The 124848-nt window shown below is 43.9% G+C and overlaps 1 protein-coding gene across 5 annotated transcripts; it reads right to left on the bottom strand.

Annotated features, from left to right (window-relative positions):
* Positions 1–36275: 36275 nt before the first annotated feature.
* On the bottom strand, positions 36276–121362 carry ST3GAL1 (ST3 beta-galactoside alpha-2,3-sialyltransferase 1). Of its 5 annotated transcripts, XM_074898398.1 has the most exons (9): positions 121208–121362; positions 97135–97234; positions 95625–96830; positions 62389–63231; positions 52244–52440; positions 48914–49093; positions 44254–44299; positions 41642–41761; positions 36276–39813 (listed from the first exon to the last, which is right to left on the bottom strand). In XM_074898398.1, the coding sequence occupies exons 4-9, from the start codon at positions 62698–62700 to the stop codon at positions 39640–39642; spliced, it is 1029 nt and encodes a 342-aa protein (XP_074754499.1). In that variant the 5' UTR covers positions 62701–63231; positions 95625–96830; positions 97135–97234; positions 121208–121362; the 3' UTR covers positions 36276–39639. The 5 variants fall into 5 exon arrangements, with proteins under 5 accessions (XP_074754499.1, XP_074754500.1, XP_074754501.1 ...); XM_074898399.1 differs by lacking the exon at positions 95625–96830; XM_074898400.1 differs by lacking the exons at positions 95625–96830; positions 97135–97234.
* Positions 121363–124848: the final 3486 nt, after the last annotated feature.

The raw sequence follows: 124848 nt of genomic DNA, 5'->3' as shown, positions 1-124848 counted from the left end.
CTTTGATTAGAAATTTTCAGTGGTTTTGTCCTCTTAAATAGCAAAATGTTGCATTTTCAATTCTGGAAACCCAAAGAGTAATTTTCATGACATTATTAAAACAAATATGATAGAAAATGCAGATAAATTCTGGGGCCAGATCTACTTGTGAGGATTATGTTGTATCTGTCCTACAATAACGCATTTATGGTCAGTCTGAGGATCTCTCTGAAGATTGAAAGTGGCGGTCCACTTAAGCTCTTTCACAGATGATTACAGCAGTGCTGCTGAAAGCAGGATAGCAAGGTCTAAGCTAGCAAAACTCATTTGAGAAAAGAAAAGCATAAAGAGCAATGTGACACAGAGACTGCTGTTTATTACCAGCGCTGTTCAGGCTAGCCAAGCAAACAGGTTGGATTTACGTGATGGATGCAATGGAGACGATGGATCCCGTCAATCTGTAAACCAGAGCTGTGCGGACAGGGCTGGCTGCTGCTGCAGGTTGAATCTGTGCAGTCCTTGGACAGTTACCTTCCTACAACTTTCAGAGCGTCAAAGGGGGGCATAAATTAGTACAAAATACATCATCTATGCAGAACTACTAATAAAACAAAGAATACAAATGTTGACCTCTGGTTTCAGACACCATGGGGAAAAATGCTCGTGTCAATGGGAGATGTAGTGCCTGATCAATATCATTTCAATCACTGTACCAGGGGAGTAAAAACAAATCCATAATATTTGCTTACAGCACAGTTAGTCAGGCACCAAATAATAACAACTTTTAACCTAAAAAGGCACATCTTCTGTGACTGCAAAGATGCACAGCTGCAACTTTAAGGCTCATTCTTTCCAGATACTTGGGAATTCAAAGAGAAAAGTGGGACTAGCCAACACACATAGACTCGGTTCATTTAGCCAGTGATGACACAGCTCATGTTGACAAAAACATTTGATCAAATCTCCTCACAGATTGCATCAGCTATAAAAATATATATAAATGGTCTCCTCTTGCTTGTATATCTTGCCTCTCCATGGAGAGTTTTGTGGGTGATATTGATATTTTAGTTCACATTTGATTCTCCTCCACTCTAGATCAATACAGCGACGTCAGCAAATCTTTATGGTTTAGATCTGCCCTAACCTGGAAGCGCTGGGGAGCGTGTGATTTTTCCTGATGTTCTTGGATGCAAGCCATGTCTGGTCTGGCCTCAGCTTAAATGGGCTGGCCCTTCACTTCAACCCTTCACTTGCCAAAAGTCAGGGTTTTGGAGGCTGGGTGTAGCTCTCAGCTAACATATTGAGATGTCATGCAACTTTGTGCTGACAGGGTCCCATGGCATTTTGCTGTGCATCCAGGATGCTGCTGGCTGAGGCCTGGATGGGTGATGCTCAGTGTGTCCCAAATGTAGGCTTCCTCCTGCACAGAGGCTGCTGGGCAAGGGACAGACGGGGGATCCCTAAGCAAGGGATTTGCCTCTTATTTGCTTGCATTTGGAGGATCAGATGTTTGTGCCTCCATTAAAAATAAACCAGAATAGCCCCAAGAAATAGCTGACTCCTGGCAATTTCTTTCCATATCAAAACCAAAAATTTCCACTAAATAATGTGTGCAACAGAACATGAAGAATTACGAGCTCTTTGCTCTTATGTTTTTTAAAGATCTAAAGGGCTGAACTTACCTTAATCATCAGAACATAGCTGGAAGAAGGACCACAGCAGGCCAGACAATGTCCAGCATTGACCAGAAGACCAACTCCCATGCAGAGATCTCATGATCTGGAAGTTCTCAATCATATCTATTTGTAACATAAGGTATCAATATGTAATTCTGTTTCTTTTGGATTTTGCTCCTCATACTGGTTATAATGAAGATTAAGGGACAAATATTGTTTTAGCCAGGCCACGAGGAATCTGAGATCCTTATTTTTACCATAGTCCTCCCTACAGGTTTCAATTATTTTTGCTGGCAAAATGTGATTTAAATTTTCTTTTTAATGAAAGAGAGGGGAAACTCTATTGCACTTCATATTTTTCTTTGGAAAGTGTCAAAAGCCCATTATTCTGTTCTACCTTCCTGCTACATGCTGAGTGTTTATGGTGAAGAAGAGATGCAGGAGATCAAATATCAGGGAGAAAGTCAACTTCAGGTGCCTTAGACACTTTTTCCTCTTTCAAAGTACAAAACTGTCCTCTGATACATCATTTCTCAAAACAGGATAAAAAGGTTATGGACATGCCATTGAAAAACTTCAGCTTTTATCTCATGCTTTTCCATTAATCAATTAGTTTTATGATGGAAATAAAGTAACTTTATGCAAAAACTGTGTCTTGTATAGGATGTGGAGGCTTCCCAAACAGGCATGAAAAATCAAGGTCCATTGTTTTGCCTCCTGTCAAGTGACAGGTTCATTTTAAATACAGGAGCAGCACTTGTGGATAGCAGCCAGAGAAGTGGCCTTTAGCTGCGCTGAGACATGGTGATGATTGTGTCACCGGCCCCTATTCGGGTGCGTTTGCTGTGGCTGGCTGTGCACTGGCAACGTGAAGCATTGCTTCTTGGGGAGGATGGATGCTTGCACAGCCTGTGATGTCCCTGATTTTCTTCTGGGTGAACTGATGACATTGTCACACTGGCAAACTTCACCAGCTGTTTGGCAGCTTAGCCACATTGCACAATGTCACCTTCTACTCCAGACGAGCTCATTTGGCTTCAGTGACCACTAAAGATCTTCACAGTAGACTTGGGGTGCTGGTAAATGGAGATCTTTGGTGTTAAATTAAGTACTGGTAACACTGGAGCAGGACTGGAGAGCCCTGACACCCTGAACCAGCTTGCCAAGAGGATTTGCTCTGTAGACTATAGATAAAATAGCTGAATAGCAGACCAAAGACTACCAAACAAATGAATCACAAAGTCAAGCTCTCTCTGTTTTAATGTTAATTAATTATTGCATGTACAGTGTTACTGATTAAACATAATTGGAGCAGTTGTACAAGGGAATATCCTGTAGACTACTAATTAAAATACTCTCTGGGCAGGGGTGAACTTTTCTGAAAAAAAACAGGGACACTCACTAATCAGTGGGCTTCTGGTTAAAGAGCAATGACAGTTCGGATGTGATTAATTTCAGCAGTGTTTGTCCAGCTTCTTAGTCTGATATTGAGTCTAAGCAAGCCGAAGAGGAGAGAGAGATCCTTCAAGGTGATGATTCATGCTTTTTATAAGGAAAGCAAACTGAGAAAATAAATGAGAGGGAGGGAAGAGCAAAACAGAATAGCAAGAAGTGGAATGGACATCAGGAAAGGGGCAGAGCCAAACCCTAGGAAGCTGTCATGTTCCAAAAATCTCACAGGGCAAAGTAGCAGGATCAACCACAGAGAGGCCTGGACCCAGCTGGGGAAGTCCCAATGCAACCTGCAGATGTATGGCTGACTCCTGCATAGCCAAACCCCGCAGCTGAGAAGAGCAAAGAGTTTCTCACATTGTGGGTCATGATGGGGCTTAGGTTTGAGTTACACTAAGCTCCTTCTAAGCAGAAGTTCAAATGGGACAGCAGATACAACATGGAAAGCATAAAGTGTCAGAAGTTCTAGGTGTCTTCAGACACAGAAAAATGATTTTGAGTGTCTCTTGGCACTCAGACTGTGGTTTCCTTTTGTGTTTATAATTAATAAATTGAAAGGACATCTGAGCTTTAAAAAATATCAGTAGCCACCCTAAACTGTGTTTGCACTATCCTGAAGGCAGGCTTTTGTTGTAGATGAAATAAACAGCTTTGCTAACTATAAACCCTCCCTTTACAAAACACTACCAGGAATGAACTGTTTGTGGCAGCCCTCTGGTCAGGTGAACCTATTTAATGAATAACAGCTATAAATATACACTCAGCAAAATTTCACGTAAAGGCAAAGGACTTAGCCCTTCCCAGGGCAGAGGCAGTGGGGGAGTTGTAACGTTGACAACTGACACAGAGTCAGATGTTTTTCCCGTATACTGCTGAGACAGCTGAGCTGCAGTGCAGAGTTGGGAGAAGCAAGAGTAGCTGGGCATTGTCTTTTTTGGACCTCATCTGTGTAATTAAAAGTGGAATTCATCTCTGCAAAGAGGCAGGTCATTCATTTGCAGGCAATGCAGAAGCACCTATGCAGGATAACCAATCCCATCCTTAAATGAGTGTCTAAGAAGGGTTCAATTGTCCTCCCATGTGTTTACTTTCCCCACTGATTACAGAGGGAGAGTACAAGATTAGTTTGCATTAGATATCACACGTTTAGGTAGGCAAAAATTAGGTAATTCCATCCTTGAAAGTCCTTCCATGAACTACAGGGAAAGATAATCTGAACCTCTTTTATGAGAGCAGATATTATAATGAGACATAGCAGCTACTTTGTAAGAGGTATGTGGAAAGACTTTGTCTGCTCTGGCTTAAAAAGTCTGAATATAGCACATGGTGAGAACAAAGTGGAACCCACCAGGTCCTGCTCTGCAGGTCCATGGTGAAGAACCCCTCTGTGCCGGACAAATGGTGCCATCCTTCAGCATTTGCACCACAACTGGGAGAACCAGATTCTGGGCTGTAAGACATGGCCTCAGTACAAATTAGCCACGGGCTCCAAGTATCTCATAAAGAAACCAAGCAACTCTTTCATAAAATTTAAAAAATAAAGAAAAGCCCCAGTGATGATACTAGTACTTGTTTGTGCCTGTATTGCTACTGCCAAGAGAAACCAGAATCTGCCTGAATGAGGCTGCCAGAAGTTGGATTGTTTTGTCTTTGTGAAGCAGGGAGGTGCATGGATTTTTTGTGCCTCTGCATGGAAACTCTACTCTCAAAAAACCCAAGCCTATTTTGCTTTTCTAAGTGCAATACTGCCCACCACTAAGGCAAAAGTAGATGAGCATCTGTGTATTGACCATGGGACAAAAGTCCCCATCTAGTTGCTGGGGAGGTGCTGGAGTTGAGGCATCAGCTCACACCTGCATATGCCTCTAAGTATCAACCTCACGTGCACACCTGAGCTCATGGCTGCTGCAGGGCCAGGTGTGAAGGGCTGCCAAGAATTTGGTACAGTGGCTCCTTGGAGGTGCCTGTTAAAGAAATCTTCTGCCACAGTCACATCGAGATAAGTGACTAGAACTAGGCTGCTGAGAGTCCTTCAGACTTCATTTTTCCATCTCTCCTTTTTGCAGGGAGTGCAGAATTCCCTTCTCCTCCCACTCTCTCTATGGTATTTGCAAGGATACTTGAGGGTTTTCTTGATGCCACCCCTATAAAAAATACAATCAACATGACATATAAAGTCAATAAAGTTTAAGAAAGATTAAAAAATAGTAAGTCTTTACCTGAACAAAATCAGAGGAAGTCATTCCTGTACCTTATCTCAGGTTGTAAATAAACAAGAACTTTCTTAACTTTGTACTTCTAACAAGATGAACAAGAAAGAATGGCAGTTTGATAATTTGTGATGTGTAACATTTTAGGAACAGTCTGCAAATAATTTTTATCAAAAAACAATTTTTTAAACAACAGTTTTAGTATTTTAAGTAATTTTGTTTTAATAGCTAATTTGTTTCATTTAAATTATATTAAATACAGGACTATGTAGTCCACTAGCAAAAAAGAGTAAAATTAAATCATGGTAAGAATTCAAATGGCCAAATTAAAAGTTAAGATGGACATGAACTGAAATCTTAGATCAATATGTTATGGAATTGTTTTGAGTCCTTATTTCAATAGAGAAATCTCCACATCAGAGCAAATATCCTGAAATTAGGTGTTCTGGCTGAGGCCATATCCTCCAGCCTTCCCCTCCTGGCTCTGTACACTCCTAAATCTCCCCCTGTGGCCAAGGTGCCTACCCAGAGATGTCTAGGCTGAGTCAGTCAGTGTTTTCGTCCTTCCTAAAGCTGTCAGGATCCAGGAGTTCAGCAGAGCATTGTCTGTAAGACCCAGTCCATTAGGCACTCCCAGAGCTTATGTAATGCGGCAAGTGTCCCACCAAATACACTCAGGGCTACCCTTCTTGGTGGGGATCATTTCTACATATTGACCAGAGCACTGAATAATCCCTTCTGTTGGGAGTGTCCTGACCACTCTGGAGTTAGATGTGCTGCTGTCACTGTGTCCTTTGACACTAAGGCTCTGGCTTGATATACTATTGCGTGTTGTCTTGGCATTTGCTGGTTTGAACCATGGAAGTTCAAACCTCAGTTAGGACTTGTGAGCCCCCATTTCTTGGTCAAATACTTTAACCATTGAGTGTCATGTAAAAGGTGACAACAAGAACATCAGTAATCACTTTTTAAAAGGAGTGACCATGCTTAGATTTTGAGAGTGGCCTGATTTTTCCAGGATAATGAAGCCTATCCTGGCACAGAAAATGGAACAGGACACTCAGGGGACTGAGCTCGTGCCCAACATGGCTTCAAGACTGAGTGAACGTGGAGGAATAAATACCTGATTTCTTGGGCAGGGCAGCTGAGTGTATGTGCAGAAGCTGACTGGTACACTGTTTAACTGCATGGTGCTCCAGGACTATTGACTGTCTACATTTACAGAATCACAGAATCATTCAGGTTGGAAAAGACCCTTGGGATCATCAAGTCCAACCATCAGCCCTACTCTACAAAGTTCTTCCCTACACCATATCCCCCAGCATCTCATCCAAAATTGCATTCATATTACAGTATCGTTCCTTCTGGCTTTTCCTTTCTCCATTATTCCAGTTCTGTTGCCAACCGGCTGCCAAATATTGTTGGACTATTTTTAAACCCCTGAGGTGGCACCATCCAGGTAAGTTGTGTTTTGCGTCGGGTGCTGGGGCTTTCCCATTCAAAGGCAAATATCATCTGACTGTCTTTGACTAGAGGTAAGCAGAAGAAAGTCTCCTGGAGATCGGGTACAGGAAACCACTCCTGCTTTTCCTTCAAAGGTGTCAGAAGGGTATATGGGTTAGCTACTACTGGGTGAAGGTCCTGAACAATCTGATTCATGGCTCTTAAATCTTGAACTCATCTATATTCCTTAGCATTTTGCTTTTTCACTGGCAGTATTGGGGTGTTATATTCTGACTCACACTCTATCAACAATCCATAATTCAGAAATTTCATTATGATGAAAGAGAAGTGAATCTACAGCTCCAACCCATTTCTAGCTTCCCATCTCATCAGATACTGTTTTTGCCTTACCTGTTTAATTCCAGATTTTAGAACAACTTTTACTGGTTCCACCAATCTAGACCCACCTTGGATCCAGTAGCCTGTACCAAGGGTGTTACTGTATCCTCTGCTCCTGCAGGAATTCCTTCCTCTGGTCTTTGTGTCTTATATGCCTTGATCCTTTTTTGCCAACTGGTCATGCAAAAATTTTAGATGTAGTTTTAATCCAAGACTAAAAGACAGTGCGGCAGAGTTTAATGCTAGAATTGACTGACCAGAGTATGCAAAAACATTTCATTTCAGTGTGTGAGAGCTGCACAAAAACACAAGCAATAAACAATTTGCACTAGAAGATTAAGATGACTCAAGGCTCCAATAAATGCCTGACAAGATTAGATTTGATTTTTCTTTCCTGAGGTCAAGTTGTTCTTTGTTCTGGCAAATTCATTTAACCATATTAATCTCCTCAGAGATATATTTTATGTACACTTCCTATGCACTGCAGCTAAAACCAGGTCATCCTTTAATATTGTATCATGAATGGATACCTCCTTGTTTGACCAGTGAATAGCCTCCCACTCCAACCCAAATAAGTATGAAGTTTTTACCTCTGTGGCAAGAGCATTTACTATTATTAGTGCCTCAGAAATTTTGCTTTTGTTGTATATTTACGTAGGAGTACAGGCAGAAGGGTGTGAGCAGGTATGTGTGTGTACACATGTGTGTGCATGCAAAAGAACTCTCTTAAAATTAATTGCCTTGGATCACAAAACCTTCTGGATCTGTTTACATTCCTGAGGCAAATTTCTTAATATAACTCTAGTTAAACTGTTCCACAGCTTCTAAATGCATGGCTTTGGTATGCTACCCACCTTCCCTGCGCAGGGAATCGCTGAGAACATTTAGTGCCTGCGGAGCATAAACGTGTCCCTGATATAAACACAGCAGCGTGCTAATATGCCCTGCTCATTCTACTTAATCCTGAAGATAATGTATTGGATTTTCTGCATGTGATGTTAATATAACACGGGAAGAGGAAATTGTTTGGTCTGGATAGTGGAGAGGTAAGCAGGAGGAGGTAGAAGGAAGGGAGTGGGAAGTATTTAAATAGCTTCAGTGATGACCTTGGTGCTGATGGGGGACTCCCACTCACATGAGGTGTTATGCTGAGTGTTTGAATTGAGCAAGATCTGGCCCAGTGTGTCAGGTAATTTGTAGTGTTATGGGCTGGGCAGTGCACATTCAAGATAGCGGTAAGAAGTGTTTGTACTCCTACAGGAAAGTGTGGGGGGGGGGGTCCTTCCCCAGGCCTTGAGGCCATATCAGTGCCATTCCCAGTGACCTTTCAAGGCCAAAAGTATTGGCAGAAATATAAAAAATTGGAAAATAGTAACCAGCCTTGCTCACACATCCCCATTTTTCTCCCAGAAACCTGTGAGCTGACCCTCTTCCATGAGTTTACAAATCAGGACAAGGCAGTCCCATGAGGACCATGCTGTCCTGTGGCCTTAGACGACTGAAACGGGGACCTCCATCTACATGGTTGGCATGTGTGCAGTACAGGACAAAGGTGCTCATAGGTTCTCCTGTCTCTGCTGTATGAGAACAAAAGAAACATCTGGAAAAGATGAAAGAGAAGTGAATCTACAGCTCCAAACACAGTGGCTTGAAAAAAACTTCGGACACAAACTCCCTTGGGCAGAGTGCTGGGCTGAAAATGCAAATATGGGTCTGCACCCCTTCTTTTCTGACTCCTTTTTACTCCAATACGTAGGATCACCTCTGAGGAATAGCTTGTTCCATCATCAGTGTGATGGAGCACACCACCATTTGGCCAAAACTCTCAGGTAAAGCCAGTAGCAACATGCTACAACCTCTCAGCAGAATATATGTATACATCTGTTCTTTCTTCCAAAGTAAAAATCCCATCAAAAGGATCTGTTATGCAAGAGATATTTTAAATGGAGTAGCAAGCTACTACTACTGCAAATTATTTTATTCAGTTTACCAGGCTTCCTGCTGTTGGAGGCTAGTATTTGGGAATGTGGTGTGCAGCAAGATGGTGAGTCACTAGAGTTTATGCAAGAAGTGCTTTACATAACACCTTGCCTGATTTTTTTAATGCAAGGTAAGGAAATGAAGAAATCACTTCAGCGTTATGGAAGTATATATTGGGTTTGGAGACAAAAGTTCACTTATATCTGAAGTTCCTTTTATTTTGAGCATATGTAAGATTAAATACTTTTTTATTTCGTATTGGTTATTTTTGTTCTGGAAGAGCCTAGAAACTCCCATGCTACCGAGGGCTCCAGAGTGCAGACTGCAGAGAGGGGTCTACAATATCTCTCCACTCCTTTCTGGTTGCTCCACTCGTTACTGCAAATCCACAGTCCCATCATCACAAGCAGCAGCAGCCACTGGGTCCTTCACATATGGTTACAGCTTCAACCTGCTTCCAGCAGCTCCCTGAGCCTCCTTGACCCCAGTCTGGTGCTTCTTCCACTGTATCATGATGAAAATGGAGACAGATTGAAAATTACCTGTTTATGGTGATCACAACTTGGAGTAGCAGCATGAGGAGAGTGGTGGCTCATAGGAAAAATGCCACACAAGGAACACAAGCAGCCAGGCCTTCACCAGTGATGAAAATCAACAGAACTGATGGACCAAAAATGTACCCAGTGTGTACCTAAGGGAGGAAAGCTTCTGTTTCACAAGATGTGTGTTTGTAGCCACAACTGAAAGAACCTGTACAAAAGGAATAGGTAGGAGTTGTCTGTGATCATGAGTGAACTTGTGAAGGAGACAATGCTATCTACAGACTTGAGCGTCCTCCTTTTTGGCCCAATATCTGCTGATTTCACCTTGCACATCTCCAGAATTAGAGTTGCCATCTTGATACTAACCAGGAAACAAACTACTCTTCCTGCTACTGTTCAGGAGATACTGTTTACTAGCACACTTGGACTCACTTTCTTGCATGTGTTTATTCAGCGCAGTCATGTGCTTGAGCAAAGATCAGTGGTGATTTGTGATGTCTGCTGAAACCCCCCTGAAAATCAGTTATTGATTAAATTCTCATTATCATTTGTAATAGATTACTGTGCTAAGGGAGCTCTCGGGTACACTCGATGCTATTTGCCTGGGGATATGGCAAAGCTCGGTCAACACCATCCTGAAGTTAAGTACTGCTTTATTGTACTTTGCTTTCTGCTCAGCAGGCATTTTAGTAGAGTCCAAAATGTAAACATGAAATTATGACTTCAGATAACAAGACCTATTCAGAAATACATGGTAAGTACTCAGCCGTTTGTGTGCAGCTGCCATTCCTGTTCCTTTGTTGCTTTGAAACATATGTCTTTATCTCTCCTTTATGTTTTGATAGTGGCCATAATAGTAACCACCCAGCTTACTGCATAGAGTTGTGTGCAGGGAGCACATAGTTTAGTGCTGAAACACACAAAGTTGTGCAACTACAACTCTGAGAGGGATGAACAAGACAGCAGAAAAATAAAACTCAAGGATGGATTTAAAATGCCACAATTCAACTGCTGGTGCTGCAACTTGGACCTGTGACTCCAGGACCTGAGCTGGAAAGGGATGAGGGAGGAAACAAGGTCAGAGATGGACTCTAATCTGAGCAGAAGCCAGGTTCGCATCGGTCAGTGTCCCTGCCACAATGCAAACAAATATCATCCTGTAGTTGAAAGCCCGCACTACCTACCCAACCAACTGCTCAACTGCACCGTTTACTGGGACAGCACTGCCTCCAGGGGCTCCACTGTCCTGTTCAAACTGTCAGGGTCTGACCAAAAATAACCTTTCCTGAAGGACACTAGTACTTTGAAACCTTAGGCAGCTGCTCGGTCTGCCCACTGATCTTTGCTGAGAGGCCTGTTGGGAGTGGACACACATTTATTGAGACCTTGCACTGCATTTCTCAGAAGCTGAAATGTCCTGTAACATGATTCACCATTCTTTACAAAATCTGCCTCAGGCTGCCTCAGTTAAGGGGAAGTATTACTTCCCCCATGTTATTTTTAACCAAAACAATGAACACTATTATATCCATTGTTGGCTCTGGTAAGGGCAAGTGGGAGAAAGCAAGTCACAAGTTTTACTTGCTAGACAGATTGTATGATTGTGTCTTAAAAACACCCCTAAAGCTAGGACAGCAAAGCTGCAGCCACAGCTATCTTTCATTTTTTACATTCCTCCAGAAGAATTATCACTTGCACTAACAGCAGATGGATGGGTCATCCCTGAGTCTCAGAGGATTACCCTTTTTGCCTTGTTTGTGGAAAGAACACACAAGCACACTCTCCTCTCCACCCCCCACCCCCCCAAATATTTTTCCAATAGACTTCAAAGAAAGAGATCATTAATATAATTTTTTATTAATTAACAATAATTACTATTTAATGTCATGTCCTTGGTAGACTGACATTAAATGCCATGTCCTTGGTAGACTGAGTACTGAGTTCAGTTCTGGGACCCCCAACATAAGAAGCACATGGACCTGTCCAGAGGAGGCCATGAAGATGTTAAGACTGCTGGAGCCCCTCCCCTGTGAGGACAGGCTGAGAGAGTTGGGGTTGTTCAGCCTGGAGAAGAGAAGGCTCCGGGGAGACCTTATAGCAGCCTCCCAGTACTTAAAGGGGGTACAGGAAAGATGGGGAGGGACTATTTACAAGGACAAGAAGTAATGGCTTTAAACCGAAAGTGGGTAGATTCGGATTAGATAGAAGGGAGAAGTTCTTCATTGTGAGGGTGGTGAGGCACTGGAATGGGTTTCCCAGATAAATTATGGCTGCCCCCTCCCTGGAAGGGTTCAAGGCCAGGTTGGACGGGGCTTTGAGCAACCTGGGCTAGTGGAAGGTGTCCCTGCCCATAGAAGGAGGGTTGGAACTAGATGATCTTTAAGGTCCCTTCCAATGAAAGCATTTTATGATTCTATGACTCCTTGTGGTAGGCTGGATTAGGAGTCTATACTAGTGGACACATCCCACCCCAATGGGATTCATGGGGAGCAGTCACTGGAGGGAGACATAACCCTCAGTAACATGGAATCAACAGCATCTTCCTGACTGCTCTCAAAGGGTAGGAAATCCCAGATAAATTATGGGAGGAGAGCTAAGCCATTACACTGCAGATACCACACCAGATAATTCTGGAATCTTTTACATATTCAAGCTGGAGGGACCCCAGAATAAGTTTGATCCACCCAACAAGTATTTCAAGAATGCACTTGGGATCCTGCAGGGAATAGCCCAACCCTCAGCAGGTGAGGCCCAACCTGCTTTTAATGGGAAAAAAACCTGAGCTAGAGTCCCTGGGTGGAAGGCCAAAATGTTGGAGCCTGAAGAAAGCATTGCACTGAATTGTAAAGGATTGCTCTTGGCAAATTAACCTTGTAAGGTCTGATGGAAAATTATACACCTGAAAGGAAGTTTTGAAATGTCTTCTAGGAATTTAACTTCTTGCTATACATTTCACAAAAAGCTGGATAAGGTACTTCGTTCTTGTCTTGCAGAGAACCAAATGCTCTTGAAGCCTGTTGGAGTTTTGTCAGGGAGGGCAAAAAGCCAGGATATTGTATTACGGTGTCATTTTTAGTGCACTGTGCAGTGTCCACAGAAGTGATCTGTCACAGCTGGGCTTGGGAGGATGCTCCATGCTAGAAGGGGTGCTAGGACCTTCTGAGTAGGACTGAGATGTGGGGAACTCCCAAGAGCCTGGATGGAAGGCAAACTTACAAAGGATGTTGGGAAAGAAGGATTTCTTCCTCTCCTGACACAGCTTTTCAGTTTCTTTGGGTGGAGCCCTTAGAAGGGATAAAAACAGCATGGCTGCCAGAAAACTTGTGAGACAGCCTGCTGTAAGTCTGGATTTATTTGCCAGATAACATCTAGTGCAGGTAACCTGCAGCCTTCCTTACACTGAAAGTTAGACTTTTCTCTGTCACTGAAATCCAATTTACAGGAAAGCTAATTAATTCTAGTCGGGATTCTCAGTGCAAACTGAGAGACTTGGGGCCATACTTTATATCTTTCATCCTCCCAGAGAGTATTTACATTGCAAAAAGGTCAGGATTCTAACAACTAACACTGGGAAAACTTTGCATTTCTGAAGGATTTGAATAGTGCTATTCTAACCCGTTTGCTGCAGGTTTTGTTTCCACAAAAATGACATAATCATCATAAATAGCGTTTTTTGTATGGTATTGTGCATGCCGTAGATTCATATGGTAATTCCCTGAAGCATCTGTTCCTCCATATTCATAGGTCCTTTAAAGGGTCCCAGTCTACATCTATAGATCCTTGCATCCTAATATTTCCTGAATTCTGCTGTAGATGAAGAGTATATGCCTCATATGCATGTCAGTGAAATACAGAATATATTAAAGAGACCTCAGCTAGATATCCTCTGAGAGGTCTTCCTAACTCTGTCCTCTTAAAAGGTCTTTCTGGAGAATGGAGTAGAGGGAGTTTGTACTTTGTGAGGAGCTAGGTGGTATTAAGCCTGCAGCTGTCTTGGGAAAATCTGGCATCCAGAAGCAGGGTTGGCTATGCTGACACATAGTGATGCTCTCCAAAACCTGGTTAAGTGCTTTTCCTCTCCAACAAACCCTTTTCAAGCATAATTTAGACTGAAACTACTGGCATATTTAGAAGAGATCAAGCTGCTGTGTAACAGTGCCTTTTCTGACACCAGCTTCCAGTGCAACCGCTGATTTATAGCCTTTGGTAGAGATTGTCTGGTCAGGGAGCCAGTCTGAGCTGGGCCCTGAAGTGCTTTACTGAAGAAACAAAAGGAAAGAAAACACTTGGCAACTGATAAACTCCTCAACATCGGCTGTTAAAACAAAAGTTTTCAGCCAATGGCTGAATTAATACGAATTGTTGTCTTGGGTGTTACTGAGTTTAGCTCTTCTTTGACGGAGTTGGTTCTATAGTTATGTGTTTGGGCACTTGTATAGCAAAGGGGGAACCTGACTGCTATTCAGCTTTATTTCTGGATTACAGTAACATCCAGTTACACAACTAGTCTGATCACAAAGCCAAGACATCCCATCCCAACTCACAGGGGATCTCTGCTCTTCAGTAAGAAAGATTCTTAGTGCAGGCCAGCAGTAAGAGTGGTAATAACATGAGTTTCATCCAGGAACATCTGTTTTCCTTTCAGCATACAAAGATGTAGGGCTGAAGATGTGAAAACAGACACATCCTCTTGCTCCATGTCCAGAGAGTCAATAATTTTGTCATGCTCTGTTTTGGGTTGAGGCATATTTGAGACTTGGAGAAACCAAAAAGATATTTTCTGGAGATGGCGAATCACAGCTAATCCACCCCAAACTCAGAGAGCCCCACTCATTCTAAAATCAAATCTACGATGTGTTACTAATTCCTCAGGCTCTTCAGAAATCCCTCACTCTTCTACTCTGCCATATTCAGTCTCTGGGCTGCTAAAGCAAGACCCTCCCCTTAATTATGACCCATCAGGAAGCACTGTCTGGGTGGGGGGTTCATGTATTCCCTCACCATTGTTTTCTTTTTGCTGTTCTGTGAAGATGGTGTCAAACAGAACATTTCGGTTTTATCAGTTTTTCTCGACTGTTTCGCTATGAAATGTTCAACTGTAATTCTTTGTTGTGAACTCACAACAGAGATTTCCCATTCAAGTCCTGGGCAGGTCCAAATATAGCTTCTAACAGCAACAGTGTTCAAACCATTAAAGACAAGCTTTTCTTTCTTTCTTTTTTAGATATTATTATCATGGTTTAACCCCAACCAGCAACTAAGCACCATGCAGCCATTTGCTCACTCCTCAGTGGGATGGGGAGGAGAATCAGGGAAAAAAGGAAAATTTGTGGGTTAAGAACAGTTTAAGGACTAAAATAAAATATAATAATAACAATAATAATATTAGTAATAATAGTAGTATAACAAAAAGAGAGAGAAATGAAACCCAAGAAAAGACAAGTGATGCACAATACAATTGTTCACCACCTGCTGACTGATTCCCAGCCAGGCCCCTCCTTGCCAACTCCCCCCAGTTTATACACGGAGCATGACGTCCTATGGTATGGAATAGCCCTTTGGCTAGTTCGGGTCAGCTCTCCTGGCCATGATCCCTCCCAGCTTCTTGTGCACCTGCTCGCTGGCAGAGCATGGGAAACTGAAAAATCCTGAACTTAGGATAAGCACTGCTCAGCAACAACTGAAACATCGGTGTGTTATCAACATTATTCTCACACTAAATCCAAATCACAGCACTGCACCAGCTACTAGGAAGAAAATTAACTCTGTCCCAGCTGAAACCAGGACAATTATAAATAGTATCAAAAGAGGAGATGGTACTGCTATGTCTATGTGTGAAGGGTGATTCTGTCTGTTGCCTACTGGCACCTGTACAATCCCTATTGTGGCTAAGAGGCCTATATCCTGGTCCATACTCATTCCCTTAAGAAGATCATCACCTCTGTTCCCCTTTGTCATGTGCTCAGATTTTTTTTCTCACCTGACCCCAGGCCTGCAGACTTCAAAGAAGGGATTTTCAGAAGTGATTTAAAAGAGTTTATGTCGAATAATCCTAACTCTCTTAATCGGTCAGCTCTGAGTTGCAGCATGCTGTGCATGTTTTGAGTATCAGTACATGTGAACCACATAGATTATAGGCATGGTTCTGGTATGAGGAAGCTGATGTGTAAATCAACATTTTTCTCCGTAGCCACCTTTGACGACAAAAGAGTAACTCGCCTTGGCTAGGGGAGCAAGGTGAGTCATCAAACGTGATGACTTCATTCTACCCACACACGAGGCAGTGTGAAGTGATCACATGTCTTTTCATTTCCTTGTGTGCCGGAAGGCAGATTGGAGGGTGAAAGATCTCCCACATGAGTTCAGGGGAGTACAGGGAGTTTTAAAACAGAAGAGAGAAGGAACTTACAGAGAATCATGGGAGCCACTTAGCAGGAGGGGGAAGAGATGGACATAGTTTTATCAAGACAAAGAACTAATATTAGACCAGGTGAAAGGCATCTGGGAATTCAGAGAACTGTCATGGAGGACATGACCTGAATCCCCAATTTTTTTATTTCCTTTGGGTCTCAGCTTGTGTTTTTCATGATACTGATACATGAGGAGAAATTATTAATTCAGAAACCTAGTGTGAAAGTCCTGTGTGTTGGTGCATGTATGTGTGTGTTGCATATTCCCCTGTGCCTCTCCCAGAACAGCAATGGTGGTAAAAGCTATACTGAATGTACAGTGCAATCTGAGAGCTTGGCCAGTGCCAAGTTTCCTCTGAGAATCCACTTTGGCTGAAAACAGACTGAAGTTTGGGGGTGCCTTGGATCTGGTGAGCATCTGATTTGGGGAAGAGGGTGAAAACTGGACCTAGAAATGCCCTTCAGATAGTTTTCAGGGGCAGGCATCTCCAGATTCCTAGTCTTTGTAGGTGTAAATGCACAGCTGGGAAGTTCTGCGTCTGGCATTAGTAGGAACTGGAAACTTGTTGCTTGATTGATCGGTTTTCCCCACATCTAATTTCAGCTTTCCAGAAATAAAACAATAATTAGTAGCACAGGAAAGGAATCGAGGAGAAAAGTGCAGGCAAAGTTGAAGGTTAGCAGATTATAAACCTTGCTAAGTTTGGTGAGCTCCAGGCTGAGTTGTATAGTGTTAGGAAAGTAAAGTAAAATTTTAACCCAGACAAAAACCCCAGTGGTGAATCAGCAACCGATTCTCTAGAATCACATCGCTGCAAGCACGTCCATCTAAAACATCCCTGCAAGCACGTCCATCATGTCTCAGAGGAGTGGGTGATACATTTTCCTGGGACACACACCTTTCATGTGATGTTTCTGAGTTCAGTGCTAAAAGAAGAACAAAGCTGCCTGACATGTTTTGACCTGCATGAGCTCTGAGCACGTCATTGCCTCTGATGAACTGTTTTCTTTCATCCTCCCTCTTCCCTTCTTGATTGTTTTTGAGAATTTAAGGTCTGTAGCCATAAAAGGTGTTTCTGCTCATATCTATTGACTACAGGTCTGGGTGTGATTTGTTTCCATGTGAACATATTGATATGTTCCTGGAAGATAATGCCCTTTCTTGAAATGCAGATAAAAAGATTACCTGTCTTCAGGCAAGGCAAGCTATGAAGAAAACCTTCCCAAACACAGCAAATTAACTTTCCTGATTTGCAGATAATATGTGCCCATAACACCTGGTTCTGCCATGAACACTGTTTATCAGAGGATTTCAGAAGAGGTTACAGTGTAAAGATATCTATTTGGGAAAACATAGTGGGAAATTAGTGGGAAACTAAGACACAGGGAATTTACTGTCTTGACTCTTGGCTGTTGCCAGCCATCCAGCCATTCTCCTGCCTCCACTGACAGCATACGGTCTGTATGTGCTTATCTCACCTGCTATCACTTGACTGGAGGTACCCACCAGAAATAAAGACATATCAGCAACTAAGCAGAAAATATTAACCTGTTGCACGAGGGCTAGCTGAATGTAGATAGAAAAGTACAAACTCATTACTAGCTTGTTAATAATCATGGAATAGGGCAACATGTTGCTAGTTTAACCACTGGCCTTTTCCAGACATCGGGAGGGATGATGCTACATGCTTCGGGTCTAGGCACCTGAAGGGTCCCTATAGTTACAACCTGAATTTTTTCTGTGCCCTGGGGCCAGGTTCTCCCCTCACTGCTGGTCCTTTCATTTCCTTCTGCAGGTTTTACTATGGGAAAGGAGAATGAGTGATCAGTTCTCCACCACCCCTGCACAGGAGTGCAGCCTTCCCTTCTCCATCCAAGCCCCCAAGAAGAAAGTAAAGCTGTGAGGGTGGCTTGTGCACCATAACCCTCTCTTCAGATGCTCTGTAGATATCCTTGCAGTGATCTCTAGCTTGGGTAAGGAGACCAGACCTGGGAGCCTCCACAGTAAACACACCAACAGCTGCAGCAGCTTGGGATATGGGCTGCAAACAGTCGGTGCTGGGGTGTAGGCAGGCACCAGTGACTTCCCAAGAGCCTCAACTTCTGCTACCAAACAACTTCTATTGTCGCAGGGTGACCAACCCAAACAGGTCAGTGTGCTACCTCCCACCCTACTCCCAGGAGTGCTTGTTAACTTTAGGCCCTGTGCTGTGTTTGCCATGCCTCATTTTCCAGGGACCAGCCCAAAGCAGCAGGCAGTCACGTGCACCACTATGGTAAGGCAAGAGATCTGCCTTTCAGTGTGATTTTGGGCACATGCAAACAATAAGATAATTGCCAATTCAAGCCTGGATGCCTCAGTTTGGTGAGGTGCCACTTGGTTGTATGATTAGAAAACAAATTTGAGCTATGTAAGAAACTGTGTGATGCTGTCAATGGCATAAAAATACTACAGATAAATGTGCAGGCACTCAGTGTTGTCTCTTACCACAATAAATTCAAATTTGATGTTAAAGTGAAGCAGAAGGAGCAAAGTTTTTAAGGTTTAACACTCCAGAGAGCCCATACAGCATTTTACACTTGGACAATGCCTTGGCAGAGAATACAGTATTTTATAGTTTTGTGCTTTGCCCCTGCAGAAGACTGGTTCCCTTGATTGCCTGAAGCCTAATAGAAACTGCTGAAGAAAACTGTGCATTCAGGGATGACTGGCTTTCACACGAAGCTTGTTTTTTCTAAGACCAAAGCTCTTCAGCCTGACCAATGACTTTGTATGGCATTCGGGTTCTCAGCAGGAGACATGCTAAAGAAGATCAATCCATGCGACACAGTTAGCCTCTCACCGTGGCCACAGGTTTTTTTGGCACATTCTGTGGAGCCTGATTTATGTTCATGCTGCAGAGCATGGAGCTTTGCTTATTATTTATTGTTCTGTTGTTTAATAAAAAAATTATAAGATATAAAAATATTGTTCCCTCTTGTCTCACAAAGGAGCTGGGGCTTTGCAGGCAGCTTAATTAATAGTGCTATGAACCTAGGGCTGTTTTTGCAATAGGTGACTAATTAGTGTTTCATTTAGGCTGGAAAGAGAGAGGGGAATTTCAGAATCAATGCTAGGAAGCTAATAGCATCATTGCCAGGTCAAGATTTTTTCTCTCAGAAGAAACCATGAAATTTGCCCTGCAGAGTTCCAGATTTGTTGTTTCTCGTTGTCTGTGGTCAGACTTTTTCAGTTTACCGGAAGAATAAGTTGGTCAATCCATCCTTCCTTTCCCAGTACCACTGCTTTAAACTCTGCCTGGGCTGTTGGCATCCAGCTGTGTGCTTTCAGGCTCAGCCAGCATCACCAGGAGTAAAAAGTGCAGAAGCATTGCTGCCCTCATTTACTTTTATGTCCCTGGCTTTTATTCTGAGTGTACTCAGACCCATGGTCACAGCCTACTTCTCTACTGGAGGTGATGCAGCTGAGTAGGGGCTTTGGGGCAAGGACAGCTCTAACCAGGAAGATGGAAGTTAAGTTAGAGGGAGCAGCTGTAGCACTTCTGCTGGGCAGAAAGGAATTGAACCTGGTAAAGCATGTCATTATCAGTACCGAATGGATTATGAATATGCACAGAGCTTTGACACCGTAAAGTTTTTTAACAGTTGCTTTAAAAGCTGTATTTTGAATAAAGACAGAGAAAAACAACCAAACAGAGTAAGGACTGTGGGAGAAATGAGACACAAGAAGGAATCAGAGCAATAGGGTGGAAAGCAACATGGAGAGGACAGCACATCCCTTGTACAGGAGGAATTTCATAAAAAGATAATACTACTTTATATTGCCCCAATAGCCTTAATAACACTCTTTTATAGATGTCCAAAAACTTCATACTCAGCTGATTTACCATTGCAGTGCTCGCAGTCCGCATTCTTTCAGGTTACATGTGAACAGGCAGAGCTGTTGACTCACCCACATTCACACAGGTACCAATGACAAAACTGAAAACAACAGTCCTGAGTCCTCCACTATAGAAAGTACCTAATCTAAAATTCACTCTCCAACAAGATTTATTCAACTCTGCTCCTCTCCCAGTAAATGGAAACACTGACATAGAGCAGAGGGAAGATACATGGACCAGATAACCTTCAGAGATCATGCTGCTCCGAAGTTTTCTGTGGTTCTATGTGAACAGGTGGGAAGGAAAGGGCAACAGGAGCTGTTGAGAGAGTATACAAGGGGTAAAGTCATACCAGGGTGTTCGTGGAAACACAGGCCTGTAGTACTGCGCTGAAGCTGGGAACATGCCAGACGAGGCTGTGGGGGGGACCAACCTGTACCAAAGGAGTTGAATTATTTTTCTCCAGAAATACTTGAATTTTCCTTTCTATGTGTCAATGAATGTGGGATACAGCTACTTACAGTCAAATTGGCCACCACTGAAAAGTCCAGATAGATTGAGAGAACAGATGTTTTTAATCCCATTCCCAATAGTTACTCATTAAAGGAAGGTAAAAAAAAAAAAAAAAAAAAAAAAAAGAAACAAAAAACAAACCAACAACAAACCAGACAGGTATTGCAAGGGGGGAATAAATAGTTAAACTCAGTGATAAACATCTGAGTTACTGATTAACTCCTCGCTTTTGTAACCCCAGCACTTCTTAAGTTGGTTTACTAGGAGACCAAAACACAGAGCTGTGCCAAAAAGGCCTCAACCTTTAATAACAAATATTACACTTTATCTCCCTTTGCAACACGTGTCCCTGGGCTATGACAGTGAGGACAGCACTGCCCTCTATTGATGGGATGAATTCAGACCTGTTTCAATACCTGCCACGTTGAAGTATAGAGTGAAAAAAGCAAGAGAAATCCATGTAGGACAGGAGGGATTAAAATATAACTGCTTCCTTGGTGTGTCGACTACCAAGAGGTTGAGAGAGAAGAGAAGGAATAATGGACTTGCTCTGTGTGCACATCCTCAAGTGTCATCTCCAGAACATTCATTACAGATGGGACGCCAGGACAGCTGAGCCTTTGGGCCAACACACTATGGCCAGGCTTATGGTCTCAGTGTAAAATCTGGGCTGGAAGGGAAAGGGGGGACTTTGACGTTTCAGAAGAAATCAGAGTTAGTGAAGGCAATGCAGCATGCTTAACAGGATGGAAAATAGGCTGATGCCTATCTGTGAGTAAGAAGAGGGTGATTTCAGATGTCTTCTTCAACTTCTTCCATCTGGAATGACTTGCCTGCCCTCCTGCACCCAGCCAGCTCCATCCAGTCTGGAGTGTTGCCTCACTGTCATTCTTGATGTTGTCACTTCTTATTGCAGCCTGTCATTTTCTTTAACTGAGAACATGCTGGTTGCCATCTGCAGGAAAGACTAAGAAGTAAGGTGGCAATAATCACTGCAGTTAGGGGTTCAGTTGAGCCACCTCAGAAGATGGTTCTCCCTTATGATGGCTGAGCTCTTGCAGGGATGGGAGGAAACCCTTGAAGATGCGTGTCTCTGCAGAGGGACAGCTGTGCCCTGTGGTGCAGAGGAAATCCTTGCAAAGTTTAGTAACTGTGCTTTTAAATAATATAGATTGTGCTTAAGCAAAGTTGTTCTGGCAAAGAACTAAACCTGCAACACCCCAAACTTTGCTTCATGCAAAGGAGGTAAATCTGAAGAAATGAGCAGAAGCACTCAGCACCATTATGGATGGACTCGCAGGATGCCCAGCGCTGGTGAGAGCCAGGGGTCCAACAGACTAGAAGTGGATGATAGACCATGGTGAGCCAAAGAGGGCCTGGCTGTGTCTCTGGGGATAAAGGCTGCCCTGTGAATGGAGCCTGAAAGGATGCAATTCTTGTTTAGGTTTTGTCTTAATTCTGCTCAGTCTCTAATAATACCCCTCATTACTAAGCCAAAACCAACAACCATTAAAAATACCACCTCTTGTTCATCACCATCAGCTGTCACAGAAGGCAAAAATGCCCAGTTGCTGGGACCAGCTCATTCTGCTCCTTGACCTGCCTTTGTTATGCTCAGCTTTAATTTTTCTCTTTAACAATTTCACAGTAAGGTTCTATTTTCCAGGTCCCAAACAAACAGCAGGGTGCACGCTGAACAATAGTGAAGAGTTTGGCAGCATGCAGGTTCCTTCTCTGTGCCAGAAAAGCTTCTCTGATGGCCCTGAGTTCCTCTTTACCCCCCTCTGCCACGGGCTGACATCAGGGAAAGAGAAAATACAATTGAAAGCCATCAAGAGTAATGTCCTGTTTATTTTCCTGCTAACAAAATTATTTTCAGGACATCTCAGAAATCAGAAATGGGAGCAAGGGGAGGAGCGGGAAAACCAGAACAAGCACACACTGGGATTTCATTAGCTGTTAGCAGAGAAGAGACTAGAATTAGGACCGAAATGCAGGTCAGGGACAGGATAAATGAAGCTGTACATATGTCATGTGTCCTTGTTTACCCTTCTGGGAGAAGACCATAAAGAGCTGGAGAGGTTTCTGTGCCAGAAGCAGGACAACATAATCTGTTAATTATGTTTGTGACCATACTCCAGTTTAGTTACTGCTGACCCCTATAGCTGTGTGGGATGGCCACTCCAGAGCAGCAGTAGCACCAGCATAGACTTACCAGGGGGAAAAAAAAGGAGATTTGGGGTCCTCATGAGCAGTAGCCGCTGCTGTCTGCCCTTGTGTCAAATGATGTGGCTGTGTAGCTGCACAGCCTCTTCCTGTTAGGGTGCAGTTACATAAAATGGGAGATTGAGTCTGGCATCTCTTGGCTGCTGAAGGGGGCAGGTCTTGCTCCCCCTCTTTTCACCTTTCCTCCTTCCCTGCCTGTAGTTGCAGCAGTGCAGTCCTGCTCTCTTGCACCAACTCTGTCTCTGCTTGGATGCAAAGGGGAAAAAATAATCATCAGTGTGGTCTGGGCTCTACCAGCTTCTGTAAAATAATAGTTTTTTGTTCAGTAAGATTTCTGGGTTAAAACCTGCTTCTTTACCTTTTAACACTGAAGATTCTAGGCTGATCTTCAGTAAAACTGTTCTGACTTAAAACCTGCTTTTTTATTCCTTAAAAGGGAGGATCTTAGTATGCTTTCTTATCCAACACAGAGCAGCAGTACACATGGACTACCCAGCTCATCTCAGGGTTAATGAGGTGTGCTGTGTGACACAGTCTTCTTGTGCTAGCAGGGTCTTCTTGTCCAAATGTTATGTGGCTGTCAGAGATGCTCAGTCCAGCCTTCCATGCTTTCAGTCAGTCCTTGGGAGTTCAAAGGTTCTCTTTCTTCTTTGCAGGCCAGGAGAAGTGAGGTGGGACACCCATGTGTTGAGGTATGGGGTGAGGAAAATGGGGTGGCCTCTGTCCAGGCATGGTTTGCAAAGTCGAAATCAGAGGTCAAGTATGCTGCTTTTGACCATGCTGTCTCTGGACCACCTCTGCCCACTCCATCATGGGACATGTGCCTCTTCTGGTAACCACAGCTCAGGCTAACAGGTTATGCTGTTCTCAGTGCTCTAATTGCAGCTCCCATCCCTGCAGTTACAACTGCTCTAAGTGATGTGGATCAATAACAAACTGATGAGCAAAAGCCTTTCCTGAGGCTACTGCATGAACCAGGGGATGAAGAATGGAACAGGGGGCTTTCCAGCTTTCAGTTCACTACCTCCTATCTGGCCAAGGTCAGTAACAACCCAAAATCAAGCACAGCCAAGAGCTGACTCAGCAGGGACCTCCCTCTGGGGTTCTTGCCTGCTCCCCTCTGAGCTTGACAGCAACCCTGTGGGTCTGCCAGGTTGAGCTGACCACAGTGAAAACAATGGGGAAGAGAAGATACACAGAGGGGATGACATCAGCCATGGGCTTAGTTGGGGATAGGGTCATAGATAGGACGGGGAACTTGACCTCTCTCTCCCCCTTCCCCAGGCCAGTTCAAAGGTGGCTTACCACAGCTAAATGTGCTATGAAATGAACAGAAAATTTTCTGAGAGAAGTAGTCCTTTCCATAGGAAAGGGTGAATGAAGCCATGAAATGACATTCCTGTCCTTTAATACAGCATCAGGACCCAAACCTCAACTAACCTTTTAACCCAGAAAAGCTACTTTACTAATCTGTGTACTGTGAACTCCCTTCCCTTACCCATTCCCATTTTGGTAAGGACTGCGTTCATGGTATCTTTTTCTATCTACAATTATTTTCCAGCATAAATTGCTTTCCATTGTTCCAGTCCAGCCACCCAGTGGAAAAGAAAACATGCATAGGCTTTGATTTTCATCTCTCTCACTAGTATAGGCGAAATGCAAAACCTGGTCTCTGAGCCAAAGCTAATAGTAGATGGCCAACACCTGCTCTGCAGTGGGGTGGAACGGTGATGATGATGGCAAAGAACACGGGGGAGGCTCTAACTGCCCCTGGCAGAGTGGCCTTTCCCACTGCTCAGGAGTACATAGGCAGGATTTGGGTTTGATCTGCCTCAGGTTGAGCCCATACTGATAAATAAAACAAAGCACAGACTGAAACCCTGTTCCACAGCTGTCCCTTCTGCTTAGTTGCTTGCATATTTGCTGGCCTGCTTTTGGGGGCCATTCCCACAAGGCAGCACCTTGTACATGGGTCTAAAGGCAGATGTCTGGGTGGATATGAGCTCTGCTATCTCGTAGCACCAATGGCAGGGGAAGGTCCGTGACTTCTGTTCTCTGGCATGGGCCATCACCTGTAGTCCTAACCCAAATCCACTAAAGAAAAACGGGGAGATCTCCTGGTGGCTTCAGTAGTACCGGTGTCATGTCCTAAACTGAATTCAGGCCAACACAGGATCAGACCAACTTCACATAAGCAGCTTTAGGCTGATGTCAGTGGAGCTGTTGATACAAATTTTTAATAGTGGGGTTAGCATTGTGGGGTGAGGGCTTCCTGAAAGCCAAGTCTGCACGTGTCATGTCAAGTCTGTGAATTTAAAACTGTGAGCATGACACAGTCCAGTCAAGGTAAGTTTTAGAAATGTGGCCTGGGTAATGGTTAATGACTGACCTACAGAGCAAGAATAAATTATTGTAGCATGAAATCTGTTAACTCCATGCTTAAAGCAGCCTTGCTGTGCTCTTCCTTCACAGATGAGGAGTCTTTGAAAAAAGAATGGGATTTCATAAATCATTAATTTTTCCAAGGAAAATTTTAACTTAGCTCCAGTGTTTTTTGCTATGTTGTAAAAGCAGTTGCTTTTTATTTTCCTCCAACTTTCAAAATACCTTCACAACTCCTAAAAATTTGGAAGGGGAGAAAAAAGATTGGGAAAATGTGTAAAAGATATTAAAATTCAAGCCCAATGAGTAGGAGGACATTTGACAAATCAAGACATGTAAATACTTATATATGTCTATGTCTTACTCTATACATGCATATACACTAAGTGTAAGATGATTTTGAAAATTATCTTGTCATAAATGTATTTTTTTGATTATTCTTGGTAGCACAGTGGACATATTAAATACTTACCTAGCTTGTACATCATGGGGTAAGGAATAATTTTTGTTCTGGGTTTGTACATCTCTGGACACTACATTACTGAATCTCCTGGACACTTGTGCTACAGCAACAAGGACTCACCATGTCACTGTCATGCCATTAAGTGATATGATTTTTAGGAACATGTTGGGGTGCAGCAGAAAGTTTGACTGGCAGATAGGATTTTGCTGGGAAATTTTTTTGTGACTATTAAGCAGATCAAAACACTCTGATCAAGGCCCAGAACCTCCTGTGCTAAGCACTGCACAGAAGTGTGACAAAAGGCAACCACAAAGAGTTGAGGGAAAAGTATGCCAGGGTATGGCATACCTATAAATGCCATATGGCACTTCCATAAATTCAAAACATAAGATCCAGAAAGTTAAATTCACAAATAAAGTGTTCAGGTGATGACAAAAAAAATGGCTTTTTTTTTTCTTTTCTTTTTCTTCTGCGATGTAATGGAAAATCTTTCTGACCGGTGTAAATTGATGTAGCTTTGACCCTGGGAAGTGGAGCTGATCTACATCCAGTGAGAACATGACCAAGTAGTAACATGCTGCCTTGAGCTCTGCACCAAGCAGGTTTGCAGAACCGATGAGTTTGCTTCATTTAGGGGAGTGGTTTAGGTGTGCTGTACGCTTGCACAGGAGAGAAGGGTCTGAAGGACACTGTTGCCAAAGGAAGCAAAGACCTGAAACAGAAAGAGCTGAAGCTGTTCTATACCAGCCACGAAGCAAACCCTTGCTGTTGTAAGGACAGTAACATTTCTGTCCTTCCTGCAAAATACAGCCTCTCCCAAAACAGCTAGATGCCAGGAGAACTTAGCTGATGACTGTAAAGAAATCTTCTTGTCTTCTCAAAACTCTCCAATTTCAGCTGGTTCACCAGAGCCATTCCACTCCCAGAGAGACATGCTGCTCAGACATAACCCCAGCCTTGCAAATCAACAGAAAAAATGCTGCAGATCTGCAGTGCACCAGAGATTCCTAGAAGCTTTGTCTGAAAGAGCTCTCTAAAAATCTCTAATCCAAGTGGGAAACCCCAGCACTGGATCAGATCAACCACAGCTTTGTCTAGCGAAGTCTTGATGTCTTCCAAGGACAGAGATCCCATTGCTCCTCATGGCTGACCTATTGCCTTCTCACCCTCCTAGTGAGAAAGACACTTTCCCTAATGTCCAGCCTGAACATCCCAAGCTGCAGAGCATGGCCATTGTTGCTTCTATTGCCATTTGATGTTACTGAAATGGACCTGACTCAGACATTTCACCTCTCCTTAGCACAAGGGCAAGGATATCAAAGCCAGACAGTACTTCTCAGCATCTTTACACATTGCTTGCTCTTATGGTAGAAAAGAAGGCACAGGGTATACATGCAGGCTAGGAACTAACTAGGACTGAGCTGTGTCCTGGGATCATGTATACTGTTTAGTCCATAGTCTGTTGCCTGGCACTGTTATAGCTCATGGCTTCTCGTCCCCTCCTAGAGAATGCCCAGACTCAGCCTGGGGCACAGCATGAGCCAAGGACTGTTCCCAAAAGACAATAGAGATGAAGCCGTCCAGTATTTTTAAGACACACGGGTTTAGCTGTACAGGCATGGTATATCTGTGCCCTCTTTCACAAGAATGGGAATTGACTTATTTTATTATATCATAGTTTTACATTTATAACATCTCCCAAAACATGTGTACTCTTAAATACCAGTTGCCAGGTCATGCTTTGCATTCTTTAGCACTCCTTCATGCCACCTCTGGGTACACAACATAAACATTCAGCTTTCTGTCATAGGAATCCCACCCTGATAGTGGTGCTGCAGTACTCTCACATTATTTTACATAATTTACTTAAAATATGTATATGCTTTAGTATAAATTATTTTTTAGGTCACAGGGACAGTACTTGGGGCATACAAGAGATGCAGGGTAGGTACTAAGCAGCATAAATATGGTTAGTCAGATGGAGACAACTAGTCTTCAGCAGTGAGATCACCTTCAGGAAATGTTGTATGAGCAGTGATGACATAGCCACAGGAATGAATAGTGGGTTATTCATGGAAAATTGTCTAGAATTGGTGAGTTGAGCCTTACTGTGCTTTCCATTATCATGAAGGAAGCATTGGGTGAACAGTTCAGCCTTCCTCTTGCAAATGCAAGTCATCATGGTCACCATAATGCATCCTAGCTGCCTCTAAATGCAGGTGACCCGAGGCAGGATTATTCTCAATGAGGTATACACTCAGGAAGGAAAAGTCCCGTTAGAAATCTCAGCGCATCCTTTCCTTACCTGCTCTGGGTTTTTGCTACTCATGGGCTATGACTAAGGATGAACTACCACACCACCGAAAACAACTGAAAGCTGAGCAAAGCGATAGTGCCTAGAGCATCTGCAAGCCAGGCCGGTGAATTTTGCCCTGGGCTGTAACCCTGCATCACCCGTGGTCACTTGTGAGGATCTGGCCAATGAGATGGGAGTTACTGGGCTTGGTGAAGGACCTCACACCATCTCAGAGACGGGTAAAGAATAAGGACAACAAATAGAGACTCTTCAGCTTGAAAGGAGTGGGCTGTGGAAGTATTCAGCAGAAGAACTGAGGTGGAACAATTGTTCACTGTACTGATATCACAATATTAAAAACCCGGGGGCTTAATGAAGTATTTGCATAGGAAATTTAAAACTGAAGGCAGATCAGCCTTCTTCAGAAGAATAGCACAATTTTAAACAGTGGATCTTCCTGCTACAGGCCCTGGGAAGGGCCCAACATTGTCACGGGAGGTGCATATTTCCTCTGCGGGCTGAGTGTGCTGCACTGGGTCAGTCTCTTTTGTTGGTCTCTTGAGCTTGGCACAAGAATCTCCTCCCATGAGGTGGGTAGTAGGAGGCAGCCCTGCATCCATGTGGGGGGATGACGGCTGATGCCATTTGCCCCAGCCAGAGCCATCCCCGGGAGTACCCAGGATGAGTGCGCTTTCCCCCGCTGTGGACAGGCAATGGGACTTGGTGTTCTCACCCAGCAGAGCCGTCCTGGGGCCCGAGGCAGGATCCAGGACCCCAGGGTCCCTGCCCAGTGCTCTGCCAAGTGGTCCTCACTGCTCCCCGCGGGTGTTCCCCTCTGCCCTGGCTCCGGGGCTCAGCTGACACATGAGCATACACACTGCTGGCAGTCAGCAGCCAGATAGGGCTTCTGCTTTCATTGAACCCAGCTAATTAATCTGCAACATTGATTGCTTTTTACAATATATCTGCCCCTCATTTAACATCTGGGTACTACAGCTGAGAACAGATAAATCCAAAACTACACAAGTTGATTGTATTGGTAGCATAACGTGCAAGTCTTGTTAGAAACAACTGAGCTGCCTTTATGGTCCACAAAGGACATTTTGATTTGCTGTGATTAAAGCCTTTTACATCGCAGCTAAAAAGATTTGACCATTACCACATAACCAGGAGTCCCAGATATTTGCCTCTGGTCAGGGAATTAAGTTTCAAAGGAAGAATAATTTTTTTTTTTTCAATTTCGACCGTTTCTAATGGATCGGCACAAAAGACAATACATGCATAGCTGGGAGTGTCGTCCCCTCTCAAAGCAGGAAAGAAAAACTGCATGGATAACAGCACTGGTGTAAACCCTCAGCATCTGTAGCCTCACAGGACTTTTTCCATCTCATGCTCCACCATCATTTTCATGGCCAGCATTTAGTTCTCATTCAGAGGCCAAAACAGATAGATTTAGTAAATAAATCACAAGCCTTATAGCTGTGAAAATAGTAGCATCAGGAGGGAACAAGCTCCGAGCCTGTGATGTGACACACACTGGTATGAGAGCTCTGTGCTCCAGAAGCCACGGGATAACTCATGGGAACAGGAAGACAGCACGCTCTAGTGGGGAAATCATTAAAATCTATTAGAAAACAAAACATGGCACTGAGTGCTTCATGTGAAAGCAGCTGCTGTTTCCTATCTCTATCCACGGTTTCTTCTCCCTTCCCTGTGCATCTCCAGCCACTTGTTGCCCCTCATACCCATTAGCCCAGGGAGGGGGACGGTACCTCCAAGGCCATTCCACCTACTGTCATGTAGTTTTAGCTGATTTCTTTTTCAGTAACCAGAACTGAGTCCTTCCTGGCTTGCTGAGTGTGCTTGGCACGTTGCACGTGTGCCCGTGCCAATGTGGCAGGACCAGTTACAAGGGTGCAGGGAGGACAGCTGGGTCAGTGATGGCGATGGCGAGGTGCCCCGTAGCACAATAATTAGAGGACTCCTTCCCTCTCTCTCCTTTTCACTGTCACCCTTTGGAAAACTCCCATCTCCATTAAGAAGGAGAATTCATTACTGGTGAAACAAAGACGCTAATCAGTTATTAGTTATAACCATTAATGAAAAAGCTAATGAGGTGCTGAGATCCCCAGTGCTGACTGAAATGAATTAATCACATCTCTCTCCTCAGAGACCCATTAATCTGCGTGCATGCTGATGTTTCCCATTCCTTTGCTATTAAAGGAAATAAAAATATTGTTCCAACTTCATTTACTTGCATCTGCTGGATCTCTGATAAGCTGTAGAGTCATGTAGCTGTGGGCCAGACTTTCAACTGGTAACAAGCAGCAAAGTTCCCTTGGCCCCCCAGAAAGCCACCACAGAGAGAACTATCACTGGTGGAATGGCACACACCTTCAGGGAAGGAAGCGTTGTGCTGGCCCAGGGAGGAAAGCAAACACCATGCACACAGCCATATAAACCAGTGATTTCTCATTGCCCCTGGCTGTTGGTTTGAAATATTCCAGCTCCTACAATAACAAGAATTGAACTGCCACTAATGTCCTTGGCTTGCACTCCTCCTGAAGCAGCTCCTAGCTTTTTCAGTTTGGATCACAGAATCACAGAATCATTCAGGTTGGAAAAGACCCTTGGGATCGAGTCCAACCATCAGCCCTACTCTACAAAGTTCTCCCCTACACCATATCCCCATAATGTAATACACCATATCTCCATAATGTTTAGTGTTTAGATGAGATCAGCATCTCATCTAAATGACCCTTAAACACATCCAGGGATGGTGACTCCACCACCTCCCTGGGCAGCCTATTCCACTGTCTGACCACTCTTTCTGTGAAAATTTTTTTCCTAATGTCCAGTCTAAACCTCCCCTGTTGCAGTTTAAAGCCATTCCCTCTTGTTCTGTCACTAATTACCTGTGAGAAGAGACCAGCACCAACCTCTCTGCAATGTCCTTCCAGGTAGCTGTAGAGAGTGATGAGGTTTCCCCTCAGCCTTCTCCTCCTCAAACTGAACAGTTCCAGCTCCTTCAATCACTCCTCATAGGATTTGTTCTCCAGGCCCTTCACCAGCTTTGTTGCCCTCCTCTGCACTCGCTCCAGCACCTCGATATATCTCTCTCGTATTGAGGTGCCCAAAACTGGACACAACACTCCAGGCGTGGCCTCACCAGTGCAGAGTACAGGGATCATGTCATTCCTGCTTGTGGTGAGTAGTAATCTCACACAATTCTGGTGGGTTATCTGTGGGATGGGTGAGTAGTTGGGAACAACTAGTAACTGAGGTAGTTTCATGTAAATATCTCAGGTGTTGTTGGCATTACTTGCTCTCACACTTTAGGAAAGGTCTTAGCAGCCCTTGAATCCATAGACGTCTTGAAGTCTCTAGTTTATTTTAGTCTGGCTGGAATGGAGTTAACTTTCTTCATAGCAGCCCATATAGTGCTGTGGTTTGGATTGGTAGGTAAAACACTGTTGATAACACAACAGAGTTTTGGCTGCTGCTGAACAGTGTTTGCACAGTGTCAAGGCCTTCTCTGTATCTCACTCTACCCTGTCACGTCCCGCTCAGACGAGGGGCACAAGTGACTCAGATTTGCAAATCCCCAGTGGAGCGGACAACAAGTCGCTGAGTCCAAGCATTTATTAACTACCCACAAGGCACTAATTGAGCACATGATAATTGGCTAAGTATATAGCAAGTTGTGACAAACAATACAATATGCCTTGCATTTCTTAATGGAAAAAGGAAGAGGGAGATAGAGGGAATGGGGAAATACAGATCTCTGGTCTGGGTTCCTGCGCTGATCCCACTGGTGAGGGTTCCAGGAGGTGGCCGTCTTTTTTGCTTCCATCTGTCTTCTTCGCTTTGCTGCACTCTTCAGGCCCCACCCCCTTTCTTTCCCCCCCTCGTTTTATACCCACTTTCCTTGGGTCCATCCCCTAGATCGACCCACATACCTATGTATCCCATGTATGGGGAGGGGTAAGGTGCTTCATGGGATGATGTAATTAGCATGATCACGTTAGCCTTCATTAGCATATCGAGGGATGTGAACTTTAATATGTATTTCATGGATAATGAAGCAAAACTCATTCACCGAGCAGATGGCCCTTGAAATTTTCCCAGGTGCCCCAGAGCAGAGCCGTCCTGTCTTCACAGGGCTCCCTTCTCCAGCCGCATCTTGGCTGGGGTGAGGAAGAGGTTGGGAGGGGACACAGCCAGGACAGCTGACCTGAAGTGCCCAGAGGGTTATTCCATCCCATGTAATGTCAACCTCGGCAATGAAATGAGGTTGAGAGAGAAGAAAAAGGAGGGTTGTCTTCCAAGGTGGCAGTTGCTCAGATACTGGCATTGGTCTGCTGATGGGAGGTGGTGAGTGATTGGTTGCCTTTGCATAGCTTGAGTTTTATTCTTATTTTACCGATTAAACTGTATCTTGACTCACGAGTTTTCTTGCTTTTGCTCTTCCTATTCTCTCTCCCATCCCATGGAGAGGAGTGGGGGGTGGTGGTGGGGAAGTGAGCGAGTGGCTCTTGGGTGCTTGGCTGCTTGCTGGGATCAAGTCACAACAACATGTGTTGCCCAAAAACATAGCCACCCTAATTCACTCCTGGCCGACTTACTTTGATGCACCAAATAAATGGTTAAAGCACTACTTTTTTCCAAAGATTTTATAGAAGCTCTATTGACGTTATTTTTATTGAGCCTATCTTGACCTTTATTTCTGTTTATTTCTATTTCCTTACCTACCTATTCAAATCAAACCTTCAAATGACAGAGCCTGACAGCTTGCAGAACTTCTGCCCACAGCCAGCTCTTTGATGTCCCCAGCAATGAACAGTGATGAACAGCAACATCAGTTGCTCCCGTGACTCTACTGTGACACCACCACTGCAGGAAGAAGCTCGGTGCCTCATCAGTGTCTTGTTCACACACACCCACCCTTTAATATCTGAACATGAGGATATGTTACACAAAATCCTCCAGCACTTGAAGGACAAATAGGAGTGGAAATCACTTTCTGTTATTTTCTACCATAGGAAACCCACTCACACATATGCACAGGCTGAACACGTGATGTGGCTGCAAACTGTACGTGTTTCAAAGAGCAGCTCAGGTATGGCCAGTTCATTCAAACAGCCGGCCCTAGACTGCAGGCTTGGGCTGGGGCTGAGGGAGCAATGTGCAGCTCCCCTGGATGGTGACAGCTCCAGGAGAGCAAGGAGGGGAACACAAAAATCCACGTGGGGAGAAACCACTGTAAGGGGCTTCTTGATGTAACACTAGATTTGGAGGCTTGGTTGGGGCATCCTTGGAGGAACATCAAGGTGCTGAAGGATGCAGAGTTAGAGGCATAGGCCAGGATGCTTTTCTTACTGATTTAGTGTCTGGGTAGACAGAGAGGCAGCTGGTATTTGCTGTGTAACTCTGGAGTTTCCTATTATGTGAAAAAAAGTAACTATTGTGGGAAATGTCCTGTCTTAGTAGGAGTGTTAATGTCACAGACACAGACAAATTCCCATATGAATATAGTTATATTCTGCCAGCCACAAGTTACCTTAGAAATTAAGGAGTAAAGCAACATGCTACATTTCCTATAGGAGAAAATTAAACTGGAAACACAGAGATTTACCTCTGCATAAAAGTACCTAACCTTGGAGAACTTTTCACTGTGTGAACAATTTTTTATTTCACATTGCCTGAAGATAACAAAATGTAATGTGATCTGCTCCCTGAAAGACTGTAGGAAAGACAGGTGAAAACAGAGATTTTAAAGGTGCCAAGGGACTTCCTTGCCTTTTCATCTGTTGGGTTTAATTGCTATCCTGAATGTAAGCCATCAAAAGAACCCATGCCATGGATGGAAGCCATATTGTTCCCCTGTGGGTACTTTCTTTTTTCATTTGATGGTACAAGCAAAGTATTTTGTCCAACTCCTGTGGTCAGTCCATCTGTCTGGATGTTACTGTTGTCTCTGCTGCATGTCTTACTGGTCCCAGGGGGTCTTTAGATTGGTGTTTCATGCAAATTAATTTCCTGACAAATAATTTCAGACCAGGAAGCTGCATTTCAGTGTACTTCTTCTGAGTGGACATGAAGCAAAATGCAAAATTATTTTTAACGGCAAGCTGTTCCCCAGTGTTATTTTGCTTTGTTGAGGGTGACAGAGGAGCAAATGCTTTGCATCTCTTCTGCACAGCAGCAAGTATGAAGGTACAGAGCCAACTGTAAATCACAGGCCAGTTCCATAGCCATCCCAGGTTAGCACTTCTACTTTCTTTGTTCTACTTTCTTTGTTTGGAACAGCTCTGTGACCAGTCTGGTTATAGAGGCTCTGGGCAGAGACCAGGCTTGGGAACCTGATGTGACCTCAGACCTCTGTGCCTCCACTTTGCACTCACTTTCAACAAGTGTGATACTGGCTGGGCTGTATCCATTAGTGGTAAATGTCTCACTCATTCAGCTTGTGTAGAGCCTGGGTTGAAAAGCCAAGTGTGAAGCAGCTCCCAAGAACATGGTCCCCTGAAAGTCCCACTGGAGAGCAGCTCCTGCTGTGACCATCAGAACATTGACTGTATCTGAATAGGAGTTTCCTGAGCGGCCCTGTGATGACTTCTTGAGCTTCTACAGCCAAGCAACAAGCTTGGTTGTGTTGCAATAGGTAATTTGCATCATTGCTAGTCTGTGGAAACTGAGCCGCTTATGAGGTCCACAAGAAATAGTTAAGGTGGAGTGTCCCCAAGTAAAGCCATGGTCATGCAGATAAGGTGGTGTGGCATGCTGGAGTGACACCTGCTGACACCAGCATTTGTAGCAGAATCATCTAGTTTGGAAAAGACTTTGAAAATCACCTAGTCCAGCCATAACCTCACACTGACAGTTCCCAACTCCACCATATCCCTCAGCGCTATGTTAACTCTACTCTTAAACCCCTCCAGGGATGGGGACTCCACCACCTCCCTGGGCAGCCCATTCCAACGCCCAACAACCCCTTCTGTAAAGAAATACATCCTAATAACCAGTCTGAAACTTTCCTGGTGCAACTTGAGGCCAGGCCATTCCCTCTTGTCCTATCGCATATTACTTGGTTCAAGAGACTCACCCCCAGCTCTCTGCACCCTCCTTTCAGGGAGCTGTAGAGGGCGATGAGGTCTCCCCTCAGCCTCCTCTTCTCCAGACTAAACCCCCCCAGTTCCCTCAGCTGCTCCTCCTATGACCTGTGCTCCAGACCCTGCCCCAGCTCCGTTGCCCTTCTCTGGACACGCTCGAGTCATTCAATGGCCTTTTTGTAGTGAGGGGCCCAAAACTGAACACAGGAATCGAGGGGCGGCCTCACCAGTGCCGAGTACAGGGCTCAGATCCCTTCCCTGTCCCTGCTGGCCACGCTATTGCTGACACAAGCCAGGATGCCATTGGCCTTCTTGGCCCCCTGGGCACACTGCTGGCTCCTGTTCAGCCGGCTGTCAATCACCCCCCCAGGTCCCTCTCTGACTGGCAGCTCTCCAGCCACTCCTCCCCAAGCCTGTAGCGCTGCTGGGGGTTGTTGTGGCCCAAGGGCAGCCCCCGGCATTTGCCCTTAGTGAAACTCCTCCAGTTGGGCTCAGCCCATGGCTCCAGCCTGTCCAGGTCTCTCTGCAGAGCCTCCCTACCCTCGAGCAGATCAACACTCCCACCCAACTGGGTGTCATCTGCAAACTGACTGAGGGTGCCCTCAATCCCCTCGTCTAGATCATCCATAAAGATGTTAAACAGGAGTGGCCCCAACACCCAGCCCTGGGGGACGCCACTCGTGACCGGCCGCCAGCTGGATTTAACTCCGTTCACCACAACTCTTTGGGCCCGGCCATCCAGACAGTTTTTTACCCAGTAAAGCGTGTGCCCATCCAAGCCACGAGCAGCCAGTTTCACCAGGATGATGTCCATCTTCTAATGGACAACCTAAACTATCCATGACTAAAGTGCTTGTGTGATCATAGCAGTTAAATTAGGCCCTTAAAATATGGACCTGGGGTAGGTTCTCAGCATCAGTCCTATGAAGGGGGCCAGGTCTGTCAGTCCCAGAGAACAGGAGAGTTGAATCTCTTTTTAAGTAACTGCTTTCTGAACCTGCCTTAATTTCTCTTATGTAAATCACCTAAACACAGCTCAGATCCATCAGGAGACCAAAGGCATATAAAGTTTAAGTTTTTTGTCTGAAGAAGTCTAGAGCTGCCATAAGCTAAGCAGTGTGATACCCACCACCACGAACTTTCCAGCAGTCTGAAGCATGCATTCCTCTGCTGATGTCACCTGAGGGATGGGTGTGAGGGAAGTGGAGTAAGGCTTCATTATACTGTTATGCAACAGAGGAGGTTCTAGGAGCTAAGGGAAATATCGTGGGAAGAAGTAGCGTCCACAGAGAGAAACACCTTTGATTTGATTACAATAAAAAATTTATTTTTATTCATATCATACTGAAAAATTAAATAAATAAAATGTCAAAGAATAATTGAGTGAGATTCTCCACCATCAGAGCAAAACCCAAAATTCTTATCACAATTGATTGTGTACTCAAAGAAAAATAGGAAGAAAATCTGGTCATGGGAGAAAAAAAAGTGCTCAAGAAGAGATTTGGCTTTGGTAAGAAACATAACACACTCAAGGAGTGCTTCAGAGACTTTGCAGTGGTGACAAATACAGTTCAAGAGTTTGAAGCCTTGACATGTTGTTAAATGTTTTCCTTAGTTGTTCTTTTAAATAAAATAAACTCATAAAGTTTCTAGCAAGAACACAGTCTTCAACATTGGCATTAGTGAAATAGGGAATTAATTCTTCCCTCAGCATGATCTGTTGGTATCTCATTATTCTAAAGGCATTTGAAAGAGGAGCAAATTTGTTGAGAAACTGAGACAAAGATCTAACACAACACTCAGTTGCTTAAAGGACTCTAGAAAAAGTTCCTCTGGAATAGAAATGTGATGGCACAGACTATCCCTCATCCTACAGCTGGAGAAGTCCACTCTCTGCTCTCCTCATGCTCTGAAAAATGGACATCAGCGGTACACAGTTACTGCTTGCTGTTGGCAAGAAAATGAAATGGGATTTTCAGCTTGTTCCATGATTAAAAAATAAATCTATCCATGACCGTATGAGCCACAATGTTTCATATGTGCTGTCAGAGGCAGAATATTCGGGGGAAACTGGAAATTTAATTTGGACAGCAAAAGGAAACTTTCAGAACAACATAAGCTAGAAGATTTTTTACTACTTGCTTTGATCCCAAACTGCCATCTGTGATTAAAAAAAAAAAAAAAAATGGCATTTGGGTACCAAACTACCATGAGTTTTCTTCCAAGTCTTTCTAAAAATGACTGAAACAGCAGTGAAGCATTTCTGAATTACTGACATCTGTCCATGAGAAAAAAAAAATTAAAATATTTGAAGCTTGTGATGAAAAAAGTATCTCTAAAATCCAGCCATAGGGTGAAGATACCATTATGGTGTTCAATGGAATCTTCTTCCTCTTGAAGACGCTTTGCTTGTATTGCTATGACATCTCACCAGAAGCATATTAACAATTTAAACAGTGGGAATGCTTAAAACAAAATACAGTTCAGGTAGCAATGTTTCATTCTTTTACAAAGGACATGTCAAAGACAGTAAGCCCGTTGAATTTGACATGCCTGTGACATGCAGGTGAGTTCTGCTGGCCACAATGCTGGGAAAGGGCTTCTTGACATGAGGATCATGAACATGTCTCAGCACAAGGATTTGAAAATCCTGCCCTTTTCGTATTGTTGAACTGAAGGGTCATGTGTGTACAGTGAAGGGAGCTCAGTTCCCTGCAAAGATGTTTGGCATCCTTATCTCTTTATACACTGTGAGTTCAGTGACACTCATGCGGGTAAAGCAGTTCATGTTGGTGAGCGGTGCTGTGGCCCAAAATAGGGATATTCCAGCTGTCAATGTCATTGTGCCATGAATTTCTGTCTCGGAGGGGAGCTCACTGTTAATAACCAGCATGGAAAGACAAGGGGATAAATTTTGGACTGGAGCACATCACTGGTCAAAGTGCTAGGCTTTCACCGAGCTCAAATACTCATCTGCTTGGACATGCTGCCATGACTGGTGCATGACTGACGAGTTATTTAGATGATGGGTTCTAAATTGCCACAAACCCCAACCACCGTAATCCATAAAAAATGAAATAAGACATTTTTTCAAAACCTGATCTAAAGTCCTTTGAAGTCTGTGGTAAGAACTCCATTGCCTTCCCAAGAGCTGAGAATGGATCAATAATCCATGAATTCTATTTTCATAATATTGGGAAGAAAAAGCCATTGTTCTCCGTTCTTCACTACCTGAACTTCATTCTTAGATTTGTACTTTATCTGTCCTTGAGGATTAAACACGTTGATTCCAGCAAAGATTTGTGGCCATAAAATTTCCAGTGTCACTTCCCTCCTCTCACTGCCTAGTAGTACTGACATTAATACACTCATTCCTCCAGAGATGCACATAATTTTGAAGTCTGGCTTACACTGTAGGATCAGCTTGCGTAGATTGTGTCCTTGTAGATGCTGTTACAGGGTAAAAGATTCCTATTGTATTACTAGCTGATATCCCAACCCATGATATTTCTTCGATTTCAGATAGAGACCTTGTGAAGAGATACCACTTTCTAACTTTGTAAAAAAATAAGAAAAGTTTCCTTGCAACGTTTGGATATTTTCCCATAAAAAAAGGTAAAAGCTACCTTTAGAAATTATTCTTGTTTGTGTTTGCTCAAATACAATATAGGAGCTGTTACTATGGTATTTGACTACAAAAGTATACCACATGGAGGCTAAACTTTGGTTAATTTTCCCCCCTTTTATAAAAAAGTTTAATTTAGCATTTGTCATCTTAAAAAAAAATCACATCTGTTGCACAATTATAAAAGGCACATATAAACGACTGAAAGAAAAAAGTCCACTTTCCAACCTTAAACTGATTAAATAAAAATTAACATTCCAGAGTATTTTCCACCAAAAAAAAAAAAAAAGAAATAAAAATTATATATAACCAAAGAAGACAAACAAAGAAGTGGCTAAAAAGGCCATTTTTTTGCTGGAGTTTTCAGTATTGTTTTCTATCTCATTATGGCTGTATAGGAAGTAATATTAAATAATATATGTCAGAGATGATTTGATCCATATTTTCTAGACACTATCAATTCAGAATGAGGCAATGGTTGAAATATTTACTACTCCAGGCAACTTCATCATGTTTTTCCTTAATACAGCATGAAACCAGAAGTAATAGAGGAAACAGAAGAAACAGTTCAAAAAGATCAACAGCAGAAGTGAATTCATTTCTTTGAGGTAATCCTTACTATGATGTTCACAGCTGCCCTAGTGGGTCTCAAGTCCCAGAAGTTGTCTTCACTCTTCTTTGAGGATCTCCTGCCTTACCTGAGGAAAGAACTGACACATAAACAGCAGTTCCTGTGCCCAGGTTTCCCCTAATTGCAACAGGGAGATCTTTCATCAGTAATTCAAGATTCAAGCCATAGAGCCTAAGCAGAGATTCATTTATTCCCACTACGGATTGGTAGTTCCCAGCTATCTGTAGATAGGAAATCCCGTGCAGCGTGGAAGCCAGTCCTTGGCCGAGCTCCCTGCAGTGAGCACTGCAGCAGTGAGACGCTCTGGATCCACCGCAGATTCACGCGTTCAAACCTGACTGGCGCCCAGACCATCCTCACTGAGATTTGTTCTGCTGCATGCTGGAAATTGCAGCCCTCAATTCTCCCCGTGGCCAGGGTCATCTGCCCTTGAAAAAATTTATTTTTTCAATGGAGGCAAGAGTCAAAGTTACATTGAACTCAAAATCCCCGTCATGGACACCTGTCTTCCGGAAAGCCCCAGCTGAAGCGTTATTTTCCCAGTAATGGTGCCAGTGTCCTTTGCTGTCTGCTCCAAAACCGTACACATTCACCTAGGAAATAAGAGAGAACTAGTGTTATGGCCTGGAAAGCAATTGGTCTTCATCTGAAATGTTGAAGAAACTCTCTTGATTCAAAAATGGGCAGCAGTACCTGAGGACTTCAGTGGTGTCCCAAGCTATTCTGCTGCATGAGATGACACAACCACGGAATAACACCCCAAGGCCTACTCAAGAGACATTAGATCCTAAGCTATTGCTGAGACCACCACCATACCTGAACTCAGACAGGAAAGGAATTTTCCATCCATGAATTCTTATTTAGCAATATGGAAAACACCTTCCTATCCCTGAGCATGATGTTTGGCCTCAGGAGGTCAGTGGCTTGGGATGGGAATCTCCACTTTAGCTGATTAAGGCCACAAAGAGTGGAAACATCTTGGTTTTGTTCTTAGTCTTCAAAATAATGAACCATGTCAACCCTCACATATATGCTTAATTATATGACATCTGCAAGCACTCCAGAGGCAGATGGACATTATGTTCTTTGTGTGTATATACACCTATGGTCTTTCCTCTTCATTTAGCTCATTCATTGATGGCTATGCCTGTCTCCTCTGGTGGTAAAAGACCAAACATCACAGTTAATTTATTTAAACTGAGAGTGGCAATATGGCTGGGTTTGAATCGTCATAGCCCACAAAACCAGCTCCTTAACTCACCTGCACCTGGACCCACCCAAATATGAGATGTTTTTATATTATTTTTGGTAATGTCAGAGACTTGCTCATTGACTGCTTACTGGAAAACAGGCTCTACCCAAGCTGCCCATTCTTTCTGCCAGCATCATTAGGAGTAGTTACATCACATCTCCACTCAACACAGGCCTAGGTGACAAAAGCTCTCTTTCATCATCAGATCCAGTGTCCAGGCCAGGGATTTTGCCAGCATGGTGATTTTCATCCCCCATGCTGAGAAGCCCATTCTTGATTTTGTAGAGCTGACCTGGACTTACACTAACTTGCTAAGTTTCCAATCACCTAGGAGCACCTCACATCCCTCAAGACAGAGAATTTCCTCAGGTAACTGCTGGAGCAGCAACATTTTTTATAACCTACTGTATAAACCCACAAGCTTGGGTTTGAAAATAGACCATCTGCATTCCCCAGACTGGCTTATGTAAGAGGTGGTCATCAGTTCTTCAGGTGAGATTACGTTTAAGGTTTAGATATCCAACTGGAGGTGCCTGAGCATCCATTACAGTCAGTGGTGATCCAGGCAGCACAGTCAGTGGAAACCAGGCAGTGATCCTGCTCCACTAATGTCTTACCAGGAGGCTGATTTGCTGAGTCAGCCTCTTGGCTCCACTGATTAGACAGATAAGACCTCAGTGCAGTTGCCCAAACATAAGTGCTATTTGAGGTGTCCTTTAGTAGTCAATACATCTACTTAAGGCAGGCAGATGTCACACAAGGCCAGGAGATTCATACTTTTCTGGCCTGGCAGCTGGAGGCAGAGGGCATGCCCATAGCAACACCATTGGCTCTTGGTGCCTTAAGAGTGACACAAAATATAATTGGGACTTCTGCTAATAAGATGGGCACAGACACCACATTCAGATGTCTTGATAGCAAGTGTAATCCCACTATTTGTGTTTTATTCCCCTCAAATGCATCTTAAACCTTAACAGCTGCTGACATTAAAAAAATCCACCACTGTCAGTTGAGCGTATCTGCATGTTACTGAGGACTCTGCATCTGTCTGAAGAAGCAAACCGCAGAGAAGATAGAGGATGGGAAAAAAAGGCTGAGAGAGTAGCCAGGGCATGTTCCTGGCACTTCCTTATTTTTTGTCCATATTCCCAAACACAGCCAGACTTTACCTCGTCACATACGTGGAGTGCCAGCATCAAAGACAGAAGGCCTGTGGAGGGGTATCTCCCATGATGCTGGAGCCAGTTTTCGTAGACATATTTCATAAAAGCCGGATTATAAACCAGGATCTAGGCAAAATTGGAGAGAAAGACTCATTAGTAAAATACCCTGGGAAAAAAAAACAATGGTAGCATGTCATCCTCCAAAGGTCACTTGTGTGGGGAGTGGAGGATAAAGGAATAATAGTTATTCCCTGAGGGGAGCAGATGAAAGGGAAAAAAAAAGTCCCATAGTTAACTGCATTCAAGAATATTTCTTATATGTAGCTGCACATGAATACTCCTTCCTTGGTGATTTCTACTGAAACCAATGGGTATGAAATGTCACAGGAGAGAAGAAAATTAGGCATTCAAGTCTCCCTGTATCATTCTGTTGTAACGCAGGTGAGCTCTGGGAAGTTGGAGGCCTGAGCAAGGCAAGCATAAGATACCATGCCAGATTTCACAGAATCATAGGATCATTTAGGTTGGGAAAGACCTTTAAGATTGTCAAGCCCAACTGTAATTTGTGTGGAAATGTAAGATTGACTGCATTTTATTTGCAATATGACAACCATGTCTTGGCAACTCCTTAGGTACAGATCTAAGGAAACCAGGGGTCAGGAAGCCTATCAGGTTGCATCAGCTGCATTTCTCCTGTTTCCCAAACATGCTATTTTTCTATACTTTTTTTTTTTTTTTTCTTTTATAAGACATAAATTGCACTTGGTTATTTCCTGGGGAAATTATGAAGCCATCTAATAGAGACAGAGAACTTAAGATCAGACCTGAGTGTACAGTCAGTCCAAGGACTGGTGGGAGCCCTTGGTTTCAACCCCCTTCCCTGAATCAGGTGAAGAGACGCTTTTCCCTCCATGCTGTGTTTGTAATTAGAGTGACAGCATTTGAGTGCTATCTGGTTAGCTGCAGGGCTTTTCCTTTTACAAAGTCAGAGGTTAATTGCTGATATTGTATCTGTGTGTAATCGCTTCACACAGCGTGTTTTACATTGCATGGTGTGGGAAGAAATACAAGCTTCTCATGTCCCTGCTCCTCAGGAAGCTGCTGCATATCGCCAGGCGTACCCTGGGCTGGTGCTACTCAACTGTGACATGAGTTTAACAAATTGCTGTAGTGCATCTTACAAGGGTTTTGCAGAGGTTATTATGTTCCTCACAACAGGTCGGGATGAGCTAAGTGATTATTTAATACCCCCTAGAGGTCCACCGTTTGAAGCACAGGGATATAAACTGATACTAGTTAAAGGTCTCATGTGAAGCCTTTGGCAAAACCTGGCCTCCTGAATAAAGGACATGTGCTTTAATCTGTAATTTGGGGCTCTGGGGCTAACATATTTTACCAGCCCTTGAGACATTAGGAGCCTGAGCTTCTTTGAAAATCAGCCTCTCCAAAGGCTGAGAGAATGAGACACTTATTTTGCTGGAAAGTCTATGGAAAAGGAAGTGGTTTTTTCTCTCCCTACATAACCTGCCTTGCTTATGTCCTAAAACCATGCAGCTACAACAACAAAAGTCATCACATGGTGGCTAAATGTCCAACATGGGAACGACCACCCTGCCCCATGGGAAATCCTGCCTCCAGCAGTAGGACATGTCTATCAAACCACAGCATACTTGGGCAATGAGTCAGTTATGCATATGCACTCTGTTCTGACTGTTGTAGGGTGGGCACCAGCTTTATCCATTTTTCTTAGACTTTCTCAGAGAAGTGAGGTCCTGACTGTCTGCCTTCTACACATTCACACTATGAAATAAAATGGGTCAGAGATATTTTGTTACTCTTGAGGGAGTGGCATGGCACAGATCATGTCCACATTTCCCAATTCTGTCCCTGTGCAAAACAGGGAATATTCCCTGGTCTGTGCTATCCTCCAACCTTTGCTTGAACATTACCTGGGAGAGTATTAATACACCCAGGATAAAACCAGCACGGACTTGGCCTGAGCCCAGTCTCCAAGCTTGTTTAATTGGTACAGGTAGTTATTACAGCTGCAGCCTAAGAGCCTTCCCCAGCTGCCATTGACGTTATCATGAATTCTCCACTGACTTGCAAACACACAGCTTTATTTGTTCAGAGTTCACTTAGCTCCTTATTACAAGGAACTGATCAGGGAGTGAGAAACATCCATGGTGTTCAAGCAGTCAAATTATTTAAAAAAACCTCTAGACTCTCTACAGCTCAGATTGTTGTTACATCCAGATGACTGCAGTGGGTGGGAACAGAGCAACTGCTGTTGAGAGTGAGCACTGTTGGCCAGTGGTGCACCTTATATCTCCCTGAGCAGTACCAGAGGAAGCAATGCGACCTCAGAACAGCAGCAATGCAATGGCACAGTCGCAAGAGCAGTTTCTTTCCAACCTCAGTTATTTAGTGGTTGATCTATGGCCTGAATGGCACACAGAAGCTAAACCTTTAGTTTACTTGAGCCTTGTAAAATGTGTGTGTTTTGGTTGCAGTTTTTATGAATGTCAAGGGGTTTCCTGGGTTCTTGCAGTCTCCCAAAGAGGCAAAAGACCTACAAGCAGATTAGCAGAACAAAGTCACAAACCAGCATTGCTCACCTTTTCTTTTTTGACTTTGATTTTCCGTGGAACTGGAACATATGTGCTGTTAAAAGAACAAAAAACCCACAACAAGATTAATAAAAGCCCAACATACCAATATTTGAATGTATTTCCAAAGAAAGAAAGACTATTCTTCATGTACAGTAATAAATGCAAATTATTTGAAAGTAATAAATGGAAGTTGTTGTAAAATGAGGCTGTAATTAAGTAATATGGCATGAAAAGAACCGAGCTGTCACTGAATCAACTTCATAGCAAGCCATTACATTTTTCAATTTTCAAGTTAATTATTGACAGTAGAACACCAAAGATTTAGCTGACAATATACTGTAGAGCCAATATTATGTGGAGCCCGTGACTTCTGATTCTTGAATCATGACTGTTGCAGTCTTTGCACTTTGATGATGGGAAGGTCTTTCCATTTTAATTTCATGGCAGAAAAATCTTTTCCCACTAGGGGGAGACTTTTTCCCTCCTAATACTTGTAGGTACTGCATGATTTTCAGAGTAGGTGGTAGTGGAGTTCATAATTTCTGTGGTTATGTGCAACTCGGGCATTCCTAGTACACAGCCCCTTGCCTGCCAGCTATTCCCCTCCTCCCCAGGGGAACGCTGAAGGCTTCCTGCAGTTCCCAGTATCAAACTTCCAAGTCATACCTTATGACTGGGTCAAAATCACGAGTCATGCCTTGAAAACAAAACCATCTTTTTTTCCCCATATCTCATGCACAGTGCCTGCTGGCATTGCACAGCTCATCATGAGTGCTGTAAGAAAAAAATCTCCGAGTTTGTTTCAAGAAAAAAAATTCTAGTGAATTGGCCTTGCAATTGGAGTATATCCCAAAATACACCCTGCATACTTTTTAGATGGGTTGCGGTAAATCACTAAAGCTTTCCATTAGTTCCATCTAAATGCTTTTGCTTGATTTTTGGTAACAACAAGGTTCCTGTCATTAAGGTTTAATTTCTCTTTGAACCATGGATCATCGGCACTTTGAAACATTAAGTCCTCCCAAAGCAGTGGTGAGCTAGCAATGTCCTCATCTCCTTCTGGCCATCCCTGACCTGCAATCCCTGCTCTAGGCTGGATGCAGTGGGAGAGGTGGTGGGTGTGCTCCAGCCCTCCTGAGATGTGACACAAGATGCTAATGGGGAAGGGGACACCCATGCAGACTTTTTAATCTGCTCTCAGCAAATCTGCCCTTGCATCTCCTTCCCACGTCTCACCTTGATAAGCAAAGTCAGTAGAAGCAGGCTCAGTGAACCCATGTCCTTTTTGTGGTTATGAAGGCAAAAAGGGCTTCTTTGCTGGTAAAATCTCATTATTATATAAATAAACAATGACTCTTTTCTAAAAAGGTGATGTGGAGGAAACAAGGGGACCATATTACATGGACATCTAGCTAGGCACAGTAATAAACCAAAGAGATCAGTATGCAGTGTTCAGGACAGTATTTGCAGACGACTCTGATCCAACAAGGAGACTACTGTAGCTCTTGTCAGATGACAGTCATTTTAATCATGGGATATTTCATTTTTTTGGAAGCAATACCCAAGTCCTGATGTTACTTGGCTGCAGAATTTCATACAACTGCACAGAAAGTACTGGCACACTGATTAAAAACAAATGGAGACCTATGCTATTATGATCATGTAAAACCTGGGCTACATAGCAGCCAGGGAGTTAGTGACTAAGTACCACACTGGAGCAGGACAAAGAGTGAATGAAGCCTGTCATGAAGGTGGATACAGGTGGAATACATATAATTTGGAAAACATTTGCTATAAGCCGCTTTTCAGAGCTCTAGTGAAGTCTGCCATCATTACTGGCCACCTTGTACAGGATATTTACTGTACCCTTGACCCAAGTGGAAGATGTGGAAACGTTAAGGAATACAAAAATTGTCCTTTGCCAAACCAAGTGGAGGTACATGGAGCTTTTTTTTTTTTACTACAGAGATTCCTAAAAGACTTGCAGAAGGCAAATTAAGGCAACTAGGCTATATATATGACTGATGAGGGCCTGAAGGTTTTCTGTCCTAGAAGGCTTTTCTTGATCTTTTCTGGGATAATGCTCAGTCTCAGAGAGTAACTTTGAAATGGGACATCCATCAGTCAAATGGGACATGTCTGAGAGAATCATTCAGCTATCAATTCAATCTAATATTAAGGCCATCTGTAGTTTGGCTTTTGTTTTGAACTGTAAAAATTGCTTGAATTATTCTACTACTGGGAGGAGAATGATTAATTCACGGGTTTTGAGTCTTAGGAGATTATTACTTCATTTGAATGGGATACAGAAAATTAAACATTGTGTCACAATCTAACCAATACAGGATGTTTATCTTTTTCAATCATGAGTGCACTTCGGTTTTAACCTAACCTCAGTTGATACCATGCAGCCTGTGCACAAGACATGGTGGCCACACAGGTCGGGGTAAGAAGGTGAGTATTTCTTCTCTTCTAAAATACCAAATTTCAGATAGGCTTTATTTTTATTTCATACCTTCTCCTCTTTACAAATGTACACTCAACAATTTCCTTACACACTGTATCTGACATTGTGTTTAATGAGTGCTCATAGGTTTATTTTGCTAGCCTAAAATTATGTTACATATATTGTTATGATTTGTGTGCTTATGGTTTTCTGGTTTTATTATTCCAGAATGTACCAGCTTATTAATTATGCAATTTCCCTGCCTTGAGCATGGCAAAAAATCTTAAAATACTGGTATTTCTTCCATGTGGTTAACTACTGACACGCTAATTTATACCAGATGCTTGCCAAGCCCATGTATACAATCTAATTATAAATATATAATATATCCTGTAATTTATTAAGAAAAGATGTTTTTCCTTTTCCAGTGCTGTGACTGCCTTGTCGTCAGCCAGATATCTCCCTGATAGGCTAAAGGCTCACTCAACTTTACTGTGGCAACCCACTTGCTGCCACTTCTGAAGGTAAATACTTGACAAAAAGTAGAGAAGAGCTTTGCAATCTGGGCACAGAGCAGTGACAGTGAGAGAAACACAGATGCATGACGACAGCCGGAACTGGTTCTCTGTGGGCTCCTCTTCCTAGTGCAGGCACAGATAGAACAAAGATGCAGCAAGGGGCTTCATTCAAATGACACCGAGGGCAGCTGGGAGCTTTCCATTACTTATGATAGGATTTGGATCCAGGCTTAAAGGCAGAGGTTCTCCATCTTTTTTAATCAATACAGCTTCTAAAAGGAAAAAAAACCTAAGTCTTGCAAAAAAGGTGATATTTTTTAGCCAGTTTTCTAAGTGGGATGATTTTTCCAAGTGTGTCCTGAAGATGGATTTTTTCAAGACAATTTATGACTGTATATACTGAGTGCTGGTGGCAAAAAAAGGTAAAAAGGCACGAAACCAGATTTATCACAAGAGAATCTTAATAAGAAATGAAAAGAATCTAAAACACATTTGTAAATAGATGAAAAAGAGAAGAAGAAATAAAACTCCATTTGTTGACGCATCAAAACATTTTAAAAATGCGAAGTAGATCTTATGCCCAGTTATCAGGGATATACTTTTCTCAAATTTTTAATCTTCTGAGACTCTGAAATTGGGAAAAAAGTTGAAATGTCTTGAAATATTTCTCTCTGGACTAAAGTAATCTGATCTACTCTTGTTGTCTATGTGTAACAGAGTGCCACTGAGCTATCCCAGAAGGCTGTGGTTTTGCATCTAGTAGATAACCTCACACACAGTGCAAATGTCACGTATTTCATTCTCTGGATTAGGAAAAGCCAGCTTAAAGGAAGGGAGAAAATCTGCCAGCAGGCATCCAGAAGAAAAATTTCTAGTTCTAGTGCTGCCATAAATGTATTAAGCTGGACAACATTTACTTCTGAAAGCATTCATAAAGATGAAATGGAGAATAAATACCAGCACGGCACATTACTGACATGTGAATTTAAGGCTAAGGCGCACAGGTGACACACAAACCAATACTGTCTCTTCTGCACGGCTCTTGATCACATTCCAGCAGGAAAACCAGACCAAACTCCTGCCCAGGGGACGATGCTGTGGATGGGGCACTGAGTGCTGCAGTCTGCTTCTGCTCTCACTGCCTTGTGTGAGCAATCTGTACATCCCTCTGCCTCCTTGTCCTCTTCTGCAAGTGGGATAACATATGTTGGAAGACTACTTGGCCACCCAAGTGTCTCAGGTAGGATAATCCAGGTGTCTAGGACCACTAAACACCTGATTCTGCAGATGGCTTTCTGATGGGTACATCTGGGTACAGGCATGCTCACTGCACTCACTGTACTCCCAAGGGACCACAGAGGAGGAAGGATAAGCAGAAGCCCAAAATGAGGCACTGAACCCCAAAACCCAGGAAACCACTGCTCAAACTGGCTGTCTCCAGCAGCAAAAACTCCCTTTTTAATTTCTCTTGAGACCACTGTGTGGGGCTGTGAAAAGCTGGATCTTTGCCTCAAACACTGCATTGTAACATTAAGCTTTTCCTAGAAAGCAAGTGTTCAGGACTGAACTTTGACCTGAGAGGGTCCGTAAACCTCCTCTAGGCCTTATCAGAAGCTGGTATTATTTGCCCAGCATGAGCTTTTATCTCCTATAGCAACATGAGATGCAGGAGCTCCCACCCCTTCAGCCTGCCCTTACTCACAAGTTGATGGTGCCTGTGGTGAGAGCAGTGACAACCCAGCGCAGGTCCAGGGTTTTGAAGGGGATCAGGATCATGCTCACATTTTCTGCCAGCTCTTTGTAGCTCTCGGGGTAAACAAAGTGGTGAGTGGTTTTGCTCCCAACATCTGATTCGTAGCCAGCGGTGGGGGCACGGTTCATTCTGCAGCCCAAATGTAAGAAGTGAGAGAGTGAAGAAGAAGGAGACAAATTAGGTAGGTACAAACACATGTAAATCTTCCCCAAATCATTTGCGTGAGGTGGCAGGAAAGTGTTCCCACAGCTGAGTGCTGCATGCAGTCTCTTCAGACAGCCTTGACAGAATGTAGGGATCCTCAAGCAGGCTGAAATGTCCACCACCCATGTGGATAAATTAGCAGCAAATGAAAGCTCAGCTTTAGTGTGGTATTTCTTGGACTGAATGGGAGTGTCTACCAAGCAGGTGTATCTCTGAGCACATCCCTGCATTTCTTTCACAGTCAGCAGAGAGCTGGTCAAAAAAAGTGGTTGAGTCCATGGAAACACATCTCCTTTCATCCTAAAGCTGCAGCCTCCAGTAGGTGAGAAAAACATTGCCCTGAAGTCCAGCAGCTTGACATATTGCAGTTTCATTCTCCCCCATCTGTACAGGTGTATTTGAATGTCTAGGGTCAAGGTAACAAACCATGTTATGTGTGATAAGAAGAAGCAAATTTTTTTAATGGTCCTCCCATGAAAATGCGCCAAAGCCACACTGACAAATACAGGACCTGTTGCTTACACATCATTTACTCAAACCTTACTTCGTAGTATGTCCTCCAATTTCATTACATCTACTTAGGGTCACTCCCTACACCATGGTGTGCTTTAGGTAACTCTGGGGTCAGTGCTTGGAGATCTGTCCAGGGGCCACCAGGGCTCAGTCAAAACATGCTGGCCAGCAGAGCTACCTTGTGTTGGGTGTACCTGGGAACAGAGTGGGGGTTTCTGAGCTCAGGATTGCAGAAATACCTCTACACTTGTGTTTACTTCTGAAAGCAAATCTGGGGACACATCAGCAATTCCTTCCCTGATAAATTAGTTCCCCACTGGTAAAGATGTGAATGTTTCTGTGGTGCAGCATAACACAAATTAGAGATCCCCGAAGTGGCTCTGACTGACCTTGCATGAATCCATGGTGCTGTGCAACACCATGGAAAAAAAAAACCCTAAGCTGGCTCTGAGGAGAATGGGGTTTCTCTGAAGTCCAGTGGAGTCTTCTGCAGAGACATTAGCTCAGCTCCTGGCAGAAGTGCAGGGAGGACAAGGAAGGATGTAGCTGATGAGGTGATGAGAAGCATCGTACATTGCCAGACAACATGCTGCCCCTGTCACCGATAATGGGGGAGGTAAAATCTATTTAACAAGTCTATGCCAGGGTGTGTTACTGCAGTTCTCCCCCAGGTGAATTAGTTAAGTTTCTTCTAAGTCCCTCAAGGAGTTATTAGCATAGGCAGAACAGCCTGTCAGCCCGTGTGGACTTACTGAATTATCCTCTTCCCTGCCAGCGACCCACATTGTACTGTGTAGAAATACTAATACAGCATGAGACTTACTATGTTTACTATGAGATTAGTCAGTCTAAGGTATAAATATGGGGTTTTCTTTCCATCAGGACAAAGGCAAGGGTGGCATCTTGGTTATGTTACTCACAAGCTGCCCTCAGGTCTATGTATTTTCCCCACCATCTGTGGTGGGCTGCCTTGTGTGACATGGCAGAAGGCAGCATTCACACCCAGACTCGGCAGGAAGGACTCAGCAAGGATTTCCTTCTGTCATGAAAGTAGACAGTTAAACAAATAAAAGTGAGCTGGAACAGTGTCTGAGAGCAAAGATGTCCCCTCAGATTCCCTGGCTCTTCCCTGCACTTGGCTGTATTGCTGGAGCATTTGCAAGTGAATACCAGGTCATCAGATTTTTTTGGATTAACACACAGAGGGGTCACCTTCTCTGCACAGATTTCCACGGTGAATCTTAAAACCTTGTCTTACCTTCATATCTGGCTGGAGATATAAATCTGAGGCTGGAAGGTTCAATTCCAAGTCACAGAGAGTTTCTCCCTTACCAGGGATGCATGGCTACGAGAAGGGCAAGGCCTCAAAGCAGAAACATGCATCTGAGTGTGTTACTCTTTAGTTACTGCTCCAAAAAATAGCTTTTGGGTCTAGCAAAGACTTTTCTGCATGAATCTGGAGACACAGATCAGACAACATAAGAGAGTCCACACAGGAATGGGGCTGTCTCCTAGTGAGGAACATGGAATTAAAGCCTAAAGGCACCTCAACTGCCTCACATTTGCAACCTGCAGACCTAACGCTGAGGGCTCTTTACTTGCCTTCATGGATCTGAAGACCAGGTTGGCTGCCTCTGCCATTGGGGAGGTACTTTTGGCAGAGGGCAAGATGCACAGCTGAAGGAAGCAACTCCTGAAATGATTTACCATGAACATCTAGATGTCATCTGAAGACTCTACAGCATGTTCAAGCCACATTGGAAGTAAAGTGGCCTAAGGTGGCTTAACAGTTCAAATAGTGTTGATCTTCTGCTGATTCACTCTTGACTTCAGTGCACAGCTTCCTACTAAAACTTATGCTATTTCTGAGAGTATAATCCCACACGTGGTATTTTCAATAGCAATCTCTCCCTGCCAGGCCCTCTGACCTGCCCTGTTTTCCTTCCCAAATTGTGCTGTACTTGCAGCTGCAGTGTGAAAGCTGGACAACACGCTGGAGATGAACTTAGTCAGCCCAGATATCCTGGCTGCCCTCTGGATTATTAGCTCTGCTTACCTAGTTCCCATTTGAATTTCAGTAGGACAAAATAGCCAACTTTCATTGCCTTGAAAGGCAGAGGCAATGCGACCAGTTGTCTCCTGTTCATTGCAAAGTGACTTTGTCTTTTCCACCCCACCGTTGCTTAAGTATGAACTGGTGCAAGAATGTCAAATCTGATACAGTCAGAAGTCAAGTGTGAAAAGGATCACTTGTGAGTACTAGTTGCAGAAATAACTTTTACTTAAAACTGCATTTCTTTTTCAGATACATTTTTTAACACAGGCAATTATGGATAGTGCAGAATAAGCTACAGTACCAATACCTATACATGTTTTTTTCCCCAGATAAAACATGACATCATATCTCCAACACACATAGTTTACTTCCCTGAAACTTAGATTTGACCTAAGACCCAGATTTCACTAGATAGCCTCTGAAATCTTGTTTTCTCACTTGTCCCCGAAAATACCAGTGAATCTCAAACAACAGAGACAACTGGAGCCAAGGCAATGCCTACTCACCTGAGTACAAAGTCATGGGAGTCAATATCTTGGCCATACTGAGACTGCCGAAGGTTCCCAGAATTGCCCACGACGGCGCATCGTCTGCATGTGTAAGTGCCTCGCTCCTGCAGTGGATCCCCAACCCCAGGAATGATCCCAAACAATTCCTTGAGAGTAGCATTAATGTTCTTTGGAGTTTTCTCTCCTTGCAATTTCTGTCAGGGAGAAAAATCACTCCAGGTTACAAATACAGCTAGTCTTTCTGCGAGCAAGACACAGTTTCAAATGTCTTCTCAAAGACCGATCTTACATCTACCTGCAGACACTGTCTCCTGCAGGATGTGCTACAAGGCTTCAGGTTGGGAGAAGTGTGGAAAAAAGTAAAAAATCCTTTCCATTAGCTTTTTTAACCCGCTTCCCCTTTTTCTCTCCTTCTCCTTGGATCCTCACACCTCCTCAGTCCCTATCCAGCCATGGTGGAACAGATTATGTGGTCTCCCCAAGGCTGACCTTAGCAGAATGAATGTTTCTCTGGTATCTATAAACTTAATCCCCACCTTGGACCAGATATCTTCTGTTAGGACATGTATAAGATTTCTTTTAACCCTTCTAGGAAGGACAGAAAAATCTCAGTGAACCTTATGGAGCACAGATGTGGCTGACACTCCCGCAAATTTTGGCATAGGACAGACGTGGGAATGAGAGATCTTATTGCTGATGTTCTGAACTGGAGGAACCAGCTGCTAATGCAACAGGAAACTACAGTAAAGTAGATTTAGCCCTGAGGGTTGAGGATGTAAAATAATCTAAAAAATTATCCAGGATGAAGAAAACCACCCGGACCTTGGTCATTGTGTCTGTTGCCATGGAGGGAAACTCTTTTGTAGCAGCTCTGTGGTGCATGGTGGAAACAATGGCTAGATCGGGAAGGTACAGGCAAGGTGAAGGGCAGGTGATGGTCAGACACTCCCTTTCCGGGGCTCTGTTCTCTGAGTGCTACTAAGAGGTTGGGAATGTTGGCAGGCTCACAAAAATCATCCCCCATCCTTGTGGTGCCACTTGCAAGTTCACAAAGGGAGAATGGCTCCTAACACAAAATATGCCAAAAGGCTCTACCCTTGCTCTGCCAGCCTAGGGTGAGGAGAGACAGGGAGGAAGAGAGGAGAAACACCTTTTCCCATGACTCCCAGCAACAGCCTGGGGTAATTTGGCCTTAGTTTCTGATGCGTTTCCCTCCACTGCACCAGGAACTGTTAATTTGTTCTATCTCTCTCTCTCTCTCACACAAACAGTTTTATCACTATCATTTTTGTTTAAATTTTGTGCTGTTTGTTTGCAGAACTAAGTAAAGCAACCTTATTTGCTCTGAACTGAACAAGAGTCTGTGGAGCTCAAAGCTACAAGATAACATTGGGGCCAATAACTTGAAACAAAGAAATGTTGCAGAGAATCACAGAATCAAATAGGTTGCAAAGGACCTTGAAGATCATCCAGTCCAACCGTTAACCTCACACTGACAGTTCCCAACTACACCACATCCCTCAGCGCTATGTCGACCCGACTCTTAAACCCCTCCAGGGATGGGGACTCCACCACCTCCCTGGGCAGCCCATTCCAACGCCCAACAACCCCTTCTGGAAAGAAATGCTTCCTAATAGCCAGTCTAAACCTTCCCTGGTGCAACTTGAGGCCATTCCCTCTTGTCCTATCGCTTATTACTTGGTTAAAGAGACTCACTCCCAGCTCTCTGCACCCTCATTTCAGGGAGCTGTAGAGGGCGATGAGGTCTCCCCTCAGCCTCCTCTTCTCCAGACTAAACCCCCCCAGTTCCCTCAGCCGCTCCTCCTACGACCTGTGCTCCAGACCCTGCCCCAGCTCCGTTGCCCTTCTTTGGACACGCTCGAGTCATTCAATGGCCTTTTTGGGGTGAGGGGCCCAAAACTGAACACAGGAATCGAGGGGCGGCCTCACCAGTGCCGAGTACAGGGCTCAGATCCCTTCCCTGTCCCTGCTGGCCACGCTATTGCTGACACAAGCCAGGATGCCATTGGCCTTCTTGGCCCCCTGGGCACACTGCTGGCTCCTGTTCAGCCAGCTGTCAATCACCCTCCCAGGTCCCTCTCTGACTGGCAGCTCTCCAGCCACTCCTCCCCAAGCCTGTAGCGCTGCTGGGGGTTGTTGTGGCCCAAGGGCAGCCCCCGGCATTTGCCCTTAGTGAAACTTCCCCAGTTGGGCTCAGCCCATGGCTCCAGCCTGTCCAGGTCTCTCTGCATACATAGACTTAATGTTCCTGCTAAGGCTTGTTAGCCTATATACTCATATATGGACTGTACAAGATGATTAGGATACAAGGTAATTGGGATGTCCAGACAAGCACTGCCATTATTACCGCATATGTCACTATTCAGTGGATGGCTCAATTAGGTGAAAAAGCTTATCTTCTAAATTTGATGCTACAAACATGTGGTCATATATCTAAAGTCTTATATATTCTTTATGAATCCAGTCTAAACCTGTTTTTACTCTAAATATGTGAAAAACACTTAATATTAGAAAGCCCGAAGCCTTCAAGATAAATGGAGACTTCATAGATGTCTTAGAGTGTAGTGTCAGGTGTTCCTTTAAAAAGGAACTTATTTTGAGTTATTTAAACATGGATGTGCGTACACTCATGTATACTCTCTCTCTGTAAAGGTGAACTGATTTTAACTGTCTTCAAGAAATTAAAGGGAAAACCACCAAACATGCGCTAAAACATTTTTAAGAACATAGTTATTCTGGGGGAAAAAAAAAAAAAACAATCAACCAACCAACAACAACAAAAAAACAAACCAAAAACCTGTTCTTGAACTGATTTTGACTAAGAAAATTCAGATGAGGAAGGTAATTTTCAGAAAATTCTAATTGCCTGAGCCCCCTTATTAAGGTAATTTGCCTTTTCAGCCAGAATGATAGCATCATGAAGAAAGGACATGGAATATTGACTGCCGTTTGATGCATTAAAATGGTAGAAACATTATCATGGATAGACACTTTCAGTTACACAGAACAGGGATCTGCCTTTTCTTTCTGTTATGCTGCTGTTGGTCTAGGGTAAGTCTATTGCCACTAAGTTAAAACATGGTCACCAACACCAGCCTGAAAGCAGGACACCATCATCCTACCATCCCTTGGTTGTGCTCAACTTCTACAGCAGATATTATTACTTATGTTAGATTCCCTCAGTGACCTCAAATAGGATGATGAACTTATTGCACTGTGTGGTGAACATCTATAAAATAAGACATCCATCATTAAAATGGCTCTGTTTAATTTCATCAGTGATTATGTGGTTGGACTATACTTTTCAGGCCTAATCTTCAATCAGCACTGGCTAGTCTTTGACATTTCAGCAAAACAGAGCAGACTGGGCAATGAAACTGATTAAATTCAAGGCAGATAGTTTTTAAAAGTTCAGACTTAATGTGCAGCCAGTTCCTTACTGTGCTATGTTTACTTGACTTCTTGAAAAAGATAATTTTAATAGCATTACAATTACAAGCCACAAGTTCACTTTCCCACACCAAATTTTTGTCTTTTTTTTTGAGTGTCTTTTTTTTCCAGTCTGGTCTTTCCCATAAATTGATAGAAGCACTGGGTGAAAGTCTGTCCCTGACATGCAAGGCAGAGCCATAGCAGTGCCACATGCCTCTGTTGGGACAGCATCCTCCCTCCAAGTGCCATAGATGTGTGCCAGGAATGTGTGTATAAATACAGCTGCTAGAAGTGGGCTTAAATACACTGAAATACCTGACTGGTGTCCTGAGTGAAGTGGCTGCTTTTCTCAGAAGTCTATGCAAACAACAGCTGTATCTAATGATGCAGCTTAACCTGTTGCCCAAGTCCAAAAAGCATCTTAACCCACCTTGTGTCCACATATAAATTATCACTAGATCACTTAAAACTCCAGCTCGCCTCCATAAAATATTTGTCTAGCACTTGAGAGTCAACTCTTCACCTTAGGTTGTTAAAAACTATAATTGGGAGTCCAGATTGAGATGTTTCCTAATCACCTTCACAGGGAAGGCAAACTACTCTGTCATCCTGGCCTTTGAAACGCCCCACTTCACATACAGAAGTTTACAAGCTGGTTTTGCATGACCTTATTTTAAAAAAGCAGAGGGGGGAAAAAAAAAAAAGAAAAAAGAACTCTCAAAGTTTATGACCTTTCTTTCTTTATCCAAGAATGGCTTTCCAAGGAAGAGCCTGTTGCTCTTCCTTTCGTTACTGGGTACACGCCTCCATTAAGAATGAAAAGGGACTTCACTGTTATAAACTTCTAGGAAGGCTTCCTTGGGCTCTCTGGTATCACCACATTGCCAGCAATTGCCAAGAAGCAATACCCAAAGCTCAGCTAAAGGGATGCAAATGGAGGTGTGAATTCAGCCAAGGCTGCTCAGAGCTAATAGCTTGGAGCGGTGAGGACACAGCTACAGTCAGGAGAGCCTCAAAGGAAAGCTCTCCTGGTGCCTGTGCATCCTGCATCCATAGACAAGTTTGGCAGCGTTTTAAATACACCTTCAAAATTCCAACTTCCTAAAGCAGGTAGAAAATACTCTGCTTAACCAGTAATCATTGGTGTGATGTGGATGCAGATGGAGCATGGACCCAGACACAGCCCTCATGGTGGACAGGCAGGTATAGCTGTGGGTTTGGCAGAGCCAGCACTGCTGGGGCAGCCCTGCAAGCACACAGCCAGGCAGCCTGGGGAAGTTGGTGTAGCAATACTGGGTTTTGTGGCTTTTCTAATTTTTTTAAACTGTTTTTAAAAGATAATGAGGAAATAAAGCCCCATGAGAATCTCTTTTGCACGGCTACTAATTGCCTTGCTGCAGCATTTCGGAGGCATTAATACTCCTGCAACGCTTCCCAGCTGTAAGACACTGTACAAAGATTAATCCTAGCATCAGCCTGATGGGGCAAATCCAGGTAATCTCCATTTTGCAGACTGAAGGAGAGGTTAAAAGGGAACCATCAATTTGAAAAATGTTTCCTTGGTCTGGAAAATATGGCGTTATTATTGTTATGTTTAATGTCCTGCAATTACTATGCATCAAAGAGATTAAAGAGGAGAATACAGGGGCTTTCAAGAGTTCGGGCTTTGTTTAATGATTTGTGTCTGTCAAATATATGCATTCTCAAATCTGACTGTAATGTGCATGTATTATGCAAATAACACACAGTAATATGCATATGCCAAATTGTATTATTTCTGACTTCCGTGGCTGGTACAGGTCATCTCCATGCTACTCTAAGGAGCAAAGACCCTGCCTCTGCCAGCTCTGTGTGCCCTCATTTCTGGCTGCAGGATGCTTGCAGCTTGGCAGAGAGCACTGCAATGCTTAGAGGGACCCATGAGCTTGGACCACCTTCAGATCTATCTGTGCTCGCTGGAGCTGCAGCCCAGCTGGGTGTACATGGGGGCTTGCCAGAGGTAGCCCAGCATCAGGTTCTCCTAGTATGTCCAAGTCTGGTCCAGATCTCGTGCTTGCACCCAAGCAGTGCAACACCAGGGGGGACTGCGAATCTAGCGGGCACAGGGACTGAAGCTGGGGACCTGGGCTGGGTTTCGTACCACCTTCTGCTGTGAACACTCTACCTTCAAAGCACAGAGCCCTTTGTATTGCTTTCAAAGAATCACAGACAGCGTCCCAGTTTTAAAGACGACTTCTGGTGATCAAAGTATTTGGGCAAATTTTCTACAAAGAGCATTCAAAATGCATGACTCAGGTGCCAAGACAGCTCTGCTGCTGTTCTTAAAAATAAGTGAAGCTTCCATGACTTCCCCAGTGCATGTGTTGGGGATGCCCTTTTGTTTGTCGTCTGGTTAGCAAATCTTTAAACCATATATTATGTTTTTTCCTACAAACATAACGACTAAAAGCTAACATTTTCTTTTAGATATGTTGATCACATGGCTCCAAGAGCTGAGATTTCTTCTGAAAAAAAAAGAAAGCAAAACCCTCAAATATCATAAGACTCTAGATAAAAATTGTTATAACATGGTAGTTTATGAACAATGTGCTACAGATAAAATTGCCAGGGAACTCTGAGCCTGATTTTACTTATCACAGCTTTAATCCATCAACCTCAACAGGGTTATTTTGGATTTAGAACAGCAGGTTCTGATCTCATATTTTTGATACTTTCTGACCACAAAAAACAATGCCAAAAAACCCTGAGAATAAACCAAGAAAACTATAAATAAATGCTATGCTGTGTTACAGCATATAATTCTTGCCCTGTTTCCTTATATACAGGTTACTAAATTTAGTGGAAATGTCCACAGCATTTGTGTCATGGAACAACAATGAAAACCTTGCAGGTGAACCAGCTCAGGAGGGTGGGTAAGAAAATATAAACAGAAAGAAATGCATCACATAACATAAGGTGCCACATTCCAAAACACTGAGACTCTCACAGTCCCTGAGTGTAAGAAGAGGGAAGGCAGATAGACAGACAGACACACAGGTAAAGAAGAGGAGAGAGGAGAAGGAAGAAAGAGGAGAGGAATTTCTAATAAGCTGGTTACAGTCTGGAGTATTGTTAATGCCCAGATCACCTCGGAGAGAGGAAGACTCCAGTTCACCTTTAAGTCACAAAAAGCACAGAGCAGCTGCAGGGGTGTACCCAGGAGGAAAAGTTGGGCCATTATTTCTTACCAGATTAAAGTAACCAAAGGAGAACTTATCAGCTGGGTAGATTTAAGCAAATGAAGAGCCAGTAACAGCCCTGACAACAGCCCCCTTGTTTCCGTGAACACAGAAACAGCCGGGTACATTTTCAGGTGCCTTCTCCAGAAGCAGCCCAGCCCAGTGAAGCAAGATGAGCCACTGCGGGCGTGGTGGCAGTGACCTTTTCTTCCCTGCTTCTTCACACCCACACAGGTGGTACTGCTAAGTCCAGTATCGACAATGTAATTTTATTCACAGCAACCATGAATATTTCCTTCCAAAAGGCCACATCCTACCAAGCTGGAAGAGCTTAAACAATATATTCTCCAAATAAACCACGAAACAGCCTGGCAGCCATATGAAGAGCTGCAAGCAAGTGAAATCACCCCACCCTTTGGCCCCAGATGTCACCTCATCTTGAATACTGGTCATTAGGCTCTGAAATCAGATCTTGCCTTCCTAGAAGTGGAGGGATACTAATGCTACAGGACTATTTGGGTGAATAATCCTTATTCACATATACAGCACAGGGTTAATGGGAAGGGAGGGCAGACTGAGCTTGGGAGACAGACAGCTCTCCGGCAAGGGCTCTGCCTGTGTTTAGTCCAAGCATGTCACATGGGTCTCCTCTTGACAGGAAAGTTGCAGCCTTGTAACAAGTAACTCCAGTGCAGTTATCGTTGTCTCAGTTACAGCATAACGAAACTACCACGTTGTCTGAAGTCAGTTCCTGAGAGTGAACACACAGTCATTTCTCCCCTGAAATTAAGTTTAAGCAATCTAAGGTCTCCTCATGCCTCATCTTTAAAGTACTAATATAGTAAAAAGTCACAAATTATTGAGTTGGCAAAGCAAGAGAGAGTAAAACATGGCCATGAGCAATGTTTTCTTCAAGACTGGCTGAAGTCTCAGAATCACTTTGAAGATGAGTTTAAAAATGAACAGCAAAAAGGGAGTACAGTCAGGATGCACCTGGGAGTTACTTACTCTAGAAATGACACTGACTGTCTTGGAAAGGTTTACCCAAAGCAATGTGTATAGGAAATAGATTGCAATGAGGAGCTGAGGCCACACCATGCCTGGATTTACCCAGAAGCTTGTTTCAGAGTAGTCAGGGCACCTTCTCCATCTATAAGAGATTAGGACAAGTATTTTCAGGAACTAGCCAATTTCCAATATACAATGCAGTTTTGGGGATCACCAAAATATTTCATACCTTCTGGCTGAAGATAACTTCTGGCTGAAAAAAATACAGTGGAAAAACTATGGAAATATTAGAAGATTTATTTTTACCATCTAAGTAAAAACTCCTTTGATTTTGTGAAGTGGTGTATTTTCTTTGAACTTGACCTGAATTCAGAAAAATGAATGAAAACACTAAAAATAGGGTTACTCAGCCCCGAAAATTAAGGGACAGTTATTATTTGGGCTTGGCAGGGAAGAAAAAGAAGACTTTTGGCTGTCCTGAAAGTAACTGTTTTTAATTTAGCTGAAAAAGGAACTATCCTCCCCCCCCACCCCCCCCAAATCTGTTTCAGGTTGGGCTGAAGTAAGACATTTGTACACTTTTTTTTCCCAGTTTCACTACAAGATAGAGAATCAGAAATTTGGACTTCTGTACTAAAAGCCTTCCCTTTATTTTTTTTAAAGAGAGAATGTATTCAAACCTCATGTTTAAATCAGAGCGGGGGCTGAGTGCAGAATGCAGGGTGTCTTCATTCGGGGGCGATGTGCAGGCCCTTGGGGGCAGAGCCCTCAGCAGAGGCACCCTGTCCACTCAGCTGTGTCTTACAGGACTCCTCCTCAGCCCAGCTGCTGTAGGAGTGCAGCCCCTGCACCGATGAGGGTTTAAGACCGATCATCCCACCCTCTCCTCGGCACCTCCTTGAGGTGCTGAGTGCTCCTGGTTCCTGTACTCATAGGCAATAGGGAGGCACTTCACAACCAGCCTCAACACTCATGGTGTCCATGAACAACCTCATCCTCTCATCTATTGACCTCGATTCGGGGTATCCTCCCTCCTCCAAAAACTGCCAGCCCTTAGAACAGCTCAGCTCCCTGGTGAAACCTCACCCCAGGGCAAGAATTATAACCTGAGCTTGCCATCTTCCCTTCTCATGGCTCTAGCAAAGCCCAGCTAGGAAATGTGGGGACCAGAGGGAAGGCTGGGGAAAAAAAAAAAAAAAAAAAAAAAGTGATGGTGTAAGCCAAAACGTCTTGCTAACATTTTTCTTCTGTCTTGCTTTACAGTTAACAATGGGAAATCTGAGTCATGGCCAAGGGGCAGGTGAAATGATGCAACACCTGGAGTATGTGAGACTCATAGCAAAAAGGAGGGTTTCATCATAAAATAAGGAAATCATTTATGCAACAGTAAAAGATGTTGAAGTTCAGTGGCATCTTTTTCAAGAGTAAATGCAAAAGCCACTGGAGTGAGAAGTAATAAATCAGATACAGCCTCATTCCCACAGCACTTTGCCGCCTCTTCCAAAAGCTAAATGCCCCCACTTCCAAAGTGGGTGCCTGCCTGAGGGGCCTCCCCAGGGTGCCAGGAAATGGCTAAAAGCCCCGAATTCAACATCAAGGGTTGTGCTCACCGCAGGACACCAAGCTGCAGGCTGTTGTGTGTTCAAAGAAAGGCACAGGGAGACTTACTTTTCTAAAGAGGAGGAAAGCCACTTATTATGAAACTGCTATTTTGCTGGGGTCGCTGTGCTTTAGCAGCTCTGCGGCACAGGACGAGAGTAATCCATTTAATCAATGTCTTGTTTCAAAAGGGGCTTTAATTAGGCAAAACATTAGGATACACCTTCTTCCCTTCTGTGCTTTTCGAACAAGGTATCTGCTAGCTTCTGTGATGCTTGGATTAGGCTCACTGGACCACCGTGCTCAAGGATACGCAGGGGCTGCTCCTTCCCCATGACCCATGGCCACCCGTGTGCTTTACAGACCCGTTTTACATTATCGGCCACAACTGAGGCTGTTCTCATAAACATGGAATTAATAATTTTCCATTTAAGCCTGCTCATTGTTTACATGTCTTAAGGTAGGGACAGCCCCTGGGTAATTACACACTTCACAGCGAGTTTGCTTTACTACCTCGAATGGCAAAAGCCCTTTTAACCATCTGAAGTGAAACAAGCTGGCTTATGAAGTTTAGTCTTTCAAAGAGAAAGGAGAAAAAAGGCAATGTAGACATCTGCAAATTCTGGATTTGCTGCCTAACTCTGCTAGGGACTTTTCTAGCTTGGAGCAAGTGAACGTGCACTCTGAGAGCCTGCAAGCTAAACAGCAGCACAAACACCCACTTTCTTCCACCTCTGCCTTGTCAGCTGAGACAGCAAATGCTTTTTGGCAGAAACCGTCTCTCGCTATCTGCCTGGCATCACTCAAAGCCTCACACCACATCCGCTGCACGAACGCCGGGCTGTATCCACACCTCCCACTTACCAGCCACCACTTGTAACTCTCTTCTGGGATCAAGGCATTTTGTGAGGTCAGGAAAGGTTGCATAGTTGAATTAAATCTCTGATCGAACCAGAGGGAATGTCCCAGCTCAGAAATGCACGTGCGACAGCTGCATGGTCTCCTGGGGTACTTGAAGAGTTTTTGGACTTGCTCTGAAAACTGCACGATGAGATGTCTCAGATCCCAGGTGGTTGTGGTCACCTGGTGCGTGTAGTTCAGCAGAAATGACGTTACTGTGATGAGCAAAAAGGCGAAGGTAAACACTTTCACGTTCCTCCTCCTTACGACAACCATGTTTCCCGCTGAGGTTCTGCCGTCACCGCTGACCAAGTACAATGTAGGGTCCAATGTAAGGCAAAAAGGGTGCTGCAGGTGCCTCCCAGTTACCACCTTGGGCTTAGGCTGAACGTACCGACTCCACTACCTCCATCCGTAATGGAAGAAGCTTTGTTTCCTCCACATGAGTTTAAAAAAGGCAAAGCTGGGTGTTTCCTTTCACCTTCTCACAGTGTTTCTAAGTCTCTTCCCACCTCTCTGTGACCTGCTGTTAACCCCTCCTGATGAGGGTTCAATGAAGACAGACCCTTTATCCTTCCACGTAACAGAAGATTTAGACAGGAGCAATATCAGCATTAAAATGTAGGTTTTCTGTGTGAGAGCAAGCCATAAATTAAAGAAACCAAACTGTAGAAAGAAGAGTTGTGTGTTTTGTTTTTTTTTTTTCTTGGAAGTTAGTTCACAAAGGATCAGATTATCCTGGGATGCACGTTCCAGCAGAGAGATGTGCTATGATGTCCATTTAAACCGTGGGGAGCAGTTTGCATCCTGGAGACACACACACACACACAGAAAGAAAGAAAAATCGTCAGAAAGTTTTTTGTATTCCTCCCAACATAATTTATTTGCTTTTCTCTGCCTATCCTAAAACTTCTGATCAGCTCATAGCCCTCAACACAGCAGCACCAGCTGCAATTTCTGCTGCTGTATTTGCATACTGAGAAGTTTCAGGCTGAAATTTCCAAAAGGGCAGAGCATCAACCTGTGGACATTGAACCCCCTTTGTACTGAATCAACCCCGGTGCTCAGGCCTTATTTGAATTACAGTTTGTAGCCCTTTGAATGGCAATGACTCACCTCCTTCCCTCAGACTGACCTTGATAACCACAAGATACGCGGGGACGTTTTCATAACTCAAAGCAGCTGAACAAAAAGCACTCCGCAAAGACGGGAGGAGCAGGATAGGGAGGAAGAGGAATCCGTTCCTTTCTCTTCCTCCCCACAACTGGCTTAATTTCTTAAGGATCAGGGCTGGACTCGTGATCCAGAGAAAACCAAACAAGAACAGCTCATACATCCTGGGACAGACAGGGGAAATCGAAGTATAAATGGCCTTTGTTTCATGCAGATTATTGCTATTTTTCTTGCCAAGGAAGGGTAGGTGAGGGCAGCCTGTGATTTCAGAGAGTTCCCGTGAGACCCCAAACCCGGCAGAGGCAGGGAGCTGCTTTGCCTCGGTGAGCTGGGGGATACAAAGGGACCCAGAACTGCTCTCTGTTCCCCTCCTGGTGTCCCCTGCCTGGCAGCAGTAATTTAAACAAGTTTTTAAAAGTCAAAAAAATGAAACCCTTCCTCCCACAATGCAATTGTTTCGTGAGAAGAAAAACATATTGTGGTTTTTAAAACTTCGGATGTTTGCAAAAAGCCCCCAAAGTGCCATTGCTTAAACAACACTCTTTTGATTAAAAAAAAAAAAAAAAAGAAAAAGAATCAGAGAAACAACTGTGTCAGATTATGTGCAATTTATGAACAAGCAAAAGCCCAGCAAGAGAAGTTTCATTCGCTGCTCAGCTGTAGGCTTCAGGCCAGCAAACAGCAAAACTGCAACTGTTAGTGCTAAACCCCACCATTTTAACCCATCCTGTGTGCCACATTGATGCAGGATCCCCCTCGTTTCATCACCCAAATCCAGTGGTTATCTAGCCATGGAGGAAGTGCATCTGGTGGCCACAGGTCTGGGCTGGGCACAGCATCCCCAGCTTGGCTGCTTGCTGGCTTTTCTCCTGGGAATCCACGAGGAGCTGCCCAAGGCCAAGCTGCTTTTCCAAGGGGTTTGATACAGTGTCTTAGAGACAGCACAGACCTGGTTTTCAGAGGCGGTATGTAAATATTTACTAAATCCTGTAAAGACTAATGTGAAGGCAGGAGACTCAGACCCTGGTCTTAAGTCTTTGCTCTGCTTCAAGTTTCTCATCCGCAGCACGTGATGGGTAGTGTGTGCCATACAATTAGCTGCTGTTTGCCAAATACCTCGAGATTTATTTTAAGTCTGGCCCCTACAAATGCATTTACAGGAGCTCAAGGGCTGACAAGTGGGTCAGGCTGGATAACAAAAGGCTTTATTAACCCCAGCTGTTCAGGCTCGCCTGCACCAGTAAATTAAACAGCACCATGGAACAATCCTGCTCTCGCTTTAAGTTTTTAGAGGAAAACTTTGGAGCCAACCAGAAACCTTCCAAACTATTCCTGGGTACAAATCAGGAACTGTAACCCAAAAGGTGGTGGGGATGCTGCCATTGTGCCTTGGAGAGCTAGAAAAGGAGCTTAAGAGCACAGCCCCTGTGCATGGCCCCATCCACACCAGCTGGCCTCTGTGCCGGAGAGCAGCCCCAAACACATTTGCTTCACTAGCCTGGATGTAGTTGTTAGTCTAAACAAAACCACAGCCTCTAACACCCACCCCCCCCCACACCCCCCCAAATATGCCAAATCCCAGAAGCAAACTGATTATTCTCCATTTATGGAGCAGATAATTCAAGAGCTACGATGCTGGTGGGTCGAACCCCTACTGCTGTTAATTCTGGGCCAATTCAATATTTGTAAACACAACTCCTGCTCTTCTATTATTTTTTTTTAATGGAGGAGGGAGGGGAATTATCCAGCATTTCTTGGAAAAGCCTGTGAAATGGAGTATTGTTCATAAAAGAAACAGTTCTGGCCTCCAAAACAAACACTCATTTCACCAGAATATTTTTTTTTTTTTTTTTTTGGTAACTGAGCTAAGTTTAAACTTATATTTAGAATCTGGAAAAAAAAAAAAAAAGCCCAAACCAGTGTTTATGCAGTGGACTGCAGTGTCTTCAAACTCCTAATCATCCCGTCTTTTATAGCACGTGATGGAAAGGTGAGAAACCAGCAGAACTCCCAAATACCTTTTCCAGTGTGGAAATAAACACCGGCTACTCACTACTTACAGTTTCCTGTGAGTGCTCATGTTTCTGATGGATACTCATGATAGAAAAAAAAAAAAAAATAATATATATATATATATATATATATATAACCTGACAGAAAGGCTCTGGGGACTATAAATGTGATTTAGAACCTGAGGCTGAAATGAATGGAAAATGCTTTTGTTGAATTCACTGTGACTTGGACAATTTTTTTCCTTTCTTAAAAAACATGTTAGATCCAACCCAGACATCAGTACTTTCACTCTTCCCAGAATCTTGCACAACATCTTAGACCATCCCTGCATCTCCCTCTGCTCACATATATTCATAAATCTTCACAAAAGGGTTTCCATATGATTCACCAAGGTGCTGGGAAGCTGGAAGGGCAGGGAGGATGCCAAAGCACAGCTGGTGTGGGAGACCATGCAGGACTGCCAACCCTAGCTGTTGGGAATGTTTTACCTCCTGACGTTATTTGCAATAGTTAATTTAAGCCGTTACAAGCAAGTAGCGTGATGCCAGCCACGGACTTATCAACATACCTCAGTGTGACCTTGGCATTAGTACATCTGTGAACAGGCTAACTTGGCCTTAGACCCAGAAACAGTATCTGGGGACGTAAGGTACGGAGATCTAAATTATGTGCCCAGCCCTCCTCCCAGCTACAGTCCCCTGAGAGTTAACCAGGGTGTTAAGTATGGGGTTCGTGCAAGCAGCTATCCCAGCTCAGCTCATGAACGCGGCAGGTTAAGCTACCTTAGGTGACTGGGTGCTTAAGGTCTTATTTGTGGTCTGGATTTCTCCTACTACCTTCACACCTCCTCCCTCTTCCTTCATATACCCTTGCCCCCACGTAAGCACCCCTGTACATCCCAGGATAACTTATTTACGCTGCCAACCCCCAGTGACATGCAATGCAGGGAAAATGTGAAATGACGTGTCCCAGGCAAGAGCAGGGGGGGGCAGGTTCAGAACAGGGGGCAGCTTCCTCCAAACTCTGTCCTGAGCATACAAGTGGGCCCGGTGTGATTAAATGGTCATAAATGAGACCAGAGCTTAATCTTTTGTCTACATTTCATATTATAAAATATACTGGGATCAATTCATTATGATTGTTTCTTTTAATTGTCTTCTCGCATTTTAGAAAGAAGGAACAGAAAGAGGGGTTTTTTTCTTCTTTTTTTTTCTTCTTTTTTTTATTTTTATTTTTTTTCCCCTTTTTTTTTCCCCTCGGGTAGATCTTTTTTGTATTGTAAACTCACAATCTGAAGAATGTCCCTGGTCCCTTGCCAATTTGGCAATTAACAGACAAGGACCAATAAAAAACAATTCTTAACACCTTCAGGAAATATTTTTTTGCCAAATCCACCTACAGATGCAATGTATTCTCACTGCACTTGTTAGGTTATGTAATAAAAGCTCATCTACACACCCACAAAGGAACACAGAGAGACAATAGCAGAAGGGGGACCCAAATAACACCCTTCCCCAAAGGCTCCCAGGCCCATACCAGGAGCCATCAGCCCATCAAAGGCCCTTCTGCACCAGCCTTGAGGAGAACAGGGGCACAAAGGCAGGTGGAAACCTGAAATAAGGACTCAGAAGAAGGAACATGCAGGTCCCTCCCAGGCCCCTCCCAGGGGACAGCCTCAGCCCCAGGCATGAAACTCACCCATAAGAGTCAACATCAGAGCACCTTTGGGAGTGAGATGGATTGCTGCCTGGGGGCACGGGACACGTTATGGGGGGAAGAGCATTTGGGGATTGCACAAGATCTGTGTGGTCAGCCACATGGTATTACAGAATGCTTCATTTCTTTACTTTTTTTTTTTTTTTTTTTTTTTTAAGATGGGTCTTAAACAAAAAGCATGTAGAAAACAATAATGAAAAAACACTGAGAAAAAAAAAAATCATTGCACTTCTCAACCCCCCAGGTCATAAATGTCCCATTACACTAAGAGATTGGCCCCTTCTTGATGCCTGCTTTGCTAGCAAAGAAGTACTTAGTACCAGCAGCACTCTGAGGAGAGCTCTGCCTTAGATGTTGATGATTCAGGATCCAGCTTCTGCCTTCTGGTCCATAACTTACATTAAAACCCCAGTGTGAAAGGCACTTCTCTAGTTAGAAGTTGCCAGCCTTTTCCAGACACAGCATGTCAGGCAGAACAGCACAAAGTCTATAGGGAACAGCATCCCTGTACAGAGATATTTCCAGTTTTCCATTCACTGTTTCAATAGTTCAAAGATCCCAATGTCCTTTAGACTCAAAACCCACATACTCACCTGCCCTGACACAAGCTGGGGAAGGACAACACGACTTGCTGCAGGTCTCAGATGACTGATGGTGGCCATCACACAACCCTTCTATGACCCACAGTATTGTATACTTCAAGGAGAAGGATTTGCTGCAATTCAACTTCAAGAGACTGTGCTAACTTCAAGAGACTGTGCTGTGCTAGAAAGGTCTTGGCAGCAGAACTACAAGTGCCCATTTTCAGAAGCAGAGCTCAGATCCCCCCCAGTAAAACCTCCAAAGACAAATTAGTTTTCCAGCTAAGCCTTATAAAGCCTTTTGGCAACACTAACAGTATGTCCTCAAGCATCCTTCCTGCTTTTTGGGACTTTCTTCCCATCCACACTTCTTGTGAGTAACTACTTGAGCAACTGTCAGTCTCAAAACCCTGGCGTGGGAGAGTATTGAAGGTTAAATCTCGCTTTACTGAAATCACAAAGGCCCAGAGCAGTCTTGGAAGATGTCATCCCAGGGCAGCAAAAAGCCCATCCCTGGAAAAATACACATAAATTTCTGCCCCAGGTCTGTGCTTAGGCCTGGAGAGGAACAACAGAAGGGACTGTTTCACTCCAAACCACAGGCTCGTCTGCCCTGCCCTGGCTCATCACTGGCTGCCTCCCACTGCCCAGAGCTGGCTGACATTTAGAAATAAACACTTCATTGGTCTGACACCTTGCCAGAGACCTCTGAGCATGAGGCTTTTGCTACGTGAGATGAATTGTGCAATTACGAGACAGCCTGGCAGCCCATCAGAGTTAAACATATGGCAAATCCATGAATCTCCCTTAACCAGAGGATGCTAGGAGCCTGTGAAAGACCTCTGGTCTGTCTCCTACAGCTCCAGAAGATCAATCTCACCAAGCACTGAAGGCCACACAAGGGCTGGAGACATGAGGGGGTGCTGCCTGTGCCCCAGCACAACCTCTATGACTTCAGCCTGTTCATGGTGTGACTTCTCACGTGCCACTGGCCCCATGGCACTGGCAGGCAAAGGTGAGCCCCATCCTTCTCAGACATAAAAAGCCACCACAGGATGCAATTCTGGAAACGTACCAGCCACATGACATTACCCTTTTCCATCTGTAACTTAATTAAAATCAGGCTGTGTTTTGTTTCTCAGAGCTAATTGGCTCATCTCTCGTGTCCATCATTACATCCTCACAGGGGTGACATAGGTGCTGCTGTCCTGTGAGCCCACAGCCATCGAAAAGCAGCCCCAAGTCTCACCTGCCATTTAATCAGGGAGAAAATGACCTGTAACTCTTCTGCCCCATCCCTGACCATGCTGCAAGGGATAAATCTGTTTGACTGCCACTGTCAAACAGGGTTGTAGCATCAAAGTCGGGCAAGCCAGTTGGTATATTGCTCTTGGATTTATTAAAATGCTAACCCCAAGCAACTCCAACTAATCATGTCAACAATGCCTAGAAAACAAAACCATTTAGGAACATTTAAGTCATGAGAAAAAGTAGCTTTAGACAAATTTGAAGGCAGCAACTACTCCATGCTTGTTGAATTTGAAGCCAGATATTGGGCAGTGTTTCATCCATCACAGTGAATAGAAGAAAAACTGAAGGTGGTTTATGGAGCATAACTGCATGGCATTTTAGGTACCAGCCATCTGAAAAAAAAATCATTACCTACTTGTGTCTTATCAGTGAGCAAGTTTGCTGTCAGGCTCGGTCTGGCCAGATAGATAGATCTCCCTGGTACCCTAACACAGGGTATTATCTCTGCCTACATGCATAACAGGTCTGTGCAGTTAGGGTAAGCAAACAGCTTTTTGTGCAAGATGTGTACAAGATTAACTGAAACTTGGGCGGGGAATTTGCATTCTGTTGCCTCAAAATAAATCTTTATCTTGGCAGACTTTATCAGGCATGTTGCTGAGCGGTCTGGAAATGAAAACTCCCTTGCAATGCTTGAGGAAAGGGCTGGAGGCTCTGCCTTGGAAAGGGTCACGAGCCTGCTCATACCCTTGGGTGCTGAGAGCTGCCATCCCTGCCTCCTCCCACCGGGGTGAAGATGTTTTGTCCTCCACTGCTGAGGAGGGGTTTGCAGCAGCAAAAGCTTCCTCCTCCCCTACATATTAAGAGTCCATTCTTGCAAGGGGTGTTTGGCCTAGAGAAATCAGTCGTAATATCCAGGATTAATTGTGCTGCTCTCCATGGACTACTACTCATGTCTTCAGTCTAAGTGGGAAATTTTGCTGTTGAATGGGGCTGGAAGTGCCATGAAAGATGGTCTGTCTCCAAAATCTCTGCCCTCACCTGTCCACCATGTCTATGAGGATGGAGAAGGGTGGATGCTCCAACCAGCTGTGGGGATAGAGGACAACTTCATTCTGCTCTTTGAGAAACTATTCTTTCTATGATTCTACGGATTAAAATTGCTGATACTGCAAATTCATTCCAGGATCCAAATCAAACTGATAAACACTGTGTCCCCTACTGCCAGCTCTTCATACAGCACCTGATCTTCAGCCTTCAGAGAGGAGAAAACTGGGTTTGGAGTTAAAGACAAGGCTGTGGGGAGCCCAGGTCCCTGCCTTGGTGGCACCAGCTATAAAAAACCAACATTCACCTGGAAACCACTTATCACTGGGAAACACATCGATGACTGTGACTGTCGAGATCAATTCATGATCAATTTATTTCCAGTGAGAGCTGTAATGTAAATAAATCACTGCTTATATAATAGCCCTTCGTTACTGCAGCCAGGTTTTGATCATGCCAGGCTCGGTGAAAAATCCCACTGATAATCACAGAATCATAGGATGATTTGGGTTGGAAGGGACCTTAAATATCACCTAGTCACAACCCCCCTGCCGTGGGCAGGGACACCTTCCACTAGCCCAGGTTGCTCAAAGCCACGTCCAACCTGGCCTTGAACACTGCCAGGGAGGGGGCAGCCACAGCTTCTCTGGGCAACCTGTGCCAGGGCCTCACCACCCTCACAGTGAAGAATTTCTTCCTTACATCTAATCTAAATCTACCCTCTTTCAGTTTAAAACCATTACCCCTTGTCCTATCACTACATGACCTTGAAGAAAGTCCCTCTTCAGCTTTCTGGTACCCTTTAGGTACCAGAAGGCTTCTATAAGGTCCCCCCAGAGCCTTCCCTCTCCAGTATGAAAAACTTCAATTTCCTCTGTCTGTCTCCATAGGAGAGGAGCTCCAGCCCTGTGATCATCTTCATGGCCTGCATCTGGACTTGCTCCAACAGGTCCATGTTCTTCTTATGATGGGGGTCCCAGAGCTGGACACAGTACTCCAGGTGGGGTCTCATGAGTGCTGAGCAGAGGGGAAGAATCACCTCCCTCGACCTGCTGGTCACGCTTCTTTTCATGAAGTCCAGGACACGGTTGGCTTTCTGGGCTGTGAGTGCACAAGAACTCCAAGTCCTCCTCAGGCTGCTCTCAACCCACTCATCACCCAGCCTGTATTTGTGCTTGGGATTGCCCTGACCCATGTGCAGGACCTTGCACTTGTCCTTGTTGAACTTCATGAGGTTTGCACAGTCCCACCTCTCCAGCCTGTCCAGGTCCCTCTGGATGGCACATCTCTTCCCTCCAGCGTGCCGACCTCACCATAGAGTTTGGTGTCATCGTGCACTCAATCCCACTGTCCATGTCACCAACAAAGATGTTAAACAGCACCGGTCCCAGTACCGACCCCTGAGGAACGCCACTCGTCACTGCTTTCCATTTGGACATTGAGCAGTTGACTGCAACCCTTTGAGTGCGACCATCCAGCCAATTCCTTATCCACCGAGTGGTCCATCCATCACATCCATGTTTCTCCAATTTAGAGACAATGATGTCATGTGGGACAGTGTCAAATGCTTTGCACAAGTCCAGGTAGATGACATCAGTTGCTCTTCCCTTATCCACCAGCACTGTAACCCTGTCATAGAGGGCCACCAGATTTGTCAGGCATGATTTGCCCTTAGTGAAGCCATGTTGGCTGCCACCAACCACCTCCTTATTTTCCATGTGCCCTAGCATGGTTTCCAGGAGGGTCTGCTCCATGATCTTGACAGACACAGAGGTGAGACTGACTGGCCTGTAGTTCCCCAGATCTTCCTTTTTTCCCTTTTTAAAAATGGGGGTTATGTTTCCCTTTTTCCAGCCAGTGGGAACTTCACCAGACTGACATGACTTCTCAAATATGATGCATAGTGGCTTAGACACTTCATCCACCAGTTCCCTCAGGACCCCTGGATGTATCTTATCAGGTCCTGTGGACTTGTGCACCTTCAGGTTCCTTAGATGGTCTCAAACCTGATCTTCTCCTTCAGTGAGTGTGTCTTCATTCTCCCAGCCTCTGAGTTTGCCTTCTGCAATTTTGGTTGTGTGGCTGGAGACCTCAACAGTGAAGACTAAGGCAAAAAAGTCATTGAGTACCTCAGCCTTCTCCATGTCCTGGGTAACCAGGTATCCTGTTTCCTTCCAGGGAAGGCCCATTTTGTCCCTACTCTTCCTTTTATCACCAATGTATCTGTAGAAACTTCTCTTGTTGCTCCTGATGTCACTGGCTAGATGTAATTTTATCACGGCTTTGGCCTTCCTAACCTGATGCCTGGCTGCTTGGACAATTTCTCTCTATTCCTCTCAGGCTACCTGTCCTTGCTTCCACCCTCTGTAGGCTTCCTGTTGGTGTTTGAGCTTGTCCAGGAGCTCCTTGTTCATCCATGCAGGTGTCCTGGTGTTTTTACTTGACCTCCTCTTTGTCAGGATGCATCACTCCTGAGCTTGGAGGAGGTGATCCTTGAATATTAACCAGCTTTCTTGGGCTCCTCTTCCCTCCAGGGCTTTATCCCATGTTACTCTACCAAGCACATCCCTAGAGAGGCCAAAGTCTGCTCTCCTGAAGTCCAGGGTTGTGAGCTTGCTGTGCACCCTCTTCACTGCCCTAAGGATCCTGAACTCCACCATTTCATGCTGCTGCAGCAAAGGCTGCCCTTGAGTTTCACATTCCTCACCAGCCCCTCCTTGTTGGTAAGAAGGTCCAGCATGCTTTTCAAGCAGTTTTGGATTTGGTTGGTTTGTTGTGGGTTTTTTGTTTGTTTGTTTGTTTTGGTTTTTTTGTTTTTTTAATCAGTTTGTCAAAATGGAATCTTTCTGCAGATAAAATTATTTTCTATCTTGATTTTCTGTTTCGAGAAACTTTCAAAAAAGAAGGCTCTTTGACATTTTAAATGAAAAATTCTAGTTTTAATTTTGCAAATAAACTTATTTTAGAAAATGTATAATTTATGGTAATTAAAGGAAAACATTTAAAAGTTCAAAAATTTTTTTAAAAAAGTCCTATTTTCAGTCAAGCTAGAAGAAGGGTGAAAAAAATTATCACCTCTTCTGTTTGGTTTTTTGATGGTTGACAATGGCAACAGCAGTAGTAGAAATAGAGTCAAGCTAAAATTATTGTAGAAGTGAATTCCTATACATGCATTAGTTTTAATTTTATAGGATTACAGGCAAGGATACAGGATTATATCAGATTACAGGATACTCTAAACTAAAGGTGGAACTCAATCATATTGACAGCAGGTGTTTTGCTGGACTATGAGTATCCAGCTCAAAAATATTCACCAATCTATTTCTTGGTTAAAACTGTGGGGACATGTATGTGACTATAAATACAGTCATTCACATGGAACAGACTTCAAATAATATGTTGTGATAACCCTGTTTTCCAATATCAAAAGAGTGATTAACAGGGACACTCATGGCATTATAATTCTAAATGCAGAGGAAGATTAGATGATAATGATAATATTGACAGTATTGTCAATAATCCCTAAAATCTAGGAAACATGTTTCCATGCCCATGTGAGCATTTCTGACTCTCTTCACTGGGATTCCTGCCTTGAAGCAATACTAAGGAGTTGTTGGCACTGTGAGGTTGTTAACCCATGTTCACAGTGATGGGATCCTCATTAAACCAACAGCGTTTCTCTTACAATCGATGACACCAACTGATACGATTCTGCATTAAACATTAATTCATCAGACAGACTGAATTCACTATGGAGAAGGTTTAATGATACCACAGGGATTTTCTCCTTCATTAACCTGGGATTTATGAGTCTTTCTTGTGCTACGAAGATGTCAAACTGCCCACAATTAAATTCAGAGGTGTTTTAGCATCTGTGCATAGTCTGGATCTGGCAGTCAGTGCAAGCCATGGAGCAAGTACAAAATAATACTTTGAGTTTTCCATTTACTGTGCACACTTCTGGGAGTTTGGCAGCCACGGTAAGGAGTCAATAAATAATACAGTAAGAATATATCACAGATATAATTAACACATTTGATAATGAATATGCTGTGTTACAAGCCAGAATTACAAAGCCGTTAGGGAGCTACTTTAATTGATTGATCATTTATATGTCCCTAATAAGAGTATTTGACCTATTTGGATCCAAAAGGATCTTGCTCTTGCTCCCAGGCCAGTCGTCATCCAGCCACTGTGAATATGGTGACGTTCCCATTCCAGCTTTTGCCATACATCTACAATGGTGTTGACAGTCAAGAAAGATGTGAATGATTCAGACTGCCTTTTTTCCAGGACTTCCAGATCTTAGGTTGTCTCTAGTAAATGATCAATAGAAGTGGCTGCCCAGAGCAAACAATATGATCATGGCCCTTTGGTGCACTACTGGTGGAAGCTTTGCTATGTGGTAGTCTGGGTACAGAAAAAAACGAGGATTTCAGTGAAGAAGAAATTTTGGGTTTTTTGTCTGGACTTTTAAAGTGTTTTTAGAGAAATAAAGATTAGCATACATCAGAGTGGCACAGAAAAGGCTTCCCATAATCCTGAATATGAAAATATGTCAAGAACTGCATGCAAAATGGATTTGCATACATCAGAGCTGCACATACAGCCGCTCCACTGGGCATCCTGGAGTGCATTCAAAATGTTAATACTGAATTATGTGGATGCTGATAGTTGAATGCTGGAGAAACACACAAAGACATGCACAAAACTATGGCATCCTTTCCACTTGTCTTACTGAGATGGTTAATGTGTAAAAAAGGAATCTGCTAAGGTAGCCAGCAATCCTTGAATATTTAAGGGCTTTCTGGTTCAAAGAGAAATTCAAAGTATCACTTATCCATACAGAAATAACTAGCAGAGGAAGATTTAATTTATTTAGTTTTAAAATTTTAAATTATAAAATGGCATCATACTATAATCCATCAATTTTTTAAAGGCAGAAATTTTAACACAAGAAAGTCGTGATCAATTCAATATTGCTTTGGTCATGCCCTCTGCAGTGTTACAAACCACATAGTACTTAGAAATCAAGCCATAGCAGGCCAAATGCTGGAAACATCAGTCTGGATTTACTCTTTTACCTATGAGAAAGAGTGGAAGAGAGAAGATCTCTGTCTCTGGGCTCTGATTATTGAACCAGGATGGGGAAGCCCCTGCTACTTACTTTTCCTCAGCAATCATTTCTAGCATCTTCCCAGTTGGTGGTGCATTAGAAAACCAAGAACATTTCTCTTGCATCAACAAAAGATAAACAACAGTCCTACACAGGCTAGTTTGGTGCTGGTCAGAAACCCCAGTTGCAGCCTTAGGATCACCATCCTTAAGTGACCATAACCGTATCAGCCCTATGTCAGCACAAACCCCACAGAGGAGCAACATCTAAACCCAAATCCTGTCTTTGGGTTCAAGATCACATCTCCCATTCAACACCAACAACGGGATCCCACATTCATTGCAATACCCTTTCCTCATCTTCAACATCCATCTGGTTTTGGTGGCACAGGGAAGGTTTTTGTTTCTCTTGCAAGCTTTTGTGAATATTACTATTGCAATGAATGTGGCATCTCATTCTCGCTCTGATGAAAAGTTTCATGTTAACTTTTAAAATGGAGCTTACAAAAATATCACCACTTGCTCTAGCAATAAAGCTGCCAGCAAGTTTTAATGGGCACAAGTGTTAAAAACTAACAGTCCCCAGTGAGCACAGAAGCAGAGCCCTGGGGCTTTGAGTTTTCTTTTAAATGAGCCACCAATTTGTGTCAAAAAGTTTGCATTGCAAGTGGGAGCTACAGGATTTTTATTTGTGTTTTGCCTTTATTAAGCAAAGGAAAAAGAAAAGTCATTTCACCTTTAATTAAAACCTCTCAAGGATTTGCTGGGAACTGTATACCAAGAAACTCTTGGAAATATGCTTTTCTGCTTGGCTTGGTTTTAAACAGGATGAGTTTTTAATCTCTTTTATTGCATCTCTCTTGCTCAAAAAAAAGTGAATGCTGAAAAATAATGACTGCATCCAAAGGTAAGTCATTACAAGTAGAGCTTAAGCGTTCCCAGAGGAGAACTGACCTATGATTTCTTCTGGAGGAGATGTAGCATCGGTTGAAGGGCATCATTTTTTTAAGTTACTCTAAAAGGATCCTAGTCCCAGCTCCAGAAGCACTGTCACACTCAGCTACAAGGTGTTGATCCAGTACGTGGTAGATGTTGGGTAGATGTTGTGGTTGGGGTGTTCCCGTCCTTAGGAAAAGACAGGGGATACCAGGGGATTCTGTGCCTCAACAGGTTGCTGGATCGCTCCTAGATCTTTGTTTAAAAGATAAAGTTTCCAGTGACCAGCATCGCTGCTGCAGAGATGTTTCCAAACTTGCAGCTGATGGAAATTCTTCTCATTTTACAGCCTCCTGTATTTCTTACTTATGAGTTTCACTGACCTTGCTCTGATTTATGTGCACGGCAGATTTGGTGCACCACTGATTTGTATGAGAATCCGCGAGGAAAGTGTTGGGAGACAGACGGCAATGGGATTCACAGTGACAGCACATGGCACATGAAGGGAAAAAGATCTTGTCTGAGTTTTACAAATATATGCAGCCATTTCTGATCACAGAGCTATCATCCAGAAAGGCAGCCGATGAGGGGGACTGCTTACCCCTTGCAGTCACTCAGTGAGGTGCAGCTCCTGGCTGACACCCGGAACTGAGAGAGTTTGGCTTTAATTCCGGACATTCGTTCATAAACTTGTAGGAGGCTCAGCTGGATGAGGTGCTGAGAGGTTTCCCCCTGTGCAAAGGCGGAACCAACCAGTTACACATAACTAGATATTTTAATAGAAGTTTCTCTAATGCCTTCTGAAAACAGCCAGTAGAGGACCATCTCCTGCCTCTCCAAGCAATTTGTTATCAGTACAAAACCATCCCTGGCTCAAACAGCAAAAAAAGCCTTCCCCAACTCCCATTTGAGCTAACAGTCTTAAAGAAAGAAATTGAAACAAGTCCAGCCTTCAGACAAAACACTACACTGTGAATCTGTCAGCCCTGAATCGAAACCATGTTCTTTGGGAACACCTCAGAGCATCACCGTGCAGCATCTGTGAGTATCCACCCGCTGCTGACCCTGACTTGGACAGCATGCTGGGGGCAAGAATCACAGATTCATTTAGGTTGGAAAAATCCTCTAAGATCATCTAGTCCAACCTTAAACCTAACACTGCCAAGCCCACCACTAAACCATGTCCCTAAGTGCCACATCTACACATCTTTTAAATACCTCCAGGGATGGTGACTCCACCACTTCCCTGGGAAGCATGTTCCAATGCTTGACAACCCTTTCTGTGAAGAAATTTTTCCTAAAATCCAATCAAAACATCCCCCTGGTGCAACTTGAGGTTGTTTCCTCTCATCCTATCACTTGCTATCTGGGAGAAGAGACCAACACCCACCTTGCTACAACCTCTCTCAGGTAGTTGTATAGAGAGATAAGGTCTCCCTTCAGCCTCCTTTTCTACAGACTAAATAACCCTAGGAGGAATGTCCCCCTGCTTCCAGATACAGGCATCCTGGGAAACAGCTTCAGCCTGTGATCTCATCCTTCACTTACAGGACATGACACTATGCTGGGAACAATAGGAAAAATCCTAAGATGCTGTGGCCAGGTGGCCAACTGGGGAAGACCATCTAGGCTGAGCAGCCTGTACAAAACCATATGCACATAGCCCATAATGGGGGCTACACGGTACCTGGAGGAGACTGACTTTGCTCTCACATGCACACCAAATGGTTAAAGTGGGCTTCCATAACTTTCCTTTGTCCTCACCTTTTTACCCCAAGGTAGTGGAAGAAAAAGGAGAAGGTATAAGGAAAGAGGATTTGCCTGAATCAGCTAGGAGCAGGAAGGGTCTGGGAGTTTACTGCCCGGCTTACAGCTGGAATTAACCTTCATGTAAGTACTACAACTGTGTGCAAGGAGGATCGGGGGCATGCAAGGATCTAGCTACTGTCCAAATTTCTGGTGGTCTGAATGAAACCAACCTCCCACCATGATAAAAATCCTCTTCTACAGCAAGGGCTGAACCAAATGAGAGGGACATCACCCCTCTTCCTTTCCATGGCTTGTACTAGAGTCAAAGAATCATAGGATAGTTTGTGTTGGAAGGGACCTTCAAAGGTTGTCTAGTCCAACCCCCTGCAATGAACAGGGACATCATCTACCTGGACTTGTGCAAAGCATTTGACACTGTCCCACATGACATTCTTGTCTCTAAATTGGAAAGACATACACTAGAGGGATAGACCACTTGGTGGATAAGAAATTGGCTGGATGGTTGCACTCAAAGAGTTGTGGTCAATGGCTCAATGTCCAAGTGCAGACCAGTAATGAGTGGCATTCCTCAGGGGTCAGTGTTGGGACTGACACTGTTTAACATCTTTGTTGGTGACATGGACAGTGGGATTGAGCGCACCCTCAGCAAGTTTGACAATGACGCTGAGCTGTGTGGTGCAGTAGACGTGTTGGAGGGAAGGGATGTGCCATCCAGAGGAACCTGGACAGGCTGGAGAGGTGGGACTGTGCAAACCTCGTGATGTTCAACAAGGCCAAGCGCAAGGTTCTGCACATGGGTCAAAGCAATCCCAAGTGCAAATACAGGCCAGGTGATGAGTGGATTGAGAGCAGTCTTGAGGAGGACATGAGGGTATTGACGGATGGAAAACTGACTATGAGCCAGCAATGTGCACTCGCAGCCCAGAAAGTCATCCATATTTTGGGCTGCATCAAGAGCAGTGTGGCCATCAGGTCAAGGAAGGTGATTCTTGCCCTCTACTCTGCTCTTGTGAGAGCCCACCTGCAGTGCTGTGTCCAGCTCTGGGACCCCCACCGTAAGAAGGACAGGGACCTGTTAGAGTGAGTCCAGAGGAGACTATGAAGATGATCAGAGGACTGGAGTACCTCTCCTGTGAAGACAGGCTGAGGCCATTGGGGTTGTTCAGGCTGGAGAAGAGAAAACCTCAAGGGGACCTCATAGCAGCCTTCCAGTACTTAAAGGGAGCTACAGGAAAGATGGGGATGAACTCTTTATCAGGGAGTGTAGTGACAGGATGAGGGGTAAGGGTTTTAAATTGGAAAAAGGTAGAGTTAGGTTAGATATAAGGGGGAAATTCTTTACTATGAGGGTGGAACAAGTTGCCCAGAGAGGTGTTGTATGCCTCCTCCCTGGCAGTGTTCAAGGCCAGGTTGACCAGGGCTTTGAGCAACCTGGGCTAGTGGAAGGTGTCCCTGCCCATGGCAGGGAGGATTGGAACTACATGATTTGAAGGTCTCTTCCAACCCAAACCTTCTATGATTCTGTGGTCTTCTAGTAGATCAGGTTGCTCAAAGCCCCATCCAATCTGACCTTGAATGTTTCCAGGGATGGGACATCTACCACCTCCCTGGGCAACCTGTTCCAATGTTTCACTACCCTCATCATAAAAAGTTTCTTCCTTATATCTAGTTCGAAACACACTTCTTTTAGTTTAAAACCGTTACAAGTTGTCCTATTGCTACAGGCCCTAGGGTACTGCTGGTACCCTGTCCCACTCATCATCTGCAAAGTAGGGCTGGGGCTGCAGAGCATCCATGGGATGAAATATGATTTGCAGCTCAACACAGGCAGGATAAAAATGGAATTTGCTTTCAAAAACAGCTTTACAAAAGCCATGAGGGTGAGCTACATGTTTGGTAACTGGGATTCACGTCACTGTCACAGCAGATGGAGGGAATGAAGATGTTTCTGCAGCCCCACCGGTGCTACTGGGGACGAATAAAGCCCCTTTGCTGCCCAGATGCCGATCAGCAATGTTCCCTTGCATGCAGGTGAGGTTCCTGCGGGCAATGCCTGCCCCAAGCCCAGACAACACGGCTTTGTGAGAGCACGTAGGATGTACATGTTCTCCTAACTCCAGGCTATCTAGCCCTGATGTGTAAAGCCCTTGGCTTGACAGGTGTTGCACGTTACTTCAAGTTGGCCAGACATCTTTAAATGTAGAAATAACGAGCTAATTAAGAAATTAAAATAGAGCTGTCTTCATGGGAAAATGAAAAAAGTAAAACCCAAATAGTCCTAGAAAATAAAAATAAAATCCCTGTCAATGTCAGACTTAAAGTGACAAAATCTGGGTGGCATTTGTGGCTACATGATGACAAGTAATGGCCAAACCACTCACTCACTGATTTAATTTGGGGTGGTCCACTTGAGTTGTTTGGGGGCTGAGTTTCCAGAGATGCTGAGCATCCACACCTCACTGCCTTCCACAATTTTAGCCACTCACCACCTCTAAGAAGCCAGAACAGAATCCCTCAGGATTGCTGTTCCTCAAACTGAGAAACCCCCAATTTACCCCTGTTTCCAGCAAAATCCAGCTTTGGTCTGAAGGCATCTCCTCCCACACTCATACACAGGCGTCGCACACAGCCTAGCTGAGAAAGGGCTTTGCTACCAGTTTCGAAGCACATTGGAAAGGTGTTACAAAAAAGACTTATCATCTCTGTTTTCATCTCCTGACCCACTGAGGCTGGTTTGCTATGGGAAGATTAACCTGGGGCTAAACTCTTGGAGGGGGAAGTGGCATACAACAAGCCAGTTATTCAACGCCCACAATAACTCTTCACCACAAGCCCTTTTTTTTTTTTTTTTTTTGTGATTCCTCCAGATAATGCCATGCACAAGACATGCTGCCGCCAGCTCTGACTCACAGACGGGGAAGGGATAAATGAGCCTGTAGGCTTCCATCTTATTCTCACCCTTACAGAGCTTGAGGCAGAAATGCAGCATCGATCCCTGGGTCCTGACTCTGCTCCTGACTCCACTCCTTCCCTCTCCCAGTGCTGCTCACCATCTCAAAGGTAAATCATTAGGAGTGGGAAGCTGCAGCAGTAACAGAAATGTTGCTTTGTCCTCTGCAGCCCCCTTCATGCCTCCACCGCAACTTTTTCAGGGCTCTATTTCAGCGTAGGTCCTCCAAGCACTTCTTGGGCAGCTGTTCCTGGAAGGGGTAAAAATTAATTTAAGATGGAGTTGACTGCTGTTCCCACCAGTCTTTGCCAAGTCTGGTGCAGCCCTCAGTAAATTTTCAGGCACAATGGACCACATACATACTGAAAAAGAAGCACAAACCATGTAAGGGCTATTGAAGACTAGAAGAAGACTAATGTGTCATGGAGATCAGGGGAAATCCCAGAAGACTGGAAGAAGGCTAATGTCACCCCCATCCACAAGAAGGGCTTAAAGGAGGATGCAGGAAATTATAGGCCCATCAGTCTTACTTCAACCCCTGGGAGAGTTATGGAATTAATCCTCCTGGGGGATATCACAAGTGAAATGAACACGGCTGGGAAAAGCCAGCACAGGGCAAGTTGTGCTTGGCAAACTGATCACCTTCTATGACAAAGTAACCTGCTTGGTTGATGTGGGTGAGCAGTGGACATTGTCTACCTGGATTTCTCCAAGGCTTTCGATATGGTTCCCCACAGCCCCCTCCTAGAGAAACTGGTGCGTTATGGTCTAGACAAGTGGTCTGTGTGGTGGGTGGGGAACTGGCTGGCAGGCCACATCCAGGGGTGGTGGGAAATAACTCTTCTTCAAATTGGCAACCTGCTACAAGTGGGGTTCCCCAGGGATCGATATTGGGCCCAACACTGTTTAGTATCTTCATAAGTGATCTGGATGATGGGATCAAGTGTACCCTGATAAATTATGCTGAGGATACCAAAGCGAGTGGGGAAGCAGACACTCCAGAAGGGAGAGTCACCCTGCAGGAAGACCTGGATAGGCTGGAAGAGTTGATAACAAGAACCTTACGGAGTTCAGCAAGGACAAGAATAAGGTTTTGCACCTGGGAAAACGTAATCCAGGAGTGCAGCATATGCTGGGATCTACCTGGCTGGGGAGCAGCTCTGTGGAAAGGTATGTGGGCACCTGGTGCACAACAAGATCAACACAAGTGACCAGTGTGCTGCTGTGACAAAGAAAGCCAATGGGATGCTGGGTTACATCAACAAGGGCATCAGCAGCAGAGATAAAGAAGTCATTATCCCACTCTACTCAGTGCTTGTCAGGCCACACCTGGAATACTGTGTTCAGTTTTGGTCCCTGCTATACAAAAAAGACATGGGCAGGCTGGAGAGGGTCCAGAGGGCCACAAAGATGATCAAGGGACAGGGAAGCCTGACATGTGAGGAAAGGCTGAGAGGGTTGGGTGTGTTCAGCCTTGAGAAGAGAAGGATTAGGGGACCTTATCACCATGGTCCAGGATTTAAATGGTGGCTATAAAGAAAATGGAGACTCCCTTTTTAGAAGGAGTCACACGGAAAAGATGAGGGGTAATGGGTACAAGTTACTCCTGGGGAGAATCTGACTGGACACAAGAGGAAAAATTTTCACAATGAGAACAATCAGCCACTGGAATAGCCTCCCCAAGGAAGTCGTGGATTCTCCAACATTGTATACTCTTAAGATTCAACTGGACAGGGTGCTGGGCCATCTTGTCTAGCCCGTGCTTTTGCCAAGACGGGTTGGAGCAGATGATCCTCGAGGCCCCTTCCAACCTGGTATTTTGTGTTTCTACGATAAGGGCAATTGAGTTTGCAAATGCATGGTTAGCCATCTTAACACCAAGAAGGTAATAGGAGATTTAAAGTATGAAAAAGTATTTTAAGGGTTATTTGGTCCAATTCACACCCTTGTGCATGTGTTTTTAGTGAGTCAGGCTGTTTCATTTACGTTCATTGTGCAGGGAGTGTTGCAACCCATTGGCTCTGCCGGCATTGCACAACCTGCAGTCACAGCGGTCACTCCTCCACCATTAATGATGGAGTTTGGGGATCCACCAGAGAGCCTGTGCACCCCCCCATCCCCAGCTGTGCTGGGACATTAAGCTGTACTGCCACTTCCAAAGGCGTTCATTTTGCAGTGGCTACAACTGCTCCTGCTGCAGAGCTTTCCCATTCCCACCCACCTTTGCTGACACCAGCAGAGCTGCTAATTTGAGTTACTGCCCCCTACCCCCCATACGATAATCGCCGTCTATAAAAACCCTAGAGGTAAGGGGGTCACATGCTGCTTTTTATAACTTTGCCACCAAATCAGTTTTTAAGAGCCTTTTCTTCCGCTGTTCTGGACAAGATTAGCCACTGTAACTTGATTGTGTTGCTATGGCAGTAATAAGAAAAAAAGTAATTTCTTTTTCCTAAAAAAAAAATAAAATCAATAATTGGTATTACTGTGTAAGGTCCCTGACATTAATTATAAATAAATGTTAGACCTACTAAAATAAGAGTGTATTTACGGCAGTAGGCTGCATGCTGCTGCTGAAGCCTGTGTGGCTGCCATGATACAGATACAAAATATAAAAAGTATTGGGGACTGCAGTTTGCATTTTATTGCCTAGGAAAATGAATGTGTAAATAGTAATAAAATGCACAATTATTTAGCACAAAGCCAAAATACTCTGCAGCATTTAGAGGCTGATGGATGGCTTGCCTGCCTGCTCTAATTTACCATAAAACAAGGAAGACAAGGACGGAGAAAAATAAACAATGGCTCCTGTCAATATGATTAGCTGTGAGATGCCAGGTGAGAGCAGCCGGTCTCCAAAGAGGGTAAGCTTGCACTGTTTCAACTGGCTTTTCTTCGGTGATTTAGCCCAGATTGCCATGCTGCTTGGCAAAGGCAGCACTGCAAAAGCTGAGTGGGGAGGCAGGGATTGATGCTCCCAGGGCCTTTATGTGCCCCATCCCTGGTCCCTCCGGCAGAAGGATGGAGCAGCCACTCGGGGCAGGTTGGGGGCTTCGTGCCTGCAGCAGGAGGAGGGAGTTATTAGGCAGCCTTGTAACAGATTGGTTTCTGGACAAGAAAAAATCTTGCTGGCGCAGAAGTCAGCAGTCAGCTGTCAGGGGCATCACCCGTGACATGATGAGAGGCAGGGAGAGCCTAAAAAAGACTAGGGGAAAAAAAAGGTAAAAGTCCTTCAATGCCATCTGTTAAAAAGCAAGGAGAGAGGAGGGGGGCGGAAAAAGCATTTGAAACACTTTATGGGATAAAGTAAACTGCAGACAGAGCGAGCGCTACCAGCTGGCTCGCTGGCTGCGATTCAGCGACCCGTGGCGATGCCTGCAAAGGAGCCACAGGGACCCAGGCTGGGTCCCAGCAGCAGGGGATGGTTTGCCCGGCACTAGCCACCACCACAGTTATCTGCTGCCTCCACCTGCATCTAGAAGACACCATGCTATTGTCACCCACCCCACTGAAGAGCATTTTTGAGTGTGACATGGGTATATACTATCAACTCTAGGTTTTTATTTGTTTTCCAGCTCTGTATCTCCCTGTAGGCATACAAGCCCAAATTTCACACATTGCCTTTCTCTAGGGCAGAGAAGACGTGCATCCACTCACATTTGCACAACCCCTTTTAGGTCACTGAGGTCGCAGAGATGTGAACCTGGTGCTTAGTGTGATATTACCCGCAGGTTCCCTATGTAGACAGTGGTGCTCCTGCAGAGGGAAGTATTAGTCACTTGTGGATGATGGAATAGGTGAATGGAGGTGGATAAGCTCATGAACAACTGAGATGAGAGCCAGGATGTGCAGCTCCAGCCTGGTGCTAGGACACGTCTCAATCTCACACTTTTAACTCACACTTGTAATTTTGAAGTTAAATTCCTTTACTAAGCAACCATGGTGCAGGAGCTCACCCCTTCCATTGGCAAATGGGGGAGCCCTGCCTTCCCATTTACTGGGCTCCTAATTTAAACTTCAAAATTAAGTGCCTACGGAGAGGCAGCGTGAATAACCCCGAGTGAAGGGGAAGGATACGTTAGCTGACAACAAACACAGATTTTTTTCACTGCTGGACTTGTCAGTGTATTTTGAGCCTGCTCCAAGCTCATGCAAAGCCAGCTGAGTCTTCCAAATTATTTCCACCAGACGTTTTATCCAAATTTCCTTTTTTCAAAATTCAGGATGAACTTTAAGATTGCTCCTGTTTACAACAGTGGACTTTACACGCAGGACAGCTCCTACACATAACAGAATCAGGGCAAAAAGATGCAAAGTAACGGAACGGGGACAGGCAATTTCTATCCAGATCTGCTCCATTCACTTCAATGAGAATTCCAGAAGCATGTCCTCCAAGAAGAATCTTACTCTAGCTAGAGCAAGGGTCCTATGAAGGACTCCTGATGTGGCTTATCAGACATGGTTCAAAGCACAAAGCAACATGTGCCAGGATCTGTCATCAATTACCAAGCTGCAATGTAGAATTAAAAGTAGAGTGCTAAATACTGAGTTCTGCCCTTCCCCACACATTTGCCTTCATAAGAGGAAAAAAATTTCAGCAATCATCAGTATGACTGCCTACTTGGATTTGAAAGCCGATAATAAATAGTACATCTGTCTTCTAGTTATTAACAAAACTAAGCTTATTGCATAATATCTGCTTATTTTTGGAAAGCAGCCCTTTCTACCTGTCCCAACAGTACATTACTGAGTTGGCAAGAGGCAGGAGCTTTTGAGTGAATAAGAGAATTTTTTCAGATCAAACACACTTGCCAAAAATTTCATCTCGAAAGTCTGGGTCACCAATTACACAGTTTTTTGAAAGATGAATTCCCTTGACTTAAAAATCCCCTTGACCAGCTCTGCCACAGCTTCCATTTCATTTGGCTGTGTGTGATGCATGCAGTTTATTTATCTCACAAATTATTATAAAGAAAATTTTGGTGAGGACTCCTACCAGATCACACACTCAGAGTGCTGAGATGACACAACTCCTCCCACCTTTCTTTGCTCAGGACAAGACCTACTGCTCCAAACCCAGGCCCGGTTAGACTCTCAGAAAATGGCTTAAGATGGCATTCATCCTGCACTCTCTGCCAGTTCTGATCCCTGGAGCTGGAGGTTTGTTTGATCCTGGACCATACAGAAGGATGAACCCCCCAGAATACCTTGACTAGGCTTGGGCCCCAGGACATCTCATTCCTGCACTGCCGACAGATCTGCAACAGTTGAGGACGTCCTGCAACGTTTTGATGGCTTCTCTCTGCTGTTCTGTGCTGGCTCACGATAACAGGATAGACTGGTGGTATAGTCTGAATAGCCAGCCCCACTGTGCCTGTCATCCAGTGTTTATATGCCTTAGTTCAAATCTCATAAAAAGCCCAATTGCTGGTCTTGGAACGATAAATCAGCATTTCAGAATTTATTCTTGCTTCCATGCAGTGCTATCAATCACATCCAATATATATTTTATAGTGTTTCCTGTGGTGGGCTGACCCCGGCTGGATGCCAGGTGCCCACCAAAGCTGCTCTGTCACTCCCCTCCTCAGCTGGACAAGGGAGAGAAAATATAACGAAAGGCTTGTAGGTTGAGATAAGGACAGGGAGAGATCACACACCAATTACCATCATGGGCAAATGAGACTCAACTGGGGAAATTAATTTAATTTATTACCAATCAAATCAGAGTAGGGTAATGAGAAATAAAACCAAATCTTAAAACACCCTCCCCCCACTCCTCCCTTTTCGCAGGCTCATCTTTACTCTCAATTTCTCTACCTCCTCCCCTGCAGCAGCACAGGGGGTCAGGGAATGGGGGTTGTGGTCAGTTCATCACCCGTTGTTTCTGCCGCTCCTTCCTCAGGGGGAGGACTCCTCACACTCTTCCCCTGCTCCAGCGTGGGGTCCCTCCCACAGGAGTTAGTCTTCCACAAACTTCTCCAACATGAGTCCTTCCCATGGGCTGCAATTCTCCATGAACTGCTCCAGCGTGTGGTCCCTCCCACGGGCTGCAGTCCCTCAGGCACAGGCTGCTCCAGCGTGGGACCCCACGGGGTCACCAGTCCTGCCAGCAAACCTGCTCCAGCGTGGGCTCCTCTCTCCACAGGGCCACAGGTCCTGCCAGGAGCCTGCTCCAGCGTGGGCTTCCCACGGGGTCACAGCCTCCTTCGGGCATCCCCCTGCTCCGGCGTGGGGTCCCCCCCGGGCTGCAGGTGGGTCTCTGCTCCCCCATGGAGCTCCATGGGTGCAGGGCACAGCTGCCTCACCACGGGCTGCACCACGGGCTGCAGGGGAACCTCTGCTCTGTGCCTGGAGCACCTCCTGCCCCTCCTTCATCGACCTTCGTGTCTATGGGGCTGGTTCTCTCACATATTCTCACTCCTCTCTCTGGCTGCAATTGTCATTTTTGACATCGCCTCCCCTTAAATATGTTATCCCAGAGGTGCTACCACTGTCACTGATGGGCTCGGCCTTGGCCAGCCATGGGTCTGTTTTGGAACTGTCTGGCATTGGCTCTGTTGGACATAGAGGAAGCTTCTGGCATTTTCTCCCAGAAGCCACTCCAGTAGCCCCCCTGCCTCCCCCAACCTTTCCATGCAAACCCAATACACTTTCCTTTGACTTAACATCATTGTACAAAGCACAGTGTTGCAGGTAGAGAACAACACTAGCATGTACCTGAATATGAACAATTACAAGATTTTAGAGTTTAGGGTGTTGTGCTGGATCTGTATCTCTGAATGGAGTTCTCAAGTTATTATGAAGACAACAAAGCCCCTGCTCCATGCCTTGGGATGCCTTAGCCCTCTTGTGCTCAGATAACTGATAGAAAGAAAAAGACCAAACACATTAACCTTGCTGACTCTGCTTAGTCTCGTTTTGCCCTAGCAAGGGAGAGTCAACACTGTAGGAATACATTAGCACAACAAATAAGGCACTAGTTGGCACTTTAAGTGGCTCCTAATGTCCCTCCACAACAGTGCAATGTGCTGTCATCATGACAAGCCAGGCACCAGATGCCTTTATTTTTAATTGCACTGAAGAGATACCGGTCTTACCATTGGAGGCTCTGCCCAAAGGCAAGCCTGCTCACAGCCCCTCCCCAGGCAAATGCTGCTCCGAGATGTCCTTTTCCTGCACACTGAAAAATGTTTCTAGTTCATAAATTCATGGCATGGGTTCAAATGTCTCCCAGAAGCTCTTTCAGTCACAGCCACAAATACGGTTTCTCTCTTCAAATGCTGCATTGGCAGCAAAATCAAAGATTCACCACTGCTCAGCCGTTCCAGTTTGGAAACAATTTTTTTGGCTAAGATTTCTCCAGTCAACCTAATTCCCACTAGCCATCAATTGCAATGGTCTGCTCAGATGTAGGCAATAGCCTGAACGTTTTGTCTACAGAGAAGTAACCCCTTGATTTTAGTGCTCTTGTGAGCTTTTCCGCAAAGGTGAATTTCTCTATGTGAATCATTTAGACAAAACCGTTCTCTCTTCTGGCTCGCTATTGAACTGTCTCGGAGACAGCATTTAAATGCAAGAAGGCAAAACAATAGTATTGACTGTCCTTTGTCCGGGTTTATTTAATTCTGGAAAGCAAACAGTTTGTGTGAAATGCATTCCTAGTAATAAAATCGTATTGCACATTTGCTTATAGAGGGTCACCAGGGAGAGCAAATGTGCCTGTACTCAGCAATAAATGTTTGATTCCGTGTTGCACAGCAATTATTCAAAATGAGAGAGACTATTGGATCCAAGACTGCTGTCCTTTAGGACTCAGCCTGTCAAGTTGCATTGCTTTATATTTTTTATCCAAGTGGATTTAATCTCCACACTCTTCTTATTGCTGGGTGATATTCAAGTCCAAGATGCACTGAGCTTGAAAGACAACCTTTGACTACCAGATTGGCCTTTCGTTGTTAAAAGAAGCATTTCTTTTTTATTATTATTATTATTTATCAATATGCCATAGCACATTAAAGGAGTAAAATTTAAAATGCATGGATTTTTTTTTTTTCTCTGAGAGGACAGGGAAAGACTGAGATTTTAATTTAATCAACCCTAAAATTGCTTCTTCCCTAGCTTTAAAAATGCTGTAGCTTTAGTCATCAAGGGCAAGTTATGATGCTATCATATATTTATTTTCTTTGGGTTTTGTACATACTTTAAAATTTATCAGGGATCTGGTATTTTTCTGTATTCTGAAATTAAACAAGAAGTCGTTAATATATTTTACACATATATCCCCCTACAGATACTTTCTTGACATTTATTACCTATCTAGCCTTGCACTGGATAAACTTTTACATATTGCTCAGCAAAGACAAATGTAACAAAATTCCACAGAGCTTAAGTGGATGCAGAGATGTGTGCCATTTCCCCTTAAAGTAAGATTTAATCAACACAGTGCCACCTCAACCCTGACCAGATGATCAGTCAACACAGCTCTGAGTAATATCTTGGAAAGTCTAAGCCTATGGACAATTACAGACCACTTAATCACAAAATTTAATCAAGATAATAATTAGGCACTACATCCTGTTTAATGCGCAAGGATGTGAGCCTTCCAGCTCCTGCTGCCAGATCGGAACTGAACACAAGAATGGGGGGAAGGAATCAGCAAAGTCAACAGAATATATCCTTGATGACAGAAGAAAAACTAAACTCAAACAGCTTGCCAAATCTTTCAGAACTCCAGCACTTTGTGCCAGTTGAAAACCCACTGTAAAAGATTCTTTCAAAGATCTATTTCTTCAGAAGACCAATTTATTATTTTTTATTTGACCAGGCTTGAGAGATAAAGCTCAGGGTCCTGGCGCAGGAAGTGCTCGACTGATGCTTAGTAAGCACTTTTTGCTCAGATAAACCTTGCCCTGCAGAATGGACAAGGGTGGAAAGGAAAAGCTCTATTAAGTGATTTTTTCAAGGTCAAAATGAAGAATATAAATCTGTCAGTTGGCCACTGTACTACACTGCCTCTGTTGGGTCAGCTTTGTAGGTCTAAACAAAGAGTTACAAGACTCTGTGCTTAACAAATTTTCTGAAGCACATCATCTTTACTGTAAGCTAAGCAAAGTCACTTTCTGGGATAGATGCTATTAAGAGGATTTTTCCATATTTTCCTCTGACTTCAAAGTACCATGTGAGTGTCCTTGTTAGAGACAAGTGACATCCACACATCACTGAGCTGGAGAAACAGTGGCAGCAGCAATACATCTGTAAACATTTTAAAAATCCCTGAAACATGAAGGCTTAGAAGAAAGAGCAGAGGGGTGGAGAAAATGGACTAGATGACCCAGTACGTCACTTCCATTTCTAAATTCTACAAACCCTCTAGGTTAAAAATAGGATGACAAGTAGATTTTTTTTTTTCTTTAAACCTGTGCTATGTTATAGGTTGAGAAGGTCACAAGTAATTAGAGGGTCACAAGTGACTATATATGCTCTGCCTGTGCAGAAAGAATGTGTCCTGGACAGGGTGCTAAACACTGCCTTGTCCTCAGGGCAAGGATTGGCATGTTTTAAAGATCTCTTAGACAGCTTTATATTAAAGATCATGTCCAAAGGAGAGCAACGAAACTGGTGAAGGGTCTAGAGCACAACTCTTACAAAGAGCAGCTGAGGAAACTGGGTTGTTTAGTCTGGAGAAAAGGAGGCTCTGCTGGAGGACAAGACCTTATTTCTCTCTCTACCACTACCTGAAAGGAGGTTGTAGTGAGGTGGTGTCGGTCTCTTCTCCCAGATAGCAAGTGATAGGATGAGAGGAAACAGCCTCAATTTGCACCAGGGAAAACCACTTCACAGAAATTTTAGGAAAAATTTATTCACAGAAAGGGTCATCAAGCACTGGGCTGCCCAGGGAAGTGGTGGAGTCACCATCCCTGGAGGTATTTAAAAGATGTGTAGATGTGGTACCTGAGGACATGTTTTAGTGGTGAGCTTGGCAGTGCTAGGGTAATGGTTGGACTTGATGATCTTAAAGATCTTTTCCAACCTAAACGATTCTGTGATTTTATGATTCTGTGTTAGTCACAGTGGTTGGAAATCAGGTGCTAAGTCATTTGAAACAACATCCCAATATAACCTATGCGCTCTCTTTTCTTCTGTCTAAGCATGGTTTCCTGTGAAAGGAAGGAGGGCAGAAAAACCTACAAAAGGTGTATACCTTCATCACACTGACACACGACCTTTCCCATTGTGGAGCTGGGACCAGTCTCCACCAGCTGGTGATACTGGCTAATAATTTAAATTCAAAAAGTGAGTAGGGGGCCAGCAGAAAACCAACTCTACAGACTAACAGGGAAGTGAAATCCTTTCTTTACACATAAACTTAAAAAAAAGGAAACAAACCCAAGAAAAAGTAGAACTGAATGATGGTAACATTTCAATCTTCAGAGCCACTGTTAGCTGCGATGAATCCCTTTTGTAAATTCAGTGTCTTTAGCTGCAAATACTTATCAAGAGTGTTATTATCAGCCATTGTGAGCCTGTGAACAAGAATTACCACTGTATTTTAATGGCTGCTGGCCATATCCATCAGAAAGGGGACTCTAACAGACACATACAGTTATCATTGTTCAAATTTTAATGAATATATGGCATTCCCATTCATTATTTAAGTGACATTCAGATGCGGTTTCAGTCAAAGCTGCCTCTTCATAAATTTTATTAGCTACAAATGTGCCTTTAATAAAATAATACACTGTGCAAAAATAAAGTGTTGTACTAATAATCAAAAGAAAATGAATGGAAGGAAATAAAATCCACAGTGATAGTATGAACTCCTTATTCACGCAAAAACCTCTTTGATTTAATGGGCAATTTCTCAGAAGCCAGTACAGGAATGCAGGGTCAGGCCCACCAGGCACATACAAAGACACAAGAAACACCTTCTCCAAACTCTTGTGGCTCACACACAGACTGATACCTGATTATGTGAGTTAGAACAGGTCTATCTGTGGTCAGTTTGACCACAACTCAATAATACGGTCTGCAAATCCAATATACACAGCCCTCTGGACAGTTTTACATTCATTAGGACCACACACTTTGGAAAGCACTCTGTAAATTAGTGTTCGGGCTGTTGAATGTGGTTCAATGTGGTTAAGGCTCACTTTTCTCAAGGGTGCTTGTATTTTTTGATAAACTTGTGTGCTGAGGTATCTCAAGTTAGGCACTCACAACTGAAACATCCTAAATCTAATCAGGTTGCAAACACTGGCCGCAGACCGCTTGCTATCCAAGCCAGGAAGCAGCTATTTATTTTCTCTAAATTAATCCCAGCTCAGCAAGACACTTAAGCACGCATCGAACTTTATAAAGACAGAGTGGGTTTCCCACTCACTTAAATAATGCAGATGCAAATGCTCTGCTGAATCAGTTTATAAAAATCCAACAGCAGTCAGTAATAAATAGTGTGACATACAAGAGCAATCTCTGCTCTGAAGCCAGGAGGTTGGAGCACACTGCTGAGATCCGTAATGCAGTGTCCTTGCTAGTGCTGTGGGATTGCCTCCGTTTCCCCACATCCCCCTCTATTCCCCGGGCCAAGAGCCACACACACACTCCTCCTCCTCTCTCTGTCTGGGAATAAGACATGTCTCTAAATAGAAGTTATCTATTATGCAAGATTTATCTTGGGTTTCCCTGCCCCTCTCTTCTAACCGTGCATTCGAGATGAAAATACTGTCAGCTCCTAGGCTGAGTGTCTGAAGCAGGAGGGGCAGAAGCAGAGGTGGTTTATTTGCCAGACCAGAAGGCTTTTCTCCTGCAGCAGCTTTCTATTAAATTGGTTTTCTTTCTATCAGGATAAAAGAGCAAACTGAGGCTTCACTGAAGTTGGGAACCTGCCCCTACTAATAGCATGCCAAAGATGAAGGCAAAACTGGTCTCTGCTAAAGCTGGTCAGCTCTGATAGACTAGGAAAGAGTCAGAGAGACAAGAAGAGTCTCTCTGTTTGCCTGAGTGCAAACTTGCACATCTAACTCCTTCTGGTTAGCAGCCCTCTTCCCACACTGGCACCTAAACTCTGCAGGGACTTTGACTTAAAGGAAAAAAATGTAATAATAATCATAGCAGTAGTAATAATGATAATAATAATGATGATGATGATAATAATAATAATAATAATAATAATAATAATAATAATGATGATGATGTTCCCAGAGGTACCTGGGTGATGTCCCTGCACATCACATCTTGTCAGGAGTGAGTATTTGCCATTCATTTTACCACTGCATGCAACAAGCACCCGAAAATCAGGCATTCTTCTGCCTGTGCTCCCTTGGGGTCTCCACATTATGTATGTTGTGTCCAACACACATGGACAAGATGGGCTTTTGCAGAAAAGTCAGCCAGAAGCATCAGTTTTGTTGAGGATACTAAGGGACATCTTCCCTTCCCACCACTGAATGCTCTGTTCAGGATCTCATCTGCACGAATAATAATCTGTGCCCAGAAAGAAGACATCCAGTACTGCTTGTCGGGTTTTTTATTTGGAGGGCAGGAAGAGCTTGGAAGATACTTCTGAGTGAAGGTTCAAGGTGAAGGATAGTGGAGCACAAGAAAAGTAGCCTCCTTGTAGCCTTGAATATGGCCTTCAAAAAGGCATGACTTCATGCACATACAGGTCCTGTGGAGGGTCTGGCCCTGACTAATGTACAATACATAAGTGATACTTAGTGGTGAAGGAAAAAAAAATCAAAACAGCCCCCTAATATTAGCCAATTTAATAGCTTTAGGAGATAGACCATCAGCATCAGGAAATATGGGGCCGTGGAGAGATTCTCCAGGGCAGAGCAGAGCTTTTATCAGAGTAAATCTGGATTAATTCAGACATTTTTTGTGCATGCTCATCCCAGAGAAACACACCAGTTTGTCTATGCATGGATAATGATTTTTTCCTTCACTTTGGGTAAGCCCTTCACAGATTCCCACCATTTGATCTTGAAGGTACAACTTTGTAAAGAAGTTGCAGTGGGAGGTGGTTAGCCTCCAGTCTGGGTGGAATCTGTCACTGTTGTCATTTTAAAAGGCGATTGTGAGAAGGCATCTCACCCAGGCTGCAAGAAACAGCATCTTAATCTTGAAACTCTTTCTGTTCTGCAGGATTATTTCCATGGGAGTCAGAGGTAAGAAACACCCTCTCCACTGCTGCTCCTCGGGTAGTGTTAAAATGCTCTCCAAATATAAGCAAGGTAATTTCTCAGTGTCTTTGCTAGATTTAAAAAATGAAAATTAAAGCATTATTAGGGGCTAAGGGTCAGGCATATACCCAGCCAACTAGCTGGCAATGACTCCACCTGGAACAAAGAGAATCCAAAATAAACTTTTTTAATGAGAAGGATGGCAAAAAGCCAAGCAGAAGTTGCAAAGGACACCTCATTAAAGAAATTGATAAGACTAAGTCAGGTCAATCTGTTTAAGTAACTCAATGGCTTCAGTCAGATAGGAATAGATCTGTTTAATTTGCCTTCAGAAAAGCAGCAGCACAGTGGGAGCGGAGGAGGAGACCTCATAGGGAGCCATAAGCTTTCCATAGAAGTTGGTAATCATGCGGGAAGTCGCATCTGTGGTTTACTCACTTGGAAGAGAGACATCTCACACAAAGTGAGCTGAAACAGTTGTAGGCAGCGAGAGCAGCCGCACACGAGGAGCGGATCTGCATTTGGCAGCATGTGCTAATACCGTGGGATCTTCCCTGTACAGCCACAGCCTGTACAGGAAACACAGAGCTAACCAAAAGAGCCAGTCTGGGAAATGCAAAAAAAAAAAAAAAAATTTAAACTGTGAGCCAGAACCTTTCTTTTTTATACCTTTACAGCACCAGGAGAGCTTCAGCGTAAAAACCCAAACTGATTTTCTGCTTGAACAAAAAGCTCAGAATATGGTTCTCATTTTGAAAGTCAAGCCCAGGGGCCCCAAACGGGGAAATAAATTCTTGCACTTTGAAAAGATTGCACTAAACTAAGCAGCACTGCCTGGCCTCCATCAGGATGTCCGCTCTGCTTATGCTCACCCATGCTGATGGCAGGGTTATCACTTACTTCAGGATTTCCGTGATGCTGAGAACAACACAGCCACCAGTGTGCTGTGCATCCAGCCTGGAAACTGCCAGCAGCCAAACAGCGTCTTGCTAATGACTGCTGCTTACAGGGCACTGTATCAACAATAATTAGCAAACCGCTGCTAAGCTCAGAGACCTATTTGCAGGTATCTGAGTGACCTCACTTATACCTCTTCGGGGCTTTATTTCATCATTGAGCAGAATAATATCTCTAAATAATTGCATGGTTTGGTCATAGGTAAATAAGAATTTTGCTTCAAAACAATTAAAATAAACCCAAAGCTAGTTTTATTGGGCAGATCTCAGCAGCAACCCAGTAGGAGGTTTTGTCATCTTGGATTTAATCTACCTTTTAGAGATGATGTATAATAAATCATCATAATGGTTAAGAGCCAGACACAGCATAAATGGAGTCCCTATCACCCAGGTTTTAAGCAAACATTATGCTTTATAATGTATGAGTAAGTATGTCTCTCACAGGCTTGTGTTCTTTGCAGGTATACTCCGAGGGGTTTGGTGCATGTCAGCAGCCCCAACCATTAAATACCTGTGGTGGTTTAGGCCCTGCCGGGACCAGGGACCACGTTGCCGTTGTCCCTCCCCCACCCTCAGCTGGTCAGGGTTGGAAGTTAAGCACAAACCCTGGAGTTGAAATAAGGAAAGATTTAATACAACAGTGTAATAAACAATCTGAACAACAACAATAGCAATAACAACAACAATAAACAGTAATAACAATAAACAAGACAAAAGATATACAGAGAAATACAGCAATGGACACAGTCAGCCTTCTGCGCGTGCTCACCGTGACCAAAGCCACAAAGGAAAGCTTCCTGCGCTGCCGTACCGGACCTGACCTCAGCATGGTATGAGTAACCCGGCTGGAGATCCCTTCCCCCTGCTGGGGAAACTTAACCCTACCCTAGCTGAACCAGGACAATACCCTTCACTCGGGTCTCAGAAATCATGAGATTTTGAATTCTTGGAATAGACCCTTTGGTCTCAGCCCTGGGAATCACACCTCAAAGATTCTCCTGCTAATAGGAAAGTTAGAAAGCAACTTAAAACATGAAGCAAGAGATTCTCACATTCCCATAATGGTGTTTTGGTGAAACACCATTAAGATAACCATGACAATATCATGAATCTTATCAACACAGCAATATTCTACAAGACTAAAACCTGCATCTCCAATGTCAAAGTAAAACCCATTGTCTAGAACTTAGATTATTCTTTACCTTGGGAAAAGGTACTACATCACAACTGAAGGCTCTCCTGATTCTCCTAGAGGGGCTATGTTAGGCATGTATTTTATCAGGGATGTGGGGATGCCAGGGGTCCTGGCCACTTCTTGATGCACCAACAGCACCTGCCCTACTCGTGGCATAGAATCACAGAATCATAGAATGGTTTTGGTTGGAAGGGACCTTTAAGATCATCTAGTTCCCACCTCCCTGTGGCGGGAGGCAGGGACACCTTCCACTAGACCAGGTTGCTCAAAGCCCCGTCCAACCTGGCCTTGAACACATAACAAGGAGCCTCCAGTATCCCAGCACACACATAAATGGGATGAAAGGAGGCAAACCCAGCAGATACACAGGTTGGAGGGATGCACATTTTAGCCAGGATTTTGGTTAGATGATTACAACAGACCATTAAGGTGTTCTCCTCTAGTTGGATATATTGTTCACTCACAAAAGAAAGCACACAGGGCCGAGTACCTGCCAAGCCTGTACAGAGCAGCTGAGGCAAACTGGAGAAAAAAAAAAGCCACTGTGAAATCGGAAGGAAGACACAGACACTTATTTTCTCTTACACCTGCAAAACCAAAGCTAACTTCTCTTTTCTCGCAATGGAAAACCTGCAAATGCAGAGCTTTGGGACAAAACCACTCCCCACACTGTGAATACTTAAAAGTGAATGTTTAAAAATCCCATCCCCATCCCCAACTTAATTTCCTGAAGTTGAGTATATCTTGATCCACCTTCTCCTAGCAATTGCAGTTCCTCTTCTAGGGGATGTGAATGATAAAGCAAAGAGAAGGGGGAAAACCAAACCTGACAAATGCTCACGTCCCCAAGACAACCAACTCCGAGCAGGTGGACACAGCTGAAATCACTTGCATCTCAAGGGTGGCAAGAGACGGGTGATCTGGATCTGCAGAGAGCTTGGGTTAGTCAGATTACTTTTTCAGGGCTTTGTGCCAGAACGAAGCAGAACGAAACTGAGATAAACCCCTGAAAGAATGCCCCATACAGCAGGGGAACATCCAGATGCTTCCTGTGCATGAGATTTCAGGGTAGCATAAGATATATATCAGGACACAGGGTCAGCATGGTCAGCAGCAGCAGGTCAGAAGGGAAAACAAATTTAGAATATGACAATGCAAAAGCAGGGCTGCAGGGCAAGTGCTTTGTGCTGGGAAGCTGTCACTCCCTGAGGTCTGGGATTGAGAAACAGCAGCAGCCAGAGCACGGGAGAGACATCCCAGTGCAAAGCTGCACACGGGAAGACAGTAATTTGGGAGACTGTGCGAAACCAGATATTCATGAATGGTTCAGCACAAAAATTAGATATAAGGAAAGTATCACTGTGAAGCAGACTTGGCATTCCTAGCAACATGAAATGAAACTTTTGATTTAAAAGCTAACAAAATCTAAAAAAAATTTAAAACTAAAAAATCAGCCTGTTGATTTTTAAAAATCAGTAAAGTTTTGTTTGTTTGTTTTTCTGGAATCATATGTATCATGAGAGTCTAAGGATCATCCATCGCAGTCATTTTAGACCTCAAAAGAACTGACCACACTTAGTTGTTTGGTTTTGGTTTTAACATAGTTCCTTAAACATCCAAAATTAGGTAATTAAGGAAATAGTGCCTCTGGCAGACATTTGGGCTTTCTGTGGTCAGACTTTCCAGTTACATCATGTGCTCTTAAGCAACGTTTTTCCTTGACTCCAAGTATTTCAGTGTCTCAGAGGATTTTTAGATCACATCATATCTAAGGTGATAGCTGTCCAGCTCGTCACAAATACTCAAAATATGAGTTGAACACAGAGACACACAGAGTGGAGCATCAAGGGCAGAGGTATGATGCAGAATTACAATCCAAAATCTTCTGAATAAAGGTCATGTTTTCACATCCCACAGCTGCATTTGCAAGGCAGTGGTCTTTTTACTTCCCTACAGAATGACCAATATTTTTAACTTCATTCTTTTTCATATTTAGTTATCAGCAGAGAACAGAAATTATATTTCTCTACTAAGAAGTTTCACTTCTGCATTCCCTCATCCCTTCCTAAGAAAAGCCAACAAAACCACTTTTTTGCAGTGACAGTGAATACGTGTAAGAGCAATTTACTATCAAATTAAAGACAAACGTGTGTTATAGTATCAACAGTGACTTGCATACACAGCAGAGCTACCCTACTGAAGATAGCTCTCACGAATCCTCTGCTGCAAAACATCAGGCAAAATCATCTGAACAGTGTAAACAAAGGGAAACTGCCAGACAAATAACAACTGATCAGACATATGCGCAAGAGAAATTCCATCCTCAGGTTATTGCCATCAACTGGTGCTTCAGAAAACCACCAGAAAGTTGCTCTTTAAGAGAGGAGAAGCCATCGCCTCCTCAACCCTTTGGCTGAGCAATACAGCCCAAAGCATGAGATACAGTATCTGGCACATCAGAAACCGTGCTTTTCTGCCTTGCAGCACAGCGGCAAGTTTCAGGGTCAGCCAGACTTTTGAGAAGCAGCAACGCCTCACCGGAACATAACTGTTGCTATTCTTTCATTTCAAGAAACAAAATGCTAACCTTTGCCCAGTGGCAGAGGGCTCACAGCATCCTTTCAAGCAGGGGACAAGGCCAAGTATTAAATACTTGAGTAAGTTGTTTTCTCATGTGGAAAACAAACACTTTGCAGAAGGTTTCACTCACTGCATGTGCGGGCACCTGTGATCAGGTCAGTCTGGATCTCTCATTCTCATCTATGAGAGGGTACAGGGGGCACATGCAGGCAGAAGACACCAGCTGAGTTAGTGTTCAGCTAAGCCATGCATCTTAGAGTGATTAATTATTTGGGATTTGACTCTATATATAATAAGCTTTTATGAAAAAGAGTCTGGGTCCTGGGATCTGCAGGGCAGCTCTGAGTCAATCATGCCAGTAATCTTTTTTTCCTTCCTATGGAAAAAGGAGCAGTTCCTATTAATTTTGGACCATAAAGAAGCTTCTCCATCTCTTTCATACTCTTCCACAGGAACAACACCTATGTGCTAGATGCTTTTTCAATAGATGACACCAAAATACAATGTTTTGTTTGGTTTGGGTTTTTTAAACGGCATAAAATAAGCAGGCAGGCACAGCTCTGACTGACTTTCAGTAAGTTGCAGACAACTCAGCACTGTTTGGGCTCTGAAAGCCTCCCATCAACTTACCTGACAGACACAGCCCTAGGGCTTTAATTCTCCACAGAAGAAGAAAACCACAAAACCAGTATTAGCTCCCTCAGTTTAGATGCCCCAGCCTTTACCCTCTGGTACCTGCATCCCTAGCAAAGAGGTTAATGAGATGTCACTCAGCCATGCTGGGGAAAGACCCTTCTGATCTGTCACACCTCAACACCTGAGCAAGTCATCAAGGCTTCTTTAACTGTCACAGGGATGGTCCCACCTCCAGAGCCTATTTTTTTGACGTTTCCTCTAAAATGGGACAAATCACATGCTAAAATACCTATTTCTCTTTGCAGTCTACAAAAGGAGGACAGATAACCAACTATGACAGCAGTGCATGCGTTGCAGATGCTTGTACTTGGTTGGATGGATCCCACCCTGATCTCCTGCACTCTAAGCAAATTCCCAGTACAGGAAAATTCTCCCTGCTCCAGAAGGAGCACGAACTGCTTCTCCCCTCCCCACACCTGTCCTTCATGCACTCCCTTTCATTTCATAAGGTGAGCAGTTTTCTTCCAATTAACAGAAACTAGAGTATTCTTAAAAGAAAATGAAGCTCCAATTCCCTTGGCAACACCAGAGAATGTACTCCCTTCTGCAAGGTCATTTTTAAATTGTGAAGACGCAGAGGCATATTATTCCCAGTATTGATTGTAGCTCTGTCAACTGGCAGCACTGGGAGGAGACACGTGGAATGGGAGTCTTCCCCATGAGAGCCAGACACGTGTGAGACCTGGAGAGAGACGTAGAAACTAAGCCCTACGCTCAGCACTGAAAGGCAGGGCTTGTTGCCAAACACGAACATGGTTTTCCTTCATATCTTAGTCATCCCACATGTTTGTGCTCCACATTGTACTTCCTAAGGAAATGAGTCCCAGAAGCCAGGCTTTTTCCCTAGCTGTTTGTTTTCTCAGCTCCTCTGAGCACTGACTTTGTTTGACATCTTTCCCTTGCCCATTTGTCCTCACGGCCAGCCCAGGATACCCAGGAGGACAGTGCTCTCAGAACTTCCTCACCTGAAGAGCCACAGAAATGAAGAATAAAGACTTGCCTGGGAAAAATAAATGTACCGGAGCTGCCACAGTGGGGAAGCCCTGTGAACCCGAAAACACCTTCCCCAGCACGAGTACAGTCACCATATCTCCATCCCCCTTCCTAGCACTGTGACCAAGAGCAGACAGAGAGAACACTGTTCCAGGTTTCATCCTGCCAAAGAAAGATGAGTGTTGTGGTAGCAGCTCCCTCCACTCTCCATCACTGCATGTCAAGAGAAGCATGAAAGTAACATCTCTGAGTAGGTACTCGAGTAATTGCAGTCCATATGGCACCTCAGATTACAGAGTTGCCTGAGCATGAGTAATTCCTATGACCACCAAGGTTTTCTGCTTGAAAGGTTGACACCTTTGCAGCTACTGTGGGCCTGGCAGCCCTCCCGTGAGACACTACTGTGCACCTGGAGGGATTCATTCTTGTACCCATGCAACCTTCACTGCTGAAGGGTCATCATAGCTGGATTTCACCTCTGCTTTCATGGGCAGGCAGCCAGCAGCATCCCACTTGAATCCCCTCTCCAAGGATGTTCTTCCACCTCTTTGCCAAGCAGGGCCACCAAATCCTGCTGAGGGACACCTACGCTCAACACACTGCTGTCAGTTGCCACCATGTCTACTACCTATCGAGAGCTATTAATCATAGAATCATGGAATGGTTTGGGTTGGAAGGGACCTTAAAGATCATCTAGTCCCAACCCCCTGCCGTGGGCAGGGACACCTTCCACTAGCCCAGGTTGCCCAAAGCCCCGTCCAACCTGGCCTTGAACACTGCCAGGGAGGGGGCAGCCACAGCTTCTCTGGGCAACCTGCGCCAGTGTCTCACCAGCCTCACAGTGAGTCAAACTCATTCTTCTCATTTAGTATATTAAGGGTTACAAGGTTGTAGCTTACAAAACCAAAACCATTTAGTTAAGACTTTCATATATCAAGAACTCAGGTATCATAAATAACCTGTACAGCAAAAGGAAGCACACTTTTTTTTTTTTTTTTTTTTTTTTTTTTATAAATAGGTATATTTAGGATCAAGTAAGCATTAAACTCTCCTTTCCCCATTCAAAACAGTAGAGTCTCTAGGAATATTACTCTGGCACATTTTAACATCTCATCAGTCATGTTTGTACAACGTGGGATATGGAGAACCCTTAAAGAGAAAGAAAGCCCATAGTGTTATTTATCCTACCAAAGTCTCCTTGTACTGCAGATTCAAAGGTTCCCCATATGTCTTCATTACTTTAAACTTTTGGCATCTGTGAATTCCCCATGGAATAAGCCATCTGCATTTCATCTCTTCAATAGTAGATGCCTAAGGACTATCAATACTTCAGTATACTCTGCAGACCCATCCAGCTCTGTTCAAAAAATTTTTACTGTAATGTCCCGTTTAAAAAAGGGGTAGAGAATAAATATTAATCAAAACCAGACAACCTCTGAAAGAGGTGTAAAGCAGCAGCTACATTCTATAGCTGGCAAAACCACAAAGTGGAGTTCCCAGCTCTTCTACAGCAGAGATAGAAACGAAACCTCGTCTTCAATCCAGTGTCCTATCCAAAGTCTATCCCCTTCTGTTCACTTTAAAAATTAGCAGAGTCTCTATTTACCTAATGTCTACAAACAGGACCCCTTCAAAGGCTGGAATCGGGGATTGTATCACATACTTTTTTTGGAACAAAAATAAAATAAATGTTATCTTGTTTCCCTGAAACTGTAGGTCACCAGTGTTCAGCCTGTGATTATACAATAAAGGATCAATATTGTCACTGAAGCCCATCTTTTCAAAGCAGTGCCTATAGCAGCACTGCAGGTAGACGGGCCAAGTGTTACCAGATGTTGTCAGAAAGTGCAGTTGAGAGAATAATGATTCAGGCTTGTATCGGCAGAATGCATTACAGACATATTCTGGATTTTTCATAAATAACAGACTTCAGCCAGCCAGAAGTGGTTTTCCTTGATCAAGGATGGATTGACAGATACTTGTGTGTGCATCTCTCTCTCTCTTCACACCTTCTCCAAGAGGTACCTTGTGTAGGGAACATCTGCGCTCAGCTTGCCCAAATGCTCCATCTAAACTTGCTGCCATTTTTCTCTCCTGTACATTAGAAGGCAAGAGAGGTGCTCCCATTTTTCTTGTTGTAGATTGGGACCTCACAATACAGACTTTGCTAGTTTTTATTATTCCCACATGTGGCACAGTTCCCCTTCCCGTTGTTATCCACTGACACATTGTCACTGCAGGGGAAAAAGGAAGAAGGTGATAATGACACGAAACACAAGGTTTTAATCTGAAGTTTATTCTTTTTCAGCTGTCTGAGACTGCTTGAAGCGTAAATCCAGTTTTGCTGTTTAAAAAAGGAATTACCCAAGTGACTCACCTCTTGCTGAGAGAGAGACCATTAGCTTGTCCATCACATGCCAGCTTGTCCGTGCTTACAGCAAGAACCTGATTCCTGCAATTTATTCCTGGGTCTGCCATGGATTGCATGGCTTTGGGGAAATCACAATAAAAACTGGAATACTTGACAATTTTAAACTGATGCTTCCCTTCCCAACAGATTCTTCTTGTAGACTTGTTCAAATACTGACTCTGAGATTTTAAACTTTTGCCTACGTTTTAAGTCTCATTCACATAATCATTAGCAGCATTAAATTGGGAGAGAATCTGCTATGAAATTTAGTCATCTGGTACCACGAAAAAGTGCTGGCATGGTTGTTTGATGTTCTGAGAGGGGTGGTAGTCCAAACCAGAAGATACTAGAGCTTTTCAAGTCCTGCTCATTATTTGCTTTGCAATGACACAGGAAACAGTAAGGCCTTTAATCTGTAAGTAATCTTTCCTTCAGGGATCTGGGAACAATCTACAGGATAGGATATAGCAGTTGCAGTATTTTTTTTTCTTCCACGAAATGCTTCATTAAAGTACTGCTCACTTAACAAGTTTGGGAAGAAAAAAAAAAAAGAAAGAAAGAAAAAAAAAAGAAAAATAGGTGATGTGCTTTTTACAAAGGCAAAACTCCTGTACCTCTTTGCTTTTGTGCAACAAACAGCTTGCTTGAGTTGCAGGAGGCTTGGTTTTGCATGTTTCCCTGAACAAGAGGAAAAACCGATTCTCAAACACAAGGGAAAAATTAAGAGGGAAAATGCAAGACAAGATGGCCAGATGAGCAGTTAAAGGCTCTGACACCTTGATCTCAGCACATCAAAGAGAATACATCTACTTACATGCAGACTGTGCTCTTCTCCTAAAAGTACACTCCCCCCCCCCCCCCCCCCCCCCCCCCCCGCCCCCGTCGGTGCACAGATATTCAACTTCAGATCAAAGCATTCTCAAGAACTTGTTTTTCAGCCACTTTCAGTCACCCTCACTCCTTCCTACACCCCTTGATATATCAGATACAGGGCAGCACTAAGGATTATAAATTTTAACGTTGTACATCACCGTGATTGATCGGACTTCAGCAAAAAGACTATAATGATGATTTCAGAAAGAGGGAGGATTAATTTTGGTGTGATACTGCAAATCAATCTTCATTTTAGAGTAATTAATTGCAGCAGCTACAAGACTGGCAACACAGATACTACTGCTGAAGGAACCCACTAACAGTACCGCCCAGGTACCCTGCAGCAGTGCAAGCTACGGGCTTTGTAACTAGGACAGATTTATGATGGGACTCCTCTGCCCAGTAACCCCCACTAGTGAAACAATATTACTGCAGCAGGTTGCCCAGCGAGGTGGTAGATACCCCCTCCCTGGCAGTGTTCAAGGCCAGGTTGGACGGAGCTCTGAGCAACCTGGGCTAGTGGAAGGTGTCCCTGCCCATGTAGGGGGGTGGAACTAGATGAATCTTCAAAGGTCACTTCCAACCCAAACTATTCTATGATTCTGTGATTATTCTACCCAGCCAGCCTACCCCCAAGATCAGAGGCAGAGGACTACACTTGCAGGTTAGAGGAGCAGCAAATACCAGAAACACCTAGGGGAACCATGCTGCTCTTCCAGGCAAAATGGGGTGAAATCCTGGTCACGGCAAACTCGATAAAATTTCTCTCAGACAGAGAAAGGAACTCAATAGTTGATTTGCAGTGGCTGGTTATATTAAGCATACTGGAAAATGCCTTGAAGATCCTGGTTTAATAATTAAGAACATCAAACTTAAACTTTGGGCCAAATTATGTTCCCATTTTAGTTCATTTAGATCTGTGAAAATGAAACGAATTACTCAAGATTTTCATCGACGTAATAAAGCTGGTCATTTTGGCATTGCAGTCCATGGGTACTCATTACAGAAGCTAAAACCACAGGCTCGCTCCAGATGGCTTGTCTCTACAACGCAGCATACATCCAAGGCACTTCATAAACTAATCACCTACTGATCATATCCCTTCAATTAGAAATTACTCAGTATTTCCAAGTGCTGGCATCCATTTTAGAAATACCAGAAAATTATGAAGCTTGGCCAATAATATTCAACTTTTCCTAACATTACAGAAATATCAGCTAAACAACATTAAGCAGTTCGGTAAGGCAGTATAGTTTATAGCTGGCACATGGTGCGTTTGGAAGTTTCTCCACCTCTACACCTGCTGTGGCAACAGCCTTAGTGAGACCAGCTGAGAGCAGAGACAGGGAAAAAATGTCTCTTACCCTACAGTGTGGATAAAGATGGAGAGAAATTTTAGAGCAATTTGATTCAATCAAATAGCAAAAGCTCCAAAGGAAGCTTCAGCACTGCTCTTTCTTGATGAAGCAGGCCCAGGCTGGGGCACACGTTGATGCAGAGGAGAGGATGCAGGAGGGGACAGCTTTGCTGAGCACTGCAGGGTTAGCAAGGGCTTTCATTCCCCCACTAAATTGCACATTTGCTTACGTGGCTGAGCCACTTACTCTGATTTATATCATGTGAATATAGAAAACCAAAGAGGTATGGACCTGAGAGGAGGGGGAGAATGATTATTTTTGGTGGAAAAGAGAAAAATACAGAGCTCACTACACAATTTTCTGGGTTCCTTATAAATACCATAGACACAATGTCATCTGGGGCTTTTATTCTCAATGCAAGCTCCTCAGAGCATTGCTCACCAGCTATTTCAGTTTGAATCAATGAAGTCTGTTCTCCAGGAATACAGTCATTAGGTTCTCCAGCCTCTGCTGATAGACAGGCAGGGCTTACATTAGTCATGGCTAACAACTTGGAGCAACTAGCAATAAAGCTAAATTATGCCTTTGATGAAGTAGCAGACTTCCTTACTCATTGTAAAGAAAATTAAGGGTATTTTCCAGACAAACGGCTGTGCATGTCAAATTTGGTTCAATATATTTAATGCCGTAGCCACACTCTCAGTCAGAAAAAGGTGGCTCAGCTCCACAATATGAGATGTTTATATGGGATAACTGAACCAATGTGAGCAAAATCTTCCTGTACTATACCTTCTTGACCAGTGACCCAGAATTCAGTTTTTTCACTTACACTGGGTGAATTATGGTCTGTAGGTATCCTATGGTCCATAAACACAGGACCCTCTATAGTCATCTAACAACCTTGTATGTGCCTTGTCACTTCCCTTTGTGAATACACCCTGCTAGTCTGCTGAGGCAGCCATCTACCATCTCTTCTCAAAGACAGTAATTAAGACATTTGACTCAGTCACTCATGTCCCCATGCTTTTAGTGTTTATAAATATTAACGACCCTGGTTGCTATATAACACTACTGTACTTTAAAGCTTGGAGCATCTCAAACAGTCATGGCAAAGAGACAGTTATTTGGAAATCAAAGCTGACAACAGAATTCAGTAATAAAATTTTCAAAGGGAATAGGGTGGTTCATTTCAGGAGGCCACCCATCTTGCTCTCTGACATGTGGCTGCATTTAAGTAGTTCAAACACTGTGCAAGTGTGTCACTACACCAAAATTGTGCTTTACAGCCATGACAAATGTGACTTGTTCATTTGAGAATGTGCATGGGTATATAATAACATACCAGTTTCCTTTGGAGCAGCCCTATGAAAAGGTGTATTCTACTTTCCTTTTATCATGACATAGAATATGATATAAATACAAATATGATATAAATACAGCCTTTAAAAATGAGCATGTAGACCGTCAAAACGTAAGCAAAAAGTATATAAATTTGGGGCTGTAAAGGAGTTGGCCATGACAATGTAAAAGCAAACTGTGTTTGACTTCGGTACTTCTCTCAGTGGTCACTAGCTTAACTTGTGCCAATAAAGATCAATTCACAGCAGATAGGTATTCCATAGCCTTTATTCCAGTTAACAGCTTCACCCCATTCTAGGATGCAGACCTTTTCTTACAGATGCCACTCATGGCCAGGGCCCTAGTTTAGGAGCTCAATTTTACTTCACTGCTCGCAACTAGAGTCACTGCAGGTCATTAAGGAGACTTGTCTGGCTGAACAGCTTTCAGAATTGCAATGAAGTAATTATTTAATATCCTCAGACGAAAGGCATTACGCAAATAAAGAGCACTGTGTTGTACCAAAAAGGGTCCTCTGCTTACTCTCTCTTATTAGTCCAATAGAGGTAAATGGATTCTAGTCTGAGATTTTGCAATGCAGCTTCCTGGATAAAGAGTCTTTAGTTTAAAATAAACAGTGCTAAACAAGCTATAGTCTACTTAGCTTGACAAATTTAAACAATTAACCTGTGGGAAGCCAAGCTTCTTTTTCATATTTGCAGGTCAGCTGCCTTGAGACAATGTCTGAAGTACAAACAGGCTTTCCAGGGCCAGATTCTGATTTCGTTCAGCATGGCGTAAATCAGGAATAATCCGTTTAGAGATTAGTAGGAGCAAGATCAGATTCAGGATCTTGGAATTAAGCACAAACCATGTGCTTGCTGGGCTTACTCTAATTCTGCTTAAATACATAGCAATTCTCCTTCAGTGTGTCCCTATCCCATCCGGTCTAAAGCACTCTGAGATGAGGAGTGAAGGATGTGCTGCTGATAACACCCAACAGAAGATATTTGTCATTGCAAAATACTTTTGCCTACAAAGTTATTTAATAAACCTTGAAAAAAAAAAAAAGAAAGAAAAAAAAAAAACAAACCACAACACAAAAAACCCCCACCCCTTCAAATCACACAGGAAGAGTAAAGTTTTGTTTAACCATGGTTCCTGACCCTCATGAAATGAACTACAGTAACCATCTTTTACAAGAAACCAACACAATCACTTTGACTTACAGATTCTGTCTAGTTCTGGGTATATATCTAAAGAAAACATAAGCACAGCTTTTGCCAGATGCATGTAACGTCCTTAGGAAGCATCTCAGCAGGAATTCCAGTATTGTTTCAAATGAACGCAATGTCATTTGAAAGTCACTGTTGTCCTTCCCCTGCCACTGTCTCCTTTGAAAGGTCAGGCAATAAAAAGACAAACAAGTCCGTGAGTACCTTGCTTATTTTCAAGTATGATCAAAAACCAAGTCACCACCTTGATGAAACTGAGCATCACTGTGCAACTATACCAAAAAGATGTGACTTTTGCCATTCATTGTGCTTGTGGTACGTAGATGCTAACATACCAGTCTGAGCATGCACCTAGAGAATCCTGGTGAAAGAGGCCAAGATAAAAGTTTCCATCCTATTTAGATCAAGATACAAGTCTCACAAGTGACGCAGAACCAGAAGTTACCCGCTGAGAGGGATAGCATGAGCTTGCATAAATACTACTCTCATTTGGTGTGGAGTAGTTTAGTCTCTCTGACATGATGCTTACATCATTTATGCCTCCCAAAATAGCCTACTGAGCAGACTGAAGGACACCTTTAATTCTAGATGCCAGCTGTGCTGTTTTGCTCTGCACCTCCTTAAAAAAAAAAAAAAAAAAAAAAAAAATTAACATTCCCCACACCCAAGTCAGTCTGCAGGTTCCTGCCGCATGCCTTAAAGATCACTCATTAGGTTTGAAATCTTTTACCATGGACTGTTGACATGGATCTTTTATCCCAAGGCCTTTGAGGAAGAAAAAAAGTCTTGTAACAATCACATGTCCCAACAACTCTGGACAGGAAGTTGAAATTCAATAGGAGCTATAAGTGGACTGTCAAGGGCTGTCACACCCATGAAAATTTCCTTTGGGAAGGGGAGGGTAACTTTGTAAGGAAGAAAATGTTATCTTTATTTACCTTCAGCTGCATTCTTGGACAATGATGACTGATGGCTCTAAGAAAAGTATTCTGCTATACAGATTGAAGAGTTCTGTTGGCTTTGGGTAAGGAAACCACCATCAACAAGCCTGTTCATACAAGTGCCATGTGTTTTAAAGATTATGAGAAGTCATAAGCTCTGTAAGTCTAATTAAGCAGATGCCAGCTTCAGCAATCAATCTGAACACACGTGCTGAGCAACATCCTTGTGCTGACTCAGAGGGAAGCATGATACCCACTCTGTCTCCATGAGATATTTTGGTCTTGCCTTCAACAGGCTCCAGGTAATGAGCAGATCAAGCCCTAATGAGCTCATTAGATATGACAAGTCTATACTCAAGGTTACTGTGCACAACCTTATTCTCTCTTGGAGAAAGGTGAAACCTCATGCAGCATTTGTTACTTGAAGAGAGGATTAAAAACAAAACACAGCACCTGGTCTGAGATGTGGAAACACCTTAATTTCCTCAGAAGTCAATATTGTTGGTGCCAGCCAAAGCGATGTTGCCATATACCTGCTCAAGAATAGCAATCAGCTCAGAAGAGAGTATGGCAGCTGGAAAGGGAGATCTGAAAGATTGATTCTGACAGCTATAAAAGCAAGAGGGTTTTTAATATTCAGAAAAGTGTCAGTACCCTAATAACAGAATTTCCTTCTCTAGGAGTTACACTTGTCAAATGAAACCTGATTAGATACAAAGTAAAAAGGCATCCGGGCTTTGACAAGTTCAGAAGTGAGGGACTGTGAAGGGGGTGCTTTTCAAAACGAGCAAGTCTTGCCTGGTTTTACCCTTAATTTGACCCTCAGGCACCAATGGCAGAGTGTCACTTTTCACCATTTAAGAGAGGAGGATGCCAGCAGCACAGGAGCAGGTGGCACCAGTTTTAACGGCACCAAGTTTCACCCTGCAGAAGAGCTGTCTTGCAAAGCCAGCTGGCTTCTTCCAAGAATGGGAAGGGTTACACGCCACCCTGGTAATCCCACCCTCTGCCAAGCAAGCCTGAAACTCCCAAACCCAGCAGGTTGCCTTGGGGTCTCTTGTTCCACCTCCAGTCTGCTCCATCAGAAGCTCCTCACTGAGGACACACACCAATATCTTCTGCATATCACAGCCAGTAAATTTCTGAGTAAGACTGTTAAAGGCATAAAAGGTTTATTTGCAGACAACAGCCAGACTTATAATTATTTTCCAAATTCAGAAACATGCCAAAAATGTGGTTAGTGGTTCTGAGAACAACCTCAGGGGAGAATTACACCTTGATGAAATGCCATTTTCCAAAATGAAGCTGTGCATGGGTTTTTTTTTTGTAAAATACAAGAGAACCTCCAAGTTTGTGTGTGGTAAGATAAATCAGAGAAATTACATTTTGAGCAAAGCATTTTAAGAATTCACACACATACACACACAAAAGAAGAAAAGTTGAATGTGTGAGTCCCTGACAGCTCGCCTGAAGAGAATCTAAGGATTGCTTTCTGCTGCACCAACATCTTGGTCAGGCTTGTTCTCACAGGACAACGGTCCTTTTTCCAAAATAGTAACTTTAAATGGGGCAAACTTCTTAGGATTGTTTGTCAATTAGTGTGATGACAGTCCCCACAGACAGGACTTGGGTATTTTAAGCCACAGGGACAAAGGGCTGCTGTCTAAACTGGGGTGGGGGAAGGTCTTCAAGAAACAATACAGGCAGTGACTGCACTGAGCATTTCTGGCTTAATCCGGTAAAATTTCAGCTTTATACAGCATTCTTCATCCAGAGCTTTTACAGGTAAAGGAAAAGTGTATGTCCTCCTTTTAAGCCAATAGAAACAAAGCACAACACATAAGCTCCTCTCCTACACCAGCAGCAGGTCAGATGGCAGCAGAAGAACCGAGCAGCCTCTTCTCCTGGTGCCCTGTGAAACGGTCATCCCGCTCTGAACGAGCCGAGATGGTAATTCTAACCTATCAGCTCTTTTTCATCCAAACCTCCAGTTTGTCCCCATTAAAAATAAATCCAAAAATGAACTGCAATTACATAGCAACATCCCCTGCCAGTACTTACACTCAACTCAGTATTGACAGGAGCTTCTCGGCTTTTAGACAGGCAACGTACTCTAAACCCCTTTGTTTCATTACATGTTTTAGCCACTTCTGCCATTACTGTATCACCTTGTGTTTTTCAACCACCTTGTACTTTTTCAACAGCCAGCATCCATCTCCTGCTCCTCTGCTCTTTGGCCTCACAACCACTTATGTAGCTGCTCGAGGCTTATTTCTGTTTGAAGCATTGGCCATTTTACACGGCAGAGTTACAGCGCTTTTGGAGAAACCTAGGTAGGGCACAAATCAGTGTCTTAACTGGGCACTTACACCCAACTCTTGTTGGTGTAATTTAACTGTCTGAATTGTGAGCATTACGTCAAATCACAGCAACACTTGGAGAACCAATATATATAACGATTTTTTTGTTTTTTCCTGAAAACTTCCATGATTTTGAAGGACCATTTAAAAAATAGAAGTAGGTGTCTCAATTTCTACCACATTTATTTCCTGTAACTTAAGTGAAATTCCCCCTTGTAAAAGACCTAAATCACCCCATTTTTCCTCAGTCGGGAATGTATATCACAGTTCTCCAGTGTCCTCAAATGTTTTACAGTGCAACATATCCTACAGGTGAATGAAACACTTCCAGTTTTACAAAGGGTCCAAAAAGCACCCGAGTATTTCACAGAACTATGTATATAGTCAAACAAGTCCTATCAAACCTAATCTGGCGGCCTGGCACAAAGTTTGTCTGTAATCGGTATGTTTTCTAAAGGGTTTGCTTTAATAGGTTGTCTCCCAGATGACACAAACATCTCCCTGCCCTAGCAAGCTAATGAAGTGGCCATCTGAGATGGCAGGACAGCTATGCTCCAGCATCCCCACAGTTTTATCAGATTTGTGTAGTTGCTGCTATTTCACTCATCCTGCTACCATGATAGAGGCTTTTCCTTTATCATTTCTGGTCTGAAGCAGTTTCTAATTTTGCATATGTATTTTTCCATATTTTTGCAGTATTTACAGAAAATCTGCTGACAGCCACAATGAGTCAATGACAGTTTACACTCCTATGTAAGGTCTTAGGAACCAGGCAAGCTAAAGCAGTGCACCAACAGCCACATGGAAAAAGCACCAAACTGCATGATCCTTGCAGTATTACAATAACCTCATTGTAGTAGACAATTTTGTTGCATCGGCAGTGCTTTTGCACATCTCTGATGATTGCACTACTCAACAGACGGGCAGACAGTGAATTGCTAAAGCCAGCATCTGATGTCTAAAGCCCTTTCTTTTGTCCAAGCAGTTGAAGATTTCCTTTTACTTTTCTGATTCAACATCAAGCTGTTGGTCAAAAGGGAAACGTTTATATCTTTACTGGAGTCTCTAGATATTTTACAGGCTGAAGTCAACCTCCAGGAAAGCAAAACGCTGTTGTTTACAGCTGACAAGGATGGAGCAGAAAGCTGAGACAGAACAGGGTTTGGCTCTCCAAGCTGACTCCAGGTTCTAGCCACGTGTGTCCTCCCACCACCACACACTTGTCCTCAAATGCAAAGTTTAAGCGTCCCCAGCTCTCCCGAGGTCTTGGTTTGCTCTGACCTTGGCCGCAGAAAACAAAGCAGAGGAAGGGGTGTGGTGGGAGCCACAGAAACGGTCTGTTCTCCTCTAGCAAGGAGCAGTTGTGGAAGCGGGGTTGATGAGACGAACATATGCAAAAGAGACAAAAACCACAGAAGGGTACCAGAACAGCAGGACTGAAGGACATTTTGGTGTCTACTCAGGAAGGAGAGAATGGAGATAAAACCAGGAAAACTCTCCCTGATGCTCTGAAGAAGCTCTCAGTATCTCACACATGTTTTGTACTTCTGTGGGCACATCAGTGGAGATAAGTCTGGAGATGAGATGTTGAAGCAAAGCCGCATCCTCTCGCCCCACAGCTGCGCCTCCTGCCTTGGCGTTCCCCCTGTGAACCCATTACAGAGTCCCCAGTCACATGGGCAAGTCACACCACGGGCATTTCTGGTGGCCCAAAAGAAAGGATCTGCCTTTTGCCAAGTTTATAAAGCATCCCCACACTACCCTTTCAAACTCTTTTCCTCCTCTTAGCACCACAAAAGAGGACTTTGATTTCCATATGATATTTTATAAGAGCCACGGTACATTGGAATCTCACCTTCCTAAGCAAGAGAAGTTTTTGCAAGGGTCTGTTTAACTTCTGACCTTTTAGAAATGTGGCCTGGTTTAACCCCAGATGGTGAATGAAATAAAATAACAATAATAATGAAAAATATAATAATAATAATGAAAAAGAATGTAAAAATAGAGAGATAAAATCCAAGAAAAGACAAGTGATGCATAATGCAATTGTTCATCACCTGCTGATCGGTGCCCAGCCAGTCCCCGAGCAGCAATTGGCCCCTCCTGGCCAACATCCCCCAGTTTATACACTGAGCATGACGTCCTATGGTATGGAATAGGCCTTTGGCTAGTTCGGGTCAGCTCTCCTGGCCATGATCCCTCCCAGCTTCTTGTGCACCTGCTCGCTGGCAGAGCATGGGAAACTGAAAAATCCTGAACTTAGGATAAGCACTGCTCAGCAACAACTGAAACATCGGTGTGTTATCAACATTATTCTCACACTAAATCCAAATCACAGCACTGCACCAGCTACTAGGAAGAAAATTAACTCTGTCCCAGCTGAAACCAAAGGCTAATGCAATTTTTTCTTCAATTTCTATGTTACCATTACAGCATAATCTCCAGAGCGTGAGATAACTTCATCATAACTTGCATAACTTCATTCATTATGGCATTCTCAGCTGCTGAACTATATGTGTCACCATGTCCTGTCTGCAAACTTGGTATCTACCTGCTTTGTGTTTCCACCTGTGCTACTACTTGATCCCCTAGAGATATTAAGTAGCCCTCAGCACTAACATCTGAAGTTTGATGCTGAACTTTTGTTAATGGGATAAAGGACAAGCAAAAGTTCATTTTTACTTTTCAGGGTGTATTTTACTTTTCACGGTGAATTTTTAGGCTAGGATTAAGCCAACAGTTTGGGAAGAGTAGCACGTCTCTTTGTAAGATCCAGTGAAGCCACGGGAGACCTGATCATGCAGTCATTGCTTCTCAACAAGAGTAAATTTTATCTGAGGATGTGGAAGGGGGAAAGAGAAGAGAGAGATCAAGAAGCAAGATTTCTAATTCTTCTAATAAGCATTAGGCCAAGAAGCAGGAGAGATCCTTTCTTTACTTGAAATTCACAGAATTGCCCCTGAAGAGAAAAGCTGAGTGAACCTTTTGAAGAATAATAACTTCAATACAAAAATAGTTTCAAAGAGACAAGAAACAAAACCCCAAATTCAGGTATAATATCAGATTTGCCATCGGCCAGCATAAACTGTGTCAATGCAGGTCACATTAAATTCAGAGGAATCATTCTGACATTTCTGAAAGCAAACTTTCTTCTTGGCTTTTTCAAAATGAGTAATTTTGACTACCTGGGAGTTTGAAGTGGACCTGGAATTAAGATTAAGTAAACCTAAAAGCAAGAATGACTCACTTGATCAAAACGATAATTATCTTGACCTGCCTTTGTTTAATTATGATTTGCTTTGATTCAGTGTAAACCAATATTTTTCTCAGCTTTGCCACGAAAAAAATCTAAGTCAGTTCATCTGCACAAACTGATTTAAATCAAGGTCTAATAAGAGAAAACATTAGGTGCATGGAGCAATAGTCTTAGCAGCTAAAATCTCACACTCATGCAGGCTGCAGCCTATATACCTGCCCAAGTGCGGCTCACATAAAAGGCATCACTGTATCCCATCAGAATAAAGGAATTTAAGATATAGGCATGGATGCCCCTCTTGCACTTTGACAGCTTTGGATGTACATAGGGTGCATAAGAGACAAATACTGTAAGGTCAGATCCAGTTAAAGTTTCAGGTAGCCCTATACCATGTTCTTTAAGTACGACTTTGTAGAAGTCTCAGGATGAAGTAATGCAGGTCTCTGCTTCAAGACTAACCCTAAAGGACTGTCTGTAGGACTCAAACTGGTATGTTTGAACCCAAATATTCAGATGACATCTTCCAGTTTGATCTATGGTTTTGCATGCCAGGATGCAAGAAGGTAGCTTAAAAAAGAAATCCAAATCTGGCCACAGGTGTTATGTATTGATTTTGAGCTGGAGATAGGGAACCTGATTCATAACTAAAAAAACCTGGAGGTGACGCCTTATGCTTCCCTGGCAGGGTCATATTAACTGAGCTGGCAGATTTGATAGAATTAGATTTCTTTGTCGAGCTGGTACAGCACTGATGTGTCAGCACACACAGCATTTCAGATAAGTAAGATTAAGTCATTGATTGAAGATCCAGCCTCTAGAAATAATATAGTGTCCTTTAAAAGGAACAACCTTTGTTTTGTGTTCATGTACCACAGCTAAAAAAAAAAAAAAAAAAAAAAGTAAAAAAATTTTAAAATCCACTGATCTTGAGAAAATGTCAGTAGCAATTATCTAGTCCAGAGACTTAAAACCACATCAAATTTAATACCTCAGCTTCACTGTGCCGGTTTTTGCTCTGCAGAACAATCCTCCAAAGGGATGGATAAGGACTGATGGGATTCAGGAGTTTTAGGGATACCTGGGGTATGCGTGGTCACCTCCGTACCAGCAGCAGTCCTGTGTTAGGCGCCAGCAAGGTGGGGAAGGTCACGTTCGGAACCTGTGGGATCTGACCACAGCCACTCACTCCTCCTTCACTCAAACCCTTTGGGGCAGAAAACTATGGAGGGCTGAGCCTGCATTGAAAACTACTGCTGGAACAAAGGTCTTCCAAAGAAATGGAAAAGCTACTACAAAAAACAATGGCTCTATTGAGATGATGTCCTCAGAGCAAGAAAGCTACACTTGAAACATCGGTCACCAGACGCAGGGTACAACCATTTACATTGTGCCTCTTGCTCTCTGCGATACCTTGAGATCAGCCAACAGAAACAGCTGTGGTTTTATGAGGTTTACAGAATTCCTGAAATAAAACACCCTCACTCCGCCCAAAGGCTTTGTCATCTCATACACAGGCCACAAGTCTTCTTCTCCCAGAGGAAGGATGTCAGTCCAGATGAAGCAGCTTAATCAAGAGCACTTCAAAGCACAGCAGATCCAGGAACGAATTGCTTTTCACCCTCCTTTCCCCCCAGAATTGCATTTTCAACAATTACTACAGTCTTTACAGTTGACAACATCCCTAATCTCAATTTACACTTCAGAGCAAGGTTCTACCGATGTTATTGGGAGTTTCTTTTAAAAAGATCTCCCTGTCCCCCAAGGCCCCACATTTTCCACACTCCGCAGCTATTTCACAGCTGTGGGTGTTGTGCAGCCTTGACTTACAAGAGCTTTTAAAGGCTTATAGGACATTTTCCACAAAGTGACTTGAGTCACAAACCAGAGCACAGGATGCTCGCAACCAGTGAAAAGAGGAGGTTGGAATAAGTGGGGAAAAGGTGACCAGTAGTGTGATGGCAGTTCCTCTGTGGCTGCTGATGAGTGCCAGGGTGGTGCAGAGCCCTTATCAGAGCAAGGAGACATATGAGGTAGGAGACAACTCCTCTCTAATGTACTTACCTCCTAAATAGAAGCCATTTTATTGATAATGTTATCTATTTCATAAGTTAAAGGTTAGTGACCAGAAAGCACACCTGGCTCCTACAGGGTCAATTCAGCTGTCAAACACAGATTTCAGGTGCCACTGAAGATGCCTGATATACAAAGCCACCTTCCTAGGACCTCAAGTATGACACAAGGAGTCAGTCTCACGCCTTTCTGGCCCAGCTCCAGAAGACCAGGACAAGATAGTTCAGGGCAGTTCAAATGGCACTAAGTGATTATGGCTAAGAAGCAAAGATCCTTGAAGCCTGAGACCAGACAGATAGTTCAGGGCAGTTCAAATGGCACTCAGCAACTATGGTTAAGAAGCAAAGATCCCTGAAGCCTGGTATGTGATTCACAGTTCCCTGAAGCAGATAACATGTTGGGCGATACAGAGCAGATACCTACGGGGTGATGAGTTGAATCAACCTTCAAACACCAGCCCGGCCCAGAGAGGGATGCAGACCTGCTCTGGATGGGCCGCAAAGGCATTTATCCCTCTCACCGGTGAGACAAGGCATATCGTGCCTACCACCACGTGAGAGGCAGACGGGAGCTACCACCTTCCTAGGCTAGCTCAAGCCTCTGTTAGTCTGTTGTCTGCTAACACAGTGCTATGCAGTAAGAGCAATATTTACAAACATTACAAAATATTTACAACAACAACTTCTCTGCAAATCTGCGTTTCTTGCATTAGTCATCATGCTCAGGAAACATCTGTATGGGACAAGGAAATTTCTCACTGCTGTAAGTAATTCCACACTGTGCTGGTTTTGGCTGGGGTAGAGTTAATTTTCTTCATAGCAGCTAGTATGGGACTATGTTTTGGATTTGTGCTGGAAACAGTGTTGGTAATTCAGGGATGTTTTTGTTACTGCTGAGCAGTGCTTACACAGAGTCAAGGCCTTTTTTGCTCCTCACCCCACCCCAGCAGCGAGTAGCTGGGGGTGCACATGGAGTTGGGAGGGGACTCAGCCTGGACAGCTGACCCCAACTGACCCAAGGGATGTTCCATACCATATGGCGTCATGCTCAGCATATAAAGCTGGGGGAAGCAGAAGGAAGTGAGGGACGTTCGGAGTGATGATGTTTGACTTCCCAAGTGACAGTTACACATGACGGAGCCCTGCTTTCCTGGAGATGGCTGAGCACCTGCCTGCCCATGGGAAGTGGTGAATGAATTCCTTATTTTGCTTTGCTTGTGCATGCTCAGCTTTTGCTTTACCTGTTAGACTGCCTTTATCTTAACCCATGAATCTTCTCACTTTTACTCTTTCAATTCTCTCCACCATCTCAGCAGTGGGGAGTAAGTGAGCAGCTCTGTGGGGCTTAGTTGCCAGCTGGGGTTAAACCATGACAACTATGAGGTGTGAGCTGACAGAGAGTCCTAGAGTTATTTTTAACTTGCATACCTGTGATTTACTTACCCTGATTTTCATTTAGCAGTTATCAGGCATAACATGACCGTGACAGACAGGCTTTGATGCAGTTAGGCAGGATTACATACTTCAGAGAGGGGCAAAGGTATCTCTGCCACACTTTGCCTTATTCAGTGGAATTTACACCCATGTTTTAAACTATGTCAATAATCTCAGATCAGTCAAAAACACAGCTGCTTCTCTACTCCTTGCAAGCTTGATTGTACACAGGCTGTTTAACAAATATTTTTTAGTAATATTTGTATCAAAATTATTAGTACAAAGCTAACCGGACTTGCACTGAAATGCTTCAGAATATCTTGGAAGAAGGGCTGGCTATTAAAAAGAATTCTTCCACTTAAGAAGTGCTCCTAGGTGAAAACAAATAGCTTCTGGATGCCCAGGTTACAGTCATGTTCAATGCCAGCATCGTATTGCCTTTGAAAAAAAAAAAAAAAAAAAAGAGAAAAAAGTGCACTGCAAGGGAAAGACAAGGACATGAAGGAAGAAATTTATCTCCTACTTCACTGATTTATCTATCTAGAGGAGCGCTGTTTCAGATGAGGCATTGATAGTTCTATGCTGCCTTCTGCAAAGTATAGAACATATAGAAGATACAGAAAAATAATTAAGTCTGGTATGAGAAAGAAAAAGTTAAAGAAACTCTACATGTAGCGTCTGCCAGTGTTGAAACAAGACAAAAATGCATCCTATTCAGAGTTCCCTCAGCCGGTGCCATGAAAAGCTCCACCAGGTGGTGGGATTAACAGCACTTGAAATACGCTATGGAGCTAGATTTGCTCGTACTCCTTTGATTTTAAAAGCACATTTCTGCTTCACCACGCTTTTGAAAATATTTCTAAAAGAAGCTCCTAATAAAAACGTATTACTACTATCATTTAACAGCAGCATTTGCAATGCACTTGGCATAAAAGATGCTGTTATAACACAGAAGATGGAACCGCCATCTGCATGACCCTAATTTCCCCTCAACTTACTCCCAGTTTTACATTTAAAAAAAAGGCAAACTGATAAGCAGATACAAAGTCTTATAATAAAATCACGTTTAGTTTTAAAAGCTACTTTCCTCAATCGAGATGCCATCACATTATTAATATCATCAAGTTTGGAAGAAAAACTGCAAACAAGGCTACAAGTTCCTTTCTGGCTGGGATGTGTGAAAAATTCATACAATCAGGGCAACTTGCTGTCTCTACTGCACAGTCAGTCTGTGCACCAACTGAGTGAGACAAAAGAATAAGGAATTGGATGTTTCTCTTCTTTTGCTCTTTCGGGGACTATATGCTCTTAGACGCCTACTAGCAGAAAGGTAAAATAAATGTGTATTAGACAGAAGTGTACTTTAAAAATCTAGTGGTATCTAGCAGTAGCTTTAAAGCTGGTTTGGCAGGACCATACTCTGGGACTTTGCTGAGGCACAGGATTTAAACCTGCTGCCACTGAAATGTTACCTTACAGCAGCACCAAAATAGAGCAAATGGAGAAACTGGGAGCGGAACAGAGCACCAAGCTCACCGTAGACCTACGCTGGGGTTTTATTGTTTCCAGGATAATCAAGAAAACAAGTGCCTTTAACTAATAAACAAATCCACGTTTTTTATTCACATCCAACCCTTCCCTCCTCCACCTCCAGCCACTGCCTTGAACATGTGCTCAAACAGATTAAAAACTGTCAGGTTCCCAGATAAGCCCAGAAAGGACCTCAAGCAGAGCTGTGCTCTGCAGATAACCATCGTGATGTTGCCAAAAGCAGGCAAGAGGACTCGGGGTCAACCCCAACTTTTTCCTAACATAAGAGCAGCTCTGTGGAGACATTACAAACAGTAGGCAGAGCACTGCTGGCTTTGGATCGAGCTGTAAAAATTGAGGGGTGAACGTATTGGCTGTGGAAGGCACTGGCTGGCATGGGTGGCATGGCACACTATGAATGTAGTGATCCAAATATTTCAAAGCAGATGCTTCACACAGAGTCACCCCTCCAGCTAAAACCATGTAAATAATATACTGGAGGAGCATACTGCTAATTGAGTATCTCCTGAAGTGCCAAGAGGCAAGAAGACTCCAGTTAAAGGCAACTCTTCATTTTAACTTATGTCACTGTAGAGCACTAACGTAAATGAACTCCTGAGGACAGGATCAAAGTAGAGTAGGGACTTTCTTTTTTATATCCTTGAATTTCCTGTCCCTTTTCCACACTGAAATTTAATTTCCTTTTCAAAGAGAGCTTTTGGAGCTTATGAAAATTGACCCAAAAGATTACAAGGGCTTTGTCACCCTTCCAATCTCTCTGAAAGATCCATAATTAGGGAGGTTTTTCCTTAACATGTGTGCCCAGCAGGCAAATATATAATTCAGACTTACAATTACATATATTACATATACAATGAGTTATTTCAGTGTATTGGATACATAACAAGCCCAACCGTTACAAAGAGTTGAAAAATCTTGTCTCAAACGAGTAAATATACATCAAGGCATTTTTTTTTCCAGTTTGTTTTCATTTATGCCAAGACTAAAAGCATTCACAGTAAGGACCTGGGATGTATGGTTGCTATACAGATAAATACACCAAGTACAATAAAAACACACCTAACAACCAAACTGCTGACCTCGAAGATTAGTTATTTATACTCCACTGGAAATTAATTCTGCAAGCAGAGATGTGCGAGCGGGTACCTAAGACAGACAGACTGGTTTTTTTCCCCTCTAACGGAGTCATATCGGCTTTCCTCTCTCGCCGCACAGCCTACCCAAAGGGGTTAAAAAAAAAAAAAAAAAATAAATCAAATACAATAAAACAAAACAAAAAAAACAGGGTGTAGGACTCGCCAGGCTGCTCCCTCCCGCTGCTCCCCGCCCGCCAGCGCCCGCCCTGCAGCAGAGCGGCTCCGCGCGGGGCAGGACCGGTCCCCGCGGACCGGGGGATGCCGGGGGGCAGCGGGGGGCGGAGGAGCGGGGGGCGTCCCCCCGCCGCCGGTGCCCGCTGCCGGCCCCCCCACGAGCATCGCCTCTCTCCGGAGCCCAGCTCGGCACCCGCAGCCTCCCCTCTGCCCCCCCCTCCAGCGGGGGAATCCCGGCGGGATGGGGCGAAGCCTCCCCGCTCCGGACGGCCGGGGCACCCGCCGGAGGATGCCGCAAGCTCCGCCGGCGCGGGGGACAGCCCCTGCTTCTAAATAATAATAACAGTTACAAAGCAAAGCAACTTAACAGCCGAACGAGGAGCTGGAAGGGAGGGGGAGGCTCCCGCCGCGGGTTTTGCAGCAGGGGGGAGCGGGGGGATTCGCAGGTAAGCGGGCAGGAAGGCGAAGGAGGCGGGGGGGTCCCGCGGTACTCACGGCGGGGCGTGGGGAGCCGGCGGGCCGCCGAGCCCCATGGCCAGGGAAGGGCGGGGGGGCGGTCGCTGCTGCCGCTGCCGCCGCCGCCGCCGCCTCGCTGTCTGTCTGTCTGCCTGCGCTGCCCGCGGAGCCTCTCCGGGCGCCCCGTCCCTCCCCTTTCCCCCCCGCCAGGGCTTCCTACCCGCTCATACAACGCGCCCCCAGCCACGTGGACGGCGGGGGGGGCTCCTCCTCGCGGGGCAAGGCCGTAACGGGGCGGCCACCCCCTCCGCCTCTCCTCCCCTTCCCTCCCCTCCTCCCCACCCCTCCCTCCCTTCCGCCCCCCCCTGGGCCGCGGAGCGGGGCTGCGCGCCCGCGGGGCGGAGAGGTGCGCGCCGCGCCCGTCGGGGCTGGGGGCTGGGGGCTGGGGGGGGCTCAGGGTCGCCAGCCCAAACTTCCCCCTGAGCGGCGCCTGGCTGAGCTCCCTGCTCCCGACGTGACCTCCCTCAGGGGTCACCACCCACAAATACCTGTATTCTCACCCCCCACCCCCAAAGTCCTGCGCTGTGTGCATCCCAAAGGTGATCACCGCAGGGAAAGTGGAGAGATTCCATGCTTCTCAGAGGAGAAAACGTACGTTGCATCGTTAATAATAATAATAATAATAATAATAATAAAAAAAACTAGTACATAATAAATAATACCTTCTTTCAGTCCAGCATCAGACATTTTTAAGGTGACGATAAAAGGCCATAGAATTAAAAAGAATACAGCACCATTAAAGAATTCCCCCAGAGACTTTCAACTGATAAAGTGTCTGCTAAAACTATTTAACAACATAATGCTGGCTTTTTTCTTGTCGATGTGTAAAGACTGGAGCCAAGACGAGAAGTGGGGGGGGTGATAGCACCTCCAAAGGAGCAAATGATCTCTGGTCACCTCTGCAGTCTCCTCCCCCACAGGCAGTGTAACATGCACGGTGAACAGCCACAGCACATGTCACAGGGGGGAACGTGTTCCTGAGCTCTGAAAACATGTTCCTCAGTGCTGGATAGCCGGTGCACGACTCCCCTCGTGAAGGGGATGAGTTTATAGGTTATTAATCTACTTACTGAAACTGCCCACGTTGTTGGTTTATTGCATCCAGCACAACATACTTCCACTGGAAATTGTAACGTGCTATGTAGGAGCTGTAAGTCATCAATCATCACTGAGCTTGTTTCCATAGAGTTATATTAGTAAAAGCTTAAGTGTGAATTTAGACCGGTGTCACATCGTGTACCGCGCTGTGCAGATATTTGCATTCGGGTGTGAGTACCTGAGCTTTCTGCTTAGGAGCATAAACCCGTACAAAACCTTCAAGGGGCTCCCCCCATCGCTGAATTCTGCCTCTGGGTACTGCAGAGTAACATAGTGTTATATCCTTCATAAACATGGCTTGAAAGGGATTTAATCTAAAGTAACGAAGGGGAAAAAAACCCTAGTTGTCTTTTACAGGGAATGTATCAACACAAGGAATTACTGTGTGGGGAAACAATGTATTAAATAGCTCTTCACTGCTTTTTCCCAGGAGCTGCTTGCCACTTTGCTGGAGGTGGGATAGGGCCCTTGAGGAGCTCCAATTTGATCACCTGTGACAGTCTCTGTAACCCTCTTGACTCGATACTCTTCATACCTTCCGGCAAATTAGTTGAATTTGCTGCTTCACTTCCTTCCTGATGATTGTGGGTGAGCGGTTCTGTTTATGATAAAATCACTGGGGAACAGCTCACCAGCAAAAAGGCTGTGTGTCAGGTTTGGAGATCTCTCCCAAGCATTTTCGAGGTGATTTTCAAGTGAGAGGGTGATGAGGGCTCTGAAGAATATCCTGTGAAAGCAACAGTGCTGAGGGAAGGAAGAGTCTGAGCACTCTGCATTTCTCTCCCTGTTGTACCACATCTGGTCTGTCTATGAGTTTGACTGAGAAAAAGAATTATTCTAATAGAACGGGTGATTTCTCATCATACAGTTTATAAAGTTTTATTAGTGTGTCTACAGGTTTTATCAAGGAAGGAGACCTGCAGTAAAGAGCGTCCTAATTAATGATAGTTAGTAAGATGACACTGGCACAGTTGCCCAGAGAAGCTGTGGCTGCCCCCTCCCTGGCAGTGTTCAAGGCCAGGTTGGACGGGGCTTTGGGCAACCTGGGCTAGTGGAAGGTGTCCCTGCCCATGGCAGGGGGTTGGAACTAGGTGATCTTTAAGGTCTCTTCCAACCCAAACCATTCTATGATTTGATGATTCTATGATTCTATGACTGAAGAAAGGCAGCAGCAGATAATACAAAGGGGTTTTTTGCATTTTCAGTCCTATCCCTGTACTGTTTCTCTGAAGTACACAATGGGTAAGATACGCTGCACCCCTCCAGCCACACCAGCCTTGGCTACAAGTTTCAAGGAGCAGATATGGAAGCGAGCTGTGAAGCGGCTGATTTTGGTCAGAAAAGCTTCTTTCTGTAGAGCAAGGCAGAAAAGGAGGGTGTTTGCCCAGGGGTGCCTCAGGGAGGCACGACGCATCAATATGGCTGGGGTATGGAGAAGTGCCTCAGGTCTCTGCTAGTGCCAGGCTGAGCCAAGAGCAGAGAACAAGACCGAATTCTCCCGGAACAGCAAGTGTGGAACCTATTTCTCTTTGTTATATCAGTGTTACACTCAGTTAACTCCTTTGGATACTCTCAACTTCACTGATGCACCCCAATGAGCATGCAGGTAGCAAGTGCTCACCGATAATGCCACAGTAATTACAGCTCCCCTTTATACTGTAGCATTTCCCTAGCAAGTGTCATTTAGCTGGTTTTGGGAAAGAATCCAGGATTTGTTTCACAGACAGTATTTCCTCAACAGCTCAGTGAATATGAAATAGTTTGAACTAACCATGCAAATCTCTCTTGCCTCCTTATGTAGAGAAACGATATCTATTCTAAACTCTGGGCCAGGGCTTTCAGCTGCTGACGGGGGAGACATCAAAGGAGATATATCAGCTTTCACCAAGTGGGGATCCAACCCATTATTCATATTTTAAAATTCAGAAACTGTGTCTAAGTAAAGCATTTTTCTCTATATTTTTAAGTAACTAGTATTTTATTTTATGGCTGTTCCCTCAGTGGTAGGATTGTTTCCCGTAGTCAATGTTTAAAGGCCCTTCAAGGCTGAAGGAATTAAAAATGAATAATTTAAAGCTGGTCTATGATGCAGAATTTTTAACATATGTTTTACAGGCCATGTAGTACAGGGTTTTTTTGTCTTGTCAGTAGATATTTCACAAACATGCTGTGCTGGAACCAAAACCCTTTTTCATTTAAGACTCAGATTTGAGGCCTCCTATGCATTGACACAGCAGCATGCTGAAGTCTACAAGCCATAACAAGGAAATCATTATCACCAGCACTGATCAGAAAAGAGGAGGAATGAAGCAATTTTACCGCTTTTTCCTCTTACACACACCAGTAAACTGGCTGTGGGCAAAAATGTAGCTTTCCCATCTCAGAAAACCTCATCCCAAGGTAGAGACAGAGGAGATGTAATTAGTTTAACCTAAAACTACAAAAGGACCGGACCCAGGTGGGGTTTGAGGAGGCAGCATGAGACTGTGATGCTCAAAACATGTTGGCTTTTGGCTATTTTT

Source organism: Athene noctua, chromosome 2 (genome assembly GCF_965140245.1).
Source record: "Athene noctua chromosome 2, bAthNoc1.hap1.1, whole genome shotgun sequence".
NCBI lineage: Eukaryota > Metazoa > Chordata > Aves > Strigiformes > Strigidae > Athene > Athene noctua.
The sequence above is the reverse complement of the archived record's forward strand: the minus strand, read 5'-3'. Positions and strand labels throughout refer to the sequence as shown.

Excerpts from the sequence above, each read along its gene's own strand:
- ST3GAL1 (XM_074898398.1), bottom strand. The coding sequence starts at position 62,700 with ATGGTTGTCGTAAGGAGGAGGAACGTGAAAGTGTTTACCTTCGCCTTT. Across the intron at positions 49,094-52,243 it reads TCCCATGACTTTGTACTCAG|AATGAACCGTGCCCCCACCG; the intron begins GTGAGTAGGCAT and ends TTTGGGCTGCAG. Across the intron at positions 41,762-44,253 it reads TCAAAGTCAAAAAAGAAAAG|ATCCTGGTTTATAATCCGGC; the intron begins GTGAGCAATGCT and ends AATTTTGCCTAG.